This window comes from Plectropomus leopardus, chromosome 19 (genome assembly GCF_008729295.1).
Source record: "Plectropomus leopardus isolate mb chromosome 19, YSFRI_Pleo_2.0, whole genome shotgun sequence".
NCBI classification, from domain to species: Eukaryota; Metazoa; Chordata; class Actinopteri; order Perciformes; family Serranidae; genus Plectropomus; species Plectropomus leopardus.
In genome coordinates this window covers 17,655,902-17,798,180 of record NC_056481.1, presented here as the reverse complement: position 1 = coordinate 17,798,180, position 142,279 = coordinate 17,655,902, and the positions used below count along the sequence as shown (strand labels likewise).

Genomic DNA, 142,279 nt, shown 5'->3' with positions numbered 1-142,279 from the left:
TTGTTTATTTTGGGATCACAGATTGTGCCTTTAACACTTTATTCTTGTACTCTAAGCTGCGTGAAATGACACCTCACAGGGAGGCCCTTTGGAGTGTATTGTTGCATTAATATGTCATCTCGTCTTGCAGTTAAAACACTTTGGGTTTAGAATGCATGCATCTTTGATTCATAAGGCTGGACACGGAAAGTGATTTCCACCCAGCCAATAATTTCATGCATCACCTTTTGTGACCTTGTCTGCTGTGTGTGTTCTTGGGGATTTGAGAGGAGTGACTAGGGGAGATGATAAGCTTGCAGCTGATTAGGATGAATAGAATGAATAATTGGATGTGCAAAATAATAGAAGGATTGGGAGGGACAATGAGGTGTAGTGGGAGAGGGTACTTCATCTCAAGACAAGCATGCAGGAAACTGAGCTCAACCACTACGATCCCGGCCCACCTCCCAAGGCCATTGTGAAGGAAGAGCCGAGGCTCAGGTGTCATTGTATTTTCCTATAGCTCACCACACAGAACTCATCTCGTCTCAAGTAACCCACAGGTATTTTCCTATAGAAAGTCACACCACTTCAACTTGGAGAGATGTCTGATTGACAGTATGTTATACAAACTAGCTCTAAACATCTTTTTTGTCGTTTTTAAATCTAATGCAATAATTGGTGACACTTTGCCACTCCAAACGCTGTTCATGGTTCAACTGCAGGACAAAGAGACAATGCCAGTTTAAGCTAGAACCAGACAGTAACCAACCCTAGAAGCTGTCAGACTCAGTATGTAGGCCATCCCTGGTGCTGAGATGCCATCTTAGGTTGTTGAGAGAAGTGGTAGAGAGAGGTCTACATTGTTATAACAGCTGGTATATTATAAGCAAGTAGAACAGAAATCTGTAGGGTTTTTTTGCTAGCTGCACCTGTAGCTTCTCCACCGTTCTAACACCTGGTTCCCATTGATTGATCATTCCCACATGTGAGCTTCTCACAGGGCTTTTTTGATCTTTATTTGTGCAGTTTTTTAATTACTTGTACCCATTCACAAAGGCTGAATCACCCATATTAAACCTGAACTCTGTAATTTCCAATTTTAAGTGACACCTGTTGGTTAGAGCACACAAGCATACATATATTACTTTTAATGCAGCAATGCAAAATGTTACATACATTAGGACACATAATGTCATAGAAGGACATGCATGTGTTTGATACAATATTTGAAATTTCTGTGGCTCTGTTATATATTTTATTTTCAGTGCCATACTGCATGCTAAATATCCATTTTGGATAATAAAAGTGAATCAAACTGATCTAAGCTGAGATGAAAAGCAGGATGAGGTCATTGAACTGTCAGGCAATGCTGCATAATCGTCGTTCTCTTCATCCTGTGTCTCTTTTGTACCCTGACATCAGTGTTTTTTTATACACTGATAGAATTGTGCAGAACCTGAAGCAACACATTTATCCACCAGTATCTGCCCATGTCTGTCCTCCACTGTTATTGTGTTTAACTGCATGCAATAGTTAGTTATGTGATAAAAGCCTCCCAGGCAGAAATTGGGTGCCTAAAAAGTGCTCAAGTGGTAACTAGTGCATTTATTCTTAAGGTGTATGTTGAAGTTGAACTGAAGAGGATGTGATGCAGAAATTGTTTACACCGACTGAATTTGTTGATTCTACCGGTCACACAATCAAGGCTTAAAGCTAATGGTTCTTGTGGTACATGTTGTTCAGCAAAATGTATTTAATGTTCATCAATAGGTAATCTATCAAATCTAAAAAATAATCACAACTACTTATCACAGTTTACAAGGTATGAAAGCGGTACCCTGAAATTGCTTACTTGTCTGATTCATGGTTTAAAAAAAAATCTATTATTTAGTGCACAGTGATGAGCAACGTATAGAAAAGCAGCAAGTCTCCAGATTATTTTTTTTAGTGTTTTTATTTTTAAGAATATTTCATTCAACCAGGTCACTTTCACTAAATAATTTTCTATGGACTGAATTTTTTTTACTATTTCGGCCATCTCCCCTGCATTATTTTCGTGTAATGTAATGCATTTATATCCTCTCCCTCTGCTCTCCCTCTCCTGTAATAAACACGCTCTGATATGGATCGAGACAATGTAAAGATAAATCCCACATAATTGACTGAAACTTCACTGGCTGTTTACTTCAGAATGAAATTCTTGTTCTCTGTTGTTGTCTGCCTTCTTTGTTATTTCTTTTTTTTTTTGTTTAACCCTTTAGGAACTGGGAACCTGTCAGTGTTGTAGCCTGACATTGACAGAGGTGAAGAAATATATATTTTTTAAAATGTTATGTTTATCCGTATTCTGCAGAAAAACTTCTGCAGTTGTTAAGCTATATACTTTATTTTATAAATATTATTTGCTGTTTTGGCTCTTTACTACAGCACAATACATTTAAAATGAAACACTGAGACTTTTAATATGTGGTGTTTACATTCACATTAGATAAATAGTTGTGGCATTGTAGAAAATGCTATGCATTTTCTTCTAGTTTTAGGGAACAATATGAGTTTGGACAATAACATCAACTAAAATAAAGTCATCATATTCAAATGTGCATTCAATCAATGACTTTTTCCAATTTATTTTTATGTACTGTTTCTGAATAACTATTAAAAAAAGGAATTGATAGTATTAACTGTGTAATTTTAACAGGATTACTGGACGTGCTTCAAAGGGAATGCTTGAAAGTATACATTGCCTTTCAGTGCCTTTATACCACCAAAAACCAGAGACATCTGACAAATACTGATTTGACAATCACACTGCAAGTTTGAGGTGAAGTTTTCAGTCCTCGTCCTACCTTTATTTCTACCTGTCCTCTCCCAGGCTTCAGAAGTAAAAGGTGGAATCTTCTGTCCCAGTGTCCCTGTTAACCAAACTGAGGCATTCTCTGCATCTGCCACCGCAGCTGCTCCTTCTTTGTGTGTTACTCTAATACTGGAGAAAACCACTCCATCATCTTCACTGCAAGGCACAGACCCTCTTTGAATTTCTTCATCCTCGCTTGATCTCTTGTCTCTCTCTTTTTCAGGTGATTTTGCAAGCGCAGATGAAACGCAATTCTGACCAAGCTGGATCGCACCAGACCCTCAGGCCAAACCACTTTTTCTCAGTCAGTGCCGGATGTGCAAAACAGGTGGGAAATGTTTAACGAAGGTTATCCCAGTGAAAATTCAGGTTTTTGTATCTCCATCTTCTGAGGCAATGTCTTCAGCTGGTCCTCTGCTCATCCTTCATCTTTACTTACATGAAGTCTGTCCTTCACATTTGCCATAAAACTGTACAATCCTCCCTCAGTGCTTATTAACTGAACAGCTCTCTTTATCAATCTTTTGCAATCTGATCTAGTTGGACTGCTCTCTCTCTCGCTCTCTCTCTCTCTCTCGCTCTCTCTCTCTCTCTCTCTCTCTCTCTCTCTCTCACACTCTCTCTCCCTTTGACTATTTCTTCGCTCCCTCCCTCTCCCCTCTCTGTCTCCTGCTCCCTCCCTCCAGTGGTGTCACAGAAGCTGCCATTTGCAGCCTTCCTCCCTCTCTCTTTTCTCCTCCCCTCCTCTCTTTCTCTTGTTCTCTCTCTCGCTCCCTCCCTCCCTCCCTCCCTCCCACATCATGGCACTACCAGTTGACAGCAACTTGATGCACAGACATATCATTCAGAAAACACAAGCAGACAATCCACCATTGTATTTGATCAGATGTTAATCAGAAGTAAATGGAAGCAACATTGTGAAGATAAAAGGCTTTCACAATGACTTCCCACATAAAATTAACAGCTCAGAGTTTGCGGCCATTTTTAGTCCATCTGCTGTGCCTTTACTCAGAGATGAGTCTTGTTATTCCACCAGTTACCTTCAAAGAAAATAGCTGATTAATGTGAGATTGTTCATTTAGAATAGACTACATTCGCCTGGCCTTTGTAGCATCAGGTAAGAATATTAATTGCTGCACAGCTGAGACGTGACCGGGGCAAATCTTAATCTTCTTTTTGACTTGTCTGCTACCATAATGAAATATTGTATGGGTGCTGTGCATGCAGAGTGTGTATCAGTACTTCATACTGCTGGGTGCTGTGTCTCAGTGCAGAGTGATGCCTTTCACACTTGTCACCGAAGACTAATCAACAACATTTGACCTGAGGATATATGTGAGTGCTCGTGTGCATGTGTGTTTGACAATATGGCAGTCTCGCCACACCAAGACTCCTGTGTCAGACGAATTGAAAGTGAAGTATGCCAATCACTCTATTGGTCAGCTATCGTATTTCATCATATTCTGTAATACTGTTCTTCATATTAAGTCTTCTAGGAAAACACTCATTGCTTTTATATGGACATGAATAACCAGTGGTGAAAGAAGTATTCAGATCCTTTTCTTTCGCAAAAGTACTAATACCACACTGTAAAAATACTTTGTTGCAAGTTCAGTTACTGCATTGAAAATTTTATTTAAGTAAAAGTAAGTAAATATATTCAGGAAAACATACTTAAAGTATTACAAGTAAAAAAATAAAAAATAAATAAAAACTCAAAATTATTAGGAAAAAAGCATCCAAAAAACCTCACACTATAAATAAACCATAGACTTCAAAATCTCAAAATTATTTAGAATTACTACAAAACTCAATATTTTTAAAAAATAGAAAAAGACTTAAATATCTATCAAAATAGTTCGCAATCAATTTTCTGTCAATGAGCTGATCAATTAATAAACTTGTCATTGCAGCTGTAGTTGTATAAATTGTTAGGTAATTTAATTCATAATGTATTTTTAAGCCCATCTTTTATTTTCGATGCAAAAAATCTTAATCTGTAAAGTAACTGTAGTGTTCAGATAATTAGTGTGAAGTAAAAAGTACAATATTTCCATCTGAGATGTAGTGGAGGAAAAGTTTAAAGTATCATGAAAAGAAAATACTTAAGTAAAGTTAGGATTACCTCAAATTTGTACTTAAGTACAGTACTTGAGTAATTGAACTTAGTTGCGTTCCACCACTGTGAATAACCCCTTCATTATCACTTTTTATGTGTTTGAACATCTGTGATCATGTGAACACTTTATCCCAAATAGAATTATAACCAGGATAAGCCTCATAAGCAAGCTATTCATGTCCGTGAATCATACTGACTGTTAACTACAAGGAAGAGTTGTTTTCAGTGTTAACACAAGACTATTGTGTTAATGTGACACTAAGCCTGCACTGTCAGAAAAACTCTTCGGTGTCCCTGGTTTTTGCCTTTCGTTGTTTATTGAGAGCAAGCTGTAGTTTTTTTTCTGCATTGCTACCACTGTTGAGTACATTACTGTTACCACTGACAGCTTCAAAGTGTGACATTATCCTCAGAGCCGAGTGTCTACTTCCCTTTTCTCACATCTTTTCAGTGAGGCAGTCATCAGTCAAATGCTAAAAGAGATGACAATTAGTAAGGGGAGGGTGGATGTTGGGGGGGGGGGTGAAAGAGTGAGAAGTTTCTAAATACAGCCATACTGGCTCAGCCCCAGCTTTATCACTAATGATTCATCAGTGCAGGAACCCTCTCTCTCTCTTTTTTTTTCTCTTTCTCTCTCTGTGCTCCTATTCTTTCTCCCTCGCAGCCTCTGATTTCAGACTTCTGAGGGTGATTTGCAATAGCCTGTGTGTGATCATCACCAGGCTATTGTGTTTGGCCCGAGGACGTCAACTAATGGAGCTCAAAGCGTCCTTTTAAAGCGCCTCTCGGTCTGTGTCGGCAACAGGTACCGTGCCTGTTCCTGCATAATGTAAGGCTTTGACGCTGTGGCACTGCAAGCCTGGAGAACAGTAGATCACAAGGTTCACACATCCAGACTATAAACCTTGTTATGTAACTGCACCATAATCATAGGTGGCAGCTCACATATCGTTTGCACGTGCGTGTGTCTAAATGAGAGGGTTTTGCCTCCCAGTGAGATAGCTAAGTGGGATTCACTGCCGCTTCCATGGCTACAGGTGTAACACATTTTCACTATTTTCAGACCAGTAAGAACTGGTTGAAATGAAGCAAAGAGAGACAAAAGGAGGAGGGAGGCTGTTGGTCAGCTAAAGGCTTTGGCAATACCAAGGCCATTGTAAACATGACTCATCAGAGAGAGACAGTGTAAAAAATGGAAATGAAAAGCAGTTAAAGAAGTAATGTGTGGATTCAATCTTTAATCTTGAAATCAGAATTTTATCTTGCTTGACTGGGTCAGTTTTGAATTGTTGTAGGCTCACATACATCTGGTTGGTGCTCAACTTGCTTTGCTTGGGGGCCTCTTGCAAAATAACAGGAGGCCAGGGGCCAGTTGCTGCAGCCCCATACATGGTTTTTGGATGGATATTTCAAGGATTTTAGGGTATTTTATTGCATTTCAAGGGATTTCTAGGACTGTTGCTAGAATTATAGGAGATTTTAGGACATTAGGGGCTTGACCTCTGTCAGGGGGTTCGGGGGATCCTTCGCTGTTACTTTTTTGCTAAACAAGCTTTATTTTGAAGCTGTTTTATGCATTCTACTACCTTATGTATAGTAAAAGTACAAAAACAATTACCAGTTTGAATCAGGTTATTTTTTAATGTGAATTAGAAAATGGTTGGAGGGCCACCCAGCACCTTTTTACCATTTTTCATTTGCCCAGTCAGCCAAGTGGGTCAGAAGTCTACTTGCTCTAAGTCCATTTTTACTTGCCCCTGTACAAGTTGTTTTATTATTTATTATCCTTTATTAAATAACTACCAAGACTGAAGTTAACTGTCATGTTATGACATTTTTTGGAACTTGAAAAACAAAACAGTTTTATTCACCTTACTTTCAAACTTTTGGCAAACTGCATATGACATAGTTGGAGATTTTGCCCAGATCCTCTAATGCTATCCAACAAAACTGCTGCTCCCGGGATAATTGAAATGCTCGCTTGCGCTTTAGCTCATAAAATTTGTCTTTTTCCACATTTTCTTGTGAGTGCCTGATTGTTATTGTGCATATGCAGCTGTCAACAGAGATGGAGGGAGCGAGATGGCTTACTCCTTAGCTACTTCCTTTATCAGCTGTGCAGAAAACATGTTTAATTCTTCATACCATTGGCTTGATCAGGCAAAAGAGCTGTTAGAGTTACCAGTGTGATGTGGCATTTTACTTGCCCCAGGCAACTAGCCAATCCTTATCGTTGAGTCATATATGGAGCTGGGCTTGATTGGCTCCACTCATCATTTCGGAAAACTCTTGTAATCCAGCCATTTTACGGCAATGTGAATTGAAATGCCTCCATGCAGTCCAGTGCTGTTACTCCCCTGTGAGGAAAGATAATTTAAAAAGACTAATGATGATTGTCGATTTGCAGAAACATCACAAAGGAAATTAATCAGTCCTTAGCCATGGTGTAACTAAAGGAAAATCAGAAATATAGACTTAAATGCGACGATTCATATACAGAATGTGAAAGTGTCACACTGAGGTCATAAACAGCAGCTGAGCAGAGAACGTGAAGCAAGAGTAGAAATCTCTCCGCTCCTGCCAGTGGAATACTGCAAGGTGTAATTTGCATTAATCATAAAGGCCCTAAGAATAAACTTTTCACAATCTTTCTGGTGATAGTGATTGTGGCATTTCATCTTTTACAATAACGGTTGCCAAAGGCGGACACGACATGGGAGCTGTATTGACGTATTGCTGCTGACAGCTCGATCTCTCTCCATCATAATCAGGAATATCATCTAAAGGATTTTGACACACAAAGGGAAATACATATAAAATATATTAGTTGTGTTCGTATATGTGATGCCCAAGGTAAATGAAATCAGCATGTGCATTTTCCTAATTTCGGTGCAAATTAATTTAGGGAGCTTTTTGAAGTGATTGGATTTGGCTTTTGAAAATTAACAAACCTTCCTCTGCCTTTTACCTCTCCTCTTAACAAGTCATTTTGTCCCCATTAATGTGTCTTTATATTGTGTGGAAGCCCAGAAGAGCACTGAACATCCCTCCCTTCCTCCCTCCCTGCTTGGCTTGTCACTAAGCACCCCAATTACATTATTCTCTGAGACTCCTGTCTGATGCAGCTATTTCAGGCATTGGAGCCATTCCTGTTCATTTCATTTTTGCAACTTCATTTCTTGTCAGCAGGGATTAGGAATGTGATATTACTGTACTCACACTGGCTGGAATAGCTGTGAAAAGGCCTTCTTGTTCTTAGGGCCCAGCTGGCTGTTGTTTAGCGGGCGTTGTTGGAGTGCATGTGTGTTTGGGGGGGTTGATTCACTGTTGGACAGTGCGGAAATAACATCTTACACAAACTCGACACAGTAGTTTGGTTCAATAAAAACTTCTGTTTTCGCATTTAGAGTTGATTGTTTTCATATCAGTGATGCAGTGCCACATTAAGTGGTTTTATGTAGAACATGATACTGAGTGGCAACCTCTGACAGCGATGTCCATAGCAGGTTCCGGTTTTGCATATTAAACGAAGTGTGTGTTTATTAGAAATAATCTGAAACAAAAAGTAAAAGGTAATCATGTACACATGTTGTTTGTGATCACATACTATCGTATTGTCGCTGTATTCTGCTGATGTAGTTTCACATCTGTCCATCCTGGCAGAACGATCCCTTCTCAGTTGCTCTTCATGAGGTGAGGGTCCCAGGACAGAGGGATTTCGTATGTTGTAAAGCCCCCTGAGGCCAATTATGATTTGTGACACTGGACTTTAAAGATTGAATTAAAATTATCTATACAGCACTTTGTTTTTCCTTTGGGTATGGAATATGCTGTATAAATAGATGTGCCTTGCCATTGCCTTACATACGCTTCAATTCACAGCATGATCAAAAAGTGAGGACTGACAGGGATTAGAAACACATTTGTGGGTCCAGATTATTGCAAAGCGCCCTAAAACATACAAAAAAATCCTTGCATATATTTTCACACAGGTACGTGTTTACAAATTAATAATTAAAAACAAGTATATGAGTGAAGTGGATGCCCTTCAATTTTTGGTCTTGTGTTTGTCTGTGATATACACCATCTTCATTTGACAAACATGCTTTTGTTAAACCCAGGACAATTTCACCAGCGTGGACATTAAAATGAAGAATTCAGCCCTCTGTGGATTGTCTTGAATAACAGGCTCAGGATTTCTAGAAAAAGACATTGCTGTTGAGTTTTCAAAATTTTTTTTTTTTTTTTGGCATTTGACCACCACAAGCCGAGTGCCATCTAGTTCCATTATGTTCGAGTACATTTACAGCTGATATCTCCAACACAACAACTCACACTAAAACAATCTAGACTGATAAATAGCACTATGGTAAAAGGAATATGATGATTTTGAATTGATTTTGGGGTTTAATGTCCCTTTAAGATCAATGCAAAACTATTGAGTGTTTTGCTTACTCCCTGTCATAAGACACTCAGAAAGTAATATAAAAAATAGAAAAATAATCCCTTTTCAAGTTTATTTCCCAAACCCACAGCTGATTACCAGCCAGGTTTGATACTGTCATGAATTAAAAATAACACCATAAGACGTTCCACAGCACCAGCTTCACTATCATAGTCACAGGGGCGATGACTGCATGTGAGAGCAGAGACCGTTAATGCTTTTACATAATGACTCCTACAGCTGCACTTAACATCTCTCTTTCTTTCTGCCTCGCTCTGGGTGGCTGGTGCTACTTTGAGTCCAGGAAAGGGACAATGCTGGAGGTCTGATATGATGACCATCCTAACTACCCTTAATAACACCACTCTTACCGTACACTCTCGTTGACCATCCACTTCCTACACTTATGCAGTGTATCCTCCAGTCTGCTATGATTTAGGTAATTGACTAACCAAGAAATAACAGGCAGTTTCTGTGATTGGCTCCTAGGTGTTCATATAGGTTTTACATCACAACAGTTAACAGTTTAGCCACTGCTCTAAATTAATGATCAGATTACCAGTTAGGAACCAGAGCAGTGATTCTTAACTCACGTGTAAAATCAATGAATTTAAACAAAGTTTTTTTTTCTTATGTAGTTGGACATTACATAAGTGTAATAATGTACTCAAGGTGTCCAGAAAAGTACTTCTCAATCACTTCTTGTTATGCGTTATCACCTACTTATTTAGTTATTTGATAAAAGCTGCAATGTGCATTTGTTTTCATTTGCATGCTGGAATGATGACAAAGAACATGTGGGTGTTTATCTTCAATACAACAAAAAAAATACATAATTGGTAATTATGCATGTTTAGATATGATTATCATCTTAAATCAGTCTTTTGTTTTCTTATATAGCATTACTACTTATTTTACTTAATACTTAAAGGTTTTTCTGAATCATTCAGGTTTTTAAATCACCTGATGAATGTTAGATAGGAGAATGTTTCCATACACGCTGAAACCCTTTATATACTTTTCACCTCGCCCGAAACATGTATCCTTGCTTTTCAGAAGAGTTTCATTACCTAATGAGCTGTGCGGTGCGATGCTGGGGGTGGCAGTTGGGTGTCTATGCTTCACCATGTCCTCACCTTGACAGCGTGCCGAGAAAAGCTCCTGTCTGCTTTTCCACTGATACCCTGGGGGTTAGAAAATTAATCGGCTCAGGATCCAGTGTCCTCACAGCCACATCTCCCTCCGCTGACCCTGACCTCTGCCTCTGTCCAAGCGACAGACCATCCCTGTAGTGATCAAACACTCTCGTCTCCCTTCACCATTTGTGGACGTACGTTCAGCCAGTACAGTTTTGCACAAGCAAAATATTGTAGGATTGCAGAAAAGAAACTTTACTTGTAATTGAGCACTTGTACATTGTGGCATTGCTACATCTACTTAACTTACCTGAGTACATCTTTTGATTCTGCCCTTTACCAGCACCAGCAATAACAAGTTATAAAAACACAGATCTTGCTTTATGAATTGCAGCCACAAACAGGAATTTATTTGTCATTTGTAAAAGAAACCATTGCTCATGGAACACATGATGTGGAGAGCTGCCTGTAATTATCTCTTCATTGTGTTTAAACCACTTAAGTGCAAAGCAAGATTTTTTTTTCCTCATCAATTAATTGTAGGATTTGAACTAATCTGGTACCAATATCTATGAACAGATATCTGCATATAATGCTAATAAGGTTTACAAAGTGCTTTGACGAAAAAAAAAAGCAAAGCCGAGGCAATAAACCCCAGAGTTAATAAAACAATTCAAGTTAGTCAATAATGCTGAACAAAGGCCAGGCAAGAGTTAAGGCAGAATTAAACAGGAGATTTGAGGCGGAAACATGTTAGAAAAATATGGTTACAAAATAAAGGTAGAAGACGTAGAACATTCATAATAATGATAATAATGATAAAAATAAGCAGGATCAAGGCAGAATAAAAAGATAAGTGAAAAGATAAATAAGAAGCTAAAATCAAAAGACAAAATAAAAACATTAAAAGACAAATTATAAGACAAATTAAAAGACAACATCACGTAAAAGCAAGTCTGTATTTGTGTGACAACATTGTGATGGCTGGTTACTGGTATTTTGCCAGATGTTTATATGTTTGTCTGTCTGTGGACAGATTTTGTCAATGTGACAGTGCAAGATGTAGTCACAAAACTTGGCAGGTCTGTCATTGAGATCAAAATGGAGGTTGAATTCAGAGATGGGTGGTGTCCAAGGAGTCAGAAGTAGGAAGGGTAAAAAGGTTTGGTTGGAGTATGTCTATTGCAAGATGGTCTCTAGTTTCTATTTTTAGTCCGAGCAGTAATGGCCATGCTTGTTTGAGCAGGTGTGTTGGGCAGAACACAATCTAGGAACCATTTTGCTTTCGTATGACAATAATTGAGCTTTTTATCAAATCATTTCTGCTTGTAGAGATAATAGAGTGTGGCTAAAGATAAAGTCTTGGCCTGGATATCCATTTGCAACACTGGAAGCCTCAAAACAATGGCCAGTGCCCCAGAGACTTTTCGCCTTTAGACACAGGTTGAGCAGGTACTTATATTTAGCAACACAAAACCCTCAATATTTGTTGGGAAAATAGTTTTAAAGTCACATTGGGCTTCAACACAGTGCTACAACTAAATGAGGTAATGTTTGGATGGAGAGATGGCCGCTTACCTGATCCTCCTCCTGTCGTTTCTCCTCACTCATGTGTGACACTGTCTTGGCAAGTTCATTATAACAGATGTTGTCACTCATGACACAAATTGAACCTGTCTGCTGAACATATTATTCATTCAGGCGCTCTCGGACTCTCTGTTTCCATGGCTGATATTTTTAGAGCTGGTTTCACACAGCAAGAAAAAAAATAAACCAACCTAGCACCCAGCTCATTTATTTTCTGGAGGCACAACCACCTGTATAGAGGACTTCTTGTCAGTCATCCTGTAAAAGACTAAGTTATCATTATGAATAAGGCCTTGTCCATCATTAGAACAAAGAAAATGGATGAATGGACATGTAGTCCTAATTAAACTGGTTTATACTCTTAAGTTAGAAAAATCCCCTGCATTTCTCGAAATTAGCTCACTTTAAGTGGCAGAACGAGGACAGGGAGAGCAGTTGAGAGTCAGCAGGCAAACTGCGATTTCATCAGAGCTACAGTATGTGTTTCCTCGTTTCTCTGTCCTCTAACCTTGATGGTTCAACTGTAATGCCATTGGATAGTTTCTTTGGATCCCTCATAGTTAGCCCCAACACCAGTCCCACTGGTCAAAGTGTTGGGATGTTAGACAAAATTGCGTGAAACCAGGCCAAGAACCAGGTCACATGTTGTCATGTAGCACAGACAGGTGAGACTAAAGATGACAAGGTTATACTACTTTCTTATTGTTTATGTCTCATTGTCTACTGCATAAACACAAGGTTGATATAAGACTACATGTGTTGTCCTTAAGCATCAATATAGAATATTTCATGTACTTGTTCTCAGATTTGTCTGTGTAGGTGTGTGGTTTTGAACTTGTCTCCTTGTTCTGAGCGTCTTTCATGTTTGCATGTACGTGCGCTCAGGAGAGAGTGTACACTGAGCTATTTGTAGCAGGTCTGGCTCCCTGGGAACCCATCCTCCATCTGTCAGTTCCACACAGCAGAGCCCAGCGCAGCCTTGATTTCACCCAGAATTTACCAGCGGCTGACCCTTTTTCTCAGTGGCATCATAGACCCCATTATTTCGAAGCATCACTCTCTACTTTCTCACTCACACTGTGTGCTATTCTCTCTCCTTCTCGAAGTTTCTCGGCCGCAACCACACTCATTAAGACCTATCTTTACTCTCCGTATGCTCTTTCACACACTCAGGCAGAGTCACCGTCACACCTACACACACTCGTCTGTAATGTCACTAGAATAGACACAAGAGATAAAGAGCAGATTTATACTAAATAGTACAGAGATTTTGGAAGTCAGATATATCATCACATAAATGAAATGCCATGCAGTGCTGGAGGTTGAGCAAAGGTTCAGATGTGTGTTGTGGTATCAGTTGTATGTAGAGGTGCTGAAAAATAGGCCTGTGGCCTTGGAAAAATGAATTAACCATTGGGGCATATGGTGGTTTTGTGCAGGCATATGGTCGGATGCCACTTGCCCCTTTAGCTTGGGGCCTTTTTGGAGAGAGCTGCAAGATGCCATTCATAAGACCGGGCTGAGAAGCTCTTTTCGACACATGAGAGCTAGAGTAAAGAGGACATGCCAGAACCATGTGCTGTATTTATTTTGGTGGTTTTACATTTTTGAGCCATTAATTGGAAATGGCAGACTTCAGGCAGCCAAATCAGAGAGTATATTAAAGGAGCTGTATACAACCTTGAGAGAATATGTATGATTCAGAGTGTGAGTGAGGATTGTCGTCACAGCGGCTCTCATTGATTTTTAATGTGTGACACGTGCGGTTTTCAGCAGACATAGACAGTGAAAATGGTCTTTTGATAATTATATTGACTCTATGCCACCTTTAGATCCAGTGTCTTTATCTGTCACAGACTTGAGAAAATACAAATGTTCCTGTTTCTTTTTCAAAATAAAAGCTCTCTGAGAAAGTTTCTATCAACTGAATCTTCTCAGTCGCTAACACAAGGCATTTCACTGTGAAACATTTGCAGGACTGTGTCTTAGCTTGCACATCTTCATAAACGTGTGGAGTGTGTGCATTTAATTGTGGAAAAAACAACAGCAACACTGCCAGTGTGAACACCGTCATGCGCTGCTCACACACACAGTGAGGCCCGGGCGTTACGTTACTGGAGTCGGCTGCCCGTCAGTGGTGTTATCAAACAGCTAAAATTAAATATGTTGACCAACTGAAGTAAAACCCTTCCTCTAAAGTGACTTTTCTTTCATAACATTTGAGCTAAATTTCCAAAACCACTGACAGATAACCGACTTCAGTGACACATGTGTTGTACCTTTTGCAGCGTGTTTTCTTAATGTGTTGTGATATGTGCAGCACATTCTCCAAAGGCTGCACATGCATTGTCAAATTGATGAAGATGTTCTCTTAATTTACTTGGCTTTTGTCTATTTCTGTGTGTTTACTTAAGTTACAGCATATTGGCCCCTGTCGGCCGTAGTACTTATGGGTCATTGATGACAGATCATCTTCAAATGCATCAACCAGATTTTTTTATTTTTCCTTTTTTGCCAATAATTTGCAGTTTGACATGTATTCAGTGATCTTGGTTGTCAGTTGAACTATTGGAAAACTCTTTACATAACTACTAGATCAGGACTGACTCCCCAATTTAACCTTAACATACACATCCATATCTGCATGTCTATATAAAAGTAAATCCCTCGGTGTGGGCGTGGTAGCGTCAGTTGTCCCCAGCGCTGGAGTTTTCCAGGTTGGGCCCAGTGTTGCGTGGCAGGAGCTGATAGCAAGGCCATAGCAGTACAGTTACGTCAGCTTTATTCTCCACTGAGGCTTTACACTAATTCACTGCATCCGATCCAGCAGCAAGGCGCTCAATGGCCCCGTTCACCCGCTCCAAAGGCCAAACATTTCTCCCATTGTTCCCTTGAGAGAGGCGGGATTTAAAGGGATGGTGGTGGAAGGGGATGATGTTCAGCAATTTTTAGGGGGGGACTGCTACTGTTTACAGGGCTAAAGTCCACTAGATCTCTTTGTCAATTGTCAGTGAAATTCTAATGGTAAAGTGCATGTGCCTGTGTGTGTGTGTGTGTGTGTGTGTGTGTGTGTGTGTGTGTGTGTGTGTTTGTGTGTTTGTGTGTGTGTGTGTGTTTTGGTGTCACTGACCCAAGGTAACCCAGTGGGATCCACTTGGGCTCAGTGTGAGATTAAGCTTTTTGAGTCGCTGTCCCTCTTTAACAGCTCTCACTGTGGGCGTGTGGATGAGAAGTGAGAAATAGACTGAGGCTGTGTGAAATTATTAAAAGTCAGCCCTCATTTTAGTTGCGGGAATCACATCGTTTTAGGAGTTATTATACAAGGTCTGTCTAAGAATCTTATTTCAATTACTATGGTACTATAGAATTACAAATTGTTAATTATAATACCACCGTCAGTCATTCTCTGTCTGTTTTGACTTTTTTTTGTTTGAGATTTAGACTTGTTTTAATTCCTAGTTTTACAGCCTTTTCTTGACTCCATGTTACACTTGGCGAGTGACATTAACCATTTTGAATTAAGCCTACAACTAGGCACTTTGAAAATATTCCAAAGTGCTCTCTGTGGTTATGCTGTAGTAAGCATACAAAGCTCTAGATCTATGACTGTAAGTTATTCAACAAAAAAAAGAAGAAAAAACTTTTGAGCAACAGATGACTTCTCCCACTGAGCAATAGGCACTATTTAGCCCTGTTACAGACCAGGATTTATCGGCTACATATAGCTGGATTTTAGGACATATTTCAAAATATCATTAAATATATTAAAAATAAATAAAAACCTGTAAATAATTAACAAAAGTAAAGTATACATTATGAACGTTTATTTTTTGTCACACAGATTCTCTCTAGGCTAAAAAACTAGAAGTCTACTAAACTTTCACTTTTCAACTTTGAATAACTGAAAACTAAATGGCTAAACACAAATAAATCTAAACATCTAAAGACAAATAGATGTATAATAGACATTTATCAAATGTCTTTTCAACTGCTCAGTGGGCTCTGCTTATCGCTCCCTTAAAGGTTTTCTGACCATCTATAGCCAAGTTTTAGACCAAACAGCAATCATTTCTATATACTACATTATATAAACAGTTGTGAATTTGGCACATGTGTATTGGGGAACCTAAATAATAATAAACTTGTATTCACAAGCTTCTTTCAAAACAGTTTTATGGAGTACTTTCAAGCTACGAAAGTAGAGGACAGAAAATATAGGAATGTATAAGTACAGACAACTATTTAACATTTTAAACAGCCATAAACAATTGAGAAATTGTTTCATTCTGATGGTAAATAAATGTTTGAATCAATGTTGTATTCGAATATGATATAAACTTAATTTGGACCTGAGGTTGCTGTAACTTCTGAAACTTGGGCGGAGAGAGGACTTGATCTTGTGATCAGTGGAAGATAGTTTCATTACATTTCAGAGACGAAGGACCCAAACTTATGTAACATTTAGCTTTAGCGCATTTAATCCTTTTGCATTAAAGCCCAAAGCTGTGCGCTCATAACATTATCCAACTCGGGAGACACTGGGATGGGGTGCTCTCATTACGGCCTCCTGAGTGAGCCCTCATGTCACCATTAGGTTCAGAGCCACAGCAGCATGAAAGAAGAGGTGCAAACTGACAGTCACCACTCTTCTCTATTACACTGATGGGGAGAGGCTCTTATTAACCTAACAATACACACGTCAGTGAGACTAGGAACAGAGGACACCCTCTGAGGTTTTGTCTCACCTGTAACTCCATCTCACCCCCACTAAACTCTATCATCCTCTTGCATATTAGACAAATTGATGTGATTTTCTTTTTCCAAGTTAATGCTTAACCATATTCAGTAACAGCTGTTGAATTAATGAGGCTAGATCAGTCCTAAAGTCATGCTTTATGTCTCGACTTCTACCGTTAAAATATATTTAAGGTCAAGGGCAACTTCATGATGAGCAAAGACAACTGAAGTCAGAATTGAAACAAGTAGTTCACTTGCATCATAGATATTGAAAGGCATTTTGTATTTTTTTTTTCTGCAGTAGTGCATGTATTTAAGCACATTAGTTTTTTTCTATTATCAATGCAGAGAGACTATAGAAACTGTAGACTATATGTAATCTATCTTTGGGAATTAGAATTTATGATCAGCAGTCAGAAAAATAAGTTAAAAGTAATTCCTTATTTTATTTTGATGTAAATTTTAACAGATCGGTCATGTTTTGTGGTCACTATTCATGGTTCCACCTCCATATAATCGTAATTAGCCTGAGTATCCTATTAATCTTGAAGTGACTATTGCCTGCTAATTATACAGTACCCACAAGAGTCAAGCCTTTGCCAAAATTAGATCTTTTATTAGACAGCAAAGTTAATAAAAATTAGATAAAGTGTTATTAGACAGCAGTTATGTCAATGGGCCCCACGGCCCCACGGCCCCACACGGGATAAGTGGATATAGTAAATGAATGAATGGGTAGAGATATTACAGTGAGCTATCAAAAGAATTATAGGTCTATCCCAGCTCATGTAATAGTCTTTACTCCTGGCCATTGCCCAAAGCACTAATGAAACTGCATCACTCCTCTTTCTAAATGGACGCGATGCGAATGAGCGAGCAAACATCATATTGTTTCAGTGACTTTTCTCATGCACTGTTTGTAAATAATCCACCAAAAGAAATGCACCAAAATCGTGAGCCAGTAATCAGTATATAACTCAGGTAATTGGCAAGGCTGAGATCGTGCGACCAGTGCACTGATGGGAATGGATAAAGAGAGTAATATACATAAACATATTGCCGCTTTGCAGTTGACTACCGCGTCTACATGTTACGCTTTACGCATCCAGTCTTTACGTTGCGGGGTGCCGCTACTGTGACATTGTCGTTTCTTAAGTAGCAATGATGTGTAGTTGATGAAGGAACCGCCGCTGACACCGACTTGGTTGCATAAGAATTAATTTATTACAACAAAGTTCAGCATCCACCAGGCACCATGGTCTGCCTGGGAGAAGATTCGGGACCAATGTGAATCTCTCTCTTACAACTCATGCATGTCTCTTATATAGGTACAAACATCTACACATTCATCAGTGAAAATTCCTCACCAATTGTATTTAATCACAAAAATAACCCCCAAGGGCCACAGTCCATGTCATGTAAGCCTAGTATCAATATTCTACTCATCTGACTCTGAGACGTAATCATCCCTAGACCTCTGACCTCAAGATAAGACCCATACAAACAGAGCATAATACACCTCAACATCAACACAAGCACATGGTGGGATTTAGCTGCATGTAGTTATGTTTAGGCAACAACAGCACATGGCAATTAATGCTGGGACATCAACAAACATGTGGATGGTTGGGATTAGGGAAAGGGGGCACATAATAAGGTGTAGAAAAAAACCATCACATTCAGACGGGAAGTGAACACTGGACTCTCGTCTTTATTGGACCCATCCACCACCCCCCATGCCTGCCCTATAGGGACCTTCATGCTCCTTATATTACATCCTTACCAGCATCATTTCAACCTTACGCTATCCTGCTGGGTTTCATGTGGACATGACAGGTTCTGGTCATGCTCTCAACTGACGCCATCCGTGTGTGTATCAGGCTGCCACAGCAATCCAGCAGTGAATAATAACACAGTGACCAGTTCTGTCTGGCTGTGTTGTCACCTGACATGGTCCAGTGGCGTTTCATGTGGCTGTGAAAGGTAGTTTTGGGTGGCACAATCTAAAAGCACTGTCAAAGTGGCTGTATTTTGTAGGCTGGCCTACGTCATGCCATTCACGTTAGACACTTCATCAGCTTTATCTGCCAGAGTTTGCTCCCTTGCTGTATGTAAGGAAGAGGTACCATACCTTAAAAAACATCCAGATGTATTATTTTTTAACAAACTTTAACTACTGCAAATTTATATATCTCTCTTTCAGTTTGTGGATTTCATTTTTGTGTTGGGGTGCAACTGAGTGGCAACACACTCCTACCATAGTGTCCTAACGCTGCAGGGTTATTCACTGTGTTGCATCAGAGCTCCACATGGCAACAACAGTAGAGGACAGTAAGATGCTTCATGCTCTCATTTTGGAGGACTTACTTTATTTTTGGCCCACTCACCACACATAAGAACTCAAATGGCTGTGCCAGTAGCACTGCACAGTAACCTTAATGGCCTGGCCATTAATTCATAACAGATAGAGCTTGCTCTACCATGAAGAGCGTGTCATTGTGGTTCAAAAAATAAATTACTATCAATTCCATTGACTTGGTACATGTAAGGAATTAGACCTTCAGCCATGACCTTCAACATATTTAAGTCCTTTTCTGTTCCATTAACACATTGTGATTCAGTCAACAGCTGGTTCATTAAGGCATTTTTTTTGTAATATCCAGGTGAAAAACTGGTTAGTTTGCATCAGTTATGACTAGATGGGCACAGAGTTTGTTTGTCAACTAATCCCTGGAAAATGTAGTGCAAAAACACTACAGCAAAGCTGTCATGATGATCTGTCATGATATAAATACACTGCATTTATTATTGGGTGTTTTGTGAATATCATAGCTTTTACAAATTGTTTCATAAGAATTTCACTTTCCATGCTGATGCTGAAACATGTCCAGCAACAGCTATCTTTGCAGCCAGGAAATTGAGCGTTTAATCTTTCAGCAACTGGAAACGATCCTCTAATTACTGTAATTGGCTGGTGAGGAGGCGGGTGTGGTGGCATGGAGGACCCACGGTGGCACCCTGATCACCGGCCTCTGACTGTCCTCTGAGCGTCATTGCTTCGGCTGCTTTATCACCTCCGACCACACTATCCTCCTGGATCGTGTTTCACCAGATTGCTCGTCACCTCCACCCCCTCGAGGACCCCACAGGGAGGGTTTGTGTATTTCTGCATTGGCTAACCTGCAGTTTTCATTCAAATCTTTATTCCTGGAAGGGTTGGTATAATAGCAATGTGAAGTCATTAAATTCTGAACACTGTGTTTTTAGGGGGAACTTAATATATTGCAGTGTTGTACCCATTCAAGATTGGCTAAAATTGTTCCTTTAGGCTGAGCTCCTCAATTATTTTGAAGGTATGCTTAAGGAGCAGCTAAATCTGATTGATGATTGATTTTGTCCATGTGCAGTGGGATTCGGAAGGGAAACATGCCAAAATCCAACCCATTAATCAATCACATAATCAATAGGAAATAATGTCACAGCTGTCTCACCTTGTCGTCTTATGGTACTATTGCAGTTTATACAGATCAATACAAGAGGGGGCTTTATAGAGGAGTCAAAACAGTCATTAGGTAAAAGGAAAATGCCTTTTTTTTTGTATCAGGCCAATTTCTCCATTGTTTACTCTAAGGCTATATTCACATTACAAGCAAAAGAGGCCCAAATTGGATTTTTATTTTTTTATTTATTTTTTTGCTTTGCATGCTTTTTGCATGTGACACTAATATGACTTTTTCAATAAAGTGCAGAGAAACAAATACGATTGCTTTCAATCAGATTTGGGCCACTTTCATATCTGGTCCTAATTCGTGTGTATTTTCAAATACACCCATGTTTTTTTCTTTGAATCATACTTTACTGCGCAGACACTGATCACTAAATATACAGTGTCGCAGCAGCACTTTGAAACTAAAGAATCAAAATCAGAAACACTGTACTGATCCTCGGGGAGAAATTGTGGTTCAGTAGAGCCGCTCTTATGCCAAGCATAGAATTATAGAAAATAGAAATACGTACCAGCACAAAGTATGTAAAAATATAGAATATAAATTTAGTAATAATAAAAACAGTCAGCACTAGTATGTGAATATTTAAAATGTATGACATGATCGAACCTTCTATGGCAATCATTCAGGTAATGAGGCTTGAGCCACTGTATCATTCATTTTTTCCCCAAATGCTTGCTCTGTTCCAACACACGTGTGTGACATTTTTGCTTGCATGTAAGGTGTTTCAGAGCAGATAGTCGTTCACAATGACATCAGATATGGGTCACTTCAAACAGAAATGTGAGCTGTCTCGGCGGAATGATCTATGGAAAAAGTTAGAATAATAATAATTGTACCATGAATTGACACAATTGGTCACATCAATTTTGCTCCAGACATTCTGATAAATGTATTCTGTGAGCCAAATATTTTCTACTGCCATAAGCAAGTAACATGAAGAGATTAAATTGAAGGAATAAGGCAAAACTCCAAGCTAAAGATGTCTTTGTAGACACGATTACTTCTCTCAGAACTCCCTTTGAACCAAAGAGATTTCTTTAACTACGACTGATGGTTTTGGAAGTAACTGAGGTAGTAAGAGTGCGAAGGAGAGCCAACAGTGTATGGTGCTGTCTGCCTGGCTTAGTGTCAGGGCCTGTGCTGGCCATACTGAGCTGGTGTCACAATGAGTCTCAAAGGCAGGTTACCAGCAGAGCGGTGACACTCCCAGGACATGCGACCTTTTACCAACAGTTTCCCTGGACTGCTCTCTCCACTGGACGTCTCAGGAGTAGTCATTTACATCCTATTAACAATCTTCCAGCTTCAAACTGTGAACAAGCAAACAAGTACAGTGTCCAGCAGTTGCTTGTTTCAGCATTAGCAAGGCTGATGTGATTTTTTAATCTTTCTAATACTCATATTTAAAGCAACCAAAGTTCTGGGATTTCTCCTTGCCCTTGCTTTGTAATTTATATCACCAATGTAAACACTTTTTCACAACCATGTCATCTTCTTCTTCACTTATTGTTTTCCTACATTTCCCAGTGTGTCTCAGAAACCCCCAGTGAATGACTGGGTGTAAACTGAGCAGAGGCTCACACATGTACAACAGGTGAAGAGAGCAATTACATGTAACTGGAGTGAGACATTTTTCAGCTGAGAAAAGCCGAGAGTACTGAACATGAAATGTCCCTTGGTAACATTGCGTCATGGTCTCGTGAGGCCTCAGTCTGAAGACAGTTTGGCAGCTTTAACACTTCTTTGATGGATTTCCCTCTTCATGGGTGTTGAATTTTGCAAAAACCTTGCTTTGGACAGCTGCTCTTACTCATTCATTCCAAGGGACTGACCTTTATATGATGCCATGTTGTTTTTGTTTGGTCTATAAAAAAGTATGAATGATCCATGGCTATTTTTATTAGCCACGCTCAAGGCGAGGATGGCAGTGTCGGTCAGGCAGACTAAAATATGTCAGCAACTACTGGCTGGATAGCCATGAAATTTAACACAAATACTCAGGGTGCCCAGAGGATAAATCCTAAAGATTTTGTTGACCTTTCCTCATAGTTCTGAAGTGTTGAACTGCTTATTAGTGTATTTTACTTTTTAAGAAGATTGAATTTTTATCAGTCATTTTTTTAAACAAAGTTTAAAAAACAAAATTGCATTTGTCCTTGATCATGCTGCATCTCTGGAGTTGAAGGATGAGTTGATTAAAATCAGCAGCTACTATGAAAATTCAATGCAGTCGCTCCAGCATGTTAGTGCTGGTGGCATCATTCAATCCTGCAGTGCATTTTTTTGAATTAGCATCAGTCTCGCATCCTTATGGCTCCCAACAAGGTCCGCCCATCCAATGCAATAGCTTGATTTCCAGATGTTCCAGAGGTTAATCATGTCTCTATGAAGACGTGCATAGAGCAGTCTCTGATTTCCCATTGCTGAGTGAGCCTCAGTCGCACTTTATCCACTTTATTCTCTTTATTACTTGACTCTACTTGACTGAGTTGATTTACAGAGTGGAAATATACTTTTTTGGCTCTAACATATAAGTAGCCATTTTGTCAAACTACATACAATTTCAGGAGATTCCCTGTCACACATGTAGAAATCAGGAGATTCACATCTTCTCACTCACTGGAAATACTCTAAGGGTGTTTTCACATTAGGCATGATTGTTTCATACCATTACTCCTCTCTCCCCTCTCCCCCGACAGTCAGCTTTCACATTCGTAAATTCGTTCTGTGCCCGAGGACACTTGTGTATATACACATTCCGATACAGCAGGTGGCGGTATGCATGTAGTTAATTCACAATCTGCCAATACAAAGAAGAAGAGAGAACCACGCAAGTCATTAGTGAGGCACATTTGTTTATGTTCCGTGGGGAAATGGGCTTGGTGCTGCGTAATTGGAACTTGTCGGAAGAGACAGGAGGTGTTGAGGAATGCCTTTATAATTCTACACACTGACTGCAACTTGCGGTCATCCATGAGGTGAGAAACAGACCAGTCGTTGACTAGAATTTTCTCTTTCGATTTCCACAGTGCATTTAAAAAAGTGTGGACAAGCTACCTAAGCAGTGATAGAACTTATGTTATTATAATGGCAGCGACCGCGGCACACACTTATTACAGCACGGTTGCTTTCACACCACTTGCGGACCGTACTTGAGTGCACATGATTTGTGTGTGAGCCCACCTTTTGAAGCCGACTGTGGCACAGTTTATAAACCGTGCGGGAGTCAGGTACACTTATGTTCACATTAATCAAATGAACTAGACTTCGGGGTTAAGCATACTCGGATCTAGGTCTAGGTCTCTGATGTGAAACCACCCTAAACATTTGGTTTAGGCAAGGGTTAGCAACTGGATTGTGGTGTTCGCTCACCAATTCTCAAGATAATGACATGCTCTGTTCACGCATGGCCTCATTTGGACATTATTATGATTTTGTACTAGGGAGCTGGTAGGAAAAAGTCCTCTGTACAGAAGAAAACTTTACGCATCTATTTCTAAACAGGTGTGTAGGAGAGGGGCAAGCAGAACACAACTTATTTAATGCAACATTTCAGTATTAGACCTTCACCAGGCAAAAAAATCATACTGAAGCATAGTGAAACAATAATGTTTTCTGTAAATTAGACAGTGTCCTTTAACGTCCGGAGCAGCTAATTTGGAGTATTGCATTCTCACATACAGCTCCTTCGGGTAATATCTAGATAAGTTGACGGTTGCAGTACATGTGTGAAAGGGGCTATTATATAATATATGTTGATTGCACAATGCAATGGCTATCGAAAAATGATACCATTAGATGTTGCGATTGGTTCCCTATAAGCCTCGCTTTCATGATGCAATGCTGTTGACAAGCAGGTATAATTTCTGGGTAAATGAAGGCTCGATTTACAGCACAAAGGAAGTGTGTCAAACATTTTGCAGCCAAAACAGGAAGATTATATATAGCACTTGTGTTTTTCTCATTAGCTATTTATAGCTATCCCCAGTTACGAAAGAGTGTTAATGTGAGTTCTTTGCAGTTACTATCCTCAGCGAAAATGACTCTAAGGAAAACAGAAAGCGATCTGGTTGTCTTTGCAACAGCGGCGCCAACAATAATACCACTTGGAAAAGCTAATGGGTGAAAAGTTGCAGAATTGTCTGTTTCTTTTCATATAGACATTTGAGAGCTATTTCATCATAGTTTGATAACACAAAAACAACATTATGACTGATAATGTCTAAATCTATTTCTGAGGATTCAAAAATGAAGTTTAATTCAGTAACATTATTTGATCTCATAGTAATCAGAGGAACGATTTTGTGGTGCATTGTCTGGGTCCTCTGTACTCCTCCCAGCCTTTTCTACAGGGAACATCTAATCAGCTCTTGTGTAATTGGAGCTGTGTTAAGATGATCTGCAGGAGTAGGACATTGGCTTTTACCACACACACATACACACACGCACAGTCACTCACACAAAGTGAACTATAGTGCTCCGGTAAGAGCAATTATTACTTCAACATCGGTACCTTAAGTTACAATGGAAAACGGCAAATCCACAGGGAGTTGGGAACTCTAATTAGATACTGTACATCTTCTCACTTTTTCACCTGATGACCTTTAAGAGGATGCATAATTACCCAAACTTTGTGGTCTTTTCATTTGTCTGCTGTAAAAGGTTTATCAGTGGACGCAGAGGAGGTTAGTGTTCAGTCCTGTCCGACCTGGCTCTGCGTAAGAGCACTATACTTTTTTAATTCATGGATTGATTTGGGAAGCGGATAACATTTGTGATGCCATCCAAATATCATGAAAACTGTTTAACCGTTTTAACCTAAGCAAACTGGCTTGATTTCCTCCAAAAATACAGAAAGAAGGTGATAGGCAACTTAACAAGAAATGGCCCAAAATAAAATAAATATTTTTTGTAGCGTATGTTTAAATATATATTTATAAGAATTATGAATGTAGTTTTCTGGACATTTTTCCTATTTATTTTTTAAATAAAATGTAATCATCTCCACTTAGCTAATTTTCAAGTCAATTTCTTCATCACCTGTTACTAATATTTTTGCAATTTGTGGGAAATTTATGTCAAGTTGCTCATTGCCTTTATCCTATATTTCGAAAGAAATAAAACAAATTTTCTCAGTCCCTGAGGCATCACCAAAACTGATGCCCATCCAGGTTCTAAAAGAGTTAATGGCCTGTGTTCTTTAAATTCTTTCCCCAAGCATAAGCATTTGCCTGTTTCTTTGCCAGCGTCTTGGTGACTGAAAACCAGTGAAAAGGACAGCTTGTCATTATCTGCCGCTTGTTGAATGAAGTCTTTAAGAAGCTTTTGGATTCGTTTATCACCAAACACTTTGTCTGCTGGGCAACCAACCAATTCCTCTTTACTCTGTCAGACTGGTATAATTTCTTTCCAGTTTCATAGCTCTTTTTTTCCAAATCCAAGATGGTGCGTCACTTTGTGTTGTTTTTTTTTTATGTTCTCCCCGAGGAATGATAAAGTGCTCTGTGCTTTTATAGACCTCAGCACTGCTGTCCAGCAAAGTAACCACTGCACTGTCAAAGAAGTGAGAGTCCCAAAGTACAACAGGACTTTCAGTATTTTTCAGGGTCAGTGTGGAGCACCTTCTTCTCCGGCTACCCTGTTGTCAAATCAAAGCTAACAGACTTCATCTCTGAATCACTGTTAACCCTTTGAAACCTGGAGCGACATTACTTTTCTTGTGCTGCTTTCAGATGCCTTCAACAAGTATTTTAAGCAAACTGGTGTGATTTCTTTCAAAAACACGAAAAAAAGATATATATATATATATATATATATATGTGTATATATATATATATGTGTGTATATGTATGTAAAATGTATCACTATCATAATTACACATTTATTCATATTTTAAAAACTAATTTAACTTTTTACTTTCACCTTTTTTTTTTACTTTTTACACCTTTTTTAAAAAATTATTTTCAGGTGATTTTTTGTAATTTTTACTTATATCTTGTGAATTTCCTTGTATTTTCGTCTTTTGTTGCTCATTCCCTGCTGTGTTTTTTAAAAAAAAATGTTGTCGGGTTTCAAAGGGTTAAGCTCCATTTTAGTGTCAACAGATCTGATAGAATAAGAACAACCAAGCAGACAAGTCCTGTTCAAAATCACAGGTAAACATTTATTCCCAGTTCTCTCTTCTTCTGCTTTTGATTGCAGATTGCCCACATTAGCCATCTGTTTCCTTCATGCCTGTTGGCTTTTTATGGATGCTGGTTACCTCAGCCAACGCCTAAATGCCGTTTCTCATCAAAATGCATGTAAAGCTGGGTGCAGTTGCTATGATGATGTGTTTCTGTCTGCCAGTTACAAAAAGTGACATTTATGTTCAATTTCAGCCAAAAAAACAAAAAATATGATGTCTGATCTAAGATTTGAAATGGCTGCTACAGCTACTTTATACTTGCACGTAGTTCATATGTTCATATACTCTCATGTTGTACTGATCTCGTAACACTTATGTCATACAACCCTTTATCTGCTGAATGAACCTAAAGTATTAATGCTGTGTATGGATCTTCGATTAGGCTCACAGCTGCTGAACAGGATTAGTCCTCCTCTGCTTCAGCTCTTGTCCATTTCTTTCCAATCGCGCTATCTAATCTTATTACTTCACTAATTAACTGCAGCCGGTGGTATTTTTAGTTTCTAGGTCAGCCTGGCATCCCCGTGACCTGTGTGGACTGGCTGGATTCGTGTGGTTATACACCAACTCAAAGTAATAATCTGTGACATTTTGATATATACGTGCTTGATTTGGTAAATCTCATTAGTGATTCAACCTTCTCAGTTCATCAAAGGATTTATGAAAACAAAAATACTCTGGTATACAGGACATGATTGATATGTGGATCTTTGGGGGGGATTCTTTGACAAAACGTGCAATTACAAAACAGATGTTTCCAAAATCAAGAAAAAAATACCACAAATCACAATAATTACAACTATTGTTTATTGGTAATAAGAAATCAAAGAATTTTTAAGCATTTGCATCATCGATTTGCCATGTGCAGTGTTTTTACTGCAATTTAAACAAAGCAGTGACCTTCAAGAAGACATGTCTTTTCAGACAGCTCAGAGGCACTCTTTAGAGTGATGTGAAGCGACAGGAAGGATCACCACTGACCTGCCCACACGGGCAGACATCCAGTCCAAAAACTTTCCTCTGAGAAATTGCACCACTCTATTAAAGTCACGATAACGTGAAAAGACATATCTTTTGTCTACTAAAAAGATACGATCTATCTAGCAGTAAGAGATTTTGCATTTGTGGCTGTTCACCCCCAAAAGAAGTGAGTTCATGACAGAAGTCTTCATAATGTGCTCCAGGGTTGCATCCTGATTGTTAGAATAAAATTGTTTTGATTGTAGAATTTGTGACAATTTAAGAGAGGCTCTCAATTTTTATGAGACAGAGTATGTACCGTGGACCCTCTCATGTACGCCCATTGAAATTATTTGACATAGCCTATTTTTTTTTTTTACACTAGCCTTATTTATGTGAAAGAACAACATGAGAGAAAGATTTTAGAAATGCATTAAAATGTCTGTTCCATCTCGAGACAAAATACCCAAATCGTGTGACCCAAAAGATATCATAAAATGAAATATCTCATAAATAGATAAGTGAATAAATTAAAAAATAAATAGAAAAGGGCTAATTTGAAGGTCATGTCAATGCAATAAACACACATACACACAAACATATCAAGAGAAGTGTGAATTCAGGTTTTTTTTAACTATACAATTTGTTACATTAGGACATGGTCTATGAACTATTTTAGATTTAAAAATCAAAACATTATTTGTTAAATTTGAAGCCTTTTGTTAAAAAAGCAAAAAAGATATTATATTATGATAATTAAAACTGGTGATCCTGAGCCTGAATCCTGAGCCTGAATCCTTTGGCGGACCCCCCTGGCAACTTATAGTTCCTATACTATTTATTTGTTTATAGTAAGCACAACCCATAACATTAATAGTCATTCACTTGCCTTTCCTCAGTTGAAATAACATGTGGCTTGAATACATAGTGCATGTTAACACAGAAATGGAATGAATCTGTTGAGCTCTATATTTACTCTCCTGCCTGTAATACCATACCATAATAAGCCTTAAAACTAACCTCCTTTGCACTGAGTGGGAAGCCCTATTGCTGTTGCATTTGTTTGTAAGTACCATTCTATAGATGCTATAAAATCCTGACCTTGTTTTCACACTAAAAGCAACATGACCAATAAGTCATTGGGATTTTTCCCCCTGCTAATTAAACCTACATTACCTTCACTTTTTAAACTATTTGACCTCAAGAATATATTGTAATGTTAAAAAGGTTTTTTTCTGCTTAATACAACATAGGTACAATAAAAACAAATCTGATTCTGATTTAAATGGCGAGCTGTGAATTGTTAGTCTTCCTACTCACGATGAGTGTTTTCTCAACCACGCTCTCTTTGTCTGCTCTCTTAGTGCTATGCAATCACACTCAAAATGAATCATCTGCCACTCTGAGCGCATTGTTTCTGACCAGGTTACCTGCTGCACCGGCACGGGTGCTGCATCAACCTAAACCCATCAGATGAACCTCATCTCCGCCACCATCATTCTTTGAGTTTGCACCCGTTGCTTCTCTCTCTGCGTAAAATGTATCACGCCACAGGTGAAGAACAACAAATGAGACTCTCATTTCTTTCTGAACAGACACGAAAACATAGCAATGACAGAGTGAAAGGCCTTTTGTATATGTGACACCTGAAACAGAAAAGCAATGGCAGTGAGTATGCTTCTGTCGAGGAGAATGACTAATGAATGCGTAATTCTTCCTCCACATTTAGATCCAGTTGAAGTGAATTTTTTTAGGATCTATGGCAAATGTTGTCATCACTGATACTTTCAATATTCTTACATTTCTCCTCATTCCCCAAAAATGATTTTGTGTTTCATTGCATCCTTTGCCATCCACCCAACCCTGCAAAAAGTAGTCACTGTAATTGCAGTCTGTGGAAATGCTAATGTGACAAATGATTTAGCAACAGCGATTTAGTTACATTCCAAAAGTAAAATAGCACATCATTGCTTTGTCGCTTGTAACAAGGATATTTAAAGGATGTGCAGAGGATCACGCTTTGAGACCTGTGATTATTAATTTACACTTCCAGATGCTTCCTGATACCTTGGAGGAGGAAGCATGTGTAGTTAGGAGTAACCATAGTGCTGAGCTTAACTGACAATAATCTGGTGTGTGCGTGTTTGTTTGTATGCAGGAAAGCATGCATGTACACTCTGATCTGAATGCTCATGTACCTGCTGTTGTGCCTGATTGTGCAACAAGCTTTGCATCTGTATTTGTGCATGTCTTGCACCTTTATTTCCCGTTCTGCATGCAAGACATATCGGACTGATCCTGATGGAGCCTGAACTCTTTATTCTCTAAAGGAGATTCCAGCTCTGGTTACCACACTGACCATGCAACACTGGTCACCTGAAACCTAACACCTGCAGCCACCTACAACCAGTCGGCTTCATTTGTCACTTTCACCACGCGGCTGTGCACATAGATTCATTATACACACTGCTGTATATCTTCTGCTTTAAGGCATGAAGAATCCCTAAGCCAAATAATGACTTAACAATAACTACTGCAAACAGGTGATGTTTGTTATTTACATACAGTTTAGTCATGCAACATTAAAAAATCTAAATACGCATTAACCTTTTCAAACCTACATCAACATCAGCTTTCTTGTGCTGCGGTCAGACGCCTTTCACAAAGTATTTGAATCTTTAAAACATGACCAAATTGGTTTCGAAAACATGGAAGAAAAAGGGAACGACCAACTTGGAAATAAATGTCCCACAAATTGCAAGAAATTAGTTAAAGGTGAGAAGAAAATTAAAAATGACTTTTAACTAAAGAGAGGAGTATTATTAGCAGATTGTCCAAAAATAGGGTAAAAACTATTTATAAATAAAATAATTTTATATTTAAACTTAAGTTACAGAAAATGTATAATTTAAAAAATTAAATAAATGTTGTTTTTTAATTATTATTTTCATGTAAACTTTTTTTTTTTTTGCTACTTTTTGGGCCATGTCATGTTCAGTTGCTCATTGCCCCCCCCACAATTTTTGAAAGAAATCAAACCGATTTGCTTAGGTTTCAAAGGGTTAAACATGCATAATCAGGCGGCCTGTATCACATTGCATGAAGCGATTCCCACCCACAGTTTTTTTTTTCCACCAACCACAATGAGGAAGGTTGTGTTTCTTGTCATGGCTGCCACTGGCTAACCTTTTTCCATTTTTGCCTGATGAGGCTGGTGCTGGCTGGGCCTTTCAGTGGAGTTGTCTCCTCACTTTCACTGTGCAGTGCTGAGACACTCTGGCTCTCTGCCTTACCAGCCTCCTCCACCCCTCCTCCTCCCTCTGCCGCCCCGCTTTGTCTCTGACCGCCCCACCTGCCCCAAACCCACACCCCACCCCACCTCCCCCAAGGAGCCACAACAGCGCTCCTTCCAGCGAAGATGTAAACTAAGCTAGCACAACACCAACACACCCTCCTCCATTATTCATCTTCCCCCTTTAATGAGTTTTCCATCCACCTTCATGCATCTACCACAATTAAAAGAAACAATTATTGTGTTTGATCGCTTTAATTTTATTTCATCAAAGCATTACACTGTGCAAATCCTGCATCAAGTGCTTCCCCATATGTAAAGCAGGAAAACGAGTGAGGAGGAACTAAATAATGGAGCAGAAAATGAAAAATGAGGGTACATTTTTTAGCAGATAGGCTGTCCTAAAATCAATGCAGCAACATGCTGAACAGAAGGTGCAGTGCTGAAATTGATTTGTTTTTCACGTTTTTATTTGTCTCTTGAAATTGATTATATTCATCCAACAGTTTGCTTATATATAAAGTTGTGTTCTTCAAAGTGCAGAAGTGTAACATTCCCGGCAGTCTGCTCACATTGAAATTAATTGGATAATTAATTCTCCGCTGTGACCGTCTTTTCCTTTTACACTAAAGAGCTGTCTAGGCTTTCACTGTCGTGCCAGGCTGCGAGATCACGTGTCAATCACACAGATAATATGTTTGTTTACATACCATGATCATGAAAAGGAGGCCAGCTAAATATTTGATGGCTTCTTCGAGTTACCCAGGAACAGTCACCCTGTGACCCAACACTAGAGTTGGACCATGGCACATCCAGTCATTGTTAAACACCTCTACAGAGCACTGGCTCACATTTGTGTGCACATGACTCTGGTTGGCAAATAATATAAAGCACTCTCAGGCTTTCTGCTCCCTCTGCTCTCTGTTTTTGACACAATGATGCCTCTCAGCAAATAGTGTTCCTCAACGTGCTGTATCAACTCATTCAGTTATAGATGTTCAGCTCTGGTGTGTGAGGTGATTATAAAAAGAAACTGTAAGAACCCGGACGACAAAAGAATGACAGTTTTTACACGTTTTTTACAAGTTTTCAAAAATGTAGAAGTTTCTTTAGTTCATCGTAAGCTAATTGCCACCCCATCGCCCCTGACCTCACTTTGACACACTCACAAACACTTAGCACACTTTCCATGTAGCATTCTCAGTGGACAGAGTTTAACCAAGCATGCAGCAGCACTTGTCTGCACCCTCCGTACTGCAGGCGTTCAACAATACTCGCTGCACTACTCGAGTCAACCCACACACACCTCAGTCCTCCTCCCATCTCAGAGTAGCTGCTCTGTGAGCTGAGACTATGTGAAAGGTATAGTCCAAACAAAAGGCGAGAGAAAGACAAAGAGTGAGTGGGACGCGAGTGAGCAAGAGAGCTGGAGATGAGACAAATGTCTGTGGCTACACGAAAGGGCAATTAAGCGCTGAGTCATGAAAGAACATCTCATCCTTTTATTGTCTATACTGTGCCACTCCAAATATAACACTTTTTTTAAAAAAAAGTAATTGTTTTGCTTTGTCATTTCTCATTGATTATTGCCCTTTACAAAAATGAAAAATATGTCTTGAAATATTTGTTAAAATATTTGTTCCTTGAAAATATGTACATCAACATGATGGAAAACAAGTTACTGCCTCAGGGTAACTCAAAGAACAAATTATATATGAATGACAACTATTTTATATAATATAATTTCAATTTGCTCCGATGTTGCTTGTTGGACTGAAGATGGACATGAGTTTTGGCTAGCGTCAGGGTTCCCATGGACATGGAAAACCTGAAAAAGTCATGGAGGCCTGGAAAAGTTTGTGGGTTATGTGTAATGAAATCTGTACAGTAATCATCCATTGATAATATTCCATGTAATGTAAAATAACTGGAAATTTATTTTGCAGCTGTTTACATAACGTAGTTCCAATATCGATGCGCCAGTACCTGACATTTGGTTTACATCATGTAAGTTTCAGAATTTTCTCCCTGATTTCGATCTCTCCCCATGCATGTCAGCTAGCTGGAATTATGTATGAATAGAGATTGAATCTGATATGTTTGTATAACGACAGGCAAGTGGGCAAGAAAAATAATGTTGTGACAGTTAAACCTTTGAAACCTGAGCAACCTTAACAACACACACATTAACACACATTAACAAAATGGCAAGAGATTAGTAATTAGAAATTAAAGAAAACAAACCAAACAAGAAAATGACCAAAAAAGTATATATATTTTTTTATTGTATTTTTTTCTGAAACATAATTTTAAATCCATAATTATAATGAGTATAAATATAGTTTTCATTATAGTTTTGTTTTTGTAGTTTTTTGCTAATTTTGTAACAATTGTCACCCCTTTTCAGGTCATTTTCTTTGTAACCTTTGACTAATTTTTTGCAATTTGCGGAACATTTATTGTAAAATTACTGATTGCATATTTTCCCATGTGTTTAAAATAAATTGAACCAATCTGCTCAGGTTTAAAGGGGTTAATTAGCTTGTGAAAGGCATCTGAAGAAAGCACACATAAACTAATGTCCATCAAGATTTAAAGGCTCAACTTGTAGGGTGATGAATCTAAAAGTTTTCATACCTATGCCCTCACGCTATTTTTAATTTTTTTATTTTAAAATTTATAAACTGTCATTCTGAGCGCTAATGTGCTCTTTGGCTTTGTTTTAGCTGTTCTGAAAGTACGGTGATAGTTCAATAATATGGAGCGTTCTTTTTTTTTAAAACGAAAATGGGCCAACCAAACAGTCGGCTGTCACTCCCCCACTCTGGGAACTCGACTGCTCCGTGTCCGTGGATCACCTATAATCGTATAATTAACATTTGGAGTAACCATAGACTGTGTAAGTAATGGACATGGCTACCATGACATCACCAATTTGTTTGTGGACTGCCATTTTGAAGCCTTGAGGTTGGCATTTCAGCCATTGCTCTCTTGTTTTTTTGGAGCCATGAGTGACCGTATTTGGATGAAAGGATGAGTGAGGGACGAGAACTCGTCCGGCAGACAGCTTGTTTTAAATATGCGTAACTTCAGGCCTCAATAAATGTAAACAGGTTCGTTTTTTTTTTTTAAATTCACCCCTGGTACAGTTGTCAAAAGTGTTGAAATTAGCTCTAGAGAACAAAACTGTTTGTTGTACCAGGCTGTAAACATGATTATTTATGCTGTAAAGTTTTCACATGTGATGAGGATGTTGTTGCACAGCACCATAGATAGATATTGTGTATTTAGAGTTTTTTAAGAGTTATTTAAGAGTTCCATCTGTGCATCCATCTATCAGTGTTTATCTATGCAGATGAAATACACAACATAATAGAAATTATAAAATAATGGAAAAATCCTACAAGCCAACTGAGATGAATTCACATTTTCGAGGCTTCAGAATGTGCCTTTGAGATTACGTAGTGTATAACATGACTCTGATGAGGATGATTGCTTATAATTGAATCACTGGAGCACCAATCAAATCAAGAGCCAACAATTATTTAAATCAAACATGCAACAAAGAGCTGCAATTGTGCTTCTTACATAAAAAAAGGTCTGTAAAGGCTGTAGCAGCAACTGCTGAAGTATTATGGCTATGGTACTGTTAAAAGTAATTTATGAGCAAGGGGTATAATTGAATTGATAGCTCTTGGTATTATGGCGTGTGAAGGTCAGTAGAGTTTATTTCTTTTAATCCTCATTAGAGATGACATGCCATTAGACCAGAGCTATTATTTGCCTTATCTCGTGTGTTTTGACTGCATTGTAAAGTGAAAACAAGCTTGATATTTTTTTAATGATGGTTCAAGTGTTGTCAGGACAGACGATAATGTGATCTGCATCAAAGCATTAAGGCAAGTTGACCAGGTAAGACGAGGAGATGGACTTCCCCATTTACAAGCATCTAATTACCTTATCGTAGCTCCTTAAGTACAACATTAGATGTCCAACTCCTGCATTATTCTTTAGCCTATCATTTTCCTTTTTTTCCTCCTCCCACTGTTTCTGCCACCATATTTCCCCCAGGGTCTCTCTGAAACCCCTAAATAATGCACAGCGAGTGAAGGGCTTTAAGGGGCCGCATGATGGATCACTCTCCTCTTTCTGGAGCTGTTGTATTCTTCTTGTACTGAAGCTTATTTATCATTTCCATAATGACACTGCTCTCAGGTGAATCTCTAAATATCTATATTTACACCAGACAGCCCTTTAAAAAGTACCATTTTTTTCCATGATCCAGTTTTTAGTATGTGACATCAGCACAAAAATGGGTCATGTGCCTGCTTTGAGACTTTTATTTTGAAAGTTTATTGTACTGACAGGGAAGTCAACAAATTTCCTTTTACAGTGTTTATCCAAAGTTTTACTTTTGAACTTGTAATTTTTGCAGAAATAAATTCTGTAATTAATTATTATGCAAATGTGAAAAAGCTTGAATGAGAGACAATTTTACATTATAACAACAACAACATCTCAAAAGTGCAGTCAGAGATCCAGTTTAGTTTTAGACAATCATTCATTTGCTTTACTGTTGAGACTTTCTTTTAGGTTTAAAAACCATCTCTCCCTGTAAATACTCTACCAATATAAAAAAGTAATGATAAAGCTATAAATGCAATGAGCTAACAGATCAGGATCCAACAATTTTCAGCAACTTAAACGATGCATTTTTCAGCCCATTATGAGAAGGTTTATTGATGGTTTCGAAACTTTTGGCCTGTGAAAGGAGAGAAAATTCCCCTAAGAGTAAATATCTTACCAGCATGAGTAATTCCCAAAACACATAAAGTGTACTTATCAGATAAATGAAACTTTAATTGCCCCCATGGGGATTTGCTCCAGCAGTAAGGAACAAAATATATAAGGACACAACAAATACTAAAGATAGAATATATCATTTAGGTGGTGAAACAACTCCTAATAGTGAATTTAATCTTGAAGTATTTGGACATGTAGAAGGGCTGCTATGTGATATCAGGAAAATATGTGATAACACTGAATATCACAATAATGATATTAACTGTGATAAATATAGACATGAAAGTGTACTCTGTTGCTTTCAGTATTAAAATACAAACTCTGCTTCAGGCCCCAAAAGTCTAGGGCTGGCCCTCATGCTTGATCAACACGATACATATTGTTTAATTCATCCATCTGTACCGTGTTGTGATATAAATACCACAGACCGGCAGCATTTACCATGATGGGAGACACTCTCCTCCCTCTGCTTCTGTGTTGCCAATTAAGTCTGTTCAAAAGTCTGCATCTGTTATTGGAGTGTTTTCATGTCTTAAAATCAATAGCATAAGCAGTAGAATCTCAGATCACAAGCTGGCACATTTCTTATTCAAATAAACAGCAGGCCTCCACAATGTTTAGCAACCACTCACCATCTTTGCTGGAGTTAAATCATCTTTACACCTCTCGACACAGAGGTGACAATGTGTGGAAAGCAACAGATTTTTGCTCATAGTTGTCGCTTGTTTTATAGAATACAAAAACAAGGCGCTAGAAAGAGTCTTGTAAAAAATGGTATAATGTATATACAACACGTCTACAGCCAGTCAAGACAAGTACATTTTATTTGACTTGTCACACTTGCAGCTCTTGGGAGGGTGTACATAACTAGGACACAGTACTGTGTTGAACAGTGCCAATGCCAACACGCTCAATAACACTTCAAACATGATGATGCGAAGTAAGTATGTTTGCCGTCTTAGTTTAGCGTGTCGGCATGCTTACATTTGCTATTTTTTACTAAGCACAAAGTACAGCTGAGGCTGATGGGAATGCCATTAGCTTTACAGGTATTTAGTCATAATCAGAAGTAGGTTTTGTGTTTTCATTACATCACATTCACCAAAGTAAATCATTTGCAGATGTGGTATTTTTAAAGGGTTTTCAAATGTGAAAATGTGCAAGTGAACATGTTTAGTTGCTCATTTACTTCACTGAGAGAAGTAACATATGTTCTTTAATCTACTATACTATGATATGTTATATTTACCAACGCCGAGATGTTTAACCCCTTGAAACCTGGATCGACATCAGTTTTCTTGTGCTGTGTTGGGATGCTTTTAACAAGATATGTAACTCTTAAAACATAAGCAAATATGTCTGATTTCTTTTGAAAACATAGAGAAAAGGGCAATGAGCAACTTGGTAAAAAAAAAGTCCTGCAAATTGCAAAAAAAAGGTAAAATGTGAGCCAAAAAAAAGCCTTAAAATTTGTTTAAAAATTGAGAAAAATGTAAAAAGTCATGGAAAAAAATGTGTCCAGTAAACTGCATGTTTAATTATTATAACCAAATATGTAAAATTATGCTCTGGAAAAAAAAAAAGATCCTAATATTTGGGATTTTTTTTTTTGGTTCGTTTGTTTTTTTTTTTTGTTTTTGCTTATTTTCAGGTAATTGTCTTTCCTGCTAATTTTTGGGACATGTTTCGTGAAGTTGTTCATCGCTTTCTACCTATGTATTTGATTGAAGTCAAACCAATTTGTTTCATTCATTTGTTAAATGAATGAAATATCACCCCAGTAAGAATGACTGAAAAAAAGAGCAGTCATTGTTCAACAGGAGTATTATATATGAATGCATCGAGTGAGTCACTACTTAGCATTAATGTTAAAACAGTCTGCTGCTGCAGCTGCTGCTGCTCTCCCATCAGTGGTCATTTATAGTGAGGGCAGTCATTTATCACTGAGGTACTGTCGTCTCCACAAAGAGAACAGAGAGCGCAGCAGCAACCCCACACTACAATAGAGTGTGTTTACTGTGCATAAGACAGTTATTGTAGTCTGATTAGGTAATGAATGAATGAATGAATGAATAAATATTTCTAGCTACGTTTGTGTTAAAAGTTTGATTGGCTGATTGTTTTACTCCTGATCAAGAAGAATCGTATTATACTAAGCATCAGGTTTGTGCCGAATGTAATGTCACCTGAAAGATTTCGTCAGGCATCTCAAATGCACAGCAAAGCCTGTGGTCCACTCACACGGGGAAAGTTCAGCCAAAAGCAGTGAACCCACTGAACCACAAACGGCTTTAGTACTTAGTGTGGTGTGACCCCTGGTGGTTACAGAGTGTAGATTTTTTTCAGCATTTCTCTTCATTGCTTTAACCCTTTGAAACCTAAGCAAATTAATTGGTTTGATTTCTAAAAAAAAAAAAAAACAACATCCCCCCCACCCCCCCCCCCCCCCCCCCCCCCAAAAAACCCCACCCCCCAAAAAAACATGGGGAACACAGGGTGTAATCAGAAACTGACCGGAAATTTTGTTTTTAACAAAAGTGGATTTTTTTTCATCATTTTTTTCTTTCTTTTTTTTTTTTAAATACTTTTCTTTTTTCCTTTTTCTTTTGGCTTGTTTTCAGTTTCCTGCAACTTTTTTTTTAGTAATTTCTTGTTAAAGGACTAAATCTTTGTTTGCCCACTCGTATAGTTCTTGACTGCTAAGGGGACAGTCCCATCAGTGCAGCTTTTCTCAATTTCTCCAACATTATTTTATCTAATACAATTTAGTAGGAGTTTTTCTCTTTACCAAATTAAAGGTATGCAGTTTTATTGTCATTTATTGTTTTCTTTCTGAAGCAGATTACTTTTGGCCTATCCAATATATTTAGTCAATTCAAACGCTTATACTTATCAGGGATACCAATGAACAGGGACTTTATTCAGTTAGTCAGTCAGCCCTGAGTCAGGCGGACACTAGAGTTCATGTCCAGAATTACTCATGACTGTCTGTCTTCATACTGGACTACTTTTTTCAGACAACCTAATTTAGCTAATTCTGATGTTGCTGCAAGCTCGTCTTCCTTGTGTCACCTCATCTGACCCCTCGTCCTTCAGGGGATTACTTTACAGTCAACCTCCCTTTAGTGTTCCTTTACAAACCTTATTTTCTTTGTGCGTCACCCACTAGGTGCTGTCGCACTGTGCTGGATCTGTGACAGAAACATGTCACCGCTCTTTGTGTCCCCAGCAGTTTGGAGGATACACTGCCATCTATGTAGGACATGTTAGTTTCATGTTTAAAGCAAGACCTTTTAGGACGCTTCTGAGGACACCACAACCCTGACGCCTGAGGCTGGAGTTTGGTGTGTCAGCCACTTTTCTGACGTCACTCATTAAAACATGCTCTCTGCGTCCATTAAGTAGCTGCATGCAGGCCAGCATGAAGCTGGAGGACAAAGAAAATGACCTCAGAAAGTCCTAGAAGAAGGGACGTTGTGCTTATCAAGGTGACCGAGTCCAGAGTGTGAGAATGAAAATCATCTGATAAAGTCTACATTGTGAGCTCTGGGGTGTTACAGGTCAGCGAGATACACTGCGGCGCTGTATCAGAGAACAATACTGAACTGTAAATGTGTGCCCCGCTGAGATTATCAGAAGTCATGTTTGCTGATCCTCATTTTTGATTTTCCACTTGCTGCTGGAAAATGGAGCAGAACTTAATATATACTTTAGTCCCCACAGAATACATCAGCTACAGAGGGCTTTTCAAGTACATCTGGGCTGTAGCCAACTCACTGAAATGAACTGCATTACTGAAGTGTAGGCCTTTTAGTCATACAAGCTGGTTTCAACTGATAATCAAGTTACCGCATCGTTTAATTATTTGTGCTCTGTTTCACATGTCTAATTTAGGACGTAGGCAACAAATGAAGGAACAAACTGTACTCTCACTTTCTCTTGTTAACCCTTTGAAACCTGGATTGACATCACTTTTTTGTGCCACGTTCAGGCACATTTTACATGTGTTTAAATTTTTAAACCCCGAGCAAATTGGTTTGTTTTCTTTTGAAAACAGGAAAAAGGCAATAAGTAAGAAATGTTCGAAAATTGGCAAGAAAATTAGTTAAAAAAAAAAAATAGATATTTTTTTCAAAAGGTAGGAAAAATTTTCCAGAAAACTATATTTAAAATTATGTTGCAAAATTATTGTTCGTTTAGCACATTTTTTCAAGTGATTTCCATATTTAAATTTGTTTTTCACTTTCCCTGTTTTCTTTTCTTTCATAATTTCTATGTAATTTTCTTGTACTTTTCTTCACTGATTTCTTGCAAATTTGTAGTCAATTTCTTCTGAAGTTGCCTCCTTTCCATGTATTTTTTTTTATAAGAAATCAAACCCGCTCAGCTTTCAAAGGGTTAATAAAATGTAATAATTTTTTAATTCCTTACTGACTTTTCAGCAAAGTTAATTGGCTCTCTTGGAATATGCATTTAAATCATAGAGCAGTTTCACCCACATTCGTTGTACACTGAGTGCACAAAGATACTGTAGATATGGGTGAGTGAGTCCTTGTTTGTAATAAATGTGCCCTTACAGGCTATTAATAAAGACCAAACACAAAACACAGGACTCACAAAATGCTGTTTATCATTGAAAATTGGATAAAACAGCGCTTTATGGCCAAAAGAAGACATAATGTACAAATAATTTTGTACATTATGAGTAAATGGTCAGTAGTATGTACTGGCAAACACAGAGCTCAGAATTCAGTACATTTCAACACAAGTGAAAGTTAAAATGAATCTTCGATCCCATCTACAGGTCACCGTCACTATTATCAGCAGCTGAATGAATCAACAGGAACACGAGAAGAAAGCCTCTTTGTGCTCTGATTTCTAAAAATGATGGAAAAGCAATATACAAACCAAACTGCTCTGTCACCACACTGGATGCATTATCATGGAGAAACTGAGAAAAATCAAAGCAAACCAAATATTTCATCCAGTTAAATAAAGATAAAGAAATGTTAGAGAGTTTAATGGAATTCTTCATTCAAACAGGAGAATTAGAAATTAAAGATGATGACACATTTTTGAGATTTACTGGAGGAAGAGTACCAACTAAACATCCAAAATAACTGAAAACACCTTTAAATTATGAATTCCACTATTATGCCTGTAATTAAATTATGCACAATAAAAGGTCTGTTTAAAGGGTGTTGTAAAAGGTAAATGGAACTGCACTCATGTAATGATTTTCTAGTCTTTTGACCAATCAAAGCGCTTTAACACTGCTTTTCACATTCACACAGGTGGCCGAAGAAACCATACAAGGTGCCACCAGCTAGTCATCCTCACGCACTCACACACCGATGGAACAGCCACAGAGTGCAATTTGGGGTTCAGTATCTTGCGCCCGGATACTTTGACATGCAGACTGGAGAGCCAAAGTCAATTTTACTTATAAAGTGCCAAGTAGTAAAAAAAAAAAAAAGTTATCTAAAGACACTTAAATAAAGCAGGTCTAGACTGTATGCTTTAAAGGGATCTGTGGTAATCTCTCAAAGAAAAAAGGTACTTTTTGCCTCTCAAACTGAAGCCTCCTCAAAGCCCCAAAAGAGGGATATCTTGACTTTAGGCGTCTCCTTTGAACACACATAGATATATGAAGCAGAAATCTTGTGATGTATTGCACTTTAAATCACAACACTTGTTACGGACTCTTTTTCTACCTCCCACCTTTTAACCGGCCTCCTAAAGTTTACACATTTTCTCATTTCTGTATTTTCACATGCTCTCTGTTCCTGTTTTGTCGCCTTCCTGGGAAGCTCTTAGTCACTTCTGCCTCATCTTGTCATTACTGCGTTTGCTTGAATGTTTGTAATGACGAGACTGTACTGTAGTAAAGGGTCTGTCCTCGTGTCTATCTCACCCTGTCCTTCCTCTTTAGTTTTTCAGAACTTCATAGGAAGTTCATCATCTCATACAATGGCTCAGGCGTTTAGATGAAAAAATGACCAACTTCCTTTGTCCTGTTGCCAACATTCAAATCCTGTTGTTTATTTCATAGTTCAGTTTCTGCCTGAATAAACAGGCTACCTATGTTGAAGCTGGAGGAACAGGGCCAATGTTTGTTGCGTTCCTAAGAAGGCGCGTGCTGGAAAAAGAGAAGATGGTCACTGCTGAGTATTATTCATCTCAATTCACAACTACTATTAGAAAAAAAGACTTTACGACAGCTTTACTTTTTTGACTTATGAAAGTTTGTGAAGCATTTATTACAACAATTTTTACACAGAAAAATAAATAAACTATACATATACTTGATCTTATATTACAGGTCGCTCCATGCTGACAGCCTCTCTGAGCTCGACAGAAGCGGACACTCTTCAGCCACGGTAAGAACTCATGTTTACGATCCAGGTGAAGTAAAATCACAGGTTTGTTTCTAAATACAGTATACATGTAAGATAATAATTGTGAAAAAACTGTGAACTACATGGTATTGAACCGTTTACTGTAAAATAATGACGAAGAAAAAATGGCTTTTTCCTGGATGACGGGCATCATTGAGTGCTTGCAACTACTCAGCCCATGAGATCAGCTTGTGACTGCACCCTAGTTTCCTGCCCACAGTAACTTGAACTCTTTGGCAAGGAGTAAGGACATCGAGCATCAGGTCTCGTCATGTGACTGCAAGTATATTGGCTTGGCCTGCTTCCTCAGGCGCTGCTGTGCTCGCAGCTTCCTGCCTTTCTGAGTTGCCAGTCCCATTGGTGGTAGGTACGTCTACAGGATCATTCAGAGAACAAAAAAACTATAGAATTTCTCAACAACTCAATAACTCACACAGACACACAAATCTCCAACTTGTCTATAACAAATAGTTGTTACTTACAGCCCTGGGAAATGGGTTCCTGTAATGCAGACCTGAGGAAATAAAAAATACAGTCACTCTCCCAAAACCAGAAAGCGTTCTATCCTATAGTCCTGAACTTTATACACAAAACAGCTGATTGTCTCCATATACAGATGATTTCTGGGATGTGTGTAGTATTTAGTAGTATCTAGCAGTGAGGATGGCAGATTGCAACCAGCTGAAACTTCTACCGAAAGCATGAACTCTCAGTTTTTATTGTTCAGGAGGTTTTTACCAGGACACAAATTATCCATAGCGGTCTCTTCCTCTCTAAAACAAATGGATCCCAGATGCATAAACATTGTGTACACACAAAAACCATATGTGCGTTTTTTCCCCCACACATAAGAACATGTTTTTCAGAACAGGAATACAAGACAATGACCTGCTCCCTGTGTAGATATAAACTGCCCTTAAAGAAGTAACAAAAACATGGCGATTCTTATTTTCAGGTAATTATAAATGAATAAAAACATACTTATTATATTCCAATATACCCCCCTAAACCCTACACACTGGACCTTTAATTTAGTTTTTTTTAATTACTTTTCAAAGGATGTTAACCATCATTTAAGTATGTCTGTGGAGAAATTCTAGCAATCATAATCTAAAAGAGGACGAGCTGCACGAAACAGTAATGTTGCCTCTTTGCCCACAATTGAGCTCATCTCTTGTATATAAAAACTTTAAACAAATCATCAAACGCACATGAGCAGAATATTTGTATCTTGTTTGTGTCAGTAAGCCAGTTTCTATATCATTTAACTGATGATGCAAGTCCTGCTCATGCTGTTGGTGGTCAGACATTCAGACCATTATGTCAACGCTGACTCCTCTGCTTACTCGCGGTGAAACACTCAGACCTATAGCTGCACTTGTACAGTCAGTACACAACAATTACTTCACCTGGGTGTGTTATATTAGCGAAAAATTACCCGCCATAAACAGTGAGCAAATATAAGACTGACAGCTAAATATTACAGGTTGAGTGTAAAAGAGTTAGTACTGCATGTTAACATGGTTTATAAAAGTACTTGACTTGTATTTCATAAATGAAAAACATGGAATGCACAGAACAGTACTGCTGTTAACTGTGATCCTCTCCTGAGCGGGATAAATCAAGTAAGAGTTATGTAAGGAAATGTGCGGCATCTCTCCGCTCTTACCGATTTCTATTCTTGCTTCACATTCTTCGATACACTTCTTTATCGATTCTTGATCTGTGAGCTGTGAAGAAGCACACGGAAGAAACGATTAGTCGTACAAACTAGGGGTCAAAAGATTATCAGCCTGGCTGATTATCAGGGCCGATATTTGGCATTTTGCTGATTATCTGTGTCGGCATATTTTAATGACCGCCAATAAAATGAATTAATGGAAAAAGTGTGCGTATTACACTCAACCAACACCAGGGAAGACAGTCTGCAATGCATGCAAAGAAAGCGTCAGCATGGGAGGAACTTTTACTTTGTAAAACCTCTGGGAGCAATTTTTGATTCATTCGTTTTTTATTTAAATGTTTTCACTGAACTTTATTTAACAAGTTGCAGGGAACTTGCCGTATATGATGTTGAAAGGTTCGGTTTTGATTAAACATTTGTCAAAGGCATTTAAACAAAGTTTTGTGTTCAAGTTTATTATATTCCAAATTCTAAATTTTGACAGAAATATTGTCATTGTCATTGTAAATGCATATCAGTTCCAAGTATCTGTCATCAGACTCATTAAGTGCTAATAATCAGTCTTTCCATCTGCCCCAAAAAAACAATATCTGTCGATCATAAACTGCCATAAAAGGAATTCATTTTTCTCTCTGTGAGCAGCATGCTGTTGTTCACACCTGCTGGTTCTGTCTGAACAGAGTGCAGGCCTCCTGAAGGATGTATTTTCTCTCCGCCTCTGTGTCACTTGCGACTCCGCTCTGTGCCTGCCAGCTTCGGGCGATGCGAAACACCCGCATGTACAGAGACAACACCGTACTGCGAGTGGAGGTCGTCATCGGGGCTCAAAAATAGTAGCTACCTGCACAAGGAAGTCATTTAAATTAGTACAGAAAGAAATACTGGCATTACAAATCATTTTACTGTTTTCTCTGCGTATAAAACTCAATTCCTGCTCACAGATATCTTTTTGTGAACAAGCCTGAAGGCATTACAATAATGATTACACCCCTATGTCAGTTAAACTTAGAGTCATTTTGTCAATTTATCGGTCTGTACTATGGGACACAGAATAAAACAATAGGACTCTGATGTTGATACCACTTTGTTGGGCATCACTTATAGTTTTGAACAAGTTACCAGAGAATAGAATAATTCCTGGTAATTAAATCTAATTAAATCTGTAAGGAGGCTGTAAATCAAGGGCTGTTGGACATCTATGAATCCCTTACCTTGAGCACAGGTTTCAAAGGTTTAAACACATGTGAGAAGTGTCTGAACGAAGAACAAGAAAGCTAATATCTTTCTAGGTTTTATAGTGTTAAACGTAAACACCATGTAAGCAAAACAAACAAACAAACAAAAAAAGAAATTACAATTGTCTAGCATAAATTCATACAAGAATAGCCAAAGAACCCCTGGACATCTGGGACAGTTGCTTGCTATGGTTGGTCCAGCTTTGAGTGATCCCAACATTCAACACTAGATGTCCCTAAAACCAACACAGAGCTGTTTTCCAGTCATGGCTTGTTACATGACTGACCGTGAGGTATCAATAGTATGTGTTTGGATTAAAGGACGTCTTAAGGATAATGTCAATAACGCATTTGTATAAACACTTTGGTTCCTAAACAGAAAACATGATGTAATACTTCAGCATCACTTGTCAACATGAGGCTAGTTATCCCTGAGCATCCTGCAGACTGCGCCTATAAGACGTCTGCAGCCAGAGAAGCGAGATCAGATAGCTACACGAGTGCTGTTCACACTGTATTAACGTTACCGTTCATTGTGTTTTACGGTTAATTTAATATTACAAACCTTGACCTACCGACTGTGTCTGAGGGAGAGGCTATTTCCACAGAAGCTTCCTAGGACAGCACAAACACATTTGTCGCCTGATGATGACGTTGTCTCCAAAGTGGTTTTTAAATACGACGCTGAAGTTAGCTTTCGATTCATAGCTTCTGATTTCAAATTAGCATTACGTTTAAAGTAAAGCCTCAACGCTACCTGAAACCCACTTTCAAATGTGTGAAACCTTTATTCTATTTGTGAGAATGCAAAAAGGATGATTTCACTGTATTTTTCACATGTTAAACACATTAGACCAGGCCCAGATGAAAAACCAATCTACTACTACTACTACTAATGATAATAATAATAATAACTTTATTTATGTAACACCGTTAAAAACAAAGTTTATAAAGTGCTTTAACAAACAAAGCAAAGCAGAGTTGGAATACATAGATGGCAATACAACAGGAGAATGCCAAACAGCCCTATTGAACACCAGTGAGAAGAAACTAGGGCAGAGTGAGGAAAAACTTCAAACCAGATGACAAATAATGAAAGATGCAGGACACATAATGTCAGTATGAAATAATACAAAGAAATAGACCAAAGTCAACAACAACAAAAAACAATAAAAGCAATAAAACATCAAGTAAAATGAAATAAAATAGATAAAACATGAAATTAAAATATAAAAGAAATAAAAAAGACTTCATCACATAAAAGCAAGTCTACTATTCTTAGTCTTCTCAAAGCTGGACTAGATTATCACAGAGGGGCTAAAGATGATTTAAAATACAGTTTCAGATTTGTGGAAGATATAGTTAAATTTACTTTTACTTTTTTTCCATTTTCACAAATGGAATAAAGTTTTCACAAATCTGAAACTGTGTTTTGGATAATCCTTATTCTCACTGGGATAATCAAGTCCAGGTTTGACCTGTTCAAGTAAAGGCTATTGGTTTACGATGGACATCTGAGCCAGTGTGGACCAGTTGTGGAAAAACTCAGTAAAATTTCCCTTTTTTGCATTTGCACCAACAGAATATAGTTTTCACAAATCTGAAATTGTGTTTTAAATAATCTTTAGCCTTTTTACAAATAGAATACAGGTTTCACAAATTTGAAAGTGGGTTTCAGACACGGTTGAGGCTTCACTTAAAACGTCAAACATGCTTTTCACCACGGTAAGAGGTGCAAAAAGCCGAAAATCGGCTGTTGAACAACGCAAATACATTTCCCTTAATTCTGCCCTTACCTGCTGAATCAGAAGCTACGAATCGGAAGCTAACTTCAGCGTCGTGAAGGCTGCTTGTAAAAAAAAAAAAAACAACAACGAAAAAATAAACGATTGCCTCCACTTTATGTCTTAGAGAAAGTTAAAGATGTTTTGCGAGTTTAAAGTGGTAGCATAATCTTTGCAATTATATATTTAAAGACAGAGTTTAAGCCATTTCAAATGAGTTACAAAGAGGTTTTGACATATTTTCCAGCGCTCAATATTATTCTCTCGAGTCTCTGCAAAATGTCATCAACAAAACACATGCGTCAGTAATTGAGTTAGTGGTAATATACACATTTGGGTATAATTTAATATTTCCAAGCGCATGACTTTGTTAAAATGAAAAGATGTAGCTTTTCGCTGCCATCGGTGCGATGAGGATCAGCTGTTTGGCTGCTTGTGGGCAGGGGAGGAAGTGATGCAGGAAAATGCCCACAATGTAGCTACACTCAATGACTAAAAGGGGGAAGCACAAAGAAATTGGCTGCTTTAGTCCGAGGTGGTGCTTTCACTCACTTCAAAGAGCGAACATAATTTAAACGGACCCAAAAGCATACGCTGGTTGCTAGATTTTTACTTATTTACTCCTAAAAGCGGAGTTGAAATCGATTTTGATGGGGAAGTTTTTTGTCAGCTAGTTAGCTAGCAGTCTGAGTTAACGCGACGAGTTTGCCTCAGTTCGTTTCTGGTCGCCACCTTTGCCAACTTAATAACTACTTAATTTGTACCGGCTCTCCTGAAGTGATGTACACCCAATTCCACATGGTAGAATTTCACAAAAAGGTAAGTTTCTTTACGATCTCGGTCGTGGTATTTCTCGGTGTCCTGGTCGAAAGACCTAGCTTAGCCGATGGCTAACTTTTAGTTAACCAAGCTGATGCTAGCTAGCTATGGCGACGTCGTCGGGGCCAGGCAGTTTTGATGTAAATGGCCCGGTGGCGGTGATGTCTCGCCAATCGGTAACTGCTACATAACAAGTACCATCTTAACGAGTGAATATAGTCAATCGCGAGGTGAAAATGGTTGTGAAAACACTGTTTACATAGCATTTTTTGAGTGTTGTGCATGTGCTGTTAAGCTCAGTTGATCCTGTTTGTGCTCGCCACTTCCCAACGAATATAACTTGGTAACATAATGCTAGCTAACGTTAGTGTAAGTCTGCGATCTAACTAAACCAAGGCTGAGTATTGACAACATTGTTTCGAGTACTCGTACTCTAGCTCAACTTTGTCACAGTGTTAGGACTTAACACGCTATTTGCTTTAATAAAAGTATAGTTGGACCCCGAAGTGTTTGGCTAACACAGCAGCCTAGCTTGATGATAATTAAAAATTCAATTGAAAAACTAGGCCGTCAGACTTCAATTATTCCGAGAACAGCAGTACCTGCTATATATAAATGGACAGTCTTGATGGTCAGTCGTGAAATACTGCATTTACTCTTCCTTACAAATATGTGCTGCCCAACAAAATCAGAGTTGCTTTTTGTAATTATACGCAGATCTAATAAATTATATTATTTGTAGTCATATTCCTGTATGGTACAATATGTAACAATATGGTAGAAACATTAGAATACTTATTTTTTTCAATGTGTACATGTCATTAAATTCTGGACTGATTTTTCAGTTGTATCTTCAAAGACATTTTTGCAAGAACATTTTGATCAAAGACACTGATTTACTACTAATATTCAAAAATCCAAATTTCTCCAAGAATGAACAGTATATAAATAACCGCTCATTAATTTGGCTAAGTTTTACATTCATAAAATCCATTTTTATATAAAGAAATTGCCCTCATATACCACCTTCAAAAAATCAGATCTAGATACATATATTTAAAGAATATCAAACTTGAAATATGAAATAAAATAACTAACCAAAACTGTTAGTTTGTGCAAATCATATAGCTTTATTATATACATATAAAACTAGTTAAGTAAATCCCAGCGTGTGCTCATGTGTTTATTTTGTTGTTTATTTTGTTATATTTTGTGTCTGTCTTGTTTGTGCCTTGTTTTCAAAACTGTTAAAACAAAGTTTTTTTTAAAAAACGGGCCATCAGACATCTATCAGATGTTTGTTCGGTGAAGTTGGCCACTGAGACATTGTCTGGACATGCCCTGTTTAGTGATCAGTGCTGTCGATTTACAGCCATGCTGAAATTTTTATCATTAATTTAAACCAAGAATTGTGGCTTGTCAAGATCAGTGATCGCCGCATGGTAAAAGTATAAGTTGGTTTTCGAAGCTGTGGATTTAACAATAGGTCATGATTTGGAACAAAAACAGGATTCAGTGCAGCTGTGCCCTGGGAGAGGTCTCTCACCGTGACAGAGTGCCCTTTAAATCCACACACCAAAATATGTTTTCAGTGGAAATGCTTTATGACCATTTTCTTTCTAGTAATAAACCAGTAATTTAAAAAAATCCTGCAGTGAAGCAAACGGTTTTGTCGTGCTCAAATTACATATTCATAGCATGTTGACAAAAATAGTCCTGCAGGTTTGGGAATGATTAGCTATCACTTTCTGCTTATGATGACAAGATAATGTGTCTTTTCAGCATTGCGGATGTCAAGGTCACAATGATGGAGCAGAGTAGAAAGACACTTTGATCTGTGGCTGATGCCGTCAGAGGGATTGTCTGTAAGTAATTTACTGCCCAGGTACTTTATAACTTATTAACACTTGATCAACTCTTTCATTTCACATGTGTAGAATATAGCGTAATGATAAGTTGCATTAACATTCCCATGAGATCAGGCAACATAGGGAATAATTGGGTAGGTAAACGAGAAGAATTAGATTATGCTTTTATATGTAATGTGTTTAATAACTCCAAACCCCAGGTTACATGTAATTTGGTTTTAATCACATTTGCATCCTCCTTTCCATAAAATATCAGAAGTTATTACTTACTTGTTGCATTTCCTGCAATTTAAGTATGATTCTCAATTAGTGCTGGGCAATATGTAGATGTCACAATATGAAACTAAATATTGTCTTAGATTTTGGTTATTGTAACATTGTAAGTGTCTTTTCCATGTTTTAAAGGCTCCATTAAAATAAAGTGATGTTATTTTAGAAACTCAATAGACTGTTCCAGCTGTTTTATTACTTGTCTTTACCCACTTAGTCATTATAGCCACATTACTGATGATAATTTACCAAAATTTTATTGTGTAAACTTTTTGTGAAAGCACAAATAGTCAACCCCGTAATATCATTGCAATATTGATATTGAGATATTTGTTCAAAAGTACTGTGATGTTTTATTTTCCCCATATTGCCCAGCCCTATTCTCTAGTTATTTTTATCACAACCTTAGTTACTGTGGCAACATGCAAGTTTCACCAGCAATGTTACTTTTCAGTGTGACGTTATTCCCCTTATCTTTTCCTTGCACATGTGCACTTAAAAGCCTCAAACCTAATTAACCTGGAAAGGGATAGACATGACAAGGTAATCATGCTTATTTTAACCTTTTTTATTTTATTTTTGCTGCCAAAGTTTTTAAATAATCACATTGCAGTTCATGTAAACACAATGATTAGTGTGAAATGGCTTTGGGAATATTTTTCAGTTTTTATTGGCAACCACAGTAGTGCCACAGTCTTGGTTCGTGGTTGATTTTTTCTAGCAAGTAAATAATTTCCGTGTTTACATTTTTATTCATCTGCTGCCAATATTGTGTCGTAAGGCAGCAACACTGTATATGCTGCCTGCTGTGAAACCTGGTAAAATGCCCTGAAACAGGGATTGTCTCATACTGTTTTCACTCCCGATGCCAAGCAAAGATAAACACGCCATTTATTTGGATATTGTACATAGAAGTATTATGAACTTTAACACAATGAAGCCAACATGTTTTGTAATATAGTGACACAAATCAAGGTATTTAGATGACCTATAAATGCCGATAAAACTTGGTGACCTGACAGAAACCAAAAAGAGGGCACGTTTCTTAGTGGCTCTGTGTAAAACAAACCAGTTCTACCTCTGTAGGTTTCTGTGGTTACCTGCAATGTTTTTTTCTTCTATCTTTTCTAGAAGTTTCTATGTTGTTCTGCACTGTGTATGTTTTGTATTTATACATATAGACAGTTGTTTTCTCTGGTCTTCACTTTTTAGGGTTTTTAAGTCTGGCATTGGATTGTAGCAGATTTGGCACAGGTAGTGTAACTTCTTCATCTTCAATGTAAAAAAAAACCTGTAGTTTGATTTAGTAGCCACAGAAATGTGGAACTTGACCTTTTGATTGTGAGCAAGACTGACTCAGTCTAGAGCCGCCCTCTATGAGAATTAACGTTTTTGAATTGTCCTTCCCGTCAGGCCTGAGGGTATGTTGAGACGTCTCGCAGGGCCAGAGAAGAGGCGTCTAGGTGGTTCGGACGGGGACTGAAGGTGAGGAGGAAAGACAGACGAGGGACCAAGGAGAAAGACATGGGTCAGTGTGTCACCAAGTGTAAGAATCCGACGTCCTCACTCGGCAGTAAGAGTGGAGACAAGGAGAGCGGCTCCAAGTCCCACCACAAGAAAGGAGGCAGCGCTGGTGGCGGTGGTGGGGGCCACAAAGAAGAGTCCAGTGCCCCGTGTAGCAAAGCCACCAGCGAGCTGTCGAATGGCACCAAGGCCTTGGAGGTTACAGTGGAGACACCCGTCATCCCCGCAGTGACGGGGGAATTGCGCAAGGATGAGTGTCTGGATGGAGACGGGCTGTCGATGATGCGCATTGAGGAGCTGTTCTGCTGCTACAAGGATGAACAGGAAGATGCCATCTTGGAGGAAGGCATGGAAATGTTTTGTAATGACCTGTGTGTGGATCCGGCAGAGTTTCGTGTGCTTGTTCTTGCCTGGAAGTTTCAAGCCGCCACCATGTGCAAGTTTACAAGGTAAGGTGGAGTTTTGGGGAATGGGGCGTGTTGTTGTCACTGGTATCTGTTTATCAGGATGAACTAGCATTACTACTGCTCAGTAATCTGCTGTTTCCTCATCCCAGGTGACTAAAACACTTAGTTTCATTTGTGCCTGCCCTTGTTTTATTCCCAAACTTAATTCTGATTTCAAGGGTTTATATACCTAAATACACACATACATTTATGTATATGTAGTATATTTATTTTGCTATTATGTTTGATAATTCTCAGTATGTCCTGGTTGATGTCAGTAGGTTCCTGCGGTTACCTGTGAGTTTTTTTTTCTTCCTTCTTTTCTAGAAGTGTTAAAGAAGAATCATTTTATTAATCCCTGGGGGGGAATTCTTTTCTCTTCACTCCTTGTTATTTTACACACACACACACACACACACACACAAATGAGCACACCAGAGACACACAGTTTAGTGAGACGTTAGAGAGAGATGGGGCTTCCTGTAGTCCTAGGTTGTTCAGCGAACGATAAAGGGGTTTGGTGCCTTGCCCATCGGCAGTGCCCAAAAGGTGAACTGGCCGAGGGCTGCCACGGTGATGGAATTTCTCCTGCAGTAATTAAGAGTGGCTCAAAAGTGAGTTTTTGCCATTTTTTGTTGTTTTGCAAATGAATTCAGTTACTGTAATTTCAGTGCTTTGTAAATAAGCCTTATATTCAGGATATCATCAGGTGTATTGCTTTCAAAATGTCGAAGATGACTTTGAAACAAATTATATGGCTTACTTGATTGTTAAATGCAAAACAGAGGGCAAAGAGGTGTTTTTTTCAGCTTAGGGGCTTTTGTTGCGTGTTGTTGCTAATGTTACACAATACCATCCCTCTAGTCAAAAACTGCTGCTGAGGGGAAAAGAAGTCATGGAGAGCTCCACCCACGCTGCGTTCACAGACCCGTAAACCCCCCTGAATTTACGGAGGGGACACAGAATGATACACACACATATTAAAAAAAAAAAAAGAAAGAAAGTTTGCTGTTGTCATCCTTTCCACATGGTAACTTATCACATGCAATGAGGAGTTTTTGTAACTGCTGCGAGTGAATAGGTTACATAAGGTTTTGACGTAGTCAGGCTGTTTGTTCAATAAACTCATCTTTGAAATAAAAATAATCGAGAAAGGGTTTGAACCAAATGCCTTGAAATCACCCTACGGCTGAGCAATATAGAGAAAAGCAAATATCACAGTATATTTTCCCAAATATCTTTATGGATATTGTGAAGATATTGTAGAGTTGGGAAATACTGTTTACACTGTTGTGTCTCTCTGTCACTATCATAATTATAAAAAAACCCAACTTCCTGCCACCTGTGTCATAAAACTGGTTCTTCTCTTCTCTGTGACATGCTCTATCTTTGTTACCCCAAGTGAGAACTATATAACAATTCTCTAAGCTAAGTACTTAGAGAATTACTGAATATTGTAATGAATATTGTAATGTTTTAAGTGTTGTCATTTCTGGGTTTTAAAGGTCAAATTACAGTAAAGTGATTTAATTCTTTGAACTTACAAGACTTTTCGAGCTGTTTTATTTTTTCCCATCACCCACTTATTGATTACATCCACTTTACGGATGATTATTTATCAAAAATCTCATTGTGTAAATATTTTTAAATATGAAAGCACAAACATTCAATTGTGCAATATATTTGTAATATTCATATCAAGGTTTATTTGAGGCATTTATGATTACTGGTTACATACAGCCTGATTTTGTCAAAGCCTTTGTTTATTGTAAGCTATCTGCACCCTACGCAGCAGTTACAAAAACTCCTCAGTGCACTTGATAAGTCATTCTGTGGTAAGGATGATAACAGCAAACCTTTTTTTTTTCTTCTTTTAAATGTGCGTGTCCCTCTGTATCACTCTGTCTCCTCTCTAAATTCAGAGGTTTTAGCAGTTCTGTGAACGTAGGGCAGGCAGGGTGTATAATTGATAATTTGATCCGTTTAAAGCTGATCAGATTAGGTCTATGGATGAGAGGAGCAGCTGCTGCAAGCGATTGCTAACTTTTAGACCCAGCACAATGAATGGTTAAGTTTCACTTTCAATGTGCCTGGCATTCTGCTGCTCCATCTGTGCCCAGAGTGCACTTGTCTCTCTTAGAGGTACAATGGATAACCAACGGTACATATATGTTTCAACAGCACGGTGAACGGTCCAGCTCCAAAAATATAAAATTTATTTGTGGCGGCAGATGTTTTAATCAAGGCGGCCTGCCACAGATAAGTAAATGAGCGTAAAACCCTGCACTTCTTAAGTGCTGCATTAGTGATTTGTTCATGCTGGGGATTATGAAAGGCAGTCCAAATCTTCCTGCCACAAAGAGTCAGTATAACATTATTTATTAATATGTAGGTATTGGCTATTAAACACATAGATAGACACACAAATGGACTGACTTTACTCATTTTTATGTAGGCAATGTAGCATGGTATTAAGATAAAGTATTGGTTCACCTCCACATGACCAGCATTGCGTCTAGTTGCAAGTTAGTGAGAATTTCACCCCTTTTCACTATGCCCAGGGCTGCTGGTGTTGGTGTTAATGAATAATTAAAAAATGAAACAACAAATTTTGGGTAAATGTAAAAGGTTTTTAGAAATGCAGAAAAATATAGATGACTTTAAAATTGGCCAGTAATTTAAGCTTTCAAGGAGAAAGTATATTATTCCTGTAATAAATGACACACTTAAGCACTTACAATTACCAGACAAATCACCCATGGGGAAGGCAGAGCATAAACTGCACCTGGTTTAAATCTGGCCTGGGTCTCTCTTTTTGCATCTCTTTCTCTCTTATTTCTAGTCATCTCTCCAACGTCACTACCAAGTCAAGATAACATGCTGCTCACAAAAATATCACACACCCCTAATAACTAACTTGATGCCTGATAAATATACTTCTAGCCACAGAAAATACTTCCCCTCCTTGCACTTTCACATTTTCTAGTCTTCATTGTGCCATATCCATCCCACCTAACACACACACACACACACACACACATAACACACACATAACACACACATGCACACAGTTTTCATCAGGTCGACTGAATACAGGCGCACACACACTTTCCCACTGTCAGGTAGGGGGGCACACAGGAAATGGACTCCCATTGCAGTTAGTGTTGGAGGTGAATAGGGCTGCCTGCTGGATGGGTCACTTGTCACTGCCCCCACCCCCTGATTTTTTTTTTTTTAACCTCAGCACTTTTCTATCCAGAGGCTTTGGACAAAACCACACTCTGGTTACCAACATGTTTCATTGTCAACTGATGTTTACAGAAGCTGTTTATATTACATTTGACTTTGAGAGCCTATATTGTTTAAGAGCCCAGTAAACAAAGCATATCTGCCTAAAGTGAAATTATGTTTGTCAGTGTAATATTGAAAGGATGAATGGTTTTCAGCACATTTTTAAACATATTCCTTAAATTGCAAGGAGCAAAGCCTCATTCGCTGCTGACTGTGGTGGTGTTACAGAAACATGGTCATCCAGTGTTTGCTTTTGATGACTTCATAATGTTTTATTGTAGTTCTCGCTAATTTTAACTGCTAGTTATGCTGCCTTCCAGTCAAAGTCAGAGGTTGGAATTTGCCAGTTGAAATTTAAAACCTCCCCGAGCGTTCCAGGTGTACAACAGTCAACGTAAACAAAAAACAAGGCTTACCATGACAAACTGATTTTTCTTTGGCAAGGGTGCATACAGTTAAACTTTCCAATTTAAAAAGACAGATGTTTTAACTAAATGAGTGACATTGATATATACATTACACATACTCCAATACATACATATATACATTTTCGGTACCTGTGTTCCCATCTAGTTACATCAGTCACCATAAATCAGACCAAATATGCCAGCTTGAAAAGGTGCGTTTTCAAACGGGATTTGAAGGGTGTCGATATATATTCTAACATCAATTTACATGACATTACAAATATACTTTATATTGCCGTTTAGTTGGCGAATTACCATTTACAACATGCGTTTCCATGGGCACTACCATCATGTGACATCAGACCACTGCTTCTTCATGAAGTCTGCAGATGGTTTTGCCCTCAGTTTATGAGTTGGAACTCCGACTTAAATTGTAATTTTTCAGAAGGAGGTCATAAGTTTTCGAGTTCTGAGGGTGTCTGTAACACAGCGTTCATTCTTGTGATGTTTTTTTAAAAAGTGAAATGATCCACTATCATTCTGGGGCTGTGTTCACAAACAATCTGAGATTACTCTCAAAAAGCACCTAACTTAACCTGAAAACTTCTAGCAAGGAACACTTGTTTAGGAATGATTTTGGAAATATCTCAGAGTAACTCTGAGCTCAGAGGGGACGGAAACTTTTATCTTCGTGAGGAGGTGTAGTTGACCTCGTTGTTAGGTATGACACATTCTTTTAACTGATGTGATTGGTTGTTATAGACGCGCCCTTCTGTGAGCATGCAAGGTGTGGACACCCAGTCGAGACAAAAATAAACTGTCACAATATGAGACTGCACTTTTTATGAGATCACTCTGCTGCACTGTAACGTTTTTCCCGTTGCAAATATTTCAGAGCAGTGATCACTTTGTTTTCAGCATTGAGTTGGGTTGGAGATGTGGGTGCATTTCTAAAGAGATCGACCACAAACGTTATCCCAGCATTTCATAAAGTCACTGTCATTGGAAATATTTTTCCTACCTTAGTGTCTTTCTGCCATTTTCTCCTCTGCTTAAGAAACTCTTAAGCCTCTTAAAAGTCCTCTTATCTACTCTTAACAGTTTTTTTTGTACCTTAGAAGCTCCCTTAATAAGATGCTTTGTAAATATCTTTAATCTTTACCCGGATCAAGTCTTAACTTTGAGGGGGAATTCTTAGAAAACTAAGAATTTTCTAAGGATTTTGTCAATTGGAGCGGCTTTTTAGAAGCTTTGTGAATACGGCCCCTGATGTCCGATTCTGTTTTCTTTGTGTCACCAGGAAAGAGTTTGTTGAGGGCTGCAAGGCCATCCAGGCAGACAGCCTCGAGGGTATCTGCTCACGTTTCCCCGCCATGCTGCTTGACGCCCAGGGCGAGGAGAACTTCAAGGACCTGTACCGCTTCACCTTCCAGTTTGGCTTGGACGCTGAGGAGGGCCAGCGCTCTCTGCAGCGTGAAATCGCAATCGCCTTGTGGCGCCTGGTGTTCACCCAGGACTCGCCCGCAATCCTGGAACACTGGCTGGACTTCCTGTCGGAGAACCCCTCAAGTATTCGGGGCATCTCAAGGGACACGTGGAACATGTTCCTCAACTTCACCCAGGCTATTGGGCCTGATCTGAGCAACTACAGCGAGGATGAGGCCTGGCCCAGCCTCTTTGACACCTTCGTGGAGTGGGAGTTGGAGCGCAGGAAAAAAGAGGAAGAAAAAGCACTGATGGCAAAGGAGGAAGAGGGGAGGTGTACTGAGACAGAGTGTTCTCCCACCACAGATAGACTCGAAACAGAGGGAAGCCGCGGCTCACAGACGTGGGGGGGCCACTGACCAGGAATCAAGGAGTATTTGTAAGGGAGAGAAGAATATGATCTACACCTGAACTATACATCTGTGAATCATTGGATGAATATTAGTATTACCATTACGGCTGTTCATTTCGCTCTCCTTTTCTGTCGGGGTGGGATTCCTGCTTTGCACCCTCATTTATTTGGTTTTCGAAAGGGCTCTAAGAACTATTGTGTTTTAAGCACTTCTATTTAAGTTATTGTTTTACTTTTTTTCTCCTCCCATGTGTGTTTTTAGTAACTGGACATGTTGTCCATTTTAACTTCCACCTACCTACCATAGCCCCAGCAGTTAGATCAGTAAAAGCTTGGTTTTTAAAAAAAAAAAAAACAAGGCAAAAGAAAGCCATAACCTTTTTTTTTTCCACAATTATCATCTAGACAGTTCTTTTTGACCTGGTAACACTGCTGATATGTTTTGTGCAAGGAAATACTTAAGTAAAAAAGAAGAAGGGAAATTTTGGCAACCTGTCCACACATAATTTCTTATGATCAAAACATGACATTTACTATAAAGGTCAGTAAAATCATCTTGATTTGACTAATCTAGTTAGGTTGTATGCTTTTATCTTGCAGTGCTGTGAGGATGAATTGCACTCGTATTGCCTTCACAACTGTTGCAATTTACATGGCAAACAGTAACGGATTACATTTCTGTCACTAGGGCATTTTGTTTTTAAAGATAATACAAAGTTGTAATATCCATTTTCAAATGCAAGCTGGTTTCCGTGGTAACAAACCCACCCTCTCCTCTGTGTTGAGTGTTTTTGAGTGCTACTAGTGCAGTGAGCGGCTTAGCTTGTTTAAGCAGCTAGCTGTGCTTCCCTTTTGACCTCGAGCATCCATCTATCATTTTTGATGTCCACCTATTTTCAAGAAGCGGTTAAGTGTGTACAACACAATGATGCTGGCTTTTCTCAAGATGCCTCGTTGATCTCATTTTAGGAATTCTGTAACTCAAATCAGCTAAAGCTAGGTCATGGTCATTTCTCAATAGATGATGCCTAAACCTACGTTACATTCAGGACCGTTACACTGGGCGCTACACAACTTATATTGTTTACCTTCAGATGTTTATGAGTCTTCACATCCTTGAATTGCTATACATAAAAAATGTGCGCACTTCACAGATAATGTCGAGTGCTGCTGGTGATGGTTGTAATGGATTGCACAAAAAAACCCAATGGCATGCTTAGTCGCTATACTTGCAACGCTTTGCAGAAAGATTGATGTCAACCACATTTTTTCCAAACTGTAGATTGATCTTAAGTATAGCCCAGGGTGTTTTTGGGATGAGTGAATGGGCGTTAATTAGACATACTGGTTAATCAAGAGTCTGTGATATGGGTCCAGTGTGGTAAGAGGGTGGCCATAACCTGATCTGTTTGGTTTACATCTACAATGGTTTTATTTCAGACCCCCTTTGTCCTTTTTTATATAAAATGTATTGATTTATAATAAATAAAAACAGTGTTGAACTTTTGACTGTTGACCATGGAAATGTGTGTGCTTTTACTTCAGGGATCCCCTTAACCCATTCATTGCCCTCGTCCATTCTAATAGACAAAACCTTTCAAGGATGTCTTGATCTATAACTGTCATCTGACTCTACTCAAATGCACATGCTTATTTGACGGGATTACAATGCTTTTCAGTCTCTAAATCATATTAATGAGGAACACAATCTGTGTTACAAAAAAGAAGAAATTTAAAAAGTTTTATCACAGTGCAGGTGACGTTAGAAGCCAAAAATGGCTTATGGAGATACCTCCCCTATTAGATACCTATAATTATTTATAAAAAAAGAAAAAGATAAGGACAAAGATTGCATAACTGATCAAAATTTCTAGATTAACCAAGAATACAAAATTGATAAATGAGCTATGAGTCTATGTTTCAGCCATGTTTTAAGTAAACATGAGATGTTATATTAATTATACATGTCAAAAAATCATATTAAAGACTGAAAGCTTTTACTCAGGATGTTTTCAGAAAAATCCATCTACTGGGAAACAAATAGGGAAAATACTGTTCAGATTTGATTTTCTAATGCTACAATCAGCTTTTAATGCATCTAATTGATTATGTTCTCAGAATATTTATCTCTGGAGGTTTCCCACATTCTGTTTTCAGGAAATGCTTCAGAAATTAGGAATATTTTGAGTCAAAATGACAAAAATGAAAATATATCCGTAGCAAGTTTTAAAGCACTACTTTCTTTGTTGATATGAGTTAACACATTAAAATTCCTTTATAATAAAGTGAAGAAATTAGTTGCAAGTTTATGAGTGATCAATTGTGTTCATAATGGTAATTTATTATAAAATACTTCAAAATTCTTTTTAAGTAATACAGAAAATTTTATTTTTTCTCCCAGTAATAAACTTAAAAACATGTTCATAATTATGGTAACAGTACATAACACTTTAAAATTCCCTTTAAATTATGTAAAAAATGTAATTTTTATGATTTATCAAAATAAAAATGTGTTCAGAAATATGGTAATTACATACTTAATTCCCATAATTATGGACTCATGTTTTTAAGTTAATAACCCATACAAGTTAGTTTGTTCCAACTAATTAAATTGTTTAAAACTAATGAAATTAAAATTGTTAAGTGTGATGTACTTGTAGCCATATTTATGAACACACTTTTTAAGATAATTATATAATTATTAGACAGAAAGTTGTTCCTACAATTTTTCCCCACATTATTTAAAAGGAATTTTAAAGTGTTAATTATTCATAATTAATAAATAATTTCTGCCTCAACATTCTTCGTTCATTGGAATGGACAGAAGAAGAAAAAACACAATAAATTATGCAAAAAAAATGCTTTTATGAGCACATTTAGAGTAGAAATGAATCATTGCAATATTTTTGTGTGTGTGTGTGTTTTGAACATAATTGCATAATGAATGGGTTTATTTCTTTCCAGTCTAATACCATGCTGATACAGAATGACCTGCTTGCATACCTGTGTGCTGACAGCTCCAGCAGTGTGGTTTTGGAGGGTTTTGGAGGGTTTTGTGGAGGCTTGTCTGGATGTCGGAGCAGCAGCAGGCAGGGAGCTGACAGGCGGGGGCGTGGCTCACACTGATGCGGCTCACACCATTGGTGGACAGCTGGTTACCAACCAACACTACACTCTGGGCACATGAGAAAACACAGAAAAACTCGTTAATTTCAAAGCCAATGGCTAACAAAGTGCCGTTTTACAGGGACAGTAAGTTGTTTTCTAATATTTACTAGAAACAGAGTAAATGGTGTACGACAATATAAGAGCCAAAGCCTGCTTTTGTGTCATTTAACGTTGACTAGATACGTGCTAACGCTGACTAGCTAGCCTCTCAGTTTGTTATTAGCGTCGGTGCTAAGTTAGCTGTTCGGCTGCTAGCTAACGTTGGCACTAACCCTGAGGACGGGAGTTAATTTATGAAGGAAACCGTTAACCCCAAATGCTACTGGAAACTGACAACAAAAAAGCGTTAGCTCGGCGTGTAGTGTTAACACAGTCACATTTCTACCGTGTTAGCTGTTAATGCAACACAAATCAATATAGTTAACCAGCAAAGGTTACAACATCTGTCGGGTTAGCGAAGCTGTTTTAAGTTTTGTCGAAAAGCTTGCTGTAACAACAGAGGTGACGTTAAGCTTGGAAACAGAGGATATTTCGTTTTGTTGAATCGTCCATCGGGTGAGGCGACATTTTTAACGAACTGCATTCAATGAAATATAGGTTTCATGTCACAGGTAACCTTGGAGTTCTCATTATGTTTCCCCGCAGTGCTAATCAAAAACAACACAGATTTCAATGATATTTTTGGAGAATCATCGGCCCTCTCCAAAATATGGGATAGGATTATCTGAACAGCATCATCTGCAGCCACACAATGGATAACGAGGTAAGATCGTTTTATGTAACGACTCATCTGCTCTGTCATTTTCATCTTAACATCATCTGTCATTTCACTCGACATGAGAAACCATGAAGAAGCTCTTTTAATTCTCAGGGCATTGATCGGAACAGTGCATGCCATATTTTACAGCAGGTGCCTCTCTGTTTTTCTACACTGTCACTAACAAGTACTCTCTGTTCTCTCTTCAATTTTCTTTGCTTCTCTTCTGCTCCTGACATTGACAGATGCTTAGTTGACTTGTAGGAATTAAGTAAGGGGCTTTGTGATTTTTTTGCTTGTCTTGCATGGTGATTTATAAAAAAATAGAAAAGCATGAGCTGTCGGTGACTGTGTTATGTAGACAACTGATGCTCCTTCCAAGACAAACTTGTATGTGTAATTTACCCCTCACTGATGTTCAGAGCCAACATTTTAAAGACTGGCACGTGCAGATATCTGATGTTTTAATGATGAGTCTAGTGTTGTCTGAACAAAAATTATCTCGATTTTAGACCCTTTTGTTGGACCTTCACTATGAGATTCAGGGTTTCCACAGTCATGGAAAACCTGGATAAGACAGTGAATTTCACAATCACATATGCAAATCTTGGAAAAGTTATGAAATTGGTAAAAATCATTGAGAGTTTTGATAATTGTCATTGAATTATTAACCCTTTGAAACCTAATCAAATTTCCTTGATTTCTTTAAAAATGGGAAGAAGGCAATAAGCTGCTTATTAGAAGAAATGACCCAAAAATAGTAAGAAATTAGTAAAAAGGACAAAAAATTTACCTGAAAATTATCCCAAAAAGAGAACAATTCTGCAACATAATTTAAACATATAAATATTATTATTATTATTATTATTATAGAAATATTATTATTATTATTATTATAGAAATAGTTTTCTTAATACTTTCCCCTTGCTTTTTAAAAATAAATTCATTAATAAAATATTATTTTGCAATTTGCCAGATCTTTCTTGCCAAGTTGCTTATTGCCTTTTCCCCATGTTTTTGAAAGAAATCAAACCAATTTGCTCAGCGCTTCAAACACTTGTGAAAGATGTCTGAACATTGACAAAAATCAATGTAGATCTAGGATAAAAACCACTGAAAGTTCTGGAAATCATGGGTTAGGGTTAGGGTTATGACACCTTTACAGTAATCTATGGTGGATAACCATCCACAGAATGTAACAACAGAAAATTTATTTCCTGTAGATGTTGACGTAACGTTATGTGTGACAATGATTTGTCTACCATCACATGCATGTTTAAATTTTCTCCTGGCATTGCCTCTTTCTCTTGTTTCATTATGGATCCTTGAAAAGTCATGGAAAAGTTTTGAAATCCATGAAAACACGTGGGAACCCTGGAGACTCTGGCTGATGTTATAGATGTATTTTTTACAATAAAAAAAATCTTGTAAAGCATGGCTTTTAAACTAGAATGGTCAGTTGTTTGTCACGCTCTAGTTACATTACATTGCAAGTAATGGTTAACGGCAGAGATTTTAGAGATGTTAGTTTCTTTAAAAGGGCTTTATGTTTTATGCATGGACACATCAGAACAAGATGTAATAGCTCTTGTCCCAGTCACTTTGTTACCATTGCTGTGCTCACACCTGATGAGAACAGGGTAGCACCACATTTTAAAGAAGAGCATGCATTTGACATGGCATGGATTCATAAAAGTGCTGGAGTTGCTCTACAGGGATCTTAGTCAATGCTGAGTCCATATTTTCTCCACAGTGTGTGCATATTTTCAGCAGTACCAGGCCCTTTTGCTTTGATCACTATTCAAACTTATCTCAAAATGAAAAGTCTTGCAGGCTTTTATAATATAAGGGACAATTCACCCTAAAATCAAAAATACATTTTTTCCTCTCACCCATAGAGCTAATCATCAATCTAGATTTTTTTGGTGTGAGTTGCAGAGTGTTAGAGATATCAGCTGTAGAGATTTCTGCCTTCTGAAACTAGAAAAAAAAAAATGGTTCCATGTCTCTTAAATTTGAAAATTTGATGCTTTTCTTTGTCATACATGATAAAAAAAACTGAATGGCTTTGGATTTTTAGACTGCTGTTTGGATAAAACAAACCATTTGAGGTCCTTACCGTGGGCTCTGGGAAATTACACAGGGAATGTTTCACCATTTTCTGACATTTTATTGACTAAACAATTAATCAAGAAAATTATTGGCTGATAACTCAGTACTGAAGATAATTGTTAGCTGCAGCCCTTGACCCTACCACATTGCATACAGACATGTTTTGTCTATCTACCATGTAAGGTAAACATCGTGACACACTGCATGTGCTGTATTGATGTTTTATTTACTCAAGACTGGAGGAGCAATTTGCTTGCTTAAATTTTGTGATGTACAGAATAAAGTGGATATTGATTGATGTCTGTGATTGTGAGTACTTGTGCAACAATGAGGTGTGTAGTGACAGTCTGTTCTCCTCAAAAAGCTGATGTAGGCTTTTCTGACTCTGCATTGTGTGCATGTGTGTGTGTATTTGTGTGTGTGTGTGGGGGGGCTTCTTTAAGGAGAGTAAGGCGTGCCAAGGAGAGAAGCTGGCCTCTGCTGTGGACGACACTCTGGATGAATATTTAATCGCCCTCCAGCACAAAAACAGGTGAAGTGTGAGCACAGGCTGCTGGGGAAAGACAGATTACATTTCACCAAGGAGATACACAACTCCTCCACGACTTTCAGCGCTGCCTAATAGGAGCACTGATTGGTTTCTTGCTTTGAGATCAACTAAATTAGTGTGTGAAATGTTGAAGAGTGGAGATGAGAAAAGCTTGAAAATGTGTACTGAATCTCGATCACAGCCATCTCAGCTATTCGATACACTGCCAGATATTTATACATTATTGTGAAGGTAGACATTGTTTTTTGTTTGTTTTTTTTTACCTTCAGGATCCTAAAGCGCCTTAAAGTCAAAGACCCCAGGGAGATTGAGTTGGAAAAGCTTGAGCAAGGTTTTTCCATTTATCTTAACGGAGCCAATGCTGAAGCCAAAAGGAAGCAGCCCAAAAGCTCCCACCACAAGTCTGTTGCCTCCCCACCTGCTTGGAGGCCTGCGCGTACAGCAGGTATGCTGCTGCTGCTGCTGCTGCTGGACCAAAATAAACCTACAGACACTCAGAAGCAAAAACTATTACATAAGACCTTATTATTGTTTTACCTCTCTATTGTGCAGTGACTGTTCTCAAGTGTTCAGTCATTTTTACACTGAATGGAAGGTGCCACCTCATACAACACATATTTTTGTTGCTTCTGTCATCTTCAGACCATATGGAGCACAAGCTAATAGCCACCACTCCTCAGCCGGTAGTTTGCATGGTATGATCTCATGCCCAGTGAATAAATGATAGTGACAGTTGTAGCTGGCAGCGAGGTTTTCGTTCTTCCCTTTATATGCTGTGGACCATCTGCGTATGTGACTGCATGTTCCTTTTCCTCTGAGGCAGTAGTGTGCTGCAAGCTGCTCATGTTCCTTTCTGTGCTGTTACTCAGCGGCAGATGTCTGTCGAAGCGCCTACCAGTTAACTGAAGATAATCTGGAGCAGACTCACAGGAAGAGGAGCCACACTGCCCCAGGAAAGGTCCAGAGGAAAGAATGGGTGCAGGTAGAGGATCCTTAATTAAATCTCTGATTGTGGTTTTTTGTTTTCATATGAAAGAGCTCATACTAAATATTTCCTCTTTTGTCACGAGTGCAGGATTCTGTCAGAATTCGAGCAGAGGAAGGACCAAGTTTGCAGATCTCCCCAGAAAATCGATACTTTGAGGATTTTGAGACCTATGAAAGTGTAGACATGGAGGTAGAGTGAAAACATAACAATGCGTACTAGGCCTGTGTGTGTGTGTGTGTGGGTGGGTGTTTTTTTAGGGGAGGGGCTATGTGTCAGATGCAGCTGTCTGTACTACTTAGCATCTCTCCATCTCTGCCATTTCCCCTTTATCCAATCACGGTATTTCATACAGAGCTCCAGTCCTCGCTCGCCTCGTAGCCCCTGCTCTCCAAGAGACACCTGCAAAGTGCCCCGCTCCTTCAGCTCCAGGCATGACAGCCAAGGAGGCCAAGCAAATCAGGAGCACAATGAGAAGGTGCTTCTTAACCTTGAAGAAGTAAAGGTGAGCAGAAGAAGAAATATGCACAATGTCTTATTTCATCTTGTCAAGTTGGCATGAGATGTAGTGAATCATCTAAATTTGTGTCATGCTCCTGGGTATTAATTTATGATGCTTTTTCAGTGGCAGTCCTACAGATCATGAGCTTAAACTGTCAGCGTGCATGTGTGTATGTTTTACTCCTGTGAGCCCGTAACATTGATGTCTGCATGCATGCATGCATACATAAACCCTGACCTTTGTAAACCAGGTTCTGCGTCGGAGCCTGGAGGTTAGCATGCGGCGAAGCAGTCGCGACTCAGCGGGGGAGGAGTCGGACGAGGAGTGGGTGGAGGAGCAGATTGAGAGGGAGGAGAGCACTGAGAGTCTGGATGAACTGGGGCTGCCTCTCTCCTCCTCCAAGTCCTCCTCCAGCCCTCGGCCCAGCGGCTCCCACAATCATTTTGACTCAGCAAACCTCATTGTCCTGGACTTTGGACCCTCAAATAAAGGTAGGCTTCAGTATCAACTTTCATATGTGAATTTTTTATTGTTTAGGGTAGTCTTAATTGCTTAAACTGGTTCCTTCTCCTCCCTATCTACGCCATCAGCACTGATCTCTACACATGCAGAGAATAGATAACTACAATAGCTATCTGTACACATGTCATGTGTTGTGTTAGACAGCCCACAGCCCTTTTATATCTACAAATTCATATATTCCAACATATTCCAAATATGAATTTTTTCCTCACTTTCATATTCTACATTTTTCTAGGTCGTAAGATTGAACGCTCTCTGTCTGCAAAAAGGAAAGAAAACACTGACACCTTTATACCGACCAAGCCAATGTTGGTGAAGAGTAAAACATTAGATAGGCAACCCTCCAAAGACAGCTGGGATGGTCAGAGTAAGTCTTTTAACATTTTCAAATGTTAAATTGTTTAAATGTAAATTTGAACAAGTTCTTCAATGGCAAATCTTCCATGTTGGAATAAAACTCCTATTTTAAAAGTGTTTCTGCTGTATAGCATGGGGCACGATTGTTGTTTAAAAGATGTGTTGGTTCTTGCTTCAGGGCCGAGGAGTCGGGTGGAGAGGCCCCTGTCAGCAGCCAGAAAGGCTTCTGCTGAGGAGCGAGACTCAGAGGAGATGGCGTGCAGGGTGCGACAGGCCATCCAAAGAGAAAACCATCCTGTACAGGGTCCTGAACTCTTCAGCCGCAACACAGTTAGTCCGCCCTACACTGTACACATCCTACCTCCACTCAGTTTAGGCCACTACTTATTTAGATTTTTATGTGTCTGTGCCAGTGACAGCCATGGCCGGAGGCATTATGTTTTAGTGTTGTCTATGCGTACATACATCCCATTCTTGTGAGAACAGCATCTCAAGAAAGCCTTAAGGTTTTTTTTTCTTCAATTTGGCACAAGCGTCAACTGGGACTCAACGATGAGGTGATTAGGTTTTGATGGTGAAAGGTCAAGGTCACTGTGTCCTTGCATTCATCTCATGCTTGTCAACGTGATGTCTAAAGAAGGCCTTGAGGGACTTAACTCAAATTTGGCCGCTTGAACTGAAAGATGAACTGATGGGATTCTGGTGGTCAAACATCGAGGTCACTGTGTGTCACAAAACATGTATTTGACAATAACTCAAGAATTCAAATGCTTGTTATAACAAAATTTCACACAAATGTGAAATGGATTAAAATGGCATAGTGATGACCTTTTATACCCAGTAGTTCAAAGGTCAAATTCACTGTGACATTATAATGTTCTGCAAAAACACTTTTCTGGCCATTATTCATTGTCATAACTCTGAATTTGGTGTCCACTTTGACACTTTGGTGCTAATTGTGTAGATCTTCTGTGCTGCCAGGTTGAAGATCTGTGTGAAGCATCCATGTTTTAGAATATTTAGCTTCTTTGCAGTAGTACCTATAGTGTTATCGCCTGATATTTCTTTTCACTGTCCACCCATAACTGAATGCATATACTGTGCGTGATTTTTAAAAAGTGATAGTTGTTCTAGGTCTTGCTTACATGTAAACTCTGCCCCCCGAGCTTATGCATCTTACTCTTCTGTCTTGGTCCTCTTTATCCAGGGCAGAGGACATCAGGTGATGAATGGTTTGGTGCGCCACAACAGCCACGACAAGGATGAGAACAGTGTCACTGTGGCCATGCAGAGAATCACGCTCATGGGCCCCGGGTATGCTGACAGTATATGGCACATAGATACAATCATTCATTTATTCATTTACTTTATTTATAAGGACAACACACATTAATTAACATTTCTGTAAATGTGCCAGTGTTAGCCAGATGGCTATTTTTTAACTATAGTCCTTTGGCAAGATGTTTTGCAACCTATAAAATGATCAAATTCACAAAACAACGACATAAGGAAGCAACAACAAACAGTATTTTAGACTTGTAGAGCAGCAGTAGAAACAAGAAACAGCAGTAGACAATAAACAGACATAAAATACACAGATCTTAATAAAATGTTCAAATATGCAGTTACGGGTTAATATGTTTGTATGCATTAACACACATGCCATGCAACAAAAAAATAGCCAGGTTGTTTATAAAATTGATATTTCATACACACTCATGCAAAGCTGTGTATACTGTATCTGTGTATACAGTTACTGTATACACATTTTGGCTTCTGAGGTAAATAAGGACATCTAGTACTTTTTGTAATCATGTACACCCTTCAGTGTTGGAACAAACATAATAGTGTTTTATGGAAACTAATTTATGGTTAGTACACCCTCTGACCTTGAAGGATTATTTATCAGGGCAGCCACCACAGTGCTCAGCCATCCCTCACCATTAATACGAAGGGCAGGCACAGTAGACAGAACAGCATAGCTGAGGATGTCATACTTGTGTTCAGGCAACAACAGAAACTGCTGAAAGCCTTGGAGAAACTTGAGGCGGGACCGAGCTACAACATTCCTCAGAGTGTCAAAACAGACTACAGCAAGCAGCCGGTGAGTCAGTAACACTGTCTCACAGTTCAGAATGAATAATCTTAACACCGCTTGGTGTGATAGAGACATAAGTGCACAGAAGCACTTGTGAAATGTTTTGTGTTTTCATTGCAGAGAAGGCTGTCCTCGGCAGAGGTCACCCCTGCATTGTATGTTACCATGGAGATCCTGTCGAACTGGGGGAACGCTTTGCAGGTTGGGCTGACAGAGTTGCAGTTCTTCTGCCTCAGAAACAAGAAGCTGTACGTGTCTCCTCATGACCTCGACATCAGGAACGCTGACTACCCCGGGAATCTGGGGGCTCTTGTCAGTGGAAAGGTGAAGGTGAGCCTCTGCTCATTTTTACACTGTCATCACAACTGCAAATTATCTTTGGGTGAAATTAAAAGTACAGTAGACTCTTTGCATAGCAGACTTTAGATTGCCATAGCAGGTAAAGCACACACATTATTAATGATCCTGTTTCAATTTTATTGCCACAGTAGGCAATGACAGTAAACATGTAAAGTAACATACTCTGACGCTTGAATACCAAAGTGGGATGCAGGTTTTAGTTCATACCTGTCTGTACCAGGCCTGTAACATACAAGTCTAAAGTCCCCCTCCCTGAAATGTCTGACCTTGACTATACAGCTTTGTGTATGTGCGAAGTTTGTCACTAGAGAAGTGTTTTCACATTCCTCTACTGAAGGGGGACGATGTCTACACTTCCTTAAATTTTGAGATTCAAATGTACACCACACAGCTAGTCGAAGCAGCAATCTCAGTCGACTGAGGGGTCTCCGACCGATGATATGAATCTCCAATTTTCAAGGGGCAGCCTTAGTTTTGACAGCAAACATGGTAGAGTGTGCAGTCTTTGGATATAAACCAGACCCTGGAGCTTTCTTTGACTTTCTACCAAAAACGTTGTCTTAGGAGGTATTATTTTATGTGAAAATGAGGTAGTGATATGCTTGAGGACTGTCTTTATTCTATGTGAAGAAAAAACACAAAACTAACTTTAGGTACTCATGCATGGAGCAGGAACAAATTAAAAGGCCATCATCAGGGTGAAGAGCCATCAAACAAATAATTTATAATCTCGGCAGGAGGTGTCACCCATTTCTGATTGATACGTAAATGCAGGTGGGTGACAACAATATGATCACAATGAGAATACATTTTGAAGATGACAAGCCTCTTTAAGTGTTCAGAAAAACATCCTGCATGAAAATGGTAAATAAACATGTGCACTAACTTTTCACCAGTCAACCTAGTGCAAGCTGTGTGGAGGAAACGGAAAGTGAAACCTACTATGAGCAGCGATGGTAGGCGGGCAGAGGCGAAGAAGTAAATCTGCTTCCAGCCCTCTTTTCAGAGTTTTTTTTAAAGTAATATACAGGAAAACCATGTTAAACATAGTATTAGTATTGGCGTGAGCACTTTAAAATGTGTCTGAAGGGGAACTTTAAGGCTGCACTTGACATTTGTGAATGAATCTCACTATTTACTTGAATCAAGTGCTGATTTTTGTCTGTTCTTTCCACAGACCACCAAAGAGCGTCACATGTGGACATGTCCGTTCCACCCTCCCATCCAGCTCTACTTCATCATCAGGAACACTGAGCGCTCCCCAGATTTTGGAATATCTCGCATCAAAATATGGAACTACAACAGAAGCCTCAATGTATGTACCTTCTATTTTTGTTGACCAGTTTATGAGTAGTTGAATTTGTAGATAGCATTTGTTGAACGCAAGTGCAGTCTGTTCCACAAATCTTTTGATTTATCCCTCTCCTGAGTTCAGAGATTATTCATTTCGCAGTCTGTAGCACTGGAGCTTATAAATCCAACATGCTTGTGTGTTGTGACTGTAATATGGGCGACTGTATCGCCATGGTTACGTCAGGGGAGTGGTTCTTCTTTAGCATTTGCTGGCTGAGCTGCCAGTCAGACTGGCCAAATGTGGAACAGTGAGAGATTAGCCCCAGAGGATTAGTGTTAGTGGAAACGTGGGCTTCTGCCTCTCATCCTCACTGCTGTTCATAGAGGGGTACAAAGACCCCTTCATATCTCTTTCTGTGTCACTACAGCTTGCTAGAGTTACTTGATGTCTTGAACCTGGAAGGTAAGGAGGAATAGTGGGGAATAGATTTTTGGATAACCTGGGTTTATAGTACTTTACTGGCTTGTGTATCGAGCAGATTTGAGTTGGGCTTTAGCCATTTCTTCATGGCAGCCATGGTTTTGTATCTGTGAGAGTGCTAATTATTACTAGTTTGAAGAGCTTTTTCCCTGCATGAGAGAAGTAGGTACAAGATTAAATAGAGAACGTGTAAGCTTTACTTTTGTGGATTTTATGCTGTTCGGTTTGTAGCTTGTGTTGCATTACTTGAATTACAATCATTATCACAATATTACATAATACAACATTTTTCTGTGATGCGGTTAAGCCCCAAATTTTAAACTTTTGATTCATTCGCATTCTGTATCTATATATATTATTTATTTAATTAGATGTAGCATTTATTTGGGTGGATGTCCGATATTAAAATCATAAATAAATGGGCCTTTTGTGGCACAACTAGGTGCCAAAAGTCAAATAATTAGAAAGACAGATTCGTTATAGTCCCTTTGGTATGCAACTTGTTTAATGCTACTGTGTATTTAGGTAAATTGTTTATCATTTATTTTACTGATTTAAACTCATGCATTTTATATTGTGCAATGACTTGAGCCACAATGCACTTTAAACCTGCTGTGGACATTTATTTATTGATATGCAAGACACACTTAGAAATATTATCATTTATGCTTAGAGTTACTTGTCACTGTTTAATATTTTGTCAATATTTGCGGTTTTACCTTGTTTTTAATGTTCTAACTTAGCACTCATTCAGTTACATTTGTGCACAGCTGTCAGCCTGAGAGTAACCAAACATAATTTTGTGTACATCTACAATGACAAATAAAGTGTTTTATGGATCTGCATTACTTGTTACCAGGGCAACAGCTACTTTTCCTGGTGCCCTGGAGAAAATTAAAACTCTGTTTCTTTTGTAGGATCTTGACATTGGTGCACGGCATATAAAGCTGTACCTCAACAGCACATTGGTGTTTGAGGGTGAGCTGGAGAAGGGCTGTGGCAACCAGGTCTTTGACTACAGCACCACAATTGACCTCCAGGATTTCCAGGTGTCAGACTCATTGTTTTCCAGCCCTGTGTCTTCAGGACACAATTTACGGGGTGCCAGCCCCCAGCGCCATGAGGACAGGAAGAGTGGGGAGGGCAGCAGCACTCAGCACCACCACAGTTGGAATCCGCAGCCATCAGACACAGGCCAGGCTATGATAGACATGCAGGAGAAACAACATACGCTGCTACCACCCATCACTCCTTCAACAGTGGGAGTTTCATCTTCTGCTCGTCGCTCCTCCACACAAAGAAACTCTTTCGACCTGTCTTGTTCAGAGGAGCCCCTCTCTCTCAGGCAGCAGGTGGAGCAGCCTGCACCCATGGAGCAGACAGTCACTACCCAGCCGTCCTCCTCCCGGGTTGCCCCCCAGTGGCTGCAGCCCCTGAGTAGAGGAGCTCCAGAGGGCTGCGAGGCAAGCAGGGAGAGACCCCGCTGGCTGGTGCCTCAGCACTCTGCGGAGCCCAAGTCTCCGTCAGCCTCATCCTCTTCAATGCTCCCAGAGCTGCCGTGTAACCCAGGCCGAGTGTGCAGGGGGGTGGAGCGTACGGTGAATGGGAGTCAGTGGAAGGCTGACTCTTTGGACCTGAGCTGCGACCTGCTGGAGGAGCTCGGTGAGCAAAAGTCAGACAGGCCCATCAGCGGACGTAGGAGCTCATTTCGGAACACTACGGTCACTGCCAGGCAGACAGAGGAGCCGCACCTCAGAGCTGCTGCACTGTCAAACACAGGTAGGAGTGTTTACAGTAATAATACTTAACCCTGTGAAACCTGGATGGATATAAGCTCCACTTGTGCTGCATTTAGACACCTTTCATAAGTATTTAAATCTTTGAAACCAGAGCAAAAAGGTTTCACTGTCTTCAAAAACAAAGGAAAAGGCAATGTGCAAATTGCAAGAAATTGGTTAAAGGTGACAGGAAAATAGCCTGAATTAATTTTTAAAAATGAGAGAGAAAAATTATTTTAAAAAAATAGTGAAAAATCCCCAGAAACTGTATTTATGATTATTAGAGTTATATATTTAAAATATATTAGAGAATATATATATTTTTTAAGATTATTTTCAGCACTTTTTTCAGGTCACGTCCTTGTTTTTGTGTTGCTAATTTTCTTGTAACTTTTTACCAAAGGGTTGAACTCAAATGGACACCATCATGTGTGATAATTTCACAGCGGTGCTTTATTTTGTGTTGTATTTCACCTGTTATTAAAGAAATTAGGCTACTCACAAGCTGTCACAGCTCTGCATTCAAATTAGTAATCACTTAAAATGATAACATATTTATTATTAAAATATATTAGTTAATCCAAAACAAGATATAAGAAGACAGATTTATCAAAGATTATGTCTGGATTATTCATCCAAATAAGTATTAGCTAAAGGCTTTGCATTTTTTAATCACTGTTTGTTTTACCTATCTGGGTCATGTGGCTTTATACACCTTATCCCTGTCTCCCTATTTGAGTTGTCGCTCCATTAGTCTTTTTTGATTTTGATTTGTTTGTTTTGAGATCATCACATAGTGATTATGTGATGCCTGTCTCTAAACTGGTTGAAAAATAAAAAGGCTACCACTGATATAGTTTAGCAGGCCCTACAGTGCACCTTACTGAGCAGCCATGTGCTGGCCTTTGTGTTGTGTAATGACTACCAGGCTGGTGTTGCTTTACCCTTGAGAGTCTGTGTGTGTGTGTGTGTGTGTGTGTTGTTGTGTGTGTGTGTGTGTGTGTGTGTGTGTGTGTGTGTGTGTGTGTGTGTGTGTGTGTGTGTGTGTGTGTGTGTGTGTCATTATTACAAAATGTTGTCCTGGTGATGCCTAATGTAGCAGGAGCATCCACATAAGCTGTTTTGAGTATTTTGCCAGGTATTTATGTGTGTCTCTGTCTGTGGACAGATCTTCTTAGTGCACTAGCGTCACAATGGTGCTAGATTCTACAGTTGTGTAGTTGAGATTACAATTAAGACTGAGTTTGAAGATGGTTGTGGTCCAAGCAAGGGCACGACACATGGGAAGCGACCATCGGCCCCCACACTTTACACCCATGGCCTACATTCTTTTTTGCTCGGGATCAGCTTCACAGCCAGTGTGATTCAGTCGCAAGATGGTTTCTTGTTGTCATTCTTTTTTCTGCTGATTTCCTTTAGTAAAGTTGTAATTATTTAACTGATCAAAAATTTAAACTGATAACTTTACAAATGTCTTTTTGAATTTAAATAAGACTGTGGAAAGGGGCAGACTGGTGTTAACAGGCTGAAGGCCGAGGTCTTTTAAAACATTCACAAGCACAGACACTGTCCAGTGCTCACTCCAGGGATACTGTACATGTATGTTTGAATATATTTTCCTTGCCTGTTAACATATTATAAAACAAGGGAACTTTTAAATATGCAGTTTCATTTGAAATGGGAATTAAATGTATAACTAGATGAGATGTTTGGTATGTTTGATGATACATGTAAAGGCAGTTTACAGTCACATAAGGATATCTCATTTCCTTTAGCTTGTGAGTAATTAAAAGCTAATCTTTGTTCATTCTCCAGAGGAGCCGATGTCATTAGTGAACACTAGCAGGAGGCAGTGCACCTCTCTGGCCCAGCTGCACAGCCAACAGGATGACACCCTCAGGGAGTCCTGGGACTCTCTCACTAAGTTCAACCAATGCCAACGTGGACGCATCTCCAACATGGGCTTCGAAGGCGACATCTTTGATGAGTTTCTCCAGCGCCAGGGCCGCGGTCCATCTACGGTCCCAGTCAACCCCTCCACAGCACCCAGGAGCCCACATTCCTCCTTCATCGCTCAGGGGGCACTGTGCGAAGGTCCTGATGATGATCCATCCACAGAGCGGGAGGACGAGTTTGAGATTCCTGTGCTGCCACAGGGCCAAAGGCTGGTAATCAACATCCTGTCCACCTGGGGCGATCGCCACTACGTGGGCCTCAATGGCCTTGAAGTGTTCAGTTCCAGTGGAGAGCCTCTAAGACCCGCTCACATCCGTGCTGACCCTCCAGACATCAACATTCTCCCTGCGTACGGCAAAGATCCACGTGTGGTCACTAACTTGATCGATGGTGTTAATCGTACACAGGATGACATGCATCTTTGGCTAGCACCGTTCACACCTGGTCGTAGCCACACCATCTTCCTGGACTTTGGAGCTCCCTACCAGGTGGCCATGATCCGCGTGTGGAACTACAACAAGTCACGCATTCACTCCTTCCGAGGGGTGAAGGAGGTGGAAATGCTGCTGGATGGAAGGTGCATTTTCAGGGGCGAGATCGCCAAGGCCTCCGGGACCCTGTCCGGAGGTAAGTGAACACAGCAGCCTCACAACTTTTCAATGCTTCTTTGTGTGTTACTTTTGATCAACTTTTCCTCTTTTTCTCACTCTGATGTCACATTAGAGTTGGACCAATTTGGTGACACTATCCTGTTCACCACTGATGATGAGATCCTGGAGGCTATGTCTCGTTACGATGAAACTTTCCTGAGTGAAGGTGAGGGTCCTGAGAGCCTAGTGGCTGAGGAGGAGCTGCAGAGACCACGCACCGCTGATGGAGAGGGAGAGGAAAGACCCTTCACACAGGCCGGCTTCCGAGAGGAAGACCTCAAAGTAAGCACGGGCCTTATCAGCTCTGGATTCAGGTTTTTATAGCAGTTTTCACAGTTTTTTGGGGGGATTTTTTTTCATCAACTTCATTAGTGGTAAATGTTCAAGTGCTTGTAAATGTAGGCACCATATTCCCAACTGTGACAGCAGTGGTGGAGGAGGTATTACTTTTACTTAAGTAAAAGTGCTAATACCACACTGTTAAAATCCTGCATTGAAAATGTTACATAAGTAACAGTAAGTATAATCAGAAACATGTACTTAAAGTATCAAAAATAAAATTTCTGAAACCAAAAAATCTAAGGAAAATCTTGAAAGAAAAACAAAAAAAAATTCATATGGTTTATCAAATGTTAATTGGCTAATGTATTAATTGACCAATCATTTCAGCTATACTTGTATTAACTTTGTGACATTCATAACAAATCATATTTTATAAACTATTATTATGTTTTTTTATGGAAATATCCTCGTTTGTAAAGTAACAAGTAACCAAAGCTTTCAGCTAAATCTAGAGAAGTAAAAAGTACATTTCCCTGTGAAATGTAGTGGATTAAAGTATAAAGTGGCATTAAAAGAAAAATACTCATGTAAACTGCAATTACCTCAAATTTATACTTAAGTATGATGCTTGAATAAATGTACTTAGTTACATTCCACCACTGTGTGACAGTGGTAATTAAACAAATACTCAGGACATTCAAACCATCCATTCAGAAGAAGAGAGAATTAATTGTGCAGTAAACAACAGTGTTCAGCATTCCCACATTGCTGACAGGCATCATAAGAGAATAATGCGTTACACCATCAACAGGACAGTGTGACACAGTTGTGTTTTTAATGTGTATCCGTAGTTGAAACTCCACCTCAACCCCACTGTGAGCCAGTCTGAGGAGAACATGGAGCATATTCCCGGGATGTACACTGGAAAGTGTAAGTAGATGATCAGCATTCTGTCATCACATGATCAGATATATTTTTTTGTTTGTATACGTAAAGTAATGGTCTCTCTCCTCTCCAGGCCTTAGACTAGAGCTGGTGTTGACTTGGGGGGATCCCCACTACTTGGGCATGACAGGATTAGAGGTGGTGGGTAAGGATGGAGAGAGCATACCTTTAGACCTCAATATGATGGCTGCGTCACCCGCCGACCTCAACGACCTGCCTGAGCACGAATTCGACAAGCGCACGCTTGATAAGTATGTGTGACACTGTATGCTGGAAATGTTAAATTGCATTTTTTTTTCATGTATACAAAAGTATCTGATTATCTTTACTCATTGAGAATTTTTGACTGCTTTTTTCATAGAAATTCCCTCTTCTTTTTTCATGTTTGTACACCCTTACTTGCCCCCTACCCTGCTCTCAGGAAAAATCTAGAATCTTATGCCTCATTTCCAATGCATGATTCAACTTGACCTGATTCAATGCAGCTCACTTTTGGTACCAGGTCCTTTTCTCAGTTTTTTTGTATCCCCCTAGTATAGGTGGGATTCTCGAGGCAGGCCAGCGTCTTGCCTTGCGGCTCTGCCACTGATAATTTATTAAGGCAAATTATAAAGTGTTTTGTCCAGTATGGTTGAAAGGCGGTACATAAATGCAGTCCATTTATTTACTATTTGAACTCCACTTTCTAGTATCAGCTAAGCTTGCTTGTACACTCAACCAAGGTGGTACTAAAACAGTAAAAGATGTAAAACCAAAAAAGAGCGAGTTGAGTGTAGTAGAACTGTGCCGTGCTGTGCCATGCAGTGGAAACACAGCTTTAGATCAGGTCATTCCTGTGTTTGGTGCAGTCCCCAATGTCTCTTTTCATTATCCAGGCTCACAGATGGCCACAACATTACCACGGATGACCAGCACATGTGGCTGATCCCTTTCTCCTATGGAGAGCCTCACACCTTAAACGTGACGTTCAACAAGGCCCAGACCATCGCCGGACTCCGTATCTGGAACTACAACAAGTCCCCTGAGGACTCATACAGAGGGGTGAGACACTCTGTCAGGCTCACAGTGTTTGTTATGAAGGAGCAAAATCTGTTTAAATAATGATAGTACACTGTACATCAAACAATATAATAAACTGTAAAACATTTAAATATGATAAATTACACCACAATGTCAGTTGCTTTAGTCAGAACCAGAGATTAATCAATGTTTTTGGAGTTTATGGATTAGTTATTAATGTTTTACCTATAACAGGAAAGGTTATATTCAGTAGACTGTATGCAACATATAAAACATACAAATATCTACATCTTTGGTTCAGGTGAAGGTGATCCATGTGTTCATGGATGATGTTGCCATCTCCCCAACGGAGGGATTTCTGATCAGGAAAGGACCGGGCAACTGTCATTTTGATTTTGCCCAGGAGATCCTCTTCATAGACTTCCTCCAGACACCCACTGACAACAAGAGTGCAGAGGACCACCTCACGTAGGAGCCATACATTTAATTAATCTGACCTGCTATTTTATGAGAAATTTTAAAACTGCTTTTCCTAATTTATAATGTTGTTGTCTCTATTTCAGAGGAAGCTCCAAGAAACAGGAACAAGCCAGCATGGACTATGAAGCACCCATCATGCCTTGTGGATGTATCCTGACATGTTTGTGTTTTTTTATGTGCGTTATCAGTTGTATCTTTGGATTTTTTCAAACTACAAGCAAATCTGACTGTCTAATTGCAAACAAGGGTTGTATATTATATAAATCAACCTGCGTTAGGGCTGCAACAAATATTTTATTGTCAGTTAATCTGCCTTTTGCTGTTTTTAATGATATATTAATCATATGGTCTATTAAATGCTTGTTTAAATCAGTAACATATATATTTGATACTGTGATTTGCAGCCATGTTTTGTGTTACAGTCAGTGCTGGCCAATAGCCCAGTGGCTGTATTATTTGTCTGTCATGCTGAGGCAGTCTGCGTGCCAACATTATTCATGGAAAATGGAGAATCTGTTGTGATGTTTGTTAAAATGAGGACTGTGTCCAAATTCACTGCTCCCTATTTAATAGACGTTTAATAAGTGTACTCTGTAGTGAAAAGTAAAGTTGGATTTCCGACAATTATGAATCATCATCACAGTAGTGTACACTTACATGGATACTTCTTCATTTTATCATGACTGGAATTTTTTGAAGGAGATAAAGTTCAAAGTAAGAATTTAGACACGCTCCGATGCGGTCATGTTTACTGTGTTCACGAGAAGAGTGGAAATTTCCAGAAAGCTTAGAGTTCATGAGTTGTGACGTGTTTGCTGTCTTCAGAAATGGCATTGAAGGTCATTTTTTGGTGAATAGTACATTAAGATATTGTCATTTTAGTTATATAGAGTATTTCTTACTGAATGTTAATTTTCCCAACGGCCTCATGTTTTTCCACTGGAATTTTGCCTGTTTTTTTTTTTTGCCATACGGCAGCTTGCTGAATGGTTAAGACTCGATGGCCTCTAAGTTGCCAACATTAGCGTCCGTTTTGCTATTGCCAAGCAACTGTGTTCTCAAGACTTAACCACTTACATGCCAAGCGTATCGTTTACGCATCTTACGATGTTGTAACCATGAGCTCAGAAGTTCCATTTGAATGCAGCATGTAATAAAATAGTGGAAGGTAAAAATATTTCACTGTATAATAAACAGGGAATGTCTTCGGACACAGCTCAGGCCAGATGTGTCTTGGACATAAGGGTTTCATGTTGTATATTCCTTGACCTTCACCTGTCAGTCATCTTTCAGCTGCAGCTGTTAACAACCTGGGGAGACCCGTACTACATCGGCCTCAACGGCCTTGAATTTTATGACCAGAACCACGAGAAGATCAGTCTCAGTGACAACAGTATCCTTCCTCACGAGCTTACATCAGTCTTCATGCATCTATTTTAAAAACATTCTCTCCACCATCCAGAATATATCCATATAATCTTTCACCTTTGTGCAGTTGATAATAATATAATAAGCTGTTGTTTAAAAATGTTCACAGAGCGTGCTTCTCTTACAGCTTTTGGAAGGTGTTCCATGATTTTGGAGCATAGTTAACAGAAGCTCAGCTGCCTATTTCCTTGTGCGTTTAATTCTGTTTCGGCCTGTCTGAAACCATTATGAGCTTTAAAAACAAGCAAAAGAACCTTAAAATCTATTCTAAAAGATACTGGAAGCCAGTGGAGTGTAGCTAAGAAGTTATAGTTAAGGATTAGTTGTGTAGATTCATCAACAATAAGTTTAGATGGCTAAAAGTTGCAGATTTAAAAATGATTCTCTTCTGAGCCTTAATCTAGGGGTTCGACTATTAAACCTACCCTGATACCATGAGATTACTGTCTTCTGGCATAGGACACTATAATCTGGGGTTGCAAATTAACTAATACGTAATTTTGTAAAAATTCAGACAAAGGCTAATTCATCAGTTTCTTTCCACGTCATTTAAAAAAAAGTTAAAAGTGACAGCAAAATTATATTTATTTAGACTGGAACCTTACATTCAAAAAGCCTTTTTTTCACAGCAGACGTTTCGATGTGTCATTGCAGGAAAAGCACAGGTGTCAGCAATTCCATTAATCAGAGCTGCACTGTATTTAGGTAAGCCAGATGCAGGCTCTGGTGTTTTGCATTGGCTCGCTGGTATGGCTTATTTAAAAAGGAATGAAGTCATCAATAAGAGTATTAGTTAACACATGTGCTTCTCCAGGTGTGACAGCTGTAAGTGTCACTGTAATCTTGGATTAGCAAAGATAATCACTGCACAGTTTGCATTATAGATCTATGAGAGATCTGGCTTTACTTCAGACAATGTGGGACAAAAACAAAAAGAGGAAGGAGACATGTTAAAAGATTAAATATTTTAAAAGGTCATAACTGCTGCACGGTCAGTCCTCGAGAGAGACGATGTGCACAGATAATGATTGGCAGAAGATTAGTAATAGCGTATTGAATTTGTGTCTGGTCCTCAACATTGTGTCCACCAGACATCGCTGCTTTCCCAGACAGTGTGAATGTCCTGGACAATGTGAGCGGAGATGTGAGGACTCCAGACAAATTAATAGATGGACTCAACAGTACCCACGATGGAGGACATATGTGGTTAGCCCCAGTGCTCCCTGGGCTGGTGAGGATTTGACAGACAGAGGACATTCACATTCAAGAGAAGAGTTTTCCAGAGCATGTGTGTAAGTGTGTTTCTTGTGTCCACATAGGTGAACCGCGTGTACGTCATTTTCGATCAGCCAGTAACGGTGTCCATGATCAAATTGTGGAACTACTCAAAGACGCCACAAAGGGGAGTGAAGGAGTTTGGGGTAAGCCTGCCTGTCTGCTGTGAGCTGAAAAATCCCCTTTTTTTAACTTTTGGGACCTCAAGCAGAAATCTGTTTGTCTCTCTGTGCATACAGCTGCTGGTAGACGACCTCCTGGTGTATAACGGCGTTTTGGACAGTGTAAGCCATGTGTCACGAGGCATTCTGCCCACCTGTGATCCTGTGGTGCCCTACCACACCATCCTGTTCACAGACAACGCCTACATTGCACACCGTGAGAGGAACACTGTCATCAGGTACGCTGGATTTTTATGATGTAGCTGTGGGAGTGACTGCTTGGTGTCATGGTGATTAGTTGTACTAGTGTTTATTTTTTCAGCTTTTTTTATTGAGTCCAAATTCCCTTGTTAATTTATAACATATTTAGTCAACTTCATCCTGCTGTCTTTATTCAAGTTTTGTTTTGTTTTTTTACTTAAAGTCTGGGTATTTTAGTCTTATCTTCCTCCTTACCTTATAAGTATATTTGAAAATGTACCTTTTTTGTGCGGTTGGCCTTTTCTCTACACACAAACTCTGTTTTAGGTCTCTAAAAATGGACCTTTTGTAGAACTCCATCCAGGGCGAATATGTCCTGAAACTGTTTTGGGCATGTGACGTCAGAGTGTGTGCTGATATCTTTTTTGTGAGGCATCACAGATAAGACAACATTTCATACAATGGAGCAAGTGGCTAAAACTAACAGGACTTGTTTCATGTTTACACATATATGTTCAGTTACCGTCCTCTATACTAAGAAACAGAGGCATATGGCCGTCTCTGCTCCAAGTAGCCTTCTGATAACAGCTTTTTACCAGGCTTCTGATTGGCCAATATCTTCTTTTTCTTCCTTGAGTGGCTTTATGATTAAGGTTATAATTCTACCTGTTTGTTTTGCATGTTTGAACAGCCCTTCAGTTGTGTTTTTATTTGGAACAAGATTTCTTTTTTCTTGTGTGGATGGAATTTTATTTTTTTAAATGACGCCTTGTATCTGTGGGCCAGCCATTAGTCAAGGACAACCATAATTATTTTAAAATCACATTAATCATTGAAAATTGTTGACATTTCAGTTTTCTCTTAGTCTATAAATTATATTGAACATTTCAATCTAGTCAAGCCAAAAACGGTAATTTTGTCAATTTAGTCATCTCATTTAGCATTTCATCTTATCATTAAAAACACAGGTTTAATGATGAAGAATGCAGCTTTGCAGAAATTCTCTGATCAATTTAAGGAATACACCCAGACATAGAATAGAGCAATGCTTTGTGCTTTGTTTTTTGTTTTTTCCCTCAGCCTTGTTGCAACAAAAATGGGCCCAAATGTCCCCTTTCTTTCTCCCGAGCTCAGTTCATTGCTAACATTAATATAATTAACTAAGTTACTTCAAGTCCTCCTGACTGTGCTTGTGTGCTGCCAATGTAGTCCTGATATGGCACGCGGCACAAGAAACAGGGGAAAAAAAGGAAACAGTCTACAATAATTTGCCTCCTCTTTTTAGTCAACAGAAATATAAAGAGATTTGAGTAAAGTTTTCATTTTTAAACTACACTTTAGTGTCATATTTTTTGTTAACAGTATGTCATGTCTGGGTAGCCACAGTTGGTGTTAAATGATAACTTGTCATGGTATCGTACTAATCAAGGAAAAAAAGGTAACTGAGGAACATTTATTCATAGTTTTAAGTCAGAGAACTAAATGATGCTATATCTTCTTACAAAAAAATACATCTGGTCATAAACATATGACTGATTACATGTGAATTACTGTGCATTAATTCCCAGAATTAATTCCAGACCATTTGTATGTATATATATATATATATATATAACACACAAAACTCAAAGTCTACAACAGACAAGCTAATGGATTGACAAAGAAGGTTAGATTCAACCATTTCCCCAGGTGGTAAGTTGTTTTGAACAGAGATGTGCTCTTCTCCACTTCAGCCCCCGTGGCAGCAGACGTCACCAACAGTGAGTAACCGACAGTGAGCCTGTGAAAAGCCCCGTGTCAGCACCTCCCTGTGGTCAATCCCTGTACTGAAGGTTCCTCCAGTGCCCTCAAATGTCCCCCAGCCATCCCACACCCTCCCTACCACACGCCTGACTTGTGATGCCTCCTCTCCCCCTTTCTCTCCCCTTCGTCGCATCTCTAGCTCCATCCTTGGTCTCAAGGCCTGGACCTGCCGGCTTCAAGCTTTGTTATCAGTCAGCCATCCATTTTGTGTCTTTCCCCATTCCAGTTTCCCACAGACGCAGTCCATTTGCTCACACGTATCTGCTGTGTTTTATTTTCTCGTTGTGTTGCAGTAATTATGTGGAGGACCAGGATGTGAAGATGACCAACGAGAATCAGATAGTACATCACAACAAGAAGAAGCAGACAGCAGATCCAGGTGAGTCAGGGGGAAAATGGACTTGGAAGTATGCTCACAAAGTGCTTTTTTCACCAGTTTACCTGTTACTTTACCAATCATCCATCAGTTAAGTAACAGGCAAATCTGAATAATAGGGATGTTTTCACAATTGGTACATTTCAGCCCTCCAGAGGAACTCAGCCTGACTAGTCAGCATTTTTTGTGCATATGTGGACACTCCAGAAGAACTTAGAGCCCTCTGAAATGAACCGTACTCAGACTCCTCTGAAGTGGTGTAACTATGGTCCGCATTGCAGTTCGTGTAACCTGTACACTGTGAACACAAAGGGATCCAGGTTCACTTTGCCATTGTATTTTAGACCTGTAGATCTCATGCTATTGCACTGCAATGCTCAAAAAACAAAACCATGTCTATTGGTAATAGAAGGAGGAAACTACTGCACTTTTCCAGAACACATCTAACAGCAGCTGTCTCTAATGTACAGAAATGCTGAGGTTTTCTCCCAAATTTCAGTTCAAATGAGAGCCAGGGGCTTTATTTGAACCACACAGCAGTGTAGCGTCAAAATAAAAAACACTATGTTGAAAGTATGTTCAAGCCTTTTACACCTAAATCAGCATCAGTTCTCTTGTGCTGCATTCAGACGCCTTTCACAATCATTTTAATCTCTAAAACCTGAGAAAATTATTGTGGTTTGATTTCTTTCAAAAACAAGGGAAAAACATGATGAGCAACTCGGCAAAAAATGTCACGCAAACTGTAAAAAAATTGATCTGGAAATTAGCTGAAAAAAGGTCAGAAAACTAAAGTTATAATTCTTACAATTATATATTTGCTCAAATGTTCAGCACTTTCTTGAGGTCATTTTCTTGTTTTTTGTTTTGTTTTTAACTATCCTTTATTTTTTATTTTCCAGTAAATTTCTTGTATCTCTTTAGTAATTTTTTAGGCCATTTCTTGTTAAGATCATTACTCTCCAGTGTTTTAGAAAGACATCAAGCTGAAATGCTCAGGTGAACAGAAAGAAGAGTGAGGCCTCATCAGAGCTGAAGTTCTCTTTCAGGTGGAGTGATGCCTAAACACAAAAAAGTCCCTTTTCTTTTAGTCCACCTTAAGAGACTGAGTTTGGTTCATTTACAAAAGAACTCTTATGTTGAAACACTCTAATTCTTCACTAAAAGCTTATTTGTTCTGTCTCCCAATGCAGCTCTTCGGCCTAAAACCTGCATGACTGATGGTGGGAAACACGGGAAGAGGAGGTACTGACAGATGATGGCAGACGTGGATTCAGTGAAATCGAGGAACTACGGTGGACTTTTTAAGCCCACTTTTTGGTGGGTGACTGTTGAAAACCTCCCTTACATTAAGATAAGCCGTGGTTTGTAGTGGCTCACAAGGTCCACACTCACGAGGACAGAGCTTAAACTGATAAGAATGGCTTCGTACACACACACACAGACACACACACGATTCCACTTTATGGTTGGATCACTCCCTTTTCCTCACCCAGACGTTATCCTGATCACGTACTGTATGGTTGCCCTCCCAGTTGTCCCTCCCACAGTGCCAGGATAAACCTGTGAGGCTGCATTTTATCAGCCCTATTCTTGTGCCTAGTACTAAACACTATATCTGTGGCTGCTACTTGTGACTTTTGTGCTGCATATTTAAATGCTGCTTGTGGCTTGTAAATACTTAAAAAAAAAAAAAAAAAAATCTCCAAGGCCACATGAATACACTCTCACATCAGGATGTGGCCAATGCTACAGTTACTAATGAATTGTATCCACTGAGGAGCCTAGACGATCAGCTCTTTGCCTGAATGGGTATGAGAACTGGCTAACACTCCCGCCTGTACACCAATCGTAACGCTATGCAGACACCACTTTATATCCATGAATGAATGATCTGTTGGCTGATGTATTTCAAAGCCGAATGGTTTTACTTGGGGAAGTGCTTCCAGAGAGCTTTTCAGGCTAACGTGGTTACGCTCGTGGCTGAAAAAAAGTACAGCGGTTCGATTTTTGTATGTTTCAACTCGAAGCTGCAAAGCTTCACACTCCACACTTGAATCTTCGATGTATATTTGGCTTTACCAAATTAGGTCAGTATATTTTTCCTGCTTAGCATCAGGTAGAAAAAAAAACAACAACTTGTTTGCAATCCAAGTGACCTTTATCGAAGTTGCTATATAAGGTAGATTTTAAGGAGGCAAACATTTCTTGAGCCAGTAAAGCAGTTTTAGTAATTTGGTTGGAAACAGATTTTTTTAAAAAATGCCAGATTAGATTTTGAGTACATTCAGTAACAGGCAACTTCTAATATGCAAATACTTTAACCTTACCTCAAATTTAGAAGAATGATCTTTAAAAAAAAAAGGGGGTATTTATGTGGTTCTACCTTCACTATAATACTTAGTAGTTGGTGTCGTACTTCATTCAATAATTACTGTAGTAACTTGTTGCATGGGAAAGTCTCTTCAGCGTTGAGCTGTCGTTATCATAAAATGAGTTTTTACTGCGTCAATGAGCCCCAGTATAAACCGTTTCATACTCCTTACTCATGATGGGGAGTAATTGTATATGAAATGCAGTTTTATGTATTTAATTTCAGCGTGTCTAACAGCAACGATGGTCATTACTCTGTATCTCTGCTCTGTAGGGTGGTGGCTATTATTGTATGTGTGACATGTAGTGTTTTGAAATATTTAATTATTTTTCTAATCTTGATTAAATATGTATATTTGATGTAGGTTTATTTGAAATGAATAAAATGGAAAAATATATATATATTTCATCTTTTTTTTAAAAAAAAAAAAAAGGTCATGTTGGTTAATGCTCACCGTGAAGACAAATAACATAGGTGACAGCTGAGATACATAAATACATCCTGAGAGACTTTAATGCAGAATCTGCTGTACATTTCACGGTATTCGTAAGGAATGATCATTGAGTTAAAGCACAGAGCGTCAGTGTCTGGGAGGGTGGTGATGGAGACACATGGTCTCCCACCACTTCTACAAACATTTAGCTGAAAAGATTACGTCTTTGCAGACCAACAGCTTCTGAGATGGCAGTCTTAGATTTTTCCTGGAAAGGTCCCCTCTTCTCTCTGGTCGTCCCATTTCTGCACCTGAAGGGACACATTTTTCAGAATGAAACTTATTTTTACACATAAGGAGTCATTTTTGAAACATTTTTGTTGGGTCATAAGAAAATGAGTCAATCTTTATATTCATGTTTTTTTTTTCTTTTGTTTCGGGAAAACTCCTTCTGCAACATCACTGATTATAGGAGCCAGTTTGGTGTATAATAATAATAACTTCCTTTATATAACACCTTGAAAAACAAGATGTTTACAAAGTGCTTTAAGGGACAAAGCAGGGGCAGGAACGTAGGGAATAATAAAATAAACATCAATAAACGTGCCAAATGAAGGAAGGTCTAGAAAAGTCGAACAAAAAGGCAAGAACAAAATGCCAAACACAAAAGGTCAACAAGAATAAAGCAAATATAAGGAATAAAAGTGATAAAACAGGCAGATCTCAAAAGGCAGTTAAAGTACTAAATGAATACAGTTTTCAAACGTTAAAAAGGTGATACAAATATAAGAAAGAATATAAGACGACGACGTCAAATCAGTGGGGATAAAACAAAGATGAAAGATGATTAGATACATGAACAAGTAAATACATTTTTAAAAAGAAGATATTGAGAACATGTTATCAGGACAAAGAATAGATAAATAGAGTAATTATTAACATGAGCTCAATATTTTAAAAGTGAGCCCAAGATGTTTTTGATCTGTGCTTTAATTTATGAGCATGGTTAGGTGAGAGTTACATTTTTCTCCTTTTATTTTTGTAAGTGCTCTTATTTTGAAGTCTCACAAACAGCGGTGGGATAATTAGGAAAGTGTCCCAGGTGTCATCAGTTAGTTAATCAGCTCAGGAAGACACCAGCACACAGTTTTCCAGCTGCTTTTGTTTGTTTCAAGTTTTTTGTTGTAACTTCTAAGTATTTTTGGGTCATTATCACTAATATCTTCAGACTGGACCGTGAAAATCAACCTGCCACAATCAACATTTAAAGAAGGTAAATAACGCAACTCAACACATCTGCTCATTGTTTCATGTGGAAAGCGAGTTGGGATCTCTGCTGGGCGTCTGCATCGAAGTACATCACACATGAAAGTTTCAGTCCTTTGAGAGAAATGCACCAAAAATTGTCTTCAGGCTTAAAGGGACAGTTCACCCCAAAATTAAAAATAGATATTTGTCCTCTTACCTGTAGTGTTGTTTATTAATCTAGGTTGTCATATTTAGGAAAAATATGTATTCTTGATTTTGGGGTAAAGTTTCCCTTTAATTACCAAAATATGTACCAAATGAAAAGGCCACTGAAAGCAATGCATAAGGTGTGTCGAATTTAAATCGTCAAATAATAGGAAACGTGTAATAATATATAATGTTGAACTATCAATGTTTCAAAAAAGTTGAAGACCTCATTTTTAGGACTTGCCTTAAAAGGTAACTCAAAATGTGCTTACCCCTCTTGAATTTATTGGCTGGGATTTATTTCAGTGGGCAATATCTAATTTTGGACTGCATATCTCGATGTTTTGGTTCTCAGGACTGTGCAGACTCACAGGAATGTGAGGAACGATAAAGTTGTTTGACCCCGGCTAAACAAACTCAGCCCACATAGGAGAGAGTGCAACATATATTCTGTCATCACTAATCAGCGTGCATGTGTCTTTTCATAGTGTTTTTTTCTTTCATACAAAAAACAGTTGAGGTGATGAAAAATATTTACCCAGGATATGGGGCAGAGTGATTTGTAGACCCTCTTGTACCAGTCACAGGGGGTTGTGTCTACTCCTCTAGCATCCAGAACTTTTTGGCAGCGGTGATAGTCTATTAATAGAGAAACAACAATGAATATTAGACCATGACCTCGATCAGGGTTTGTCATGTCAGTCACCTTCAAAAAAATCTATTTACCTCCAGCTCAGAGATTAAAGGTCAACATGTCTAAAGACCTTAGCTCTAATGAGTGTTGAGAATATTAACTAATAATGTATTTTACCTAACTTACAAATGTAATATGCCTACATCATTAATTCAATAATATATTTGATTATAATTTAATATCTAGGTGGCATAGCATGTCTTTGTGGGTTTTTTTTAGTTGACTTCTTTGACCTTGACACGCAGTCTTACCCAGGTAGTTGGACCAGCAGTTCCTGGTCTGGTTCTGGTTTGGGAATCGGGCATCAAAGGGGGCAGTGCGATAATTCTGAAGTTTGGTCTGAATGTCATCAGCCATTTTCACCTGTCAAGAGAACATCATCAATGGATACTGAGCATGCAAAACAACTGCTTTACTGCCATCTCATCACCCTGAAAAAAAGGCTCTTTTTCAACATCCAGACACACTATGCGTCTCATAGAGACATAAATGCATCCATAGCTGTAGTCCAGCTATAGACACTGTACAGTGTATGGACTGACTCCTTATCGACGCTCTGCAGCTGACTCCAGGCGCGCAGACTACAGGCTCAGCAGATTATTTTGGGGAGATTTATGGGTGCTGCATGCGGACTCCCAAGGATGTTTCTGGAATTGCACAGTTTTCATCAAATACTCCTCTCCTAAAGAAAATCCATAGTGTAACACAAATTATTAACGCGCTCAAACAGGCGACTAATTGGAAACGTAGCCTAAAATGCGAGAAACAAATACAAAAAAACACGTCAAAATCGATTTTATCAGCCTTGCTCACCGTGTCTTTGAAAGCATTTCCTCCTGACGTGACCCAGTTTCTGTTTCTTTTTCATATCAACACCTAATGATCAAAGGCTATTTCGTTTTATGAGGGTCATTGATTGCTATTAGCAGGGACATTAATACAACCTATTTGTGATAATGAGTTAAAACATCTAAAAGCACAACTGACACGCAACTTACCATCCTCGAACTAGACAGCTGAGGCTATATAGATTAACTCTTCATAAATGCATAGACTATACAATGCATGTGTGTCTCAAGCGATAACAATAATGGCAAACTTATACTATTTTTAGAAGAAAAATGAAAGGCATGCAGGTAAACGTTACCTTCGTAAAGCAGTTGGTGGCTCGAGCGCTACGTGACTTTTATACCGGACGGTGAAGTGTGGCGTTTCTTGATAAGCAGTGTGCGCCCAGCGCGCGCGCTCCAAAGATGTTGCAGCCGTGCAGTCCTATCATGACGGTATGGCGGACACAGGTCACATTGAAATAAGAGGCAAACTCGGGTCAGATCACCTACACACATCTGCTTTAAGCGGTGTGCGGATAATGATGGGCGGCTGAGGTGAAGGGGGACGCCACAGGTGCAGCGTGCTGTTGTTTTATACGGTTTAATGTCATGTTTCTCACACAGCTGTGAACTTTTTTTTTTCCTTTATGCGGAAGTATTCTGCCATTCAGAATTTGTGTTAATCATTAACATGGGTGGAGTGTAGTACATTTACTCAAGTACTGTACTTTGATTTCTTTTTTTTCTCGTATTTTGTTTTTTCCCCCTATTTTTCTATTTATGTTTTCTATTAGGCTTCTATATATCTATATTTAGGATGTTTCTCTATTTTTTAATCAATTTTGAGTTTTAGGGGTGTTTGATTCTTTTTTAAATAACTTTGAGTTTCGGGTGTGTGTTTTTTACTATTTATAAAATATTTTTTCGTTTTTTTCTGGATGGGATGTTTTATATTTTTCTCATTGGGTACTTTTATTTAAAATAATTTAAGTACATTTTCCTGAGTATACTTACTTTTCCTTAAGTGCCATTTTTAATGCAGGACTTTTACTTATGACAGAGTATTTTTACAGTGTGGCATTAATACTTCTATCATTATATCAGTACTTCATGTGTTTTGTTGGAGTTGTAATAGGTTGTAGTGCTTAAAAAACATATTATGATACATTTGCCTATCTTCACCAAGCTAAAACTTATGAGCCGAGTTCATCCAAACTAGGAACTCTAGAAACTGTTGCCAGTTGCCAGGTCACATGGGGGCAGCAGCCTCACTGTTGATGAGTCACATGTGTTACAGCGGAATACCCTCGAAGAGCGCAGTCCTTATCAATGTGGCTGATCGGTTGTAAAGTGTATGTGTGCATCCAGCAGACTGACGCTGCATTTTTACAATGCGATGTATCTTCTAACTTCATTGATCGCCGATTTGAAAATCCTCCATCTGACCTCCGGAATCCTTATGCTCCTGTGGTATGTGCGCCTTACCTCCCCAAAAAGTCAGGTACGGCGGGATAAATGTTTCAAGATCCGGTTACCTCCCTACAGGGAGCGACTTTCCATTCCCAAAATTATTTTAGGAGGACACAAGCTTGTCAGCCGTCGTGCGTCATGGTAAGGCTGTGCGTTTCAACCCGTGTGATACGTGACAGACTTCAATACGTTCATGGACTACAGAGCCAGCCAGGCGCGTAAATGCGCATGGCTGCTATAGGCCTCCTCTATAGCAGTGCATTCCCTCAGTGCGCACACTACAACACAGGAGGGCAGCAAAGGTTCGACTTTATTATGGACACTTAGGTTTAGTTTTTCTAAATACACCAAGTAACTAGTCAGCATTTCATTGTTTGATATCAAATATGAAACAAGACAAAAAGATATAATAATTTACCTACAGTTTTCCATAGAAATGTGTTTTTAATCAGATGACTGTACCTTTATTTAGTGTTACTAAGGCTTTCAATAATAAATCTACCTTGTACCTTGTAAATATTAGATTGTTTCTTCACAGTTTCTGTTTTGTCAAGTTTATGACAGCAGACTTGATTTTTGCTCATCAGTCGTCAGTAAATTCGGGCAAAATAAATGATCCTGAGCCAATGTCTCTCATTGAGTCAACAGTATGATCATACATTAAATTTAGATAAAAGAAGTAGACTTAAGGGAACTATTGCATCCAATTTGTTTGGTTTTGTAAGGTCTACTACTTAAATTACTAAAATTAGAAAGACACTCCAGCTGCAGGGCCAGCCTTAGACTTTCGGGGGCCCAAAGAAGAATTTGGTTTGGGGTCCCCCCTCCTTGTAAAGTGTTCGCATGGAACCAAACCCACTTGTGTATTGTAAATATTAGTTAAGGCCAAATAAGCACGCAATGACTAAAGTGAGACCTATTAGCAGCAACATTATCAAAAAGAAACCACAGTAAACACAGTATATTAACCCTTACCCTTTGGCTGTTTTTTATTCTTTAAATCCTGGGAGCACTTTTTTCATAGTGAGCAGTAAATTACTTACCTGACCTACCTAAATTGTCCATTTCATCTCTCTGAGCTTATTGTTTTTTTTCCATATTCATTGGCAAAAATGGCACAAAATGTTGTCCAAATTTATCTAGGGATTCTATTTTTATTTTGTTATGTTTGGGCCCATAACCAGCTGCTTATATTACATAATAGTTAGGGCCTGATGTGCACAGCTACATTCTGCTTCCACCGTCTTTTCTCCCATAAAAAGGCATATTAAAGGTGAAACAAAAGCAGTTATTTTAAAACTGTTTAATATTGCTTAAATTCAAACATATCAAGTCAGAAAGAAAAACCAGCTCTGACAAAGGCCCGCCCAACAGGTTCAATTCATAAATGTACAGCTAAAACAAGAACCTCATTTTCACTTATTTTAGTAATATATATATATATATATCTATCAATGAGGGAAAACAACAGCTTTGCAAGGAGCTGTAAACCCACAGCAGTGACTCAGCATTATGGAAAGCCTTTAAGGCTCAGCATCGAGTGCGTCTAAGGTTCAATCAGTGTGCATTAGGGCTGCAACAAATGATTATTTGTATTTTTGATTAATTTGCCACTTATTTTCAAAATTAATCGATTCATTACTTAGTCCAAAAAAGAGTAAAAAATGGTCATAACAATTTCTCAGAACCCAAAAAGATGTCTTCAAACTGTTTCTTTAGTTCAACAAAAACCTCAAAACCCAAAGACTGTTTATGTACTATCGTAAATGACAATAAAAAGCAGCAAATTCAAACATCTTAGAATCTGAAACCTGCAAATGTTTGGCATTTTTGCTTGAAAATTGACTAAAAGAATTAATCAATAATTACAATAATTGGCCATTAATTTCTTTTGACCCACTAATCAATTAATGGTTGCAGCTCTATTGAAATAGCATCACAAGTTACAGCATGTAGTGATTATCAACAACAGTACCACTGACTAGAAAACTGCCTGACTACTTTCATTAAGAGAATACGTTAAATAAAAAAATGTAACCACACAGTGTGGACCTTAAGGTTGGTGGGGTTTCTGTTGTATTTCAAGTTTGATTGTACATCTGTCTGCTGAGGATAGTGTACCAATAGAAAAGCCCTGTCATTGTGCAGCCATTCCTTTCAGGCTACTATCATTTTACACAGGCACAACCACCTGCAGTGGTTGGCATGCATCTGTTACTTTTTAAGGCCAATGCGACATAAAGTTGCATAGATTCATAAAATAATCCAGCCTCTGCAATTTAAAAAAAAAAGCATTGCATCGATGCATGAAAGTGCTAGGAACAGTACAGCAGATCCTCTGATGGATCTATCAGCAGGAGAAGAGCAGAAATGTGTGATTGTCAGGCAACAGGAGCTCTTTGGACACTTCACAATATCAAACTCATGTCTGAAAACAGGTAATACCCGGTTGAAATTTATGGAAGAGCCCTGTCAAATCAAGTCAACCAAAGTCTCAAAACACAAAGGAATATTTTTGGTTGTCAGCAGTTTGTAAGTCATAGCTAATATAGACACATTTTTTAGTCGCCAAACAGCCAGTTGTGACGAAATGGTTCGAACACTGAGGATATACTCTACATTTTACACTTGGTCCTTTCACCATTCACTGAAGCGGAGACGGTTGAAGGCCTCTTTGATGTCATCGTTGGTCTCTGTGCTTCCGCCGCTGCCAATACGGAGCACTTTACTGTCAGGGACGCCTTGCTTCAGCTTCTGCTTTCTGAGGACCACAGTGCCTTCGGCTCCCTCTGTCTCAGGACCTGTCAGCAGGATGTAGGCGGCGTGGCGTCCACGCTCCAACAGCGTGGCTGAGGTAAAAACAAAGAGACAATCACACAGAGAGCTGACACGCGTTTCCCCATACCCGCAACAATTGATTCACCTGTTGTGGTAAATAACCCTGGGCGGTATGTAATGTTTCATACCTTCCTGAAATTTCACCGGGGGAATACTGTGGGCTCTAATAGCCCCCCAACGACGGGTGTGCTACTAACTTTCAGCTTTTCAGATAAATAAATACAAAATAGAAACCCACAAAACGTTAATTAAAGTAATATTCTCACACCTATTTTCTTCATTATAGAGAAATACAACTGCACACCTTTTAATTCAAGTATCAGAAACAAAATAAAACTCAATCAAACTGTCTTGGTTAGTCTTGCTAGTAATCTAGTTAGTAAATCCACTTCTAACAATCACAAGCTACGGTTTGGTTGAAATAAATCCTTAATTCACCGAGTTAGATGTAAAAAACAAGCTGTTATTCCCCATGGTGTCTCTTTGCCTTTGCTGGCCGTCTGCTGTTTACAGTCCTGTAACTTATCCCTCCACCTCTAGGTGTCTGGGTGTCTTTCAGCTCAGCTGCTTGTTCCCCCAGTAGGGACCAAACTGAGCTCTGGTGGTGTGTGCTGTGCACTACATACGATGAGTTTAATAGAAAGAGGAACACCTGTATTTATAACGGTATTGAAAAACATACCCTGGGGGATTTCTAAATACCCTGGTGTACTGTAATACCGCCAAAGCCTGGTGTTAAAGTTCACTGATGAAATGATTTAGAGAAAAAAGCACCTTTAAATGCTATGATGTGGTCCGTGAAACTGGTTGACTCAAGGAGGACTTTGGAGTAGAGAGGATTGAGCAAGTAAGAATGTTGGTCACTCCCTAATGGCTCCTGGAAGGAAAAATTTGAGTCTGATTAGCATTTTGAAAGAGATCTGTTGAGATGCATATTTAAATAAAAAGGCAGTTTACTTACAGATGAGTTGCTGTCTGAGGGCATCATGCCCCAAAACACAAAGACCGAGAAGGAGTTTGCGGTGTGTATTGATGCGGGTATTGGGGAGTTGGGACTTTTCAAAAGGTTGACTTCCCACAGCACACCACCAGACTTCCCATCAAGAATGATTACCTACGCACCGGACAGGCAGTGAATTACAGTGAATTTATCATTCAAAATCGATCGCATGAGAGAAGCTGGTCTCAGAAAAGGAAATGTATCACATTGTTCTTACCCTCTTTGTGTTGTTGCCAATATCCTCCTCGATGACAACATCAAGTAAACCGTCTTTGTTAAAGTGCCCAAAGGAGGGCTCACTGAATGAAGGTGAACACAGAGGAGACAACTTATTTGACTCAGTCGGGTTATAAATATAGTAAATAGTTTACTTTGCTCTCCCAAGTAAAAGATAACCAAAATGCATCCACAGGTGTTTAATAGGGTTGTTGATAAATACAGAAGACTTAGTAATTACTCATATGTGGCTTTAGGAGTGAGTGAGTGGCATCATAATAGAATTTGATTCCCTGTCAAAACATTATTTTGCAATAGGGTGACACCAACTGCTAAAGCTATAATTAATTTGTATGTGCAGTATATATATACAAGCATGATAGGTCACCTGAGGACTGAGCTGGTATTGAATCTCCACACTAGCTGCAAATGTTTTCCATCAACTAATGCCACGTCCTTCGCAGTCACAACCAGCAGGTTGGGTGGATCATCTGTTTCTCCTGTTCGTAGCACTCGTCTCACTGAATCAGATCTACAAAGTAGAGATAAATATTAGCAAAAAGTCTCTGGCTGAAACCAGAATGTTGAAACGCTGTTTAAGGAATGCTTCATCCCCCAAATGACCATTATCAATCGGATATAATGACTGAATGGTAAATGAAACTTTATCTATGCACTCTTTGAAGACTTCAGACTTCATTTACAAAAACAGTAGTTTTACCTCACTGAACATGGCAGCTTCTGGTCTACCACTGCCACAATCAGTCAGTTTGTGTTATTGTGTGACTTTGGTGTTTTAAAGGGTTAGCTCAGATTCACCAAAGTCACAAAACAACACAACAGACTACCAATCATGAAAGCAGTAAACCAGCAGCTCCTGTGTTCCCTGAGATAAAATTAACATTTTTTGTCTGTTTTTTTTTTATAATCTGGCTGTCTGTTTGGAAAGCTCTAAGCATACAGCTGGATAAATGACACTTGGATTATACTGCATGAGTTGTGTGAGACTTTGTGAAAGATGTTTTGATGCAGTTTTGCTGTTGTTAGAAGAAAACTCCCCACGACTTTAATTCACGAGGAATTTTCTCCTCTTTTGGATTCTTTGTTCGTTGTGAAGGCATGCAAGAAAAATGTGTTCTTCATGAATTCCACATAACGCAGGGTGAGGAGCTGATGCACAGACGGTCATTTCGGGGGTGAAGTATTCCTTTAAGGTTGCTTCTTACTCAAAGATGGGTACGAGGCCGGATGCTGCACTGGCATTCTTCTCCCAGTGTTTATCCTTCTTGAGCCCGGCCTCCATCCCTGCTTTAGCCTGGGCAGCAATCCTCCACAGCGCCAGTCCGTACAAGCCGGTGTCTGTGAATGAGCACAAGATTACTCACTACTGCCTCAAGTGTGTCGTACATCCAAGTTTATACATCTACAGCACATCTGCACAACAGCTGTATCACAACAAGAAGTCAAGTTTGTAAGAGTAGTGCTTAGAAGGAGTATTCTTTATAAAATTAAGATGAAAATGAGGTGTTGAAACACATCATCCAACACACTAAGAAAAACAAAAATGAATGTATGACAAAGACCTCTTTGTACCTAATACTAAGCTACACCACAAGACTATCATTCTCCTACTTTTAGGCACTCAATTCCTGACAAAAACAGAACATACCCCGAGGATAGTTTTAATTCAAATCCCATTCGTTTCCAGATCCGTAATAAGGCTTTTAAATCTCTTTATAGCTTTGGAATAGTTTCTCTTCTACAGAGGAGCTGACCTGCAAATCTAATTTCTGACTCTTTGTTACAGATACAGTTTGCACTCCTCCATTAGGAGAGACTTGACTGGTCTGACTGCAGATAAACAGCAACATGTTGTGACTGTGGAAGCAGATTGAAGATACAAACCTTTTTGAAGTAATACGTAGTGAGAACCTTCTGTAGTGCGATGGAGAAGATGACTGGTTGTCTCTGTGGAGTCAAGAACCACCGTCGAACCAATCTCAAGACCCGTCTTCCCTGAGAGGAATACTAGATGAGTCTGCAGATATGAAGGGAGATATGACTGTTAAATCTGGTGAAATTTGTTTTGCTGTAACCAGGTTTCCTACAGCTTAAGGCAAATTAAATTTAAGATTTTTTAAGACTTTTAATATCACTCTGGATAAAAATTAAGACCAATTTTACAGTAACGAAGCCTTGGAAAAACAAAACAAAAAACTTAAACCTACATTTTTACATAGGGTAAGGACAACTTTGCCCAAACATTTATTGTAACATAAAACATTATATTTTTGGTCCAGTGAAAAAGTTAGATCTGATTAAAATTGGACAAATACCTGGCATTTATTGGTGAGTTTACTACCAATTTTGTGTGTCTCACTCTGTATCTATGTCTGTATGTTTTTTAAAGCAGAAGCGGCTGTGCAATTATTTTGAGATTTCACAATGCAACGTCGGACAAAAAATACTTTCTTAAAATCCTACTACTACATCTTTACATGTTTAAGACATCTGAAAGACTGATTTAAGACATTTTAATACCAATTAAGGTCTTATTTTTAGACAAATTGTAAAACTCTTTATGGATCCATGGGTACCATGTGTAACTGTAAGATAAGCAAAGAAATAAATATTGCAGTAATAACTGACATCTCTGATGCTCACCTGTGTGTTGTCAGATGCCACCAGAGCCACGTCTTCGACCTTGTCCCCATCCAGATCTGGAACACTAAGAACGGGCAAAGTGCTGCGGAGACCGGTAGGCTGAGGCTGCTGCCACATGATATTACCTGCATGCACACGTACACACACACACACACACACACACACACACACACACAAATATCAGGCACAGGGCACTCAATCCGATTTGAGTTTATCTGATTTCATAACAAAAAACTACAACTTTCCTTGAGCATTTCAAGATTGACTCAGGTAAAATTTATTAAAATTAGTTTGGCAAAATAGTCTTGACTAAAGGCCCATACTCAGTTTTTATCAATAAAATCGAATTAATTCCCATTCCTAAGGACAAATAACACCAGAGAAATGTAGAAGGTGGTATAATCACATAAAAATTCTCACAAAGAAATGGACTTTAACATTTTTATGTCCATCTAAAGAATAATTAAAATATCAGAGAGTTTCAAAAAAACTCAGGTGTTCTGTTGTTTAAATGTGTTCAAATAGAAATTACTTTTAGTGTAGAAAATTGCTGAAAAGATTTGTAAAAGCTGTATAATTAGCGACACATAATGTAAATGTGATGGCTTTTATAGTATCAGTGATACAGAGACAGATTAATGAGTCACTAACCAGTGTGTTTGTCAATAGCTGTGAGTTGGTCAGAGTGGGACAGCAGACAGCCCCAGTTTCTGCCTGTTTCTTCATCCAGGCCACACTGAGCCCAGTGGAACTCAGGAGCCAGTGGACGCTCCCACAGGGTCTCTCCATCTGTCCCATCCACTGCTAACAAAAACACACATGGCGAGGGCAGACCTGGAAAACACACAAAGAGCGTCTCAATTTCACAAAACAAGGCACCATATGGACAGCAATCCAGCTCTAGCTTCCTTGTGATTAATGAATCAATAAAAACTGAATTCCATATTTACCTGCATTAACACACGTATTGTTCTGACTGCCTTCTGTGTCCTTGACGACAAACAGGACATCATTCACCTTGTCTTTGCTTGTATCTTCAACAGCTAAGAAGTCGTAGGTTGCTGTGGCCGAAGAGGAGAAAATAGCAATAAGTCCCACAAACAATAAAGCACTACCGAGCAGTGAAAAGCCCACAGCTGCACACACCTGCTTGAGAGAAAGTCCTGTTCCAGGTAATGCGATACTGTGGTCTCACAGGGCAGGGGATGATGAAGGAGAAGGCAAACACTATGGTGAGGCACAGGAACAAGGAGAAGAAGAAGACTGCGGTTCGCCAATGGGTCAGTTTGGAAAGACCCAAGACTTCTTTACAACTCTTTTTCTTCAGCTCTGTTGCTGTTCCTGTCTCAGCGCCGTCCTCGCCCCTCTTCAAAGGGTCGCCCTCGGTGGCACTGCCTGTGGTCTCCATTGTCACCTCAATGCATTACCGGTCCACAGATCTACTCGACAGGAAAAGTGCTCACAGTAAAACCTTACTGCAATATAATGCAGGTCTTACATAAACACTTAAACTGCAAAACCCTGTTTAATGGCTATGTATACTCCTATTGTGGTATAGAATTTGCTGCTGTATCTGTTCCAGTGTGGAGAAAACTACAAACCTGCATGTGTCAAAATAACCTGCAGTAACAACAGATAAAACTTGCTGGCAATCACAGATATACTACATGAAAAAATACTGAAAGCAGCAGTGTCTGTCCGTCCAGCTATTTCTGCTGCATCAACCTTTGTAGATCTGAGCCTATTCAAACGTGCCAGCACTGACTCCAGAGATTTCTCAGCACAAAAACAACAAACCCATAATGAACAATCATCATCACCCAGGCTAGCAGGCCGAAGTTAGCTTCCGATTCGTAGCTCTCAATGCAGCTGTTGAGTGAAGAGTTAAGGGAAACGTTTTATGCAAAGTTTGCCGACCAGTTCTCGGCTTTTTGCACCCCCTGCTGTGTTGAAAGCATGTCGGGCGTTTTAAGCAAAGCCTCTGCGTTTTCTGAAACCCACTTTCATATTTGTGAAACCTTTATTCTATATGTCATTATGCAAAAAAATGGGAGTTTTCACTGCGTTTTTCACATGAAGGCCACCTTGAACTTTTTCCAGAGAGGCTAAAAATAATTTGAAACACAATTTCAGATTTGTGAAACCGATATTCCATTTGTGAAAATGCAACAAAAAAGGGGGGAATTTCACTGCATTTCCCCATGTAAACAACATTGGACCAGGTTCATATCAGAAAACACTTTAGTTACATGGCTCAAATCTGAGCAGATCATCCCAGAGAGGCTAAAACTGTTTTAAAGTTGTTAAACTTTTATTTTATTTATGAAGATGCAAAAAAGGGAGGTTTCACTGCATTTCCCCATGGGGTAAATACAATGAAATCTCCTTTTTTTGCATTTTAACAGACACAAGGGTTTCACATATATGAAATTGCGTTTTAAATAATCTTTAGCCTCTCTGGAATAATCTAGTTCAGATTCGACCCGCCTAAGTAAATTGTTTTTTTAAGAGAGACCTGGTCCAATGTGGTCTTTAAGTAAAAATGCAGTGAAATCTACCTTTTTGCATTTTCACAAATAGAATAAAGGTTTCCCAAATTTGAAAGCGGGTTTTAGACAACCTTGAGACTTAACTTAAAACGTCTGCCATGATTTCACCACAGTAAGAGGTGCAAAAAGCCTAAAATCGGTCGTTAAACATGTAAATTACGTTTCCCTTAACGCTTCTTACTTGCTGAATCAGAAGCAATGAATCGTGAACTAACTTCAGCGTCTGGCACTCTGTTATATATCCTATAGCCTAAGGCTTATACTCTTAGATTAATGTATGCCAGTCAGCAGACTCATTTGATGACAAAACAGTGTCAAAATCAGCGAATTTACCGTACGGTATTAGCTAAGCAGCCCGAAATGAACACTATCTCCGAGTAACGTTAGCTCGGTGTCAGATAGCTATTATTGTTAGCCAGCTTTGGTTTGTAAAGTTACGGTAAACCAGTCTGGTTAGTTTGCTAACTTGTTGAACAAAGGCTAGGCCCCACAGAGGCAGGCATACGGACTCACATTATAACGAGAGTCCAGACACTTGGCGTTCAATTAAGAATTTAAACTGACTCATAAAAAGTTGTTCTTACTTTCCTCTTCACCGTCGCCTGATGTGGTCACTGTAGCGGCTAACTACAGGTAGTAAAAGGCCTGACACACCGACGACCTGCCTGTCAACCTCAGCTGCGTAAACATCTCACAGTCAAGCCCACTGAGACTCGAGGTATTACTGCCCTGAGCTTGTCTGTCAGGTAGACCCTTTTCTATGCCTATGTCGAAGATTCACGGACCAAATGATGTCAACACCCCAGCTACCAAACCAAGTTGAACATTAAAAAAAATTGCATAAAAATAACCAGCGGTGGAACTAGTGTAACTAATGGGGGAGAAAAAAAAATTGATGGGTGAAAAAAAAAATCGCAAAATTATTGCGAGATCTCGCAATAATTTTGCGAGATCTCGCAAAAGTTCGTCCTTATTTTTTTTTACCCATCAATTTTTTTTTCTTCCCATGTCCCTTAAGGGGCTCCGTAGTAACTAAGTACATTTATTGAATCGATGTGCGTAAGTACAAATTTAATGTACTTGCACTTTACTTAAATATTTTCTTTTCGTGTCATTTTATACTTTTACTGTACTATATTTCGGAGGTAAATATTTTACTTTTTACTTCACTACATGTATCTGAATTCTTTAGTTCGTTTAAAAAATAAGGTTTTTGCAGAAACATTACAAGAGGTTCTTATGAAATATAATAACCAAATAGTTTTGTTCTTTTTTTTCACAAATACAGCCACAACGATTAGTTGGTAAATCAGTCAGTCAGCGGAAATTAACTGGCAACCATTTTGATATAGATAGATATAGATATGTCTTTTTCAGTTTTTTATATAAAATTTTGAGTTTGCGTTTTGGGAGATTTTTTTTTTTTTTTTTGCCCCATTCATAGACTGTAGTCTATGGTCCCATTCTAAAAATGATTTCGAGGGGTTTTGTGTATTATTATTATTATTATTTTCTTCTTGTTGTTGGTGTTATTATTATCAGTACTTTAGTTGTTGTTGTTTTTTTTTTTTTTTTATTTTCTGCATTGGAAACTTTTACTTTTAATACTTTAAGTACTTTTCCTTAGTGTACATACTTACTTTTACTTAAATTACATTGTCAATGTCGGACTTTTATTTGTGATAGAGTGTTTTTATAGTATGGTATTAGTACTTTCACATAAGTAAAGGATCTGAATACTTCTTCCACCACGGGACATAAGTAAATAGGGACGAAAGCTCGCGAGTATGTGCTGCCTGAGAGGCCTAGATCAGGGCAAAGAGTTTTATTTTATAACTTCAAGCCGCTCTGATTGGTGGAGTCGCTCGTTCTTGGACGTTTTGATTGGTTCATTTCATACCAGCAGCCCGCCCTTCAGCGTCAGCTCAACGGAACTTTCAAATAGGGCCTGTCGTCATTTCCTTAATATAAATCGGAAACTGGCGAGTAAACGAAATAGAGGAAAGCGGCGAGAGGTGATGCTCGGAAGACTAAATTATCAAATAATTTAACAAAAACATTAAGGAGCTGTTTTCAGTTGCTTACTTTTATATAGCGCTGTCGACGGAAGACCCACAACAATGTCTGCCCAAGCTCAAATGAGAGCTTTGCTCGACCAGCTAATGGGAACAGCGAGGGACGGTGAGTTGCCGTAGCATGCTAGCTGAGCTAGCTAGCTAGCCAAGATGGAGCCACTGCTGCGGCTGGCTTGTGTTGGTGTGTGATGGACAGACCTGCATGAATGGATATATTACTGCAGAGGGCTGTGTAAGATACAGTAACGCTAGATTAAAGAAGCCATTACGGATTAACATTTGGTTTTAATGTTTGTATCCATTTTGGTTAATTGTAATTCAAATGATCACGTTTTTAGTTTCGCCTTTAACGTTTCCACTTTTAGCGTTCACTATATTCTTGGCTAGCAGCTAAGGTAGCTAACGCTACCATGCTACCTAGCAGTGAACAGTTTACATATATTTATCATTGACATGAATTAAATTCTATTATGTAAGTGGATAACGTTATGTCCATCGTGCCTAATTCATAACACGTAAAGGATAACGTCCAACGTTTTTTAAGGGTTTCGCATAACGTTAGGCCTACCAGCTGCTACTTAACTAGCCGTACTGCTAGCGTCAGAGTGGGAAAGGTGCCTGTGGTGAATGTAGAAACACTAGTAAAGGTCCTGTATTCATAATCTTACTTAACAGAGTTCCCACAGTCATGGGGAAACTGTAAAAGACATGGAAATTCCCAATCACATTCCCCAGGCCTAAAAAAAGGTAATGGAATAAGTAGAAAGTATTGAAAGTTTTGGAAAAGTCTTGAGTTATATTGTTTTTCATTAATCTCATGTGGATAACTACCCACGAAATACACCATAATGGAAAATTTAATTTCTGAAGCTCTCCACATATTATCCGTCACGTGTGACATTTGTTTACCATCACATTCCCATTGTTTTCATTTTTCCCACATATTTTGTCTTTCACTTCATGCATGCCAGTTGAAATTATATTATGTTTGAATAGAGTTTGAATCCGAAAAACAACAGGCAAGTAAGAAAACAAAAGAAAAATATTATGGGTCTTTGTAAAGTTTAAAAAAGAAAAATTGAAATTTTATCCATTAAAAAGTGATGGGAACCCTGACTCAAGTATGGCAAATGGGTGTCAATATAAAGTTTCAGAAAGAAAATAACAGCATAAAATGAGGTAGCATGAAAAAAATCAAGCGAGGTAAAAGTACATCAAGATTTTACTTAACAGTTTTATATAAATACAGTTTGTAATTTTGTCTTATTGGGTTGTGAAAGAGTCTGCATTAAGTAGAACATACTGTGTACATGTGCTCTTGCCTGTTTTTTTAATAAATAATAATTCATTTAAAAATGATGTGTATGGGACCTAGCCCGTGTAATGAAGCTGACAAATGCATATTTATTAAAAACATTGTAATTATTTACCATTTCTGTTATTCTGAAAATGGAGTTAATGGTATCCCTGTCCTCATGAACACTTGATTTGCGAAAATACAATTATAGTAATTGCTTTCAGCCATTTGGATACAAACATTAACCGTTAACTCAGCTGTAAGGTCAATTTCATATGGGCAGAAATTAAAGCTTAATGCCCCTGACAATTTATAAACCAGAGATTCATCCTGACAGTTGATTGAATGGAACTACAGATGTTCTTTTTATAAATTGATCATTCAATCGAAACAGAGAAAGTGAAAATGTGTTGTGAGCGTGTGGGTGTTTGTGTGATGAGATTGATATCAAATTCTTCCCATACATTTGTTGCATACAAACTGAACAATTGTGGCCCCTTTATTTTATTCATTAAGGTTCAGTGTATCTTTGCCAGCCTACAACAATCTGCAAAGGAGTTGCAGAAAAGCCTCATGTTCATCGAGCCGTGAGTCACACATAATTTTTAAAGCTGTTATGATGAATATCCAAACCATTTGTTTGCCTTCCGGAAGTTATTGTAGCTTTTTTTTAATTCACACAAATGGGTATATCTTCAGTGGCACTAGAATTACAATTTGGAGTAGAATTATGCAGTTTGAGCTAAGACGTCTGGTCGCGCAGAATCCAAACGACAAGTTCTCAGTATTCATTGAGACGTCTGTTTTCAGAAGGCAATTTTTGCAATCATCGAAGAAGAAAAAAAAAACTTTGCACACATCATTTACAATCTGACTTGTGTATGACTCCCAACTTCTTACTACAGGTATGGGCAAGAAAACTGTTCCCATTTATACTTTTCTACAGCGGGTTTAAAATTCTGCAGCTGAGGTCTTGAAGATGCAGAAGGGTACAGTATGTGGTGCAGAACGCAGTGTGTATAAACTAATTTTTTCCTTGGATTTCTTTTGTATTTTTGTTTTGTATTTCTTTTCAATGTTTCATATTTGTTAAAGGCTTGGCTGGAACATTTGTCTGAAATGTTTACAGTTCTTATCACAGCCTTGATAGCAGTCTTTCCCGTAGAGTCATATGCTTTGAAATGTAATGAACACTTGAAACTTATGGTAGCTCTGTTCACACGAGTTAATTGATACAATGATTTCATAGTCACTTACCTGTGTTGTGCCCCTATTATCTTTATCTCAGAATGCCCCACATTTAAGGAGTGGGCATTGAGCCTTATCTCAAGTTAAACTGAGCTGAGGCTCTGAAATCGTCCTATGTTTTTTTATTGAGACTTGGGTAAGGTAAGCACAAAGAATAACAGGAAGTGCCATATAAATGCAGAGCGAGCCACATCTAACTTCTTTTTTCTTTACACAGAAAAACATAATAAATGTAGTCCAGCAGAGGCACAATATTTATTTATGTTAAAATATATTGTTATACCCTTGACAATCAGAAATAAAACAGTTGGTTTTCACTCGTTTAGGTGGGCACATAATCATTGTATGCAGTTTTAGTGACACATATCTGCCCATTGTAATGTTTTGCAATCACAGTAATGTATGTTAAACACTGGATATCTCGCCCTTGATAACAAATATGTGAGGTCTTTCTCATTGGTTGTTTTTTGGACTGTTTCAGGGGATGAGACGCGACAGAGGGTCAAGTTCACTGATGATCGAGTCTGCAAAAGTCATCTTCTAAACTGCTGTCCGCATGACATCCTGTCTGGAACTGTAAGTGGCCTAAATTTTAAGTGTAATGACCGAAATTATTTCAGCATCTTTTTCACAGGATAATAGTAAAATGCTGAAAAATAGAGAGAAAAAACTGTGCAATAAGGATAATCTGAAAGCGTTTGATATGTGAGTTTGATACATGTCTGCTTGTGTTTTGGTGACAGCGTATGGACCTGGGGGAGTGCACCAAGATCCATGACCTGGCACTTCGGGCAGATTATGAAATTGCTTCCAAGGAAAGAGATCTGTTCTTCGAGCTTGACGTAAGTGATGTCCTACCATAAATATTACAGTTGAGATTATAGAATCGTGTAGTAAAACACAGGTTAACTGAGGGGGTAGCTGGCTTTGAAGTCGCAGTGATATACTTACTATAGCTTTTAGTATTAACGTCAAGTGGTAAGCAGCCAGTGACAGTAGTGTCAGATCCCATCATGTAACACGACCACATTAACTGCACTTTTTCTAAATCCAAACTTGAATTGTTATATACGACAACTAACTATTTTTAGTAGCCCTGTAAAAATATACTTTTTGTTGCATTTGTGGAGAAATAGCTTGTGGCTCATTTTTCTCCCCTAATGATGCTTTTCTTAATACCACTGAGTTGCAGCCACAATACAACCTCAGTTTTAGGCCAACTGTAAAAGACATGTACTGTAAAAGGAGTTTGCTCACTGTGATCTGGATCAGTGGATATATATATGCGGTGTTGACTAGGGCTGTACCTGACTCAGAATTATGCCAGTCGAATCAGATTTGGCAATTCAATACAAATATTTAACAATTAATTTTTTATTTTTCCATAGAAAGTTTGAAAGTTTTAACGGCTCTGTGGGGCATTTGGTGTTACAGCAGAATTCACATAATACAGTAAACAAGCCAACTGCGCTAATGACGGATCACAAATGTGCAACAACATCTTTTGCCGACCCTAGATTGTAAATAAAAGGCAGAGACTGAACCACAAGTTTCTGAGCAAAAGAGAGAAGATGTTATCTCAGAGCCTTAGGGTGCAGCGTCTCTCTCCCATCATGCCGCTGCATCTCGTCCCTGGCAGCTTGTACCAAAGAGTGTTGAGAAACTCCCAGAAGTACACCGCACAGCACACTGACTACTAAAAAAATTAATAAAAAGAACCGCTCGACTTGAAGCAGTGTCAATCCACTGAGGAGTCTCTGACTGATGAATCAAATCGTTTAAGGGGCAGACAATAAATTACCTCACCTCAGGTTCCCCCATAACCTTTATTGGGAGCACTTTATGTCTGTTACACTCAATCAGATGATTATTGAATACCATTGAATCCCTATTAAAGGTTTTCCTATAAGCTTATGTATACAAATCTACCAAGTTACATACTTACATCTGTTTTTTGTTAACTGTCTCACTCCCAAAGGCGGTGGATCACCTGGAGACGTTCATTGCCGACTGCGACCGGAGGACAGAGCTGGCCAAGAAGCGCCTGGCTGAGACCCAGGAAGAGATCAGTGCTGAGGTGGCAGCAAAGGTGAGTAACAAAAGATATGTGAACCCAGACATTGACTGTGTTTGCACGAACACTAATATTCCACTATAATTCGATCATAGTAGATGTAAATTGTGTTGTTTGTGCTGTTTCGCAGGCAGAGAAGGTTCATGAGCTGAATGAGGAAATAGGTAAACTCCTGGCTAAGGCTGAGCAACTCGGAGCTGAAGGCAACGTGGATGAGGCCCAGAAGGTCCTGCAGGAAGTGGAGAAAGTCCGCACTAGGAAGAAGGATGCAGAGGTGAGGAAAGAGTACTTATGCAGTACTTCCTGAAAGATGTGGTGCTTTTTCTATAAACTAATGATTTAATTTAATCCTTTCAATGCAACTCTTTTTGCTGTAATCTCTCCCCTCAGGAAGAGTACAGAAACTCTATGCCGGCCTCCAGCTTCCAGCAACAGAAGCTTCGTGTGTGTGAGGTGTGCTCCGCTTACCTGGGTCTCCATGACAATGACCGTCGTTTGGCCGACCATTTTGGTGGGAAGCTTCACCTGGGCTTCATCCAGATCAGAGAGAAACTGGACCAACTAAAGGTACGTGCCAACCTGTCCCATCCTGTACACTACAAACACATTACTACAATCTATACATTTACTTCCATCTTGTAATGAGTTCACTAAAGCATGCAGACAACAAAAAGGTTAGGTGCTGACCAAGAGATGATACAAGACAAGAAAAACACAGTTAGTACACTGGGCTATGCTCCCATGAATATTTAACATTATTACCACCGAGGTGACGTTTCGAGCTACATGCTCTTCATCAGACAAGTAAACAATGCAGACACACCCTCAATTACTATTACAGCAGGTCACCTGATAGGTCACCTGATAGGTAACCTGGTACTCAGTAGGCCCCTATTCATTATTACATAAATACAAAAACATCAGTAGATAACAACTTAACAAAATGTGGATAAGACATTTGACGACCAGCAAAAAAGTAAGATGAAAATCTAAAAATGTGTATATACACACATGCAGGTAAATATAAATATCTTCGTATATACATATAGCCCCAGTGTACAGTGCCAGAAAATCACTAGAAAAAAAATGTGAATAGCACTAGTTTCAGATAAAAACCTAGAGTTGATCAGAATAACCTGAAGATCCTGTGAAAAGATCTGTTTGTCACAGTAAATGACATTTAAAGTCATCAGAACAACCTGAAAACATAAAGGTCTGAAAACAAAGGGGAAAAAAGTTCCCAAACTGTCTCAAGGTTTGGATAAATATAGCTTCTCCTCTAATTTTATTTTTTTTTTATATTTTGATCAGAAAACTGTGGTTGACAAGCAGGAGAAAAGGAACCAGGAACGCTTGAAGAGACGAGAAGAGCGGGAGAAAGAGGAAAGGATGAAGAAGAGGTGAGTGCGGATATTTAAAATCCTTGTCACATCTATAGAAGCTCTTTTGTATAAAATGTATGTTTAAACTTATGATTTTGCCTCTGCTTATTTCACAGGACCAGATCACGGAGCAGAGAGCATAGAAGGTAAGAAATAGGCTTTTCACACTGTATTTTGTAGTGAACATGTACAGCACAGCAACCCTAAGTTGAAGTATTTTTTATATTTTGCACAATGAATGAATATTACACACATCGAATAATTGTATTTTATGTCTCCATCTGCTGGTGGGCCATCATGATAGGAGTCTGCATACTATGATGTTACTTCCACTACAGAAGAGACTCGATGATCACTAACATTAGATAAGAAAAAAAGTGTATGTATCGGTGCTGGTTTACGACCGAATGAGTTTTTATATATCAGCATATTGGACATTGGCATCTGTAGTTGTCCGTAGTCGTTCTGATAAGAGACAATCTAAGGTAAATTATGACTCAAGTGTTGTGTGTCATTTCTCGTCAGATCTCGTTCTCGTGACCGCAGAAGGAGGCGCTCACGCTCCACATCACGAGACAGGCGCCGCTCGCGCTCACGCTCCAGGGAGAGGAGAAGGAGGCATCGCAGCCGATCCCGCTCTCGCAGCCGAGGACACCGCCACAGCCACGAGCAGAGCTCCAGACACAAGTAAATACACCAAGTCCAACACAACGTGTCACCAAATACTGATTTATTGTTTTTAAAAATTGCATCTTTGAGACACAGTGTTGCCTCATCTAACAAACTGCTGTTTCACATGTGATCGCATCAGTCAGCAGTCAACACTGCACAATGATGCACCTCAGCGCCATCGATATTTTGACACAAGCGTTGAAGTTAAAGTGTGTATAGTCTCTTGAGCTGATATATAAAGAATGAGTAGGATGTTGCACTCATGTGGTCCAAATGTTATATGAACTGTTTTCCATCTTGTTGGAGCTTATGATATTCAGGTTTCCCACAGTCATGAAAAACATGGAAAAATCAGGGAATTTCACAATCACATCTTCAGACCTGGAAAAGTTATGGACTAAGTAAAACTCATTGAGAGTTTTTGAAAAGTTATTGAATTATTAAAAATTTGAAAACTGAGAAAATTAGCATGATTTCTTTAAAAGAAATGTGAAGATGGCAATGAGCAGTGTATAAGAAGAAATGGCCCATAAAATAGCAAGAAATTAGCAAAAAGGACAAGAAAATTCTCCAAAAAAAGTAAAACAAACAATGAAACGACACGGAAAAACACTTTAAAAATGTTAATTCTCCAACATAATTTTAAATATATAAATATACATAATTATGATTTTAAATATAGTAAGTTAGTTAGTTAAAAATCATTTCAACTTTTGGAAAAGTCATGGAATTTGGTAGTGTGTAGCGAAACTGTCACAGTAATCTTGCGGATAACCTTCCACATAATTTAACACAAAGGAAAATATATTTTCTGAAGCTGTTAATGTGTGACAGTGTTTTGTTTACCGTCACTTACGTTTGCATGAAAAGTTTTGAAATCTTGGAAATGTCTGGGAACCCTTGAATGTTGCTTTTTAAGAGTACACAGTCACTGAATATCTCGTACGGTCTCTTCCCTCCAGGTCGTCCAGGGACCGAGAGCGCTCATCCAGAGACAGGTCACGGGAGCGAGACAGGAGGGACGGCATGAACGGCAGGTCGGACTCCCGCCGGGCAGACGACAGGGACATGGGGGACCTCTGAAGACCAAACTCCATCCATCACGACACACAAACCTCCTCCTGTCTCTCTCACCCGTCTGTCCATTTATAATAACCCAAATGTCACACACAGTCCTTGCCTTGCCCCCTTTGTTCTCCCGCCTGCCTCCTTTCTTTGCTTTGACAGTTATTGCAGCCGACCCAGAGTGTACACGTACCTGAAATATTGTATGGGCAAAATATTCTAGCATCCAGATATATCGAAGATTGAATTTGGATGGAGGGGATTAGTTACTGATTGGTAGTGGAGAGTATTGTTAATACCCACATCTGTGATTTGGTGGCTGTCTGTATCAATACATCCGATGTCTTGTTATGAATGACCCTACAATGATTCCAACAGAAAAAGCAAACATAAATGGACTTGTCTGCTGGACTGAAGCATAAATGATCCATGTTCTTTTATTACTAACTGATGGTCTTTTGATACTGAATCTGTCTGAATATCTTATATATCCGAACATGTATTGGGCCTACTGATTGTTGTGGTCTGAAAAGCTTTGTCCTATCAAAAATTTTTTTCACGTCATCTCCCTTTAAAGATTTAAATTTCACCAGCTGGTTGACTGCGGCTGTTATCGACAGCTCGAGTGCAGTTCATGAATGTCTGTCCACATTTTTAATTGTCCAGTACATAGTTTGCTAAAGCCCAGTTAAAGTTTTAGGAACCCAGTTCAAAACCAGAAGGTTTTAGAGTTGCGAGTGTTAGTATCAATCCGTTCCCCATTGTCCATTTTTTTTTAATTTTAAACAAATCAAGTTTTATTTTCTGCTGCCAGTATTGAAGAGAATCTGTTTGAGAGTTTGTGAGTAAATGCTTGTTTTGAATTGTGTTGGTGGCAAGTCTCTTTGTTGTATAATTTGTTTTCATCTTGATTTCTTTTATTTAAAATAAATGGTAACATCAGAGTTTGTCGGCATATGAAGCAGTAGGTTCACCGATGTTTGGAAATTTAATGCTATAACTGTACATAACTTTTATTTGTCTTTATTTTGGCCCAAGTTGGACAAAAGTCCTCCAAATACATATATATGAAAGCAAACAGATTTTAATGGATGCATTGCTTTACCTTATGTGTGAAGTCATAATCTGTTATGTTCTGCTGGATCTCTTTCTTTCATGTCTCGATTAAAAAAAACATCCCACCATTTTAATTTTTATTGTCTGCCAAGGTCTTGTCATTGTCAAGGCATGTTAATCACGGTGGAGTTATTAGACAAGTATTCTACAAATAAAGATAAATACATTTCATATAAGTTAGTCCTTACCTACTAAGTAGAGATGAGACCAGAAAACTATTCACATTGAAATCAATAAACATACATTACAAACGGTGTACTTTAAAATATTTAATCTGCATCTGCTTTCATTAAAAGCTCAAATTTCTGGTTCGCTGCCAAACACTTTGGTTTTAAGACAAAGTCACTACAGCATGATGGTGTTCACAGACAATGTTAGATGGTCACTGTCACATGTTTGTTTTCTGGTGAACAGAATGAATAATTCAGGAGTTCACTCTCAAGTGACAACAAAACCAGAAGAACACAATCCTTCATGTGAAACTCTTCCTGATGGAGACGCCCGCTGCTCACAACGTGCTGCTCTCCAGTTTCAGGTCCACCTTCTGCTTCTGTTTCTCCATGACGGCCTCCAACTCTGTGGCCCTTCTGGCATCCTGTAGAAAGCAAAACCAAATGAGGTCAGATGAAGGCAAAGGCTCATTATTCTGTGTGGTATATATATATATGTGTTATATATATATACCAATATATATATATATACACATACACTATTTAGCATCTTCAAGGACTCTGAAAAATGCTAAATAAGCCTGATGCATTACTATTATTATTATTCAGTATTTTCAGGATTTAAAATTATTCACAAAATACCATCGTGACAACAGTGGTGGAAATTAGTACACATTTGAGGTGCTTTGAGTATTTCTGTTCCCTGCTACTGTCTGCTTCTACTCTACTACATCCTAGGCAAATACGATGCAAATACTGTACTTTTTACTCCGCTACATACTACTTACTTGTCATATTCAGATTAACAATACAAAATAGAATTAAAAACTTTTTTTTAACTGGTTACCAGGGGAAAAAAATCACAAGCTACCCAGCAGCATGTAAAATAATGTATAAAATACATATAAAGACATTAAAATGATCTAACTAATTATCTATATAACTTTACTGGCTACAATATTGAAGTGATTAAAACACTGATGCATCAATACATTACTTTTACTTTTGGTACTTCAGTTTCTATATTTTTACTTAAGTAATATTTTCAATTTTTTAATGTGTAAAAGAGTATTTGTAAAGTGTAGTATTACTGAGTACTTCTTTTATTATTGTATGACAGAATCAAGTGACTCATGGCGGCATCAATAAATTGATTTAACTATCACAGCTCTGGCTATGAACTCGTTTTTCACTTTTCCTAGTGTTCTGCTCCTCTCTCTCTCTCTGTGTGTGTGTGTGTGTGTGTGTGTGTCTGTGTGTGTCTCTGGAGGGCGCGGCTGCTGCAACAAGCACCTGGCAGAACTTCACACATGCAACTCATCTCCTCCTCGTCAGCCTCAGTGTAAGGACTCAAGCTTCACCTTTACTCTGTCAGATTATTCTGTCGACTCTAGTGGTATTTATTGTTGGATGCACCATTTTATTTATAGTTTGAGTATTTTTTGTCTTAGTGTAATCAGTTGGATTTTCCAGTGCGCCTTTTTCTTTGTGTTCAGTTTTTGCCTCATGTCTGCACTCATCTACTTCCAGAACTCAGTTAGAAGGAAGTGCTCAGTCTGCCAGCCCTCTGCCATCCATCCTCAGCCTGCCTGTCTGCAGTCTCCATCAACTCCAGCTTCTGCTTTCTGCCAACAACCAGCTCAACAACAAATGCATTTAACTTTAATTCTGCCTTTGACTCCGATGTAGGGTCCAAAGTATTACAAGAAACCGTAGCATTGGTCAAAAACGAAGTGCAAAAAGAATTCACATTTCTGACATTCGGTAAATTATGTTGCTGGTAACCAAGAAATTATGCTGTGGCTTGTTTTTCAAGGCACCAGGTTGCGTTAGCAGAAAAAACTGAAATAAACACAGAATCAGTTCTCAAACAGTTCACTGGATTTTAGATTTTTTACATGTTTGATACTTGCTGTTATTACTATTTGTTACGTGCTGTAATTTCTGTTTAGTCAATGAAATTAATGCAAAAAATTAAGCATCAGTTTTGCAAACATAAAAAAAACATAGTTTAATCTGATTTTGAGAGAGATTTTGGTTTTTTCCTGTTGTCAAAACTTCTACATTTGTCCTGCTCTCTCCGCACATTCAAATATTGATCCCTCCTCAAATGCGTGTTGTGTCAACTAAATAATTTAGTCAGTGATACAAACAGGGGTGTATGGTGCAGCTTTAAAATGGCCTTAATTGTATTTTCATGCTTGCACACCTTGACTGACATGGCATTCCTTGTGCTGCATTCACACGCTTTTTTTTTTTTTTTAGATGTATTTCAACCTTTGAACTCTGAGCAAATTGGCATGATTTTTTTTTTCTCGTGGAAGATGGCAACAGGCATTGAGCAACTTGGAAATAAGTAGAAATAAGTAGAAAAATATTTTTTAAAAGATAAAGGGCAAATGTTAGTAGAACTATAATATCAAAATTATCAAAATTAAATATTTACAGAATTACAATTTTTAAGCACATTTCTTCTGGTAATTTCCTTGTTTTTATTTGTTTGTTTGTTTTACTTTCCAATTTTGCTGTCTTTGTATATTTTGGGGCAATTTTCTTTTACTTTTTTGTTTATTTATTTATTTATTTTACAAATTTCATGCTAATTTTTGGGTCATTTCCTCTTACACTGCTCATTGCCTTCCCATATTTTTGAGATAATCAAGCCTATTTTCCCAGGTTTCAGTGAGTTTATTTACCTCCAGCAGTGATTTCTGCACAGTTAGCTGGCTGTACACTCTGGCGCCCTCGTCTGGAATCACAGCTCGTAGCTCCTCCTTGTTGAGGGAGAAGAGCTGGGCACCTGTCAACACTCCCAAACATGACACTGTCCTGAGGGCCAGAAAACAAAAAAAATACCAAAGTCAGAATCAACACAATTAAAACTCTTTTTGAGCCTTGCATTACATTGAAAATATCCATCCTTAACTGGAAAATGTGCATTGATACAGAAAATCATCTGCATATTTTAGTTATTTACTTTTTCTATATATTTTTTTATGTATTTTCTTTAAAACTGCTTTGAGTGTTAAATTTTTAGGTCATATATTTTTATTAACAGATAACTACAAACTGGGAGTATTCCCAATGTGTAAACAACATGAGACAGCACTCACGGTTCACTGAAGCCCTTCCCTCTGAGCCACTCAGCTACCTCGTCTGGAGGAGAGTGGTAATCCAGAGGCACAGAGGTCTCCGAGGAGCGAGGGATGACCAGAGGTTTGTTCAGCTGAGCCTTTCCATTGGTCAGCCTTTGGAGCAGCTCGTCATTTATCTGCATGACTGCAAAGATAAAAAGTGACAAATGATGTAAGCTTAAACACAAACAACAAATACCTGTGTTATCACTGGATGATGTGCACAGAGGCGCTAAATACATTTGATAGTAATATCCCAGATTTTAAATGTGGACAATCCAAAGGAGCATTTTTCCACTGTGTTTGAGAATATAAAAGGATTTTTTAAAGTCCTGGGCAGAAGTAAAATATATGATGGAAAAGATTTTATGAATACAATTTACTATAGTGCCCAAGCTTTTCTTTGTAGGCTGTCCTCCAAAAGAACATAACAGAAAAAAAGTTAATATTTTTAAGTTTATGTCTGTTACAGGCAAAATGAAAAATGATCATCATAAATGGCTCAATGGACTGCCTGCATGTTTATCCTTAGTAAAATAAAAAATTTAAAAAATCCATTTTACTAATGGAAAACAAAAATTATTCTAACAAGTTTGAAGTCCTTGGAAAGTTCACCAGGTCAGCTGATTGAAATAATTTTAATATGCTCCTCTCTACAAAATCTTGCAATTTGCAGGACATTTCTCATGTCACTCATTACTCATTACCTTTATCCCCATGATTTAAAATAAAAAAAAACCCTCACAGGTTTAATGTGTAGCTTAGTGGTGCACCTGTTTTATTTTGGCCAGACTTTTTATACAATCCATAGTTTGTCTTTGTGATTTTAATTTCTGACTCACACAGTAACTGAGCCAGATATATATATATATATATATATTATATGTGTGTGTGTGTGTGTGTGTGTGTGTGTGTATATGTATGTGTGTGTGTGTATTATATATAGTCAAACCACCTCATATCAGCATTTATTTGACACACCCACACCTCCAACACAAACACACCCAGTTAAGTTTTTTTTGTTTGTTTTTTACCTTTTGAATCTGGGTCCTCTGTGGCAGGTATATGTTGGCTGTATGGCGGTAAGCTGCGTGGGCGCTGAGAAGGTTGGGTGAGGGCCTGAGGCAGAGTAGGAGGACTTGGTGGGACTACAGAGAAAGTCTTGGCGAGGGGAGGCGGAGCTGGAGCCTGAAGGAATGAGGAGCGGGGAGTAACATCACACTGGAATCCACGTTTTTACAGGTGAGAGAACATTGTGTCTTGTCTAATTCATGTGTGTGTGCATGTGTGTTTTTGTGTCTTACACGAGGGGGTGTGTGCGTGACGGGGCTGTCTATGTGAGTCAAGGGATCCAGGATGTTGAAGGGAACAAATCCAATCTGGTTGAAACGATTACGACACTTCCACCAGCGCTTGGACGATTCAACCACCTGTCAGATAGAGGAGTTGCTGTCAGCTGTCATGCTTGGTGATTGGTTCCTGAATGCACCATGAACATTTCTCACTGTGTGCTACTTTTTTTTTTTTTACCTCGAGTGTCTCCCCCTGCTGCACTGAGAGTTCACTACTGTTCCTGGCTATGAAGTCATAAGTGCAGCTGTACATCCTTTCAGACTCTGGTGGGAGTGAGCTGCTGTCTCTGAGAGGAAAGGAAACAGACATTGTTACCATACAGTCAGGGCGAAAACTGTGGCAGCTGATTTGCTTCTTCAAGATAACCTACGTTTCATCGCTGACACGAGATTCTGGAGGAGCAGCTGGCTCCTGCTGCTGCTGCTGTGGGTAAAACAAGATGGATATTTATGAATATAGACGCAGTTCAATTGAAAGAAGACAGTTCCGACATCAAACTGCTCAAACAAGATCCATAGATTATCTTGAGTAACCGGGCCATGATTTCTGAAAAGACACATTATTATTGAGTCTTGCAAATGTATTTTTTTGAGCACCACAAGCTGAGTGCCATCTACTTTCAGTACATTCGAGAAAAGGCATCCCTACAACAGATATCTCCAACACTCTTGCAGCGCTCACCAGAACAATCTAGCTTGATAAATGGCACTCCAGGAAAGAGTAAAAAAATAAATTTTTTGATTTTTGGGTGAACTGTCCCTTTAATAATTATAAAGCATGCCTTAAATTGTTAACAACACAAGAATGCAAGGCTATTTTAGAGCAAACAGTTTTCAATAAAAAGAACATCCACAACATACAGTTTTTGAAGCAACTTAAGCAACTCTACAACAAAGGGCAGCTGCAGTGATTATTGCACTTGATATTTATATATTATCGTGTGTCTGTTATTATGTTCAGCCCCTGTGTTGTGCTTTTACACACACATATTTTGAGTGCATCTCGCTCCTCTCTTCTGACACACACCGGAGGCGAGTGTTTAACCCATACCGTTTTCAGGTATTCCATACCTCTTGTTTTACTTGGAGGGCCTCATGTTTGTGCTGTGACTCGACCGGATCCTCCCAAACCTGCCCGTCTGCCCTAAAGGCTTCTGGCTTCCAACCATCCAAGAAGACAGGTGTGTAGGGAGCCACGGGCCCTCTGAGCTGAGAGCTGAGGGAGCACACAGAGTCACTGCATTAGTCCTTTTTGCACTTGGGTTTTACTTTACAGCGTGACCAAAACTATTATTTCTGATTAATAAAGTCCATCTTCCAATTTTTGGAAGTTGATATCAGTGCTTACATGTTGGGGTTGAAACTGCCAGCAGGGCCAAACCTAGACTTTTGGGGGGCCTTAAGCAGAATTCTATTTGGGGAGCCCCCATCACTGTAATGTGTTTATGTGGCACTGAGCCAACTTGTGTATGTGGTAAATATCAGTACTAATGTACAAATAAGCATGTAAAAACTAAAGTGAGACCTACTCACAGCAACACTATGAAAAAAAAGATCACAGTAAATACAATATATTACACCCTAAGCTTATAAGCAATATTTTATTTACAACAGAATCCTGGGAGTACTTGTTACTTAGGGGACGGTAAATTAATTATTAAGCCTATTTGAACTGTTCATTCTGTCTGTCTTTGAACTGATCGTTTTTTCAGTATTTGTTGGCAAAAAATGACATGAAATGTTGTCAGGAAGTTCCATTTTTATTTTGTTATTGTCTCCTGTGTTTTCTAGACCAGGGCATCCTAAGCAACCACTTATATCACTTAATAGGTAGCGCTATCTTTGGCTGCCAGCAGCCACTATTTTATTTTATTTTATTTGTCAATAATACATATCTTTTACATCAGACCATTTTTACACCTCATTGGCTGGATGTAAACATTCTTTACATTAAAAATTCCCATTTAACTTTCAAATAAATCAAATGTCATTGTAAGTTTTATGTTATGAGATGAGAATGAGCCGCCAATATTTGTTAATATGGCGAGAAGAAGTATAATAAATTATCCAAGGAGAGGCCAGGCAAAATAGAAGAAAACTTAATTTATGTCATGGTATCACTGTTACACTGGCAAGCCAAGTGATTGCTGATACTGACCGTTGGCAGCGTCCAGTTGGGACCCAGAGACGTCCACAGCTGCCTCTCCTCCTCGCTCAGGTTGTCTTGTAGCAGAGAGACAGCAGAGGTGCTCAGGGCCGGGCTGGACACTGAGGCTCCGAGAGCTGGTCCCCCTGTTGTTTTTACCATCTGCACACACACAGATAAGACAAAAACCAGAGTTAGAGGTCTGCAAAAACGATGTCTGATTGTGAAACTCTAACAACCACTGGTGCTTGAGAAAAAAAGCTGTTTCCATGCGGGTGTGCCAGTGTACACAAATCAAACAACCCGTTCCACCCTTTGATTCTCCTGGTGAGAACTGATTCATAACTCATTACATTATGTCATATCAAACATCAGCTGACACACCTGAAATTCCATATCTAATGCTTCACATTTTATTCTTAATGAGCGGGATACTCTATGATATGCAAATCTACAAGCACACATACAGTATGACTGGATATATTTCCAAAACTGTTGGAATTATTTCCTTAACAACTAATTTCTATATGTGTCCGCCAAAGCCAAATGCAATGTTAAGAAAAGTGAAAATTCATATATATCTGCCCCTTCATTTGTATCTACTTCAAAACTGAATGGGAATTTCCTCAGCCCATGCTTCCCCCTTCCACCAACTTTCATTAAATAATAATTCAATAATAACAATAATTTAAATAATGCTTATATATGAACTGCTTTTTTCCATTTTCTCCTGACTCGTGCTGTTGAGTTCTCCAGATTGCAATGCCAAGACTACTTCTACATTATTGTTGTGACTTTAATGCAAGGTCTTCGGATCTGCAAGCTCATTTAACCATCGAAATAAAGTATGTAAATGTTGTAAGAACTAATATTTTGTCATATAATTACAAATTTTACAGAAAGCCATAAATGACCTATTTTTGACAGCAGGAACAATAATAATCCAAAGCAGCAGTCAGGGGACAGCAATGTGGCCTTTCATGCAAACAGAAAATCCACTTCAAATCTAAAACAAATGTTGCACCGACTGTGTACCAAGAACACATACCTGCATACAAATACTGCCATGTAAAGCTGACCTAACAAATGCTGCATTTATCCAGGGTTTGGAGTTTCACTTTCGGCTATCACACAGGAACGGCCCTGTGTAAATACTGAGTGGAACTTGTAGTTTCTTTACTTAGCCAAACTGATGATTTTCATTGATAATGACATGTTGCATGACATATTTGGGTTTTTTTTACACTTGTGTTTAATACCAGCTCAGGGACAAATCTGCAACATCTATGATAAAACTTAATTACCATGTCTATAAGCGTTATCTACATCTTTGTTCCCTGTTCACCTGTTCCCATATAGTCAACAATATGACATCATGAGATTCATTTAAAGATATTTGTCATTTCCTGCGCAGGCTTGTTTTTATCTGTGCTGCTATAACAGACGAGGCCTCGTGTTTACAGCAATAGCAACAACAGGTGTTGCCCTTGCAAGCCCTGGCTGGTGGTGACTTAGAGGTTATAGCACTCACCATATCCAAAGGTTTGAATATATGGTGAACAAGCTCCTCTGACGAAGGATTGGAGATGGCTGACTTTAGACGAGCCTAGAAAGAAAGAAATGGAGGAATTTTACCATGTGGCACAGCAAGAATGACAAAAAGAGAGAGAGAAAAAAGAAATGTGACTGAATCAAGGTTATTTTAGTTAACTAATTCTAAGCTAAAAAAAATAAAATAGGTGTGATTTTTTTTATATCAAAATAAAAATAAAAATAAATTAAGAAGCTACTAACATAACAAACTAAACCAAACACAAATGTAAAGAAAATGTGTAGTTTTAATTTGCCAATTATTAATGAAACTGAAATGAGCAATAAAATAAAATAAAATAAAATAAAATAAAATAAAATAAAATAAAATAAAATAAAATAAAATATAACACTGAAAATAAAAACTGATGTAAAATACAAAAATATAATATGGACTGAATACACACCAGTAGGCTGAAGCAATACTTGAATTTCTGGAAGATATCAATGAATTCCTCCTCTGGTGGAGGACGGGCCTTTGCAGTGAGTAAATCTTCTGTTGTTCAAAAAATAAACCCAATCTTGTGTTATTTCAACAGGATATTCTTGAGGGTATAATCTGCAAAGAAATCCACCCATCTCTTTCTACCTTCAGCACTTTGCTTTTTGCTTTTCTTCTTTTTCTTCTTCCTCTGGTTCAGCACAGTTGCAGCCTCAGCAGTCTGCTGCAGTTTGGCCATGAAGCTCTCGATGTCATCGAAACAGTGATTGAGGATCCCCTGAGGATTGGAGAATCAGTTTATCATGCTGTTCAGAATATATGAATTAAGGTGAGTGAGAGGGCGCAAAGGTGATGGAGCAGACGTACCACTTCTCGCTCTGCTCGCAGGAAGGAGATATCAGGCCCGCCGTTCATGCCGTTCGCTGTTGTAGAAGAGAAGATTCAGTTCATCCATTTTCATTCATGGCCCTGCTTGCATTTGGAATCCCTGCCCCCTTTTACCCCTGAAACCCCCCCCCCTTTAAATACACACACACAAACACACAAAGCAATCTCTGTGCTCCTAAATACCTCTGTCGTGTCCTTTTCCCTTCCTCTTACCTTCTCATCATGTCAAATACTTTTAAAGTCACACACAAGCTTTCATGGGAAATATAGTCTTTTTTTCTTACCTCTGGGTCCAGGGTAAGGTGGAGGGTTCGGTGGTGGTGGATTTGGAGCATGTGGGATAGGGTGACTTGGGATTTCATAGGGGTCGATCACCTCTCCCCCACTCTGAGCGAGCCTAGAGGACGAGAGGAGAGTTTCAACACTGCGCCCTTCTCCTACAAAATACTGCAGGTGATGCTAACAGCTCTTCATGTTGATGGTGGCAGTGACCCATAAGTCAGCACAATCATAGGAAACACCCTGAACTCTTTGAAACCTGCAAGAAATTGCCTTAATTCCTTTCAAAAACATGGGAATAAGGCAATGAGCAACAAAAGAAGAAATGACGCAAAAATTAACAAGAAATTAGTAAAAAGTTCAAGAACATTACCTGAAAATAAGATTTAAAAAAAAGAAAGAAAATTCAAACAAGGCAAATGAGACTTGGGAAAAGTGCTTAAAAAAAGTAAATAATTCTATAAATCCACCAATTGCTTGCAATTTGTGAAACATTTCTTATTCAAGTTGCTCATTACCCCCCCCCACCCCCCACCCCATGTTTTTGAAATAAACACATCAGTTTGCTTAGGGTTCAAAAGGTTAAACACTTCAAACAAACACTTGTATTGAAGGACAGGCTCATCTTCAATGTGAAAGCCTCAAACGGATGCAGCCTCAGAGACAAACTGGAGGACATCTTTGATCAGTGAATGCAGCCAGACAGACACAGTCCTCCATCAATAGATATAACGTGATACCTCTGAAATTCAATCCCTCAGCCCTTATTGCACTCTGAAAGTACAGTAAACAGTCTGACTGTGCTTTCTCATGGCTGGAGCCTACATTGCACACAACACTGTCCCTCAAACTAAATTCTCCTTTTCAGCAAATCAGGCAGCAACTAGTCAGTTTCAACTGGAAAAGACAAAAAATCAGCCCAAACATGCATGTTGGCCCTCTCTCGTGAAATATTCCTAAGTGTGTTGATTCAAACTTCGCAGTCTCTTGGTTGTATCAACATTGAAATGCATAAATCCAGCTGTAGGTCCGTCTTACCACATATCTGTCCTTCACACGTCCTTTAAAGAGAAAATTGTCAAAGCAGGTAATCCGTTTAGGCCCCGAGCACACACACCGCCGCTGTCATCCGTCCTCTGCTCTCTCTTTCTCTCTGCTTTTGTCACAAAGGCCTTGTTATCTCTGTCACACCTTCCTAAGTTATGTGCAAACCTGTAAAACAGGTCTTTCTCTCTCTCAGCTGTTTACTCTGTCCTCTCTCTCTCTCTCTGTCTCTCTCTCTCAGACAGGTGGACAGTGCCAGCAGGCTGCTTTGATTCAGTGGAAAATATGATATACTGTTAGTAAAAAAGAGGGGAAATGCAAACAGTTTAATGGGACGTTGGTCTGAATGATATCTGTTTCTCTTTTGTTTGGCTGTCCTGCTATACAATATGAATGCAAACACACACACACACACACAGAGACACACTTTCCTCTGTTAAAACCACAATATGACATTGAAATTGGGCACTTATAATCTTGAATTGTCATTAGGAGCAAATTTCTAATGAGTTGTTATCAGTTTTAAAATCCTCCTAAAAGCCATTTTGATATTTTTCCACACATTTTGTTGCCTTGTGACCATGACATTCACTGTACCTGAGGGCATCAGGCACCTTCTTACTCCTGCTGGAACCCGAAACTGCGCGTGCGATGTCGTCACAGATTTTCTCTGCCTGTGACAATGGGAATCAGGAAGTGGCATCACTTGTAAAACCTGAACCGGGACCTACAATTCAAACTGACGCACTGAGTCAGACTGGGGAAGCTGTTAAGGTTTGTTATTACTCACCTTCACTGTCTCGCAGTTAAAGAAGTGAATGTCCGGTTTCTCCTGATCTGCGCTTTGGCAGACCAGGAGAAGGAGGGATGGGAAGTGTTTTTCTGTGTTAACTGCGTCACAGCGGTAGATGGATCTGAAAGAGTACCTCTCCAGCTCGTCCTGCACGAGTAGATGAAACTGAAGGTTTTTATGCATGCAATTATGAGTGGCATTTCTCAATAAGCCACTGTATTTTTTGTCCAGTATGTTGATCTTTTATAAGTTATGTGTTATTCTATTTGACCTTTCATGCATGCAACTTTTACCCTTGTACTTACCCTTGCAAAACTTAAATTTCAATCAATAAAGGATTATCTTATCTTATCTTATCTTATCTTATCTTAACTTATCTTATCTTATCTTATCTTATCTTATCTTATCTTATCTTATCTTATCTTATCTTATCTTTTCTTATTTTATCTTATCTTATCTTATCTTATCTTATCTTATCTTATCTTATCTTATCTTATCTAAATCTCATCTTTGTTCGTTTCAGTCATTCACAACAGACAGGCCTATTTGATGACCACAGTGCATTTGTTCTCACCTCGCTCTGTGTGTCTCGCAGATGGATGGCTTGTGCTCCAACATCCAGGAACATCTGTTGACTCCACAGCTTTTTGTTCTCAGCCAGGAAGGAGAGACGAGTCTGGGCTTCCTCCACGTTCTGCACATCCCCGTCCTGGAGGGAGAACGTCAGCAGGTGCTGCAGGCAGGGAGACAGAGGTAAAGGATGAAGAGGTGAGGAAAAGAGCATCTTTGAACTATCAGTCAGAGGACAAGGTGCAGCAGATGAGACTTACATTAACAAGATACCGCAAGATGTTTGTCATCCTGTCCTGGTGTGAGACAATGGAGAGGTTTAAGTTAGAGCAGCTTTTCATGAGTTTGCATCATAGAAGCCTGTTGTCATTAGTGTGATGAAAGAAAAAAAATCCAGTCAGTCATTATTATGAAAAACAAAATAATAGATTCAAATAATAGATTCACTCAAAATAAAGAGATTACAGCTCAACATATTGAGAAAGTTTCTCAAATAATGACTTTGTAGCTCAACGTAATGAGTTTGATTCAGAAAATAATGAGAAATACTCTCACCATTTGCGCTTGCTAACATTTCTCAATATTTTCAGACACATATTCATTATTTGAAACACAACCTTTTAATCTTGAGCTACTAACTCAAAATTTATAGAAAGTTTCACATTGTTTTGAGATACTTTAAGATACTAACTCAATATTTTGAGATAATTAGGTCAATATTTTGAGACAGGTTACTCATCATTTTAAGATAAGCGAGTCATTGTTTTGAGATACTAAATTATTACTCCAAGATAACTCATTTTTTTAGATACTGTATCATTATTTTGAGACAACTTATTATTTTTGAGATATTTTGTCATTATTTTGAGATAAGTAAATCATTCTTTTGAGAAGGTTTCTCATTAGTTTGAGATACCAATTCATTATTTTGTCATGCTAAGTTATTATTTTGAGATAAGCATCCTTAGTTATTATTTTTAAGATACGTAAGTCATTATTTTGAGGTACTAAATCATTATTCTAGGATAAGTGAATCATTAATTTTTGAAACAAAGGCATTATTTTTAAGATAAGTAATAAACTCATAATTTTGAGAACATGTCTCCTTATAATGAGGTATGAAGTCATTATTATGAGAAGGTTTATCATTATGACTAGGCAAAAATGGGCTTCCATAGCATCGAGAGAGGAGGGGACCAGGAAACATTTTGAGTGTAATTCGAAAGGGTTTTGTCAAAGGACCACTGATGCATTTACAGACAGTTCGACTGGTACTGATGATTTTGTTTTAAGGCATGCAGCAGCCTATTGCTAAACAAGTGTAACCCAGTAGGCTATCTCAGAAAGCAACATTCTTATTTCATGTTTCCCGTCTCCTATTTGAGCTCACGTCAACCTCTGCTTAGATAATGTGGGATTATGCTGTGTGAGTGAGTGAGCTGCCCAACCAGTCTGACGACAGTAATGTATCTTACCCTTCAATCTCTATGCTTTTCAGTGGTCAGTTATACTGGGATCACTGCTATCAAGAGAGCAACCCTCCAGTATCACTTGCGTTTCATTAAGGCTGGTTCCATTAAAAAAAAAGAAATGGCAGAAATGTTTGCCATCATCTTTGTGTTAAATAGCAGATCCAAATTGGTGTGATTAGTGTTGAATTAATGTAATAATAGAGTATTTCAAAGTAAAAGTCAGACTAAAAATGGCAATTTATGTACAGTATTCTTAAGTAGACATACAGTCTAATATCTTGACTGAATCCCTATATAAGGATTATTAAGAATCAACATCCCTGTGCAAAAAAGCTACAAAACTACTAAATCAACCACCGTCCATCACCCCACAAAACACATAATAATGTATCTACACTCCACTGCTTATATCTATATTTACAACACAATTTGGGTTTTTTTTGTCAGAATTTTGCAAAACTAATAAAAATGTACTTCAATAGAGACATGACAGGATGTTTTTGATTTCAGTAAATCGACATTAGTAATTTAAAATTCCATCAAACAAACAAAAATATTGAATTGGCAGCATCATTTTTCAGTAGCTTGACAAATGACTGCACTTTATTCATCATTAGTTGCATGACTGATATCAAGCATGTGACAAATTCCACTAAACATCGCTCAGTTCAGTTTCCGCCTCATGCTTAGTGTACATACCTCAATTGATTTAAGTTGTTTTTAAGTGTTACAATATCTGACTACAACAGAGATTAATAATTGGAAATGGATTTTTGATCAACTTACCGAGGTCAATGGGTATCCAATACTTAATTCCTGGTGTTAACAGCTGTGTGTCAACAGTGTGTTTACAGTGACAGAAGAACCTGTCCTGTGTCTCAGTGTAACTCCCTCTCCTCTCTTTGGTATTGAAAGCTTTTACAGAGCAGAGGTGTGTCACCTTGCGCCGTCCCGCCCAGTCAACTACTTCACCTTAGAGATAAAAATATTTACTCATTGTGTCCCCTGTGGAACTACATACTAACAACGCACACACGAGGAAATACTTGGGAAAATGTTGCAGCAACAGTTTTAGATTGTGTCCACTGTATTTTCTTTTGAATTTGGGGATTTTTAATCACATGAGGGGAGATTACAATTCAGGCTGATTCCAATATTTTTTTTACTACTATATTTAAATTGGACTACTGCATGGTTGACATTTTTTGTGATAAAATTGCTTTACGAAAACCCAATTTCATTTTATACATATGTTTTTTTTAATAAGATGCATATGAGTTTTTTGATTATACTGTAATTCCATTCAATTCTTCTTGTTTAAGATGAGCTTTTGTCACATTTCATAGAATTATGTTATGGAATTAAAATGTGCATTTAATGGATTCCTCTGTGTCATTGTCTGTGCATGAAAAAGGGTTTAGAAATGCTCTGATTTGTAATAAAATAAACTGTTGTTCATACTAAAAATATGACAATTATTTATGTTTCTCTGCACTTTTCCCTCTGTATTTTATTAAGACAGACTAATTTTATGAAGGCTACTGCTGATGTTTTATGTTTACATTTGATCTTTTGTATGTCCTTTGGGTGTGTGTGTGTGTGTGTGTTTATATATAAGTCATTAAAAGTTTTTTTTTTACCACACCCTTATTCCTACTTCATCTGTATTATTTCATGTAATTTATATATGTGTGTAAAAACAAAAATAACTTAACTAGATTGCAACTTCACAACACCTTAAAAATGAACTAAACCTCTTTAAACAATAGGCTAGTTAGCTGACAGGGTTAAGGTGTGTGTCAGGGGCAACCATACACAGCCTGCATAGAGCTGAAAAAAAGTGGGGTATCACATTTCATAACAGTCCTTTATTGGAGGTGGAAAAGTGTCCACTCTATCCACCAATGGAGGAGGACAGGCGGAGTCAGGTGAAGTGGCAGCAAGCGAGGTTACCACTTGACTTTGCCTTCAGGACATTGAGAAAACTTTTCAAGGACCACTATAATTTCATACCAAAAAGGTATTTATCACTAATTATTAAGTTCATGCTTTAAAATCCGAACGCATAGGCGATACTGTAGTATGGTGAGTCGGTAGAGGCAGTAGATTTGTGCGTTTTATTTGCCTCCAAATCAGGCATACGTGGCATGCAGCGTGTGTGTGTGTGTGTGTGTGTGTCTGTCTGTGAGACTATGCGGTCCAGAGAAATGTCACTGCCAGGTCAGGTTGACTGACGAGAGCTTTAATGATTGTTAGAGTGATAACATCAATGTAAAAAAAAAGCAATTTATAATTTTGCCGAATCTGAACATTAATGATATTATATAGAAGCTGTTCAAAGACGTGACATTACCCCCCCCCCCCCCCAAAAAAAAACATGCTCGATGAAAGAAGCCGACTATTGCATCAGCTTAACCTTACTTTTATTTTTCCATAAATTAATATTTTAAGAGAATATGTGATGAACTAGAACAAATGGTTTCATGTGGGGTGGAGAAAGTGAACGTTTGCCACGTGTTATAGCCTATTTGGAAACGTGGATCAATAAGATGATTCAACTTTATTCCATCAGTGGACATGATTGTTTAAAATTATGTGCTGTTACATACAGAGAATCCCCGCTATGACAAACAAAAAGATGGGGGGGGGGGGTGCACACTTCACTGTTAAATTTCGTGTTAAATTGGGCAGCATTCAGTCACACGTGTTGGAAAATACATTTTAAGCAGATCGGTGTTTGGATTTATGTTGCGTTCATGGCTCTTCCTGTGCGTCAGAGTGGCAGTATCAATCATTAGTACCAATCATTGAGCTGACGGTTGTAAATGGCAGTCGAGTTTGGCAATAAAATGTCAAAAACAAGTACATTTAAAAAAAAAAAAATAACTGCACATAAGTACTTAAATTAACTTAGTGAGTATTTTTCATTTTCTTTAAATTTATACCTGTAGCCTACTTTATACCAAAGTGATTACCTGATTAATCGTCTTGCAGATAATTTGTCAACATTTTTGATAGGCCTAATTGATTACTTTCCTCAGTCATTTATTTAAAAAGAACAGATACACTTTCACTGTTCCCATCTTTTAAAATGTGATAACCTTTTCAGACAGATTTGATTGCAACATTTATGCACTTACATTTTAAGGTCTTTTCCGCTTTATTGCCTTGTTTAAAACATTTGTTAGCGAAGTGTTTTTTTTTTAAGTAATCACATGCAATGAGTTACATTACTTTGATGAATTAATTAAATAGTTACATAACATTAATTATGGTATAAATATGGTAACTTGTATCTGTACCCTATTACATTTCAAAATTAACCTTCCTGACACTGTTGATAAGTTTCCTTCAGTTATTAAAAAGAAAAGACACACATTCACTGTTCCCATCTTTAAAATGAGATCACTTGCTTGTTTTTTCTTTGTTTTCTAAAATTGTAGGTAACAATTAATACATTTTTGGGATTTTTATTGGTAACTGAACAAAATAAGTAATTGAAAACTTGATTTTAAAGCTTTTTTAGACGAATGATCATTTAAAATTTAAATAAAAAGTCGATTAGTCGGGTCTGAACACGGTACTTGCGCCGATGCTTACTCTGGCACACAGAAGTCGTGCAGTCCCCCTGAACGCAGCAGTGTAGTAGGTGGGGTGCGGCTTGTTGCATCAGGCGGAAGGAACAAGCCCACGGCTGCTCCACCAATGAACGGCGACGACATGCGGGCGGTAAAGATTTAGCACATTCACCGAGTATATGAGGCGTTTTCTTTCTGTTTTACAGTGTCTGCAAGAGTTAAATATCGCCGTCAAAATATCAGATATGTATATGTGTATGTATATTCAGTTTAAAACAGAAGTTTTTCTCAGCTCGCGACGTGGTTGATAGCGTAACGCGCCAGTAGCAGTCCAAACAGCAGCCCCCACGTGCTCGTTTACTCCTTTGAAAGGACCGAAGAATAAAACGTTATCGCCTACATTTTTAGTTTTTAGCGTCTTTAGCGTTTCTTCTGCATCTTCGTCGACAGCATTTTCCAGTGAACAGGTTGGTGCTATTTATGAGACGTGTCTGTTTTGTGAGTGTTTGACAGATGGTCCGGGGATGTACTTAGCCATGTAGATACCGCGCAGATACTACAACTGACACTGTTTCTCAACAGCGAAGATGTTATCAGCACTTGTTTAGGAGCTAAGAGCTCTAAGTAATTTGAAGAATGTGAAAAAATGTGTTATTTTATCGGATCCATGTTGCTTTATTTAGGGCTTATTGTACACCTGCGTTAATAGAGTGATATACTGTTATTATCCACCTGGTGGGATAGCTGGCTGCTGTTATGTTCACTCAGATGGGTTCCTACGGTCATGGAAAACCTGGTAAAGTCAAGGGATTTCACAGTCACATTTTCCAGGCGTGGGAAAGTTATGGGATTAGTAGAAATCATTGAGAGTTTGGGGAGTTTTTTGTTTGTTTACTTTCAAAAATGGGAAGAAGGCAATAAGCAGCTTGTAAGAAATGACTGAAAAACATAGCAAGAAATTAGTAAACATGACAAGGAAATTAGGAAACGGAAAGACAAAAAAGCAAAAACAAACAAGGAAATGACTTGAAATATCCTTAAAATATATAATTCTGTAAAATTAATTATATATATATATATATATATATATATATATATATATATATATATGTATAATATATGGTTTTCTAACCTTTTCCCCTTGCTTTTAAAAAATGCATTTCTAAATTTACCAGTTTTTTTGCAATTTGCGGGACATTTCTTACCAAGTTGCTCATTCTTTTTCTTATATTTTCAAAAATCAAACCAATTTGCTTTTTGTTCAAAACACTTGTGAAAGGCGTCTGAACACTAACTAAAATCTTGTTGATGCAGGTTTAAAAAAGTGAAAAATCACTGAAACTTTTTAAAAAATAATGGTCTTTTGTTGTTTGTCATGAAACTGTTACATTAATCTCTCATGAATAACCTTCCACATACTGTAATGTATATCCTGTAGCTGTTGACGTAACGTTATGTGTGACAGTGTTTACCATCACATACATTAGTGAATTTTCTCCCTGTATTTCCTCCTTCTCTGGTTTTAATTCTAGGTCCTTGAAAACTTATGGAAAAGGTTTGAAGTCCTGTACATAAAAATGTGTGGGAACCCGGGATACCAGTCATAGACCCAGTTTAAACTAATGTCGTTTAATACATTGCCCTTTGCAACATGTTCTCATTGCTATAAATAGGATAGGCAAAGTATTGGAAATATTTCCTATTATAACACATTTCAATCTAACAGCACTAACCTCCAAAATGACCATTATGATTCAGCACTCTGAAAATATAAAAAGTGGACATGGAGACATTCTTGAAAGTAGGATTTATTACATTTATTTTAGCTAGGTCTTCCTAAAAAAACTGGCAACTGAGTGTTCACACACACACACACACACTTGCTGGGGTCAGAGCAGTAGGTCAGTTTGTGATACATCACAAGTTAAGGCCAGGAATGACTATGAAGCATCTCCAAAACGACTCTTCAGCAGCAGAAAACTCCCCATTAATCTATTTAAATAAATCAACAGGATATCTGTGTTGGCCATCATGGATGATCAACCAGTCTTCAACAGGGCTTTATATTCTGATGAATTTCTTTCTGTTTTTCCTTTTGTCCCCTCCCGTCTTAGATGGAGAAGCAGCCCCTGCCAACTGACGATGACAAGACAGGAACCACAGAGTCGACGCTCGACGGCTTCGCTGGTGAAGAGAGCCAGCAGGGCTCCTCTGAGCCTGCTGCTCGAGCAGGATGGAACAGTAAAATAGAATATTTTCTGGCCCAGGTGGGATTCAGCGTCGGACTTGGCAACGTCTGGAGGTTTCCGTATTTGTGCCATCAAAATGGAGGAGGTCAGTACCTATTTTATTGCCATCCGTGTTGTTCCCACAGGATTGGGTCCCGTGAGTCCCGTGGGACCAAACACCAATGTAGGTGCAGAATATATAATACAGTATTTTGTTGGTGCAATGATCACAGGGGGAGCATGTGATGAAAAAAAGAGAATACTAAAAAAAAAAGAGAGACTCTTCTGTGCGTGTAGATGCATTAATTACCAGTTGTGCGCCTCCAAATCTAAGCAGTACATGATTTAACATTGTGTTTACAGATGTATACGCTATCTGTAAACAACACTGAGAACTGTTACATCAGAAGCCTGATGTTCCAACATCTGGTTTATATCTGTTGCGATGGGAAACTTTGTCAACTCTTTGGTAAAAAAATCGACACAGGCCACAGTGATTTAAGCAAGTTTTGGTTCTGACAGTTTTTTCAGTTTCGTTTTTGTTTTTCGTTTTAGTGTATTTACATATGTGCCCACAGTTAACATATACATACATATACAATCATGCATACATTTATATAGCCATTGAAACAACAACATCACAACAGTATACAGCCCAAGAATCCCCAACAAATCCAGCTACTTTTTTTGCTTTGTTTTGGGGGATTATGTAGATTTTTTTGGCAGTTCACAGTGATTAATCAGATAGGAAACTTGGGGAGAGAGAGTCGGTATGACATGCAAAGCTTCTCAGCTGGTATCAAACCAGTGACCTTGCAGCTTGGGAATCAAAAATATACACGGCATGCAACCTAAGTAAACCACATTTTTGTAGGTTAAAAAATCCAAAAGAGCTTTGTGTGTTGTTTACCCTGGAAGATGAATTAGAGATATTTTCAAAAGAATATGGTGTTGCAGGCGGCTGTAGACAGAATGGTGTGGGATTTTTAAAAATCAGTCTAGCGTTAACGTGTGCTTCTTCTTTACATAACATTTGTATTGTCAAATTGTGGTGCTGGTTTCTTAAGTGATTTCTGGTCCCCCTCCTCTCCGCAGGGGCTTTTCTCCTTCTCTATGTGCTGCTGATGCTGGTTGTGGGCATCCCCTTGTTCTTCCTGGAGCTGGCGGCTGGTCAGGCCATCCGACAGGGCAGCATCGGAGTGTGGAGGTACATCTCCCCCAGGCTGGCAGGGATCGGCTACTCCAGCTGTGTGGTGAGATACTGATTGTTAAATGATTGATAGTATTGATACTATAGGATTGTCCAGTATATTGTTCAGAGTTCCCTCTGTCATGGAAGACCTGGAGAAGATGTGGGATTTCAAAATCAAATTTTCCAGGCATGGGAAAGTCACGGAATTAGTAAAAATCATGTGACGTTTTGGAAAGGTCATGAAATTTTAGTGTGTGTAATAAAAGTAATCTTCAGGGCATAACCTCCTATGTATTGTAACATAACAGTGTATTTATTTTCTGTAAGTCAGCTGTTGACATAACTTTTAATACACGTCAACTCAAGGCTGCAGAATATATCATAATAAGTGGTGTAAGTGCAGTGTGAGGGAGCAATGACGTGTTTATTTATTAACTGAAAATAATATTTGCACAGCGGCTCTATAAAACATAATGTCATTTTGTCACCAACCTGATCATCTTGTTCTCACATGTCCTCAGGTATGTTTCTTCGTAGCTCTCTACTACAATGTGATCCTCGCATGGAGTCTTTTCTACCTTGGGAACTCGTTCCAGTACCCTCTGCCTTGGGAACAGTGTCCAGAACAGGGGAATGTAACAGGTAAACACGCAGCATTAAACTGATAAGACATGAGCAGTTATTACATTTTAAATGTATTTGTTGTGAGTCGCACACAGGACGAGTAATGGCTCTTTTTTTTTTCTTTGCACCAGTAAATGAATGTGAAAAGAGCTCCCCTACGTCGTATTTCTGGTATCGTAAAGCTTTGGATATCACAGACTCGATTGATGAGATGGGCTCTTTCAACACTTACATCGTCTGCTGTCTGCTGGCGGCCTGGACCATCGTATGCCTGGGAATGTTTAAGGGTATCAAGTCCTCTGTCAAGGTAACTGTGCGGTCTGTTGTGGCTCCCTCTTTTCCAGAGTTTTGATGTTACAGTAAAGGAAGTTGTGCCGATAAGAGGATGGGATTGTTTGCTTATGTTTTTGCAGCTCTCAGATGTTTCACTCGGGTCGTATTAATCCGGAGCTTTAAACACGGCAGCTGCTAACCTTTGTCCAGTCTGTCGCTTGATGAGTTACGTCTTCAAACATCACAGTTTTAAATAACTGATTGGTTTACGTATGATTATCTGCGTTACGATATGGATGTAAGAGTTGGATGGTTGCAGGACAAACTTGGAAATGGTGATGGGAAGAGTTGCTTTGATATTTCCAAGGAATGTGAAGTTTTTAATTTTTTCTCAATGATTGGTTACCATTGCCACTTTGGGACCAGCTGAGCGTGAAACAACAAAAATGTGAAGAAAAGCCTTTAATGAAAAACACTGACGTAATAACAGACTGGTATCGTGTGCACGCTACACTGTTATGGCATTCCCAGTTTGGTCAAATCCCAGTCATGTGTCAGGCTTAGATTTCAGGGTTATTGTGGGTGAAGGAATCTCGCTGGAATGTCTGGCTTAGGTGCTGACCCACTTTAAATGGCCAAATCCACATTATGTGTTTCAGTAGAGGAGGAGTTTTGTAAAGTACTATTTTTTTAGAGTGTTGTTTTCCCTAATATACATCAGCTTGTTTAGTCAGTAAAGATAGAGTGCCTTGCAAAAGTATTCAGCCCCGTTTGTGTTTTTCCTATTTTGTTTCCTTACAACCTGCAGTTTAAATGGATATTTCTTGTAACGGACCTACACAAATTAGTCAAAGTTGATAAAATGAAAGAAAATGTTTTAAAAATCTGAAAATAGAAAAATTAAAAGTGGTGTCTGTTTATTTATTCACCGCCTTTGCAACAAATCCCCTTAATAAGACCTGTTGCTATTAAATACCTTCAGCAGTCACACATTTAGTTAAATAAAGTCCACATTATCAGCGTGTCTGGACACCTGTTCTAAAAGGCCTAGATTCTGCAGCAGCAGGAAATGCAGGAAACATTGATGTTTGATAAAAACACAACTGCTTTTTTTGACAATATCTCAGCTGGAAAAAACAGCAATGAGTTTTTACAAAACACAGAGGTTTGGCGCTTAAAAAGCCACATGAAAACAGTGAAGTGGTCGCTAAGTATAACCCATTTAGTTGTTTGTTGGTCTGGAACAGTGGTCTACAGCTTTGGAGGCGTCTTATATACTAAGTCCCTGTAGAAACACTAATGTGATGGCCAGGTCCCATGGATCCTTAAAAACTCTTAAAAGGCATCAATCTAAAAAAAAAAAAAAAAGCCCATAATTGGTCTAAAATGTCGTAAAATAATTTTTCAATTTCTTAAAAATGGAAAGACATTAAAGGTACAACTTTATGAATCTGTTTTTCTGACATTACACTGTGAAATTTCAAAATAATAGATAACTTAAAGAATATGACTAGCATTGCTGTCACCCAAAAGTCATGTTTTATATTCAAGTGAGTATTATGGCAAATATTCTCCCTAACCTTAAGTAATTAGTGTCAGATCTTCATCTCTTCCCCAGTTTTGGTAACAGTGAAATCATTCTTTAACTTTATTTTGAGTGGCATTTAAAAAAACTCTTAAATTCCACTTGCTGTAAGCTGTAGGAACCCTGGATTGGTATGAGACGTACAAATGTAACATTTGTGGTTTGCAGAAACGTACAATGCCAACATTTCCTTGTGGTGCGCGGGCTGTGGCATCAGTATTATCTGCCGTTTTCTGGTCGTGGTTCATGTTTACTTAACAAACCCAGAAACATCCCGTTTTAGGTGTGGAAATAACTCACTTCTGTATTTAAGCTTAAAGTTAACATCTGAGGGGAAGTTTAATACCACTGAGGCTGACATCAGGTGTTTCACGCAATTACTGACTTAATCATCTCAGATTACAACGGCCATATGCTGCCTGTCTAACAAGCAGCGGGCTTTGCTCTTAAGATTAGGTGAAGCGACAGTTACCTCTCTGGGGGAAATGGGTTGTTATAGCAGCAAACTTAGTTGGATTCAACATTGAACTTACAAAAATACAGTTTATTTAAGGATATGGACTGCACCTAAACTGTTTAAAGTCCAGATGAAATGGCATCGTGAGAATATCTAGCTTCAGTATCGGGGGGGATATAATGTTGAGAAGAATTTGATTTGATCGGAAATAGGAGGCTTGCGTATCTTGCGTATCAATGAAAATGTGTGGGAACCTTCGTAGTAGTCCGTGCATGAGCTGAAATGTACTTAGGATTTGTAAAAAGAATAGGGAGCCACATGAGGCGACGTGCCTGTACACACAGGCAATACCAAAATACTGACCTCTGCAGGTAGTTGTCTGGATTCACTTCTTAAAGTATTCATTCTTTGTCACTGTCTAGGTGATGTATTTCTCCTCCATCTTTCCTTACGTGGTGCTGTTCTGCTTCCTGGTCCGAGGGCTCCTGCTGGATGGGGCCTTGGAGGGAATCACCTACATGTTCTACCCAAAGGTACACACGGATAAAATGTCTGGTTGAACGTTCAAAAGAGAGGCAGATATGAATATTTCCCTGATGCACTTGTTGTTCCCTCTTTGCATAATTAGCTGGAAATTTGGGGAGACATTCAGGTGTGGCGGCAGGCAGCCACGCAGGTTTTCTTCGCCTTGGGCCTTGGCTTCGGATCCATTATCGCCTACTCCTCCTACAACCCCAAGAACAACAACTGCCACCGTGACGCCTTCACTGTCTCCACTATAAACTTCCTCACATCTGTGCTGGCGACGCTGGTGGTGTTTGCTGTGCTCGGCTTCCGCGCCAAAGAAAAGGTCATGGAATGTGTTGTCAGGTACGCTTTAATCAGAGGACACATTTTGAATCATGCATTAAAAGAATCACACATTTTGACTAAAAGTATAAGGCACTACTATGTCAGTATTTATTTAATGGTCCAGACGATGTGTAGAAGGCCTTTTTTTTTTAGTTTTTATTTCTGTCTCAACAGCTCGTACAATCATATTAATAATCTTGCCCACAACTTTTTTCTTTCTTTTTTTTTTATGTTTTCTCCACTGCGTCTACATAAACCATACATCACGTCATAATAATGGAATAAAATTTAGGAAATTAGATAATAATAACAACAGAAGTAGTAATAATAATAGTGATCATGATGATAATAGTAACCATAAAGGCAATAATGATTTGAATAACAATGGTGGTGAAAAGAGAAAGATGCAAAGCTTAAAGAACAGAGGTGTGAATCAGAAGAACAAGCAAAAACAGCAACAACGAGGGGAAAAAAGGTTGGATGGGGGTTAAGGGTCGAGTTGTGTGTGAATGTGTGTAACCTGTAATTTTTCTAACTTTTTTTTTGGCTTAAGACCTGCTCCACGGTTTCTTTAATTCTTTAATTCTCTTTGCATCTCACAAACTATTTTGTATGCCTAAGACGTTTTTATAGAACTTCATATGTTTTGTTGCATGTGTCTTATGTTTACAACTGTGTTTTGTCCTTTCCTTTCTTTTTTTTTTAGTAATATGAAGGAGTTATCGGCACAGTTTCGGAGTAGTAATGTGGACGTAAAGCTGATGCCAAGCTTCGACTATTCTGACCCCGGTTCTGTGGCACTAGAAGACTACAGGGCCTGGTTCAAACAGTACGGAAATATGATCCCAGGCAATTTAACAGACTGCGACTTGGAAAAAGAGATGCAGCAGGTAAATATTGAGTTTTTGGACGATGCGGATGGTTTTGTGTTTTGTGTGCTGTACATAAAAAAAGCTAAAGCTGGCACTCTTGTTTGTGTTCAGGGTGTGGAGGGCACAGGCCTTGCTTTTATTGCCTTCACAGAGGCCATGTCGCTCCTGCCTGGCAGCCCCTTCTGGTCAGCGCTCTTCTTCCTCATGCTGCTCAACTTAGGACTCAGCACCATGTTTGGCACCATGGAGGGCATCCTCGCTCCGCTCACTGACCGCTTCAAAACTTTGGCCAAAAATAAGACCAAACTGACAAGTAAACATTCTTTTTTTTCCTTTTTTTAACCTTGACCATTGTTTTTTCTTTAAAGGAGGGGATCCCGATCCATGCACACCCCAACTTCACAGTATCTAATTAACGCTTTGAAACCTGGAGTTTTGTGCATTCTGACTCACAAGTATTGAAGTTTTTTTTTTTGTTTTTTGGAGCAAATTGGTTTGCTTTCCCTTTTTCCTTTTGAAAACATGGGAAAAAGGCAATGAGCCACTTGGCAAAGAGCGCCAAGGAAATTAGTAAATTTGACAAAAATGAATAAATTTAAAGCTAGGGGAAATTTCCAAAACTTATTTATAATGATCCTAATTATGAGTGTGAATTTTATGTTTCTCAAAGTGTTTGGCAGTAAAGTCTAACCTCACTCGACCCTGTTACCGGCAGATATCTCACTCTGTCATTTTGCCTGTGAAGTTACAGCCAGTAGATGAGTGTCTCGTCATACGTCATGGAGCCGATTTTACTGACACCTTCAAGCAAAGACGGAGAAAATTGATTAAAATTACCTCCTGAACTTATTCAGGATAAATCACAAACGTATCCATTGTGCTAGATTGTGTACACTGTCTTTGAAAGAAATCGTGTTTTGCTCTAACATGTGTCTTTTGTTTTAGTTTTTAGCTGCATCATCGGCTTTCTGATTGGCCTGCTCTTCACCCAGCGTTGTGGGAACTACTTTGTGACAATGTTCGACGATTACTCTGCCACTCTGCCCCTCATCATTGTGGTGGTTTTTGAGACTTTCAGTGTGTCTTGGTTATATGGAGCTGATAGGTGAGGTGTATTTTCAGACTGTGGCTAACTGTCTTAACTCTGCCACATATCCGTTCAGATCTCTGAGTATTATCAGCGTTTAAATATGTCATTCCTGAAAGTTTACCACTCTGTTTCTGAAGGTTCCTTGATGACATTGAGGCGATGCTGGGCTGGCGTCCCCATGTGATTTACAAGTACCTGTGGAAATACATCTGCCTGCTTGCTATGCTGGGGCTGCTGGCCGCCACATCCATTCGGATGATCATCAAACGCCCCACTTATCTGGCTTGGAACCAAGAGAAGGTAAAGAGAATCATATCAAAGCAACATGATGTAGCAGTTCGGTTCCATGCACCTTGGGACCCACCGAGTGCAACACCACATTTGTAAAACACACATAGTGCCCCGCCTCATGGACAATGTGTATTTGTTGACAAGCAAAGGGATGCGGAATTGGCAAAGTCGTTGTCGACTGACGGTGTACGGTAATATTGACAGACTTTCTTGCCATGCAACTGTCAAAAGTCTGCACAACCGCTGCGCTAATCTGTGACAAGTAGCATGCGTAGCTAACAAAGCAGGTGACAAAAACGTTCTGCCGCTGACATGAAGCTGTAACATGTTACCTGCTAAACCTCTGTTGAGAGAGAGGCTGAATCTGTACTTTAAAAACTATGGCAAATGGTCTCCATTTTTGATAAATTTGCTTCCTTTTTCAGGCTTCTGAGGAGTACCTGGAGTACCCAAGCTGGGCTCTGGCTGTTATGGCTTTATTGATCATATTCGCCATGATGCCCGTCCCAGTGGCTTTGGTCCACGCCGTTCTGCGGGACAGGACAAAGCAAGGAGCCAGAGATACAGAGACTGGTCAGTACAGCATTGTTAGCACCGATGACAAGTGTGACACCCCCATGACTGACATGTCTGAACTGGACCGAACGAACGGGACCGCTGCCTCCTTTTCCTAAACACTGGACATGAAGTTGCAGTTTGGGAATTTACTTGCAATATGCGGTCAAATGTTTAGTTGGCCATTTTGAAGGCCGGTTGAATTATCTCACTGCCTTTAGTGAGGCTGTGACACAAAAAACAATTGCAAGGTGGGGAAAAAAAATCCTTATTTAAATATTTAAAACCTACTACTCCAACAAGTACAACTTTTAAAAAGTGTGTAATATGGAAAATAAGGAACAATTAACTTATTTTTGGGAACACAAGGTAGAATTTCCACTGTTTGTCAGAGTTGTCCAGCATAAGCCATATCATATTCCAGTTTTTAGTTTTGTGAGAATAGTTCACTTGTCCATTCATCTGAAACATCCTACATTTTTCTCCTTTTATAAATGCACGCTCGTGAGATGCACCTCATCATTTCAAGAATCCAGACATGCCCTTTTGACCATGAACGGCTATCAAATCCAGGAAGGACAGGTTTACATCTTACCACTGTTGTACGTCTCTTTGTTATATATTTAAAGCTTATTGGTCATTTTTTAACCTTTTTTTATAATGAACTCTTTTGCAGCACAGAGAATGTGACAGTCATGAAAACAGTTTTAGGTTGGGCATCAGATTTTTTGAGTTGAGCTACAACAAAAAAGCAGAGCCTTAATGAAAACATGCAAATAGCAGCCATCATCACCATCACCTGTGTGTAAAGAATAGGGCTTCAAACAATGATTTTTAAATGTTTGTTATTGATCAATCTCGCAAATATTCTTGATTAATCGTTTGGTTTAAAACATGTCTGAAAATAGTGAAAAATATCCATCCCAGTTTCTCAGTGTCAGAGAAGATGTCTTAAAATGTCTTGTTTTGTCAGTCAAAAACCCGAAAATACTCAATTTAACATGAAATAAAACAGAAAAGCAGGAAATCTTAATATTTAAGGTGCTGAAAACAGCATTTTCTGCCATTTCTGCATGTAAAATTATTTTAAGGATTAATCGATTTTTGAAGAATAATCACGACAATCAGAGAGTGAAGGGAAAATGCTTTTAAAAAAACAGATTTTGTTCTGTTTTGTCGCAATTTTATGTTTTTTTTTCCAAAGCTTAACAACTACATTTGTTAAAGTTTTTTCAGACTGTTACATCAGGAAAGAAAATTTAATGCAGCTGTTAAGCATTAATAATATAAGAGCATTAATGTTTTTTTTTTTAACCACACAGACGCTATATAATCTTGTTTACAGCTCAAAAACACCTGAGTCACGGTTTTGGTACAGTTAAATATGCTGTGCGTATACTTTGTGTTTGCAGGTGTAGCTACACAGTTCAGTTCATACAACACACTTACATTCTCTTGATATTTAGCAGCTGCTTAACAGTATCAAAGCATTGTTTTATGCTGATTGTTATTTTATCACCACCGTTTGCTTTTTATTGGTTAAGACAAATTTCAAGTTCTCAACACACGTTTTTATCATCCTGTCGTGTTGTTGAATGTGATTTCAGACATTAGCAACAAAACCAGCGTAATGGTTATATCAGGTTATATCATCAATCATTCGTCCCCGTTTGTCCACATGGTGCAAATACTATGGTAGTTTTGTAATGTAAATATGTATATAGTACCAGTAGAAACTCTTTAAGAACAAATGTAATTGGAATTGTGTGTAGGGTTTTCTATCTTTTATTGATTGTAAATTAGAAAAATTGCATGGACCATGGGTTTTTTCTTAAGCTGAGGTTTAGGAGGAAACTAGCTGCATGTTTGTTTAAACAGGCTCGATAAAGCCACCGACCTGTCGAAGTATTCCTTTACTTCAGAGTTTAGTGCAGTAAATGATGTAATTAATGTGTTTATTTTGTACAATATTTTTTTAGACTTATTTACGTGGTCTTCATTGTATTTTCATGGACATTTTTTCGGAAACTGAAAGGGTACTTTGTTTTACATTTTCAGTGGGTTACTATCAAAATGAACGGACCTTATGCTGTTGAATGTACCCAAACTAAGTGCCTTCAGACTTTATTAGGCTGACTGAACAAAATGTTAAAGGCACTACAGCATACAGTATGTACAGTTTCAAACACATTTCTTTTGATATCTTCACTTTTTAACAGTGTATGTACTCTGTAAGTGTGTATAAAATGAGTTTTTGAGAAAAATGTAATATAATGCCACTGCTATGTAATATATTTTGGACATTTCAATACAACAGTACAGTGTCTTGAAACAATCTGCGCTGTTTGACATGTAGCTTAAGCTTATAATTTACACATTGCTCAAACTTTTCCCCGACAATGTTGTAAGTATTGAATTGTAAGTATTGTGATAAATGTTTTTTTTTTTTTTTTATTGACATTTTTAGAGGGTTATTTTTAGGGATGTTTGTTTTCTTTCAGAAAAAAGGGCGATCAATGTGCATCTAGAAAAAAAAGGGAGTTTGAGTTCAGTATTACAGGTACATGAATAAGTGTGCCAGCTCCACAGCAGAAATTAAGATTATTTAAAAGCATCATAACGTTTAAGTTGAGGTAGGAATTTGAACTGCAGCCTCAGATAGTGATGTTTTTCTTTCTTGTTTAAAAAAAAAAAAATCTTGTCCAGACTTGCTGAGCATGACTGTATACCTATTTCCTATGAACAGCATAGTACGCTCATTTCTCTAGTATTTCTTACAGGGCTTTTCAACTGAAGCATTTGGTGGTTACATCACTTACTAAAAAGCTCTGAGATGCTAGCAGTGTTTTTTTAAGGGAGTAAAGAGCCCTTCCATCCCTCGCTGTGTGCTGCCGTCCATCTGCACCATTATCTGCCTGGGAAAGTTGAATCGAAACAAAACTTCTGCCAGAGTAAACACCATCTGAACAGCTGTATACGAGGACAACATGTAGAGGTAATGTGATGACTTGCTTTTCTTATTAACTTGTGATTATAGAGGGTGAAACTCAACATGCGGCCCCCTGACTGAACAAAGTCAACTCAACAGTCAGTTTGTGTCTTGGTGTGTCTGTAAAAGTCTGCATCTCATATTTGCACAACACGCGCAGGTGGCCTGAAACACGATGTTCAAGGCTATCAAGATATGTGTTAGGGCAGCTATTGTTTGAGCTTTTGAAAATCTGTTTTGACTGTTTGACTCAGTGAACAGTTTGCTCATTTCAGTCCTTGAACAGTTTGAGTGCACTTGCAAGTCTGTGCAGTAAGTGAGGGGATACACACCACTCTTACTGAGAAGTGTTTGTGTTTCAGTCACTACAAACCAGCCAGCTGAAATGATAAGATATCACTGTTAATGTGACTAATTAAACCAGATGGAAGTCATTTTAGTCCACGTATGACCTGATTTGATCTGAGTGGTCCAGACCAGCAAAACGCTCATAATAACCTTTAAATAATACTGCATTAATTATTTATTATTAATATTAATAATATTGAATTAAATTATTATTAATTATTTGACACCCCTGAACTTTACAGTGTATCTGAAAAATGTATCTCCAGCTTCCCAGATTGTCCACTGACATCATTGAATGAGGAGTGAGATATAATTAACTGTATGCAACTAAAAGTGAAATTCCAAACTCTAAGTGAATATACCAAAATAACATCCAGAAAATGACTCAGGTTATTGTATTCTATATTTTTTCATATTTAGATAAATAAATTTTAAAAAATTCTGAAGAAGGTAATTCGATAGATTTTTTTGTATAATAGTTATTCCGACTCACTCACCACCTTGTATAGACGAGTTGTATGAGATTGAAGCAGTACGTTTATGTGTCAGCAGGGAGCTCTGTTGCACTCACGTCAGGGTGTTTCTCTGCTCAACACCTTACTGCAGGTTGTGTGAAATCTGCAAAAAACATTTAACCCCTCGTTTGGTTCGCCATTGTTAAATGAGATGAATCCTATTTTTCTCATTATGTTGAAAGAGACCTAAATAAGAATGGATTTAAGTAGTCATGAGCAAGCAACCGCTGTCCTCTCTGCAGTTTTTTGTAAATATTTCTTTTCAAACTACAATTTCAAGGTCAAAACACTGCCAGAGCAGAACGTACAGAAGGAAACCCCGACTGAAATCATCTCTTTGTGAGGCTGCTTTGTGTATCTCAACAGGGCACTTTTGTAAGCAATTTTCTAGATGTGTATGCTTGTGTGGGAGAGTACTCACAGGTGTCCCCTTGGAAATATTAGGGGCCTGGGGAGTTGAGTTGTCTTGGATGCAGTCTCACTTCAGTCAGCCAGAGAGGCAGAGAGGACAGGACCAACACCCGGCAGAGAGAAACACGGCATCCCCGCTTCGACCTCAGGTAAACCCACGTACAAAGACTGATTTCAAATTGTTAAAACTTGCCTTTGAATACCAGTGAATGCATATGTGTAAGATACCGAGTTTATTTAATAGTTTGATACATTTTTAGAGCAGGGCCAGACTGTGAAAGAATAGCTACTAACAACAAGCTGTAAGTAAAGTAAAACAACAGCAATATTGTTTTGACTGATTGGTTTACATGGCTTTGTGGTGAGCATTAAACTCCCTTACCAGCCTTTTAAGCAAACTAAACCTTCAGAATAAGTAGAAAACCTTCAGAAAAAAACTATTTATGTTTTCATTGCTCATATTTTTCCAAGTATCTTTAATTTGTAGGCGTATCAGTGGACACATGGCGGGCCTCGCAGCTCTCTGCCTGCTGCTGGTGTTTCCACTGAGCAGCTCCCAGAGCACCCTGCGGTCTGAGCAGCAGATCAATGTTCATCAGGCCCCGGCAGCACCTCCCTCTCCACCACACATACGGGACCTACTTAAAAAAGAGGAAACCGCTCATTTAAATGCAAAGCAAACATGTGAGTGTGGCTTAAAGAAATGTTCAGTTAGAACTGCATATATTTATCCTGCACAGTTCAAAACAAAAATGCCAAAATACATATTTCTATTGATTTTAGTTTTTGATAAATTCTTACCTGTAGTGCCATTTATCAATCCAGACTGTTTTGGTGTGAGTTGCCAAGTGTTGGTAGATATTTGCTTTAAATTA

General features: G+C 38.6%; 8 protein-coding genes and 1 long non-coding RNA gene across 17 annotated transcripts; 5 read left to right on the top strand and 4 right to left on the bottom strand.

Annotated features, from left to right (window-relative positions):
* Positions 1–41,737: 41,737 nt before the first annotated feature.
* lyrm1 (LYR motif containing 1) lies at positions 41,738–45,560 on the bottom strand. 2 transcript variants are annotated; one of them, XM_042508478.1, is made up of 5 exons: positions 45,503–45,560; positions 44,352–44,533; positions 43,678–43,738; positions 42,491–42,522; positions 41,738–42,381 (listed from the first exon to the last, which is right to left on the bottom strand). In XM_042508478.1, exons 2-5 carry the CDS (start codon positions 44,508–44,510, stop codon positions 42,268–42,270), a joined length of 366 nt encoding a protein of 121 aa, XP_042364412.1. In that variant the 5' UTR covers positions 44,511–44,533; positions 45,503–45,560; the 3' UTR covers positions 41,738–42,267. The 2 variants fall into 2 exon arrangements, with proteins under 2 accessions (XP_042364412.1, XP_042364411.1); XM_042508477.1 differs by having other exon boundaries at positions 45,493–45,555.
* A 1,564-nt stretch (positions 45,561–47,124) lies between these two features.
* On the top strand, positions 47,125–58,680 carry dcun1d3 (defective in cullin neddylation 1 domain containing 3). Of its 2 annotated transcripts, XM_042507941.1 has the most exons (5): positions 47,126–47,530; positions 49,313–49,395; positions 50,881–50,922; positions 51,082–51,641; positions 56,637–58,680. In XM_042507941.1, exons 4-5 carry the CDS (start codon positions 51,193–51,195, stop codon positions 57,178–57,180), a joined length of 993 nt encoding a protein of 330 aa, XP_042363875.1. In that variant the 5' UTR covers positions 47,126–47,530; positions 49,313–49,395; positions 50,881–50,922; positions 51,082–51,192; the 3' UTR covers positions 57,181–58,680. The 2 variants fall into 2 exon arrangements, with proteins under 2 accessions (XP_042363877.1, XP_042363875.1); XM_042507943.1 differs by lacking the exon at positions 50,881–50,922 and having other exon boundaries at positions 47,125–47,530.
* Positions 58,681–60,333: 1,653 nt separating this feature from the next.
* LOC121959252 (katanin-interacting protein) lies at positions 60,334–84,427 on the top strand. 4 transcript variants are annotated; one of them, XM_042508481.1, is made up of 29 exons: positions 60,334–60,425; positions 60,987–61,104; positions 63,654–63,742; positions 64,030–64,205; positions 64,630–64,742; positions 64,836–64,937; positions 65,101–65,250; positions 65,498–65,738; positions 66,005–66,136; positions 66,305–66,456; positions 67,334–67,440; positions 68,134–68,230; positions 68,345–68,554; positions 69,762–69,899; positions 71,276–72,137; positions 73,952–74,719; positions 74,816–75,024; positions 75,876–75,954; positions 76,043–76,220; positions 76,845–77,010; positions 77,291–77,457; positions 77,553–77,617; positions 78,752–78,862; positions 79,989–80,128; positions 80,217–80,318; positions 80,412–80,572; positions 82,268–82,294; positions 82,631–82,716; positions 83,907–84,427. In XM_042508481.1, the coding sequence occupies exons 2-29, from the start codon at positions 61,093–61,095 to the stop codon at positions 83,963–83,965; spliced, it is 4,899 nt and encodes a 1,632-aa protein (XP_042364415.1). In that variant the 5' UTR covers positions 60,334–60,425; positions 60,987–61,092; the 3' UTR covers positions 83,966–84,427. The 4 variants fall into 4 exon arrangements, 3 of the variants coding, with proteins under 3 accessions (XP_042364415.1, XP_042364417.1, XP_042364416.1); XM_042508482.1 differs by lacking the exon at positions 60,334–60,425 and adding an exon at positions 60,798–60,896; XR_006106888.1 differs by lacking the exon at positions 83,907–84,427 and having other exon boundaries at positions 82,268–82,528.
* A 1,155-nt stretch (positions 84,428–85,582) lies between these two features.
* On the bottom strand, positions 85,583–88,923 carry LOC121959254 (cytochrome c oxidase subunit 6B1). Of its 2 annotated transcripts, none has more exons than XM_042508487.1 (4): positions 88,817–88,923; positions 87,921–88,032; positions 87,514–87,614; positions 85,583–85,831 (listed from the first exon to the last, which is right to left on the bottom strand). In XM_042508487.1, exons 2-4 carry the CDS (start codon positions 88,024–88,026, stop codon positions 85,778–85,780), a joined length of 261 nt encoding a protein of 86 aa, XP_042364421.1. In that variant the 5' UTR covers positions 88,027–88,032; positions 88,817–88,923; the 3' UTR covers positions 85,583–85,777. The 2 variants fall into 2 exon arrangements, with proteins under 2 accessions (XP_042364421.1, XP_042364420.1); XM_042508486.1 differs by lacking the exon at positions 88,817–88,923 and adding an exon at positions 88,668–88,734.
* On the top strand, positions 86,625–97,809 carry LOC121959255. The gene is made up of 3 exons (XR_006106889.1): positions 86,625–86,793; positions 96,702–96,781; positions 97,731–97,809. It is a non-coding gene; the product is annotated as an uncharacterized LOC121959255 (long non-coding RNA).
* Positions 91,258–99,980, bottom strand: fam234a (family with sequence similarity 234 member A). 2 transcript variants are annotated; one of them, XM_042508485.1, is made up of 12 exons: positions 99,825–99,980; positions 97,834–98,126; positions 97,638–97,748; positions 97,339–97,521; positions 96,688–96,812; positions 95,929–96,061; positions 95,250–95,382; positions 94,412–94,555; positions 94,025–94,106; positions 93,769–93,921; positions 93,582–93,684; positions 91,258–92,818 (listed from the first exon to the last, which is right to left on the bottom strand). In XM_042508485.1, the coding sequence occupies exons 2-12, from the start codon at positions 98,093–98,095 to the stop codon at positions 92,607–92,609; spliced, it is 1,641 nt and encodes a 546-aa protein (XP_042364419.1). In that variant the 5' UTR covers positions 98,096–98,126; positions 99,825–99,980; the 3' UTR covers positions 91,258–92,606. The 2 variants fall into 2 exon arrangements, with proteins under 2 accessions (XP_042364419.1, XP_042364418.1); XM_042508484.1 differs by having other exon boundaries at positions 99,821–99,978.
* A 1,234-nt stretch (positions 99,981–101,214) lies between these two features.
* luc7l (LUC7-like (S. cerevisiae)) lies at positions 101,215–110,239 on the top strand. 2 transcript variants are annotated; one of them, XM_042507895.1, is made up of 11 exons: positions 101,399–101,417; positions 103,125–103,195; positions 103,514–104,432; positions 104,600–104,698; positions 105,835–105,945; positions 106,061–106,204; positions 106,321–106,497; positions 107,242–107,330; positions 107,429–107,458; positions 107,838–107,999; positions 108,947–110,239. In XM_042507895.1, the coding sequence occupies exons 3-11, from the start codon at positions 104,259–104,261 to the stop codon at positions 109,065–109,067; spliced, it is 1,107 nt and encodes a 368-aa protein (XP_042363829.1). In that variant the 5' UTR covers positions 101,399–101,417; positions 103,125–103,195; positions 103,514–104,258; the 3' UTR covers positions 109,068–110,239. The 2 variants fall into 2 exon arrangements, with proteins under 2 accessions (XP_042363831.1, XP_042363829.1); XM_042507897.1 differs by lacking the exon at positions 103,125–103,195 and having other exon boundaries at positions 101,215–101,417; positions 104,338–104,432.
* Positions 110,240–110,419: 180 nt separating this feature from the next.
* On the bottom strand, positions 110,420–124,420 carry LOC121958779 (epidermal growth factor receptor kinase substrate 8-like protein 1). The gene is made up of 19 exons (XM_042507898.1): positions 124,331–124,420; positions 122,333–122,368; positions 122,077–122,235; positions 121,500–121,649; positions 121,307–121,383; positions 119,671–119,783; positions 119,366–119,421; positions 119,147–119,276; positions 118,965–119,053; positions 118,499–118,573; positions 116,951–117,129; positions 115,893–116,037; positions 115,193–115,245; positions 115,000–115,108; positions 114,774–114,899; positions 114,504–114,657; positions 113,449–113,614; positions 113,032–113,164; positions 110,420–110,760 (listed from the first exon to the last, which is right to left on the bottom strand). Exons 2-19 carry the CDS (start codon positions 122,360–122,362, stop codon positions 110,674–110,676), a joined length of 2,031 nt encoding a protein of 676 aa, XP_042363832.1. The 5' UTR covers positions 122,363–122,368; positions 124,331–124,420; the 3' UTR covers positions 110,420–110,673.
* A 3,051-nt stretch (positions 124,421–127,471) lies between these two features.
* LOC121958777 (sodium-dependent neutral amino acid transporter B(0)AT2-like) lies at positions 127,472–139,473 on the top strand. Its single transcript, XM_042507894.1, has 12 exons — positions 127,472–127,589; positions 129,237–129,456; positions 130,446–130,603; positions 131,064–131,184; positions 131,298–131,473; positions 133,904–134,014; positions 134,110–134,351; positions 135,040–135,223; positions 135,317–135,518; positions 136,151–136,310; positions 136,433–136,595; positions 137,012–139,473. The coding sequence occupies exons 2-12, from the start codon at positions 129,237–129,239 to the stop codon at positions 137,258–137,260; spliced, it is 1,986 nt and encodes a 661-aa protein (XP_042363828.1). The 5' UTR covers positions 127,472–127,589; the 3' UTR covers positions 137,261–139,473.
* Positions 139,474–142,279: the final 2,806 nt, after the last annotated feature.

What these genes read in the sequence shown, in the direction of transcription:
- lyrm1 (XM_042508478.1), bottom strand. Translation starts at nt 44,510, where the DNA reads ATGACGACCTCCACTCGCAGTACGGTGTTGTCTCTGTACATGCGGGTG. An exon ending in TGTTCAGACAGAACCAGCAG is followed by an intron (nt 43,739 to 44,351) that starts GTGTGAACAACA and finishes GCTTCTTCACAG; the next exon opens with CTCACAGATCAAGAATCGAT. An exon ending in GGAACCCATTTCCCAGGGCT is followed by an intron (nt 42,382 to 42,490) that starts GTAAGTAACAAC and finishes ATGATCCTGTAG; the next exon opens with ACGTACCTACCACCAATGGG.
- dcun1d3 (XM_042507943.1), top strand. Translation starts at nt 51,193, where the DNA reads ATGGGTCAGTGTGTCACCAAGTGTAAGAATCCGACGTCCTCACTCGGC. An exon ending in ACCATGTGCAAGTTTACAAG is followed by an intron (nt 51,642 to 56,636) that starts GTAAGGTGGAGT and finishes TTGTGTCACCAG; the next exon opens with GAAAGAGTTTGTTGAGGGCT.
- LOC121959252 (XM_042508481.1), top strand. An exon ending in AACTCTTCAGCCGCAACACA is followed by an intron (nt 66,457 to 67,333) that starts GTTAGTCCGCCC and finishes CTCTTTATCCAG; the next exon opens with GGCAGAGGACATCAGGTGAT. An exon ending in AGTGCAGAGGACCACCTCAC is followed by an intron (nt 77,458 to 77,552) that starts GTAGGAGCCATA and finishes TCTCTATTTCAG; the next exon opens with AGGAAGCTCCAAGAAACAGG.
- LOC121959254 (XM_042508486.1), bottom strand. An exon ending in CTGCTGGTCCAACTACCTGG is followed by an intron (nt 87,615 to 87,920) that starts GTAAGACTGCGT and finishes CTCTATTAATAG; the next exon opens with ACTATCACCGCTGCCAAAAA. An exon ending in CACTCTGCCCCATATCCTGG is followed by an intron (nt 85,832 to 87,513) that starts GTAAATATTTTT and finishes GTGTCCCTTCAG; the next exon opens with GTGCAGAAATGGGACGACCA.
- fam234a (XM_042508485.1), bottom strand. Translation starts at nt 98,095, where the DNA reads ATGGAGACCACAGGCAGTGCCACCGAGGGCGACCCTTTGAAGAGGGGC. An exon ending in CTACGTATTACTTCAAAAAG is followed by an intron (nt 95,383 to 95,928) that starts GTTTGTATCTTC and finishes GCTCATTCACAG; the next exon opens with ACACCGGCTTGTACGGACTG. An exon ending in AATACCAGCTCAGTCCTCAG is followed by an intron (nt 94,107 to 94,411) that starts GTGACCTATCAT and finishes ACCTTCATTCAG; the next exon opens with TGAGCCCTCCTTTGGGCACT.
- luc7l (XM_042507895.1), top strand. Translation starts at nt 104,259, where the DNA reads ATGTTAAACACTGGATATCTCGCCCTTGATAACAAATATGTGAGGTCT. An exon ending in GTGCTGAGGTGGCAGCAAAG is followed by an intron (nt 105,946 to 106,060) that starts GTGAGTAACAAA and finishes GCTGTTTCGCAG; the next exon opens with GCAGAGAAGGTTCATGAGCT. An exon ending in GAGGAAAGGATGAAGAAGAG is followed by an intron (nt 107,331 to 107,428) that starts GTGAGTGCGGAT and finishes CTTATTTCACAG; the next exon opens with GACCAGATCACGGAGCAGAG.
- LOC121958779 (XM_042507898.1), bottom strand. Translation starts at nt 122,362, where the DNA reads ATGACAAACATCTTGCGGTATCTTGTTAAT. An exon ending in ACCTTACCCTGGACCCAGAG is followed by an intron (nt 119,422 to 119,670) that starts GTAAGAAAAAAA and finishes CTTCTACAACAG; the next exon opens with CGAACGGCATGAACGGCGGG. An exon ending in TATTCAAACCTTTGGATATG is followed by an intron (nt 117,130 to 118,498) that starts GTGAGTGCTATA and finishes GTGTGTGTGCAG; the next exon opens with ATGGTAAAAACAACAGGGGG.
- LOC121958777 (XM_042507894.1), top strand. Translation starts at nt 129,237, where the DNA reads ATGGAGAAGCAGCCCCTGCCAACTGACGATGACAAGACAGGAACCACA. An exon ending in GTCATGGAATGTGTTGTCAG is followed by an intron (nt 134,352 to 135,039) that starts GTACGCTTTAAT and finishes TTTTTTTTTTAG; the next exon opens with TAATATGAAGGAGTTATCGG. An exon ending in TGGAAAAAGAGATGCAGCAG is followed by an intron (nt 135,224 to 135,316) that starts GTAAATATTGAG and finishes GTTTGTGTTCAG; the next exon opens with GGTGTGGAGGGCACAGGCCT.